The 133,968-nt window shown below is 64.7% G+C and overlaps 11 protein-coding genes across 18 annotated transcripts in view; 7 read left to right on the top strand and 4 right to left on the bottom strand.

Moving 5' to 3' along the window:
- MAG (myelin associated glycoprotein) overlaps nucleotides 1-11,518 on the bottom strand; it is an 18,746-nt gene extending 7,228 nt beyond the window's left edge. The window contains exons 1-3 of the mRNA XM_065654643.1: nucleotides 11,478-11,518; nucleotides 7,615-7,680; nucleotides 2,348-2,716 (exon numbers count right to left, since the gene is read on the bottom strand). Coding sequence (XP_065510715.1) covers nucleotides 2,348-2,716; nucleotides 7,615-7,672 — 427 coding nt within the window. The 5' untranslated portion in view covers nucleotides 7,673-7,680; nucleotides 11,478-11,518. The remainder of the gene's footprint in view (nucleotides 1-2,347; nucleotides 2,717-7,614; nucleotides 7,681-11,477) is intronic.
- A 1,144-nt stretch (nucleotides 11,519-12,662) lies between these two features.
- On the top strand, nucleotides 12,663-25,289 carry LOC136000726 (lipolysis-stimulated lipoprotein receptor-like). Of its 2 annotated transcripts, XM_065654678.1 has the most exons (9): nucleotides 12,663-12,707; nucleotides 14,464-14,733; nucleotides 16,602-16,721; nucleotides 17,762-17,908; nucleotides 18,738-18,824; nucleotides 21,177-21,248; nucleotides 22,468-22,521; nucleotides 23,227-23,507; nucleotides 24,773-25,289. In XM_065654678.1, the coding sequence occupies exons 1-9, from the start codon at nucleotides 12,674-12,676 to the stop codon at nucleotides 24,806-24,808; spliced, it is 1,101 nt and encodes a 366-aa protein (XP_065510750.1). In that variant the 5' UTR covers nucleotides 12,663-12,673; the 3' UTR covers nucleotides 24,809-25,289. The 2 variants fall into 2 exon arrangements, with proteins under 2 accessions (XP_065510750.1, XP_065510751.1); XM_065654679.1 differs by lacking the exon at nucleotides 22,468-22,521.
- Nucleotides 25,290-25,652: 363 nt separating this feature from the next.
- TMEM147 (transmembrane protein 147) lies at nucleotides 25,653-34,030 on the top strand. 2 transcript variants are annotated; one of them, XM_065654673.1, is made up of 7 exons: nucleotides 25,653-25,849; nucleotides 26,561-26,630; nucleotides 27,075-27,140; nucleotides 27,816-27,952; nucleotides 30,934-31,018; nucleotides 33,062-33,183; nucleotides 33,901-34,030. In XM_065654673.1, exons 1-7 carry the CDS (start codon nucleotides 25,773-25,775, stop codon nucleotides 34,025-34,027), a joined length of 684 nt encoding a protein of 227 aa, XP_065510745.1. In that variant the 5' UTR covers nucleotides 25,653-25,772; the 3' UTR covers nucleotides 34,028-34,030. The 2 variants fall into 2 exon arrangements, with proteins under 2 accessions (XP_065510745.1, XP_065510746.1); XM_065654674.1 differs by lacking the exon at nucleotides 27,075-27,140.
- Nucleotides 34,031-35,560: 1,530 nt separating this feature from the next.
- Nucleotides 35,561-49,555, top strand: LOC136000714 (nonsense-mediated mRNA decay factor SMG9-like). Of its 2 annotated transcripts, none has more exons than XM_065654657.1 (13): nucleotides 35,561-35,736; nucleotides 36,391-36,459; nucleotides 37,354-37,585; nucleotides 39,328-39,425; nucleotides 40,355-40,467; nucleotides 41,663-41,774; nucleotides 42,978-43,073; nucleotides 43,705-43,790; nucleotides 45,307-45,410; nucleotides 46,894-47,013; nucleotides 47,694-47,792; nucleotides 48,250-48,391; nucleotides 49,389-49,555. In XM_065654657.1, the coding sequence occupies exons 1-13, from the start codon at nucleotides 35,665-35,667 to the stop codon at nucleotides 49,465-49,467; spliced, it is 1,422 nt and encodes a 473-aa protein (XP_065510729.1). In that variant the 5' UTR covers nucleotides 35,561-35,664; the 3' UTR covers nucleotides 49,468-49,555. The 2 variants fall into 2 exon arrangements, with proteins under 2 accessions (XP_065510729.1, XP_065510730.1); XM_065654658.1 differs by having other exon boundaries at nucleotides 35,562-35,736; nucleotides 46,906-47,013.
- A 545-nt stretch (nucleotides 49,556-50,100) lies between these two features.
- LOC136000705 (DNA repair protein XRCC1-like) lies at nucleotides 50,101-60,839 on the top strand. Its single transcript, XM_065654642.1, has 16 exons — nucleotides 50,101-50,176; nucleotides 50,257-50,349; nucleotides 51,392-51,490; nucleotides 51,577-51,735; nucleotides 52,209-52,283; nucleotides 52,359-52,455; nucleotides 53,155-53,222; nucleotides 53,882-54,309; nucleotides 55,375-55,491; nucleotides 56,128-56,212; nucleotides 56,781-56,829; nucleotides 56,946-56,982; nucleotides 57,078-57,154; nucleotides 57,808-57,898; nucleotides 59,382-59,457; nucleotides 60,638-60,839. The coding sequence occupies exons 1-16, from the start codon at nucleotides 50,117-50,119 to the stop codon at nucleotides 60,743-60,745; spliced, it is 1,719 nt and encodes a 572-aa protein (XP_065510714.1). The 5' UTR covers nucleotides 50,101-50,116; the 3' UTR covers nucleotides 60,746-60,839.
- A 185-nt stretch (nucleotides 60,840-61,024) lies between these two features.
- On the top strand, nucleotides 61,025-66,801 carry LOC136000651 (persulfide dioxygenase ETHE1, mitochondrial-like). Its single transcript, XM_065654581.1, has 8 exons — nucleotides 61,025-61,050; nucleotides 61,249-61,417; nucleotides 62,332-62,476; nucleotides 62,981-63,126; nucleotides 64,030-64,159; nucleotides 64,984-65,073; nucleotides 65,767-65,883; nucleotides 66,590-66,801. Exons 1-8 carry the CDS (start codon nucleotides 61,025-61,027, stop codon nucleotides 66,640-66,642), a joined length of 876 nt encoding a protein of 291 aa, XP_065510653.1. The 3' UTR covers nucleotides 66,643-66,801.
- A 1,190-nt stretch (nucleotides 66,802-67,991) lies between these two features.
- Nucleotides 67,992-84,137, top strand: CD22 (CD22 molecule). 2 transcript variants are annotated; one of them, XM_065654638.1, is made up of 9 exons: nucleotides 67,992-68,093; nucleotides 71,882-72,028; nucleotides 73,568-73,720; nucleotides 77,993-78,127; nucleotides 79,768-79,932; nucleotides 80,599-80,689; nucleotides 81,917-82,110; nucleotides 83,536-83,664; nucleotides 84,024-84,137. In XM_065654638.1, the coding sequence occupies exons 1-9, from the start codon at nucleotides 68,048-68,050 to the stop codon at nucleotides 84,128-84,130; spliced, it is 1,167 nt and encodes a 388-aa protein (XP_065510710.1). In that variant the 5' UTR covers nucleotides 67,992-68,047; the 3' UTR covers nucleotides 84,131-84,137. The 2 variants fall into 2 exon arrangements, with proteins under 2 accessions (XP_065510710.1, XP_065510709.1); XM_065654637.1 differs by lacking the exons at nucleotides 83,536-83,664; nucleotides 84,024-84,137 and adding an exon at nucleotides 82,866-83,470.
- A 2,428-nt stretch (nucleotides 84,138-86,565) lies between these two features.
- LOC136000745 (zinc finger protein 628-like) lies at nucleotides 86,566-89,490 on the bottom strand. The gene is made up of 4 exons (XM_065654698.1): nucleotides 89,291-89,490; nucleotides 88,654-88,799; nucleotides 88,470-88,568; nucleotides 86,566-87,621 (listed from the first exon to the last, which is right to left on the bottom strand). The coding sequence occupies exons 2-4, from the start codon at nucleotides 88,790-88,792 to the stop codon at nucleotides 87,101-87,103; spliced, it is 759 nt and encodes a 252-aa protein (XP_065510770.1). The 5' UTR covers nucleotides 88,793-88,799; nucleotides 89,291-89,490; the 3' UTR covers nucleotides 86,566-87,100.
- A 7,927-nt stretch (nucleotides 89,491-97,417) lies between these two features.
- Nucleotides 97,418-106,575, top strand: LOC136000716 (uncharacterized PE-PGRS family protein PE_PGRS54-like). Of its 3 annotated transcripts, none has more exons than XM_065654662.1 (6): nucleotides 97,418-97,965; nucleotides 99,493-99,615; nucleotides 100,546-100,722; nucleotides 102,824-102,961; nucleotides 103,471-103,971; nucleotides 105,020-106,575. In XM_065654662.1, the coding sequence occupies exons 2-6, from the start codon at nucleotides 99,498-99,500 to the stop codon at nucleotides 105,430-105,432; spliced, it is 1,347 nt and encodes a 448-aa protein (XP_065510734.1). In that variant the 5' UTR covers nucleotides 97,418-97,965; nucleotides 99,493-99,497; the 3' UTR covers nucleotides 105,433-106,575. The 3 variants fall into 3 exon arrangements, with proteins under 3 accessions (XP_065510734.1, XP_065510733.1, XP_065510732.1); XM_065654661.1 differs by lacking the exon at nucleotides 97,418-97,965 and adding an exon at nucleotides 98,751-98,978 and having other exon boundaries at nucleotides 105,041-106,575; XM_065654660.1 differs by lacking the exon at nucleotides 97,418-97,965 and adding an exon at nucleotides 98,753-98,978.
- Nucleotides 106,302-111,681, bottom strand: LOC136000717 (small ribosomal subunit protein eS19). Of its 2 annotated transcripts, none has more exons than XM_065654664.1 (6): nucleotides 111,678-111,681; nucleotides 110,854-110,924; nucleotides 109,702-109,802; nucleotides 107,675-107,858; nucleotides 106,470-106,524; nucleotides 106,302-106,357 (listed from the first exon to the last, which is right to left on the bottom strand). In XM_065654664.1, the coding sequence occupies exons 2-6, from the start codon at nucleotides 110,922-110,924 to the stop codon at nucleotides 106,331-106,333; spliced, it is 438 nt and encodes a 145-aa protein (XP_065510736.1). In that variant the 5' UTR covers nucleotides 111,678-111,681; the 3' UTR covers nucleotides 106,302-106,330. The 2 variants fall into 2 exon arrangements, with proteins under 2 accessions (XP_065510736.1, XP_065510735.1); XM_065654663.1 differs by lacking the exon at nucleotides 111,678-111,681 and adding an exon at nucleotides 111,000-111,078.
- Nucleotides 111,682-113,217: 1,536 nt separating this feature from the next.
- On the bottom strand, nucleotides 113,218-133,516 carry CIC (capicua transcriptional repressor; the record flags this gene model as incomplete). Its single annotated transcript, XM_065654580.1, is given in 29 exon segments — nucleotides 113,218-113,551; nucleotides 114,398-114,529; nucleotides 115,502-115,627; nucleotides 116,164-116,315; nucleotides 119,521-119,693; nucleotides 119,788-120,038; nucleotides 120,284-120,574; nucleotides 120,916-121,123; nucleotides 121,197-121,300; nucleotides 121,397-122,033; nucleotides 122,417-122,502; nucleotides 122,581-122,709; nucleotides 122,768-122,792; nucleotides 123,168-123,316; nucleotides 123,887-124,043; nucleotides 124,597-124,779; nucleotides 125,605-125,688; nucleotides 125,691-125,727; nucleotides 125,863-126,037; nucleotides 126,445-126,594; nucleotides 131,374-131,431; nucleotides 131,434-131,522; nucleotides 131,575-131,898; nucleotides 131,900-132,206; nucleotides 132,209-132,276; nucleotides 132,279-132,468; nucleotides 132,470-132,712; nucleotides 132,714-132,856; nucleotides 132,859-133,516. Coding segments are annotated over 29 exon segments (5,586 nt in total), but the record flags the coding sequence as incomplete, so codon positions are not given.
- Between the last annotated feature and the right edge of the window lie 452 nt (nucleotides 133,517-133,968).

Genomic DNA, 133,968 nt, shown 5'->3' with positions numbered 1-133,968 from the left:
CAGGGAGCCAGGAGTGCCCCAGGGAGCCAGGAGTTCGGGAGGGGACCCAGGAGTGCCCCAGGGAGCCAGGAGTTCAGGGGGGGACCCAGGAGTTCGGGGGGGACCCAGGAGTGCCCCGGGAGGGACCCAGGAGTGCCCCAGGGAGCCAGGAGTTCAGGGGGGGACCCAGGAGTGCCCCAGGGAGCCAGGAGTTCAGGAGGGACCCAGGAGTGCCCCAGGGAGCCAGGAGTTCGGGGGGGACCCAGGAGTGCCCCAGGGAGCCAGGAGTTCAGGAGGGACCCAGGAGTGCCCCAGGGAGCCAGGAGTGCCCCAGGGAGCCAGGAGTTCGGGAGGGGACCCAGGAGTTCGGGGGGGACCCAGGAGTGCCCCGGGGGGGGACCCAGGAGTGCCCCAGGGAGCCAGGAGTTCGGGAGGGGACCCAGGAGTGCCCCAGGGAGCCAGGAGTTCAGGGGGGGACCCAGGAGTTCGGGGGGGACCCAGGAGTGCCCCAGGGAGCCAGGAGTGCCCCACGGAGCCAGGAGTTCAGGGGGGGACCCAGGAGTTCGGGGGGGACCCAGGAGTGCCCCGGGGGGGACCCAGGAGTGCCCCAGGGAGCCAGGAGTTCGGGGGGGGACCCAGGTGTCCGGGTCACCCTCCCCAACTCTCTAAAAAAGGACCCAGGCGTCCGGGAGCCCTAAACCAAAAAGGGGACCCAGGCGTCCGGGAGCCCTAAACCAAAATGGACCCAGGCGTCCGGGAGCCCTAAACCAAAAAGGGGACCCAGGCGTCCGGGAGCCCCCTGCACCCCATAAAGAAGGACCCAGGCGTCCGGGAGCCCTAAACCAAAAGGGACCCAGGCGTCCGGGAGCCCTAAACCAAAAAGGAACCCAGGCGTCCGGGAGCCCCCTGCACCCCATAAAGAAGGACCCAGGCGTCCGGGAGCCCTAAAGCAAAAGGGGACCCAGGTGTCCGGGAGCCCCCTGCACCCCATAAAAAGGGACCCAGGCGTCCGGGAGCCCTAAACCAAAAGGGACCCAGGCGTCCGGGAGCCCTAAACCAAAAAGGGACCCAGGTGTCCGGGAGCCCTAAACCAAAAGGGACCCAGGCGTCCGGGAGCCCTAAACCAAAAAGGGACCCAGGCGTCCGGGAGCCCTAAACCAAAAGGGACCCAGGCGTCCAGGAGCCCTAAACTAAAAGGGACCCAGGCGTCCGGGAGCCCTAAACCAAAAAGGGGACCCAGGCGTCCGGGAGCCCCCTGCACCCCATAAAGAAGGACCCAGGCGTCCGGGAGCCCTAAACCAAAAAGGGACCCAGGCGTCCGGGAGCCCTAAACCAAAAGGGGACCCAGGCGTCCGGGAGCCCTAAACCAAAAAGGGACCCAGGCGTCCGGGAGCCCTAAACCAAAAGGGACCCAGGCGTCCGGGAGCGCTAAACTAAAAGGGACCCAGGCGTCCGGGAGCCCTAAACTAAAAAGGGACCCAGGCGTCTGGGAGCCCCCTGCACCCCATAAAAAGGGACCCAGGCGTCCGGGAGCCCTAAACCAAAAAGGGACCCAGGCATCCGGGAGCCCCCTGCACCCCATAAAGAAGGACCCAGGCGTCTGGGAGCCCTAAACCAAAAAGGGACCCAGGCGTCCGGGAGCCCGCTGCACCCCATAAAGAAGGACCCAGGCGTCCGGGAGCCCTAAACCAAAAGGGACCCAGGCGTCCGGGAGCCCTAAACCTAAAAGGGACCCAGGCATCCGGGAGCCCTAAACTAAAAGGGACCCAGGCGTCCGGGAGCCCTAAACCAAAAGGGGACCCAGGCGTCCGGGAGCCCCCTGCACCCCATAAAGAAGAACCCAGGCGTCCGGGAGCCCTAAACCAAAAAGGGACCCAGGCGTCCGGGAGCCCGCTGCACCCCATAAAGAAGGACCCAGGCGTCCGGGAGCCCTAAACCAAAAAGGGACCCAGGTGTCCGGGAGCCCTAAAGCAAAAAGGGACCCAGGCGTCCGGGAGCCCCCTGCACCCCATAAAGAAGGACCCAGGCGTCCGGGAGCCCTAAACCAAAAGGGACCCAGGCGTCCGGGAGCCCTAAACCAAAAAGGGACCCAGGCATCCGGGAGCCCTAAACCAAAAGGGACCCAGGTGTCCGGGAGCCCTAAACCAAAAAGGGACCCAGGCGTCCGGGAGCCCCCTGCACCCCATAAAAATGGGACCCAGGCGTCCGGGAGCCCTAAACCAAAAGGGGACCCAGGCGTCCGGGAGCCCCCTGCACCCCATAAAAAAGGGACCCAGGCGTCCGGGAGCCCTAAACCAAAAGGGACCCAGGCGTCCGGGAGCCCTAAACCAAAAAGGGACCCAGGCGTCCGGCCCCCCCAAGAACTCACCCCACACCTCCAGCTCCGTATGCTCCGAGAAGCTGAACTGGTTGTAACCCCCCAGGTCCCCCCGGAAATAATATTTCCCGGCCAGCTCGGGGCCGAGCGGCCCGAGGCGCAGCGAGCAGTCGCGTTGCGCCGTGTCCCCCGCCAGCCTGGCGCGGCCCGCGAAGCTCTCGTGGACGCGGCCGCCCCGCGAGCGCGCCACCACGGGCGGGAGGCCGCGGGGGTACGGGCTGCCGAACAGCCAGAGCCCCCCCGGCCGCGGCGCCCGCAGCTCGTCGGGGAAGGAGAAGCGGCAGCGCACGGCCGCGCAGGAGCCCGACAGCCCCGCCACGCGCGGGGGCAGCCAGGCGGCCCACGGAGCCCCGGCCGCGCCTGCCGGACGGCGGGACGGAGGCGTCGGGGATGGGGAGGGGGATTGGGGGGCTATGGGGGCTGGTGATGGGGTTCGGGGGGTCTATTGGGGCTAATAATGGGGTTTGGGGGTCTCTTAGGGCTAATAATGGGGTTCTGGGAGGTCTATTAGGGCTAATGACGGGGTTCTGGGGGGGTATGGGGGCTGGTGATGGGGTTCAGGGGGTCTATTGCGGCTAATAATGGGGTTTGGGGGGTATATTGGGGCTAATGATGGGGATTGGGGGGGCTATTGGGGCTAATAATGGGGTTCTGGGGGGGCTATGGGGGCTGATAATGGGGTTCTGGGGGTGTATTGGGGCTAATGATGGGGTTTAGGGGGGCTATGGGGTCTGATAATGGGGATTGGGGGGTATATTGGGGCTAATAATGGGGATTGGGGGGGCTATTGGGGCTAATAATGGGGTTCTGGGGGGGCTATTGGGGCTGATAATGGGGTTTGGGGGTGCTATGGGGTCTGATAAGGGGGTTTGGGGGGGCTATTGGGGCTAATAATGGGGTTCTGGGGGAGCTATGGGGTCTGATAATGGGAATTGGGGGGTATATTGGGGCTAATGATGGGGTTCGGGGGTCTACGGGGGCTGGTGATGGGGATTGGGGGGTATATTGGGGCTAATGATGGGGATTGGGGGGCTATGGGGGCTGATAAGGGGGTTCGGGGGGTATATTGGGGCTGATGACGGGGTTTGGGGGGGCTATTGGGGCTAATAATGGGGTTCTGGGGGGGCTATTGGGGCTCATGATGGGGTTCGGGGGGCTATTGGGGCTGATAAGGGGGTTCTGGGGGGGCTACAGGTTCTGATAATGGGAATTGGGGGGTATATTGGGGCTAATGATGGGGATTGGGGGGGTCTATTGGGGCTAATAATGGGGTTCTGGGGGGGCTATTGGGGCTCATGATGGGATTTGGGGGGTATATTGGGGCTAATGATGGGGTTCGGGGGCTCTATTGGGGCTAATGATGGGGATTTGGGGGTGTATTAGGGCTAATAATGGGGTTCGGGGGGGCTATGGGGTCTGATAATGGGGATTGGGGGGTATATTGGGGCTAATAATGGGGGTTTGGGGGGCTATGGGGTCTGATAATGGGGTTCTGGGGGGACTATTGGGGCTCATGACGGGGTTTGGGGGGCTATGGGGGCTGATGACGGGGTTCAAGGGGGTATATTGGGGCTAATAATAGGGATTGGGGGGGCCATTGGGTCTGATAATGGGGTTCTGGGGGGGCTATGGGGTCTGATAAGGGGGTTCGAGGGGGTATATTGGGGCTAATAATGGGGTTTGGAGGAGCTATTAGGGCTCATGACGGGGTTCGAGGGTCTATTGGGGCTCAATAAGGGGGTTTGGGGGGTATATTGGGTCTAATAATGGGGATTGGGGGGCTATGGGGGCTGATAATGGGGTTCTGGGGGGGCTATTGGGGCTAATGACGGGGTTCAGGGGGCTATGGGGGCTGATGATGGGGGTTCGGGGGCCTACAGGGTCTGATAATGGGGATTGGGGGGTCTATTGGGGCTAATGACAGTGTTCAGGGGGCTATGGGGGCTGATAAGGGGGTTCGGGGGGGCTATTGGGGCTAATAATGGGGATTGGGGAATATATTGGGGCTAATAATGGGGATTGGGGGGCTATTGGGGCTAATGATGGGGTTCAGGGGGGCTATGGGGTCGGATAATGGGGGTTCAGGGGGTATATTGGGGCTAATGATGGGGTTCGGGGGTCTATGGGGGCTGATAAGGGGGTTCGGGGGGTATATTGGGGCTAATAATGGGGTTTGGAGGAGCTATGGGGGCTGATGATGGGGTTCTGGGGGTCTATTGGGGCTAATAACGGGGATTGGGGGGTCTATTGGGGCTAATAATGGGGTTCGGGGGGGTATATTGGGGCTGATGACGGGGCTCGGGGGGCTATGGGGGCTGGTGATGGGGATTGGGGGGCTCTATTGGGGCTAATGATGGGGATTTGGGGGTGTATTAGGGCTAATAATGGGGTTCTGGGGGGGCTATGGGGTCGGATAATGGGGATTGGGGGGTATATTGGGGCTCATGATGGGGTTCGGGGGGCTATTGGGGCTGATAATGGGGTTCAGGGGGTATATTGGGGCTAATAATGGGATTTGGAGGAGCTATGGGGTCTAATAATGGGGGTTCAGGGGGTCTATTGGGGCTAATAAGGAGGTTCGGGGGGGCTACGGGGTCTGATAATGGGGATTGGGGGGCTATTGGGGCTAATGATGGGGTTCAGGGGGGCTATGGGGTCTGATAATGGGGTTCTGGGGGGTCTATTGGGGCTCATGATGGGATTTGGGGGGTATATTGGGGCTAATGATGGGGATTGGGGGGGCTATGGGGGCTGATGATGGGGTTCGGGGGCTCTATTGGGGCTGATAATGGGGTTCAGGGGGTATATTGGGGCTAATAAGGGGGTTTGGGGGGGGCTATGGGGTCTGATAATGGGAATTGGGGGGTATATTTGGGCTAATGACGGGGTTCAGGGGGCTATTGGGGCTAATAAGGGGGTTCTGGGGGGGGCTATTGGGGCTAATAAGGGGGTTCAGGGGGGCTATGGGGTCTAATAATGGGGGTTCGGGGGGGTATATTGGGGCTAATGATGGGGTTCGGGGGGCTACGGGGTCTGATAATGGGGATTGGGGGGCTATTGGGGCTAATGATGGGGTTCAGGGGGGCTATGGGGTCTGATAATGGGGTTCTGGGGGGTCTATTAGGGCTGATAAGGGGGTTCGGGGGGCTATGGGGTCTGATAATGGGGGTTTGGGGGGGTATATTGGGGCTGGTGATGGGGATTGGGGGGCTATTGGGTTTGATAATGGGGTTCGGGGGGGCTATGGGGTCTGATAATGGGGTTTGGGGGGGCTATTGGGGCTAATAAGGGGGTTCGGGGGGCTATGGGGTCTGATAATGGGGTTCTGGGAGGTCTATTGGGGCTAATGACGGGGTTCGAGGGTCTATTGGGGCTCAATAAGGGGGTTTGCGGGGTATATTGGGTCTAATAATGGGGATTGGGGGGCTATGGGGGCTGATAATGGGGTTCTGGGGGGTCTATTAGGGCTCATGACGGGGTTCAAGGGTCTATTGGGGCTAATAAGGGGGTTCGGGGGGTATATTGGGGCTAATAATGGGGTTTGGAGGAGCTACGGGGTCTGATAATGGGGTTCGGGGGCTCTATTTGGGCTAATGATGGGGATTGGGGGGTATATTGGGGCTAATGATGAGGTTCAGGGGGGCTATGGGGGCTGGTGATGGGGTTCTGGGGGGTCTATTAGGGCTCATGACGGGGTTCGGGGGGCTATGGGGGCTGATAAGGGGGATTGGGGGGTATATTGGGGCTAATAATGGGGTTTGGGGGGGCCATTGGGTCTGATAATGGGGTTCTGGGGGGGCTATGGGGGCTGATAAGGGGGTTCAGGGGGTCTATTGGGGCTAATAATGGGGTTTGGGGGGGCTATGGGGGCTGATAATGGGGTTCTGGGGGGGCTATGGGGGCTGATAAGGGGGTTCGAGGGGGTCTATTGGGGCTAATAATGGGGTTTGGAGGAGCTATGGGGGCGGATAATGGGGTTCGGGGGGTATATTGGGGCTGATGACGGGGCTCAGGGGGCTATGGCGGCTGGTGATGGGGATTGGGGGGCTCTATTGGGGCTAATGATGGGGATTTGGGGGTGTATTAGGGCTAATAATGGGGTTTGGGGGGGCTATGGGGTCTGATAATGGGGTTCGGGGGGCTATGGGGGCTGATAATGGGGTTTGGGGGGGCTATTGGGGCTAATGATGGGGTTTGGGGGGGCTATGGGGGCTGATAAGGGGGTTCGGGGGGTATATTGGGGCTAATAATGGGGATTGGGGGTGTATTAGGACTAATAAGGGGGTTCGGGGGGGCTATGAGGTCTGATAATGGGGTTTGGGGGGGCTATTGGGGCTAATAAGGGGGTTCGGGGGGTCTATTGGGGCTAATGACGGGGTTTGGGGGGGCTATGGGGTCGGATAATGGGGATTGGGGGGGTATTGGGGCTAATAATGGGGTTCTGGGGGGGCTCTGGGGTCTGATAATGGGGTTCTGGGGGGTCTATTGGGGCTAATGACGGGGTTCGGGGGGCTATGGGGGCTGATGATGGGGTTCGGGGGTCTATTGGGGCTAATAAGGGGGTTCGGGGGGGCTATGGGGTCTGATAATGGGGTTCTGAGCATCCTCTGGGGTCTAATAATGGGGGTTCGGGGGTCTATTGGGGCTAATAATGGGGGTTTGGGGGCTGTTAGGGATAATAATGGGGATTTGAGGAGTTATGGGGTCTGATAATGGGGTTCTGGGGGAGCTATTATGGCCATCCCAGTTCCCTCCCAGTTCCCCCCAGTTCCCCCCAGTTCCCCCCAGTCCCTGCCAGTCCCTCCCAGTCCATCCCAGTTCCCTCCCAGTTCATCCCAGTTCATCCCAGTTTATCCCAGTCCCTCCCAGTTCCCTCCCAGTTCATCCCAGTTCCCTCCCAGTTCCCCCCAGTCCCTCCCAGTTCATCCCAGTTCATCCCAGTTTATCCCAGTCCCTCCCAGTTCCCCCCAGTCCCCTCCCAGTTCATCCCAGTTCATCCCAGTTCCTCCCAGTCCCTCCCAGTCCCTCCCAGTTCCCTCCCAGTCCCTCCCAGTTCCCCCCAGTCCCTCCCAGTCCCTCCCAGTTCCCCCCAGTTCCTCCCAGTCCCCTCCCAGTCCATCCCAGTCCCTCCCAGTTCCTCCCAGTCCCTCCCAGTTCCTCCCAGTCCCCTCCCAGTCCATCCCAGTCCCTCCCAGTCCCTCCCAGTTCCCCCCAGTTCCCCCCAGTTCATCCCAGTCCCTCCCAGTCCCTCCCAGTACCTGGGGGCAGCGTCACCAGCAGCACCAAACTGGGGAGGGCGGCGACCAGCGGGGCCATGGCGGGGACTGGGGGGACACCAGTGTCCCCAGTACAACCCGCGTCCCCTCCCAGCGCCACCAGTATCCCCAGCGCCAACCAGTGTCCCCTCCCAGTGTCCCCAGTGTCCCCTCCCAGTACAACCAGTGTCCCCCAGTGTCCCCCAGTGTCCCCAGTGTTCCCTCCCAGTATAACCAGTGTCCCCCAGTGTCCCCAGTGTCCCCTCCCAGTATAACCAGTGTCCCCCAGTGTCCCCAGTGTCCCCTCCCAGTATAACCAGTGTCCCCTCCCAGTATGTCCCAGTATCCCCCAGTGTCCCCAGTGCCCCCTCCCAGTGTCCCCAGTGTCCCCTCCCAGTATAACCAGTGTCCCCTCCCAGTATAACCAGTGTCCCCCATTGTCCCCAACATTTCTTCCCAGTACATCCCAGTATCCCCCAGGGCCCTCGCTGTCCCCTCCCAGTATAACCAGTGTCCCCAGTGTCCCCTCCCAGTATAACCAGTGCACCCAGTATCCCCTCCCAGTACAACCAGTGTCCCCAACGTCCCCTCCCAGTACGTCCCAGTATCCCGAGTGTACCCAACATTCCCTCCCAGTATCTCCCAGTATGCCCCAGTGTCCCCAGTGTCCCCTCCCAGTATAACCAGCATCCCAAATGTCCCCTCCCAGTATCTCCCAGTATCCCCCAATGTCCCCTCCCAGTATAACCAGTATCCCCCAGTGTCCCCAATGTCCCCTCCCAGTATCTCCCAGTATCCCCCAGTGTCCCCTCCCAGTATAACCAGTATCCCAAATGTCCCCTCCCAGTATAACCAGTGTCCCCCAGTGTCCCCAATGTCCCCTCCCAGTATCTCCCAGTATCCCCCAGTGTCCCCTCCCAGTATAACCAGTATCCCAAATGTCCCCTCCCAGTATAACCAGTGTCCCCCAGTGTCCCCAATGTCCCCTCCCAGTATCTCCCAGTATCCCCCAGTGTCCCCTCCCAGTATAACCAGTATGCCCCAGTGTCCCCAATGTCCCCTCCCAGTGTCCCCAATGTTCCTTCCCAGTATGTCCCAGTATCCTCCAGTATCCTAAGGGTTCCCTCCCATTGTCTTCCAGTGTCCCCTCCCAGTATAACCAGTGTCCCCAATGTCCTCTCCCAGTATAACCAGTATCCCCCAGTGTCCCCAGTGTCCCCTCCCAGTATAACCAGTGTCCCCAATGTCCCCTCCCAGTATCTCCCAGTGTCCCCAGTGTCCCCTCCCAGTATAACCAGTGTCCCCAATGTCCCCTCCCAGTATCTCCCAGTATCCCCCAGTGTCCTCTCCCAGTATAACCAGTATGCCCCAGTGTCCCCAGTGTCCCCTCCCAGTATAACCAGTATCCCAAATGTCCCCTCCCAGTATCCCCCAGTGTCCGCAATGTCCCCTCCCAGTATAACCAGTATCCCCCAGTGTCCCCTCCCAGTATAACCAGTATCACAAATGTCCCCTCCCAGTATAACCAGTGTCCCCCAGTGTCCCCAATGTCCCCTCCCAGTATCTCCCAGTATCCCCCAGTGTCCCCTCCCAGTATAACCAGTATGCCCCAGTGTCCCCAATGTTCCTTCCCAGTATGTCCCAGTATCCTCCAGTATCCTAACGGTTCCCTCCCATTGTCTTCCAGTGTCCCCTCCCAGTATAACCAGTATCCCCCAGTGTCCCCAGTGTCCCCTCCCAGTATAACCAGTATCCCAAATGTCCCCTCCCAGTATCTCCCAGTATCCCCCAGTATCCCCAATGTCCCCTCCCAGTATCCCCCAGTGTCCCCTCCCAGTATAACCAGTATGCCCCAGTGTCCCCAACGTTCCCTCCCAGTGCCCTCTATTGTCCCCCAGTGTCCCCAGTGTCCCCTCCCAGTATAACCAGTATCCCCAATGTCCCCTCCCAGTATAACCAGTGTCCCCAATGTCCTCTCCCAGTATAACCAGTATCCCCAATGTCCCCTCCCAGTATAACCAGTGTCCCCAATGTCCTCTCCCAGTATCTCCCAGTATCCCCCAGTGTCCCCTCCCAGTATAACCAGTATCCCCAATGTCCCCTCCCAGTATAACCAGTAACCCCCCGTGTCCCCTCCCAGTGTCCCCAGTCTGTCCCAGTGTCACTGTCTCCCATTGTCCCCAACTGTCCCCATTGTCCCCGGCCCCCCCCCCGCCCCGTCACTGTCCCCCATTGTCCCCATTGTCCCCAGTGCCTGACGGTCCCAGGCGGTGACAAGTGACAACAGCCCCAGCGGCCCCTCCCCCCCGGACGCCTGGGTCCCTCCCGGACGCCTGGGTCCCTCTGGAACGCCTGGGTCCCTCCCGAACGCCTGGGTCTCCTCCCGAACGCCTGGGTCCCCTCCCGAACGCCTGGGTCCCCTCCCTGAACTCCTGGTCCCTGGGGCACTCCTGGGTCCCTCCTGAACCTCTGGGTCTCTGGGGCACTCCTGGGTCCCTGGGGCACTCCTGGGTCCCTCCCCGAACTCCTGGGTCCCCCCCACGCTGCCATCGGACACATTCCTGACGCGCCGGTGTCACCCCCACGGCCCCAGGGGACAAAGGGACCCTCTGTGTGTCCCCCACCCCCGGACGCCTGGGTCCCTCCCGAACTCCTGGGTCCCCTCCCGAACTCCTGGGTCCCCACCCGGATGCCTGGGTCCCTCCCGGACGCCTGGGTCCCTGCAGAGCCTGGTGGTGCCACCGAGGCCACAAGGGGACATTTGTCCCCGAGACAGAGTGATGTCACCTCCCCCCGACAAGGGGAAGAGGGGGGGGACACCCGGACACCTGGGTCCCCTGGGTCACCACTGAGGGACCCAGGCGTCCGGGGGGACCCAGGAGTTCTGAGGAACCCAGGCGTCCAGGGGGGACCCAGGCGTCCAGGGGGGACCCAGGAGTTCTGAGGAACCCAGGCGTCCGGGGAGGGACCCAGGAGTTCTGAGGGACCCAGGCATCCGGGAGGGACCCAGGAGTTCTGAGGGACCCAGGAGTTCTGAGGGACCCAGGCGTCCGGGAGGGACCCAGGCGTCCGGGGAGGGACCCAGGAGTTCTGAGGAACCCAGGCGTCCGGGGGGGACCCAGGAGTTCTGAGGGACCCAGGCGTCCAGGGGGGACCCAGGCGTCCGGGGGGACCCAGGAGTTCTGAGGAACCCAGGCGTCCGGGGAGGGACCCAGGAGTTCTGAGGGACCCAGGCATCCGGGAGGGACCCAGGAGTTCTGAGGGACCCAGGAGTTCTGAGGGACCCAGGCGTCCGGGGAGGGACCCAGGAGTTCTGAGGGACCCAGGCGTCCGGGGAGGGACCCAGGAGTTCTGAGGGACCCAGGCGTCCGGGAGGGACCCAGGCGTCCGGGGAGGGACCCAGGTGTCCGGGGAGGGACCCAGGAGTTCTGAGGGACCCAGGCGTCCGGGGGGGACCCAGGCGTCCGGGGAGGGACCCAGGAGTTCTGAGGGACCCAGGAGTTCTGAGGGACCCAGGCATCCGGGGAGGGACCCAGGAGTTCTGAGGGACCCAGGCATCCGAGAGGGACCCAGGAGTTCTGAGGGACCCAGGCGTCCGGGAGGGACCCAGGCGTCCGGGGAGGGACCCAGGAGTTCTGAGGGACCCAGGCGTCCGGGAGGGACCCAGGAGTTCTGAGGGACCCAGGCATCCGGGGGGGACCCAGGAGTTCTGAGGGACCCAGGCGTCCGGGGGGGACCCAGGAGTTCTGAGGGACCCAGGCGTCCGGGGGGGACCCAGGAGTTCTGAGGGACCCAGGCATCCGAGAGGGACCCAGGTGTTCGGGTGGGACCCAGGCGTCCGGGGACCCCCCCGTCCCCCCACTTACCAGTACGAAGTGGGTGCCCTGAGGAGGGACCCAGGCGTCCGGGGAAGGGACCCAGGCGTCCGAGTGTGAGGGTGGGGGGGAGGGGCCGGGATTATGTACCAGGGGGAGGGGGGGAGGGCAGGGGGGGCAGGGCCACCCCGGACGCCTGGGTCCCGCCCGGACGCCTGGGTCCTTGGGAGACACAATAGGCCCTAATGACACCCTGTGGCCCGAACGCCTGGGTCCTTCCCGAACTCCTGGGTCCTTCCCAAACGCCTGGGTCCCCCCCCGAACGCCTGGGTCCCTCCCGAACGCCTGGGTCCCCTCCCGAACGCCTGGGTCCCCCCCCGAACTCCTGGGTCCCCCCCCGAACGCCTGGGTCCCCCCCCGAACGCCTGGGTCCCCCCCCCGAACTCCTGGGTCCCTCCCGAACTCCTGGGTCCCTCCCGAACTCCTGGGTCTCTCCCGAACGCCTGGGTCCCCTCCCGAACGCCTGGGTCCTTCCCGAACACCTGGGTCCCTCCCGAACTCCTGGGTTCCCTCCCGAACGCCTGGGTCCCCCCCGAACTCCTGGGTCCCCCCCGAACGCCTGGGTCCCCTCCCGAACGCCTGGGTCCTTCCCGAACTCCTGGGTCCCCCCCCGAACGCCTGGGTCCCCCCCGAACTCCTGGGTTCCCTCCCGAACTCCTGGGTCCCTCCCGAACGCCTGGGTCCCCCCCCGAACTCCTGGGTCCCCCCCGAACTCCTGGGTTCCCTCCCGAACGCCTGGGTCCCCCCCCGAACGCCTGGGTCCTCCCCCGAACTCCTGGGTCCCCCCAACACCCTTGGGCGTCAACTGGGACCCCGGACACCTGGTTTTAAGCCCCAAAATGTGCAGCAGCACGGGGGGGGGGGGGGGCAGGAATACGCGCCCCCTCCCCCACCTCCCCTCACCCCCCCCGTTCTCCAGAGGGGTCACTGGGGTCTGTGGGGGCTCGGGGACCCCCCAAAAAAAACCCCCGGCGAGATTCGACCCCGATTTCCCCCTTTTTTACCCCAAAATCCCTCCCCGTCCCCCCCCCCGCGGCGCCGCCGCGTTGGTCTCGCCCGCACCTGCCCGCGGGGGGCGTGGCCGGGGGCGGCGGTGGGCGGGGCGAGGGGCGCAGGTGAATGGGAGGGGGCGTGGCCAGCCCGGAAGTGGGCGGGGCCCGGCGCACCTGGCCCCGCCCACCCGCGCCATGGCCGCCGTGGCCGCGCTGCTGGCGCTGCTGGGTGCGCCCGGGGCCCAATTAACGCGTTAATTAGGGGGGTAATTAAGGGCCTGGCGGGTAATTAAGGGCCTGGCGGGTAATTAAGGGGCCGGGGGGTTGGTTGAGGGGGTAATTAGGGGGTCGGGGGGTAATTAAGGGGGGAGTTGAGGGGCTTTTGGGGGGGGTTGGGGGTTAATTAAGGGGGTAATTAACGGTCTGGGGGGTAATTAAGGGGCTAACCAGGGGTCCCGGGGGTTAATTAAGGGAGTAACAAAGCGTATTTGGGCTAATTATTGGGGTAATTGGGGGCCCGAGGGGTAATTAAGGTGCTGGGGGCTGATTGGGGGGGTTAATTCATGGGGTAATTAAGGGCTTTGGGCTAATTAAGGGGGTAATTAAGGGGCTTTGGGGATTTGAGGAGCTAATTGGGGGGTGGGGGTTAATTAATAGGGAAATCGGAGGCATGGGACTTAATTAATGGGGTAATTAAGGGAATTGGGTGGTAATTAACGAGGGGGAACTTGGTGTAATTGTGGGTAATTAAGGAGCAATTAAGAGGTTTTGGGGAGAATTGAGGGGGGACAAGAGCCAGGGGGCCAGGGACCCAGGCGTCCGGGAGGGACCCAGGCGTCCGGGAGGGACCCAGGAGTTTGGGAGGGGACCCAGGCGTCCGGGAGGGGACCCAGGAGTTCGGGAGGGGACCCAGGCGTCCGGGAGGGACCCAGGAGTTCAGGAGGGGACCCAGGCGTCCGGGAGGGACCCAGGCGTCCGGGAGGGGACCCAGGAGTTCTGGAGGGGACCCAGGAGTTCGGGGAGGGGACCCAGGAGTTCAGGAGGGGACCCAGGCGTCCGGGAGGGGACCCAGGCGTCCGGGAGGGGACCCAGGAGTTCAGGAGGGAACCCAGGTGTCCGGGAGGGACCCAGGCGTCCGGGAGGGGACCCAGGAGTTCAGGAGGGACCCAGGAGTTTGGGAAGGGACCCAGGAGTTCGGGAGGGACCCAGGAGTTTGGGAAGGGACCCAGGAGTTCGGGAGGGGACCCAGGCGTCCGGGAGGGGACCCAGGAGTTCAGGAGGGACCCAGGAGTTCAGGAGGGACCCAGGCGTCCGGGAGGGGACCCAGGAGTTCGGGAGGGACCCAGGCGTCCGGGAGGGGACCCAGGCGTCCGGGAGGGGACCCAGGCGTCCGGGAGGGGACCCAGGAGTTCGAGAGGGGACCCAGGAGTTCAGGAGGGAACCCAGGCGTCCAGGAGGGACCCAGGCGTCCGGGAGGGACCCAGGAGTTCAGGAGGGGACCCAGGCGTCCGGGAGGGACCCAGGTGTCCGGGAGGGACCCAGGAGTTCAGGAGGGGACCCAGGAGTCCGGGAGGGACCCAGGAGTTCAGGAGGGGACCCAGGCGTCCGGGAGGGGACCCAGGAGTTCGGGAGGGGACCCAGGAGTTTGGGAAGGGACCCAGGAGTTCGGGAGGGGACCCAGGCGTCCGGGAGGGGACCCAGGAGTTCAGGAGGGGACCCAGGCGTTCAGGAGGGGACCCAGGCGTCCGGGAGAGGCCCCAGGCATCCGGGAGGGGACCCAGGCATCCGGGAGGGGACCCAGGAGTTCAGGAGGGGACCCAGGCGTCCGGGAGGGACCCAGGCATCTGGGAGGGGACCCAGGAGTTCAGGAGGGGACCCAGGCGTCCGGGAGGGACCCAGGAGTTCGGGAGGGGACCCAGGCGTCCGGGAGGGGACCCAGGCGTCCGGGTGTCCCCCCCCCAGCCACGTCCCCGCCGTGTCCGCAGCGCCCGTGCCCCCGGTGTCGCCGGTGCCGGTGAGCGTCCCGCAGGCGCGTTACGTGGCGCTGCCGTTCCAGCCCGTGCTGCTGCGCTGCCGCTTCCCGCCGGCCCCCGACGACGTCCCCCCCATCGTCACCTGGAAGTTCAAGGCGCCGTGTCCCCGGGGGGGGGACGGGGACGGGGACTCGTGTCCCGTGCGCATCGTGGCCGCCAAGCAGGGGGACACGGTGACGCTGGGGGACGCGTACCGGGGGCGCGGCGTCACCATCCGAGGAGGTGACGGGGGGACGGGGGGGGTTGGGGGGGTTGGGGACGTTGGGGACATTGGGGGGGTTGGGGACATTGGGGACATTGGGAGCTTTGGGGACATTGGGGGGTTGGGGACGTTGGGGGTCATGGGGGACATTGGAGGTGTTGGGGTCATTGGGGGGGTTGGGGGCGTTGGGGACATTGGGGACGTTGGGGACATTGGGGGGTCATTGAGGGCGTTGGGGACATTGGGGTCATTGGGGTCGTTGGGGGCATTGGGGTCATTGGGGGGGTTGGGGGCGTTGGGGACATTGGGGGGTCATTGGGGGCATTCGGGACATTGGGGACATTGGGGGGTCATTGGGGGCATTGGGGACGTTGGGGACGTTGGGGACATTGGGGGGTCATTGGGGACATTGGGGTGGTTGGGGTCATTGGGGGGGTTGGGGACATTGGGGTCATTGGGGACATTGGGGACATTGAGGATGTTGGGGGTGTTGGGGTCATTGGGGGGGTTGGGGACATTGGGGTCATTGGGGACATTGGGGTCATTGGGGGTGTTGGGGGCGTTGGGGACATTGGGGGCTCATTGGGGACATTGGGGTGTTTGGGGGTCATTGGGGACATTGGGGGGTCATGGGGGACATTGGGGGCTCATTGGGGACATTGGGGTGTTTGCGGGTCATGGGGGACATTGGGGGGTCATGGGGGACATTGGGGGGTCATGGGGGACATTGGGGGCTCATTGGGGACATTGGGGTGTTTGCGGGTCATGGGGGACATTGGGGGCTCATTGGGGACATTGGGGTGTTTGCGGGTCATGGGGGACATTGGGGGGTCATGGGGGACATTGGGGGGTCATGGGGGACATTGGGGGGTCATTGGGGACATTGGGGGTCTTGGGGACGTTGTGGGGGTTGGGGGTCTTTGGGGACACTGGGGGTGTTGGGGACATTGGGGGGTTGGGGGCATTGGGGGGTCATGGGGGACATTGGGGTCATTGGGGACATTGAGGGTGTTGGGGACGTTGGGGACATTGGGGATGTTGGGGACATTGGGGGATCATGGGGGACATTCGGGACATTGGGGGGTTGGGGATGTTGGGGGGACATTGGGGGCTTTGGGGACATTGGGGACACTGGGGGTGTTGGGGACATTGGGAGGGTTGGGGACGTTAGGGACATTGGGGATATTGGGGAGTTTGGGGACACTGGGGACATTGGGGACACCAGGGAGATGTTGGGGATATTGGGAGGTTTGGGAAATTGGGACCCAGGAGTTCGGGAGGGGACCCAGGAGTCTGGGAGGGACCCAGGAGTTCTGGGAGGGACCCAGGAGTTCGGGAGGGACCCAGGAGTTCGGGAGGGGACCCAGGAGTTCGGGAGGGACCCAGGAGTTCGAGGGGGACCCAGGAGTTCTGGGAGGGACCCAGGCGTCCGGGAGGGACCCAGGCGTCCGGGAGGGGACCCGGGAGTTCGGGGGGAGACCCAGGAGTTCGGGAGGGACCCAGGAGTTCGGGGGGGGACCCAGGTGTCTGGGAGGGACCCAGGCGTCCGGGAGGGGACCCAGGCGTCCGGGAGGGACCCAGGAGTTCGGGAGGGGACCCAGGAGTTCGGGAGGGACCCAGGCGTCCGGGAGGGACCCAGGAGTTCGGGAGGGACCCAGGAGTTCGGGGGGGGACCCAGGTGTCTGGGAGGGACCCAGGCGTCCGGGAGGGGACCCAGGCGTCCGGGAGGGACCCAGGAGTTCGGGAGGGGACCCAGGAGTTCGGGAGGGGACCCAGGAGTTCGGGAGGGGACCCAGGAGTTCGGGAGGGACCCAGGCGTCCGGGAGGGACCCAGGCATCCGGGGTGGGGGGACCCAGGAGGTCAGAGCTGAGAGGTCCGAGGTGGCAGGTGCTGACCTGAGCCTGGGGGCGGCCGCCTGGGGGGACAGCGGCACCTACGTGTGCACGGTGAGCTCGACCGGGGACCTGAGCGGGGACAACGAGGGACACACCGACCTGCTGGTGCTGGGTGAGACGGGGGCGCTGGGCGGGACTGGGAACGAGGGGCCCCGAACGCCTGGGTCCCTGGGGCACTCCTGGGTCCCTCCCGAACGCCTGGGTCCCTCCCGAACGCCTGGGTCCCTTGGGGCGCGCCTGGGTCCCTCCCGAACTCCTGGGTCCCTGCCGAACTCCTGGGTCCCTTGGGGCACTCCTGGGTCCCCTCCCGAACTCCTGGGTCCCCTCCCGAACTCCTGGGTCCCTCCCGAACTCCTGGGTCCCTTGGGGCACTCCTGGGTCCCTCCCGAACTCCTGGGTCCCTCCAGAACTCCTGGGTCCCTGGGGCACTCCTGGGTCCCTTCCCGAACTCCTGGGTCCCTTCCCGAACTCCTGGGTCCCCCAGAACTCCTGGGTCCCCCCTGAACTCCTGGGTCCCTGGGGCACTCCTGGGTCCCCTCCTGAACAACTGGGTCCCCCAGAACTCCTGGGTCCCCTCCCGAACTCCTGGGTCCCCTCCCGAACAACTGGGTCCCTGCCGAACTCCTGGGTCCCTTGGGGCACTCCTGGGTCCCTCCTGAACTCTTGGTCCTTGGGGCACTCCTGGGTCCTCCCCAGAACTCCTGGGTCCCTCCCGAACTCCTGGGTCCCTGGGGCACTCCTGGGTCCCCCCCAGAACTCCTGGGTCCCTGCCGAACTCCTGGGTCCCTTGGGGCACTCCTGGGTCCCTCCTGAACTCTTGGGTCCTTGGGGCACTCCTGGGTCCTCCCTGAACTCCTGGGTCCCTCCAGAACTCCCAGTAAACCCCAGTAACCCCCTCCCAGTGCTCCCAGCCCCTCCCCCCAACCCAGGGAGGGGACCCAGGCGTCCGGGAGGGGACCCGAAATGGGGACCCAGGCGTCCGGGGGGGACCCAGGCGTCTGGGGATGGGACCATAGGGAGGGAACCCAGGAGTTCTGAGGGGACCCAGGCGTCCGGGAGGGGGGACCCAGGCGTCCGGGCTCTCTGGGGGGCGGGCTCGGGCCTCCCCCGGACGCCTGGGTCCCCCGGCTGAGCCCTGCCGTCCCCCCGCAGACTGGCTGTTCGTGGTGCTGGTGTTACTGGGAGCGGCACTGGGGGCGCTGGCGCTGGGGCTGTGCTGGTGCCAGTGCTGCCCCCACAGCTGCTGCTGCCTCGTGCGCTGCCCCTGCTGCCCCCAGCGCTGCTGCTGCCCCGAGGCCCGTGAGTGGCACCGCGGCACCTGCCCGCGGCACTGCTGGGTCCTTTCGGGGCATTCCTGGGTCCCATTTGAGGGGTTTGGGGGCACTCCTGGGTCCTTTTGGGGCACTCCTGGGTCCCTTTGGGGCACTCCTGGGTCCCTCTGGGGCGCTCCTGGGTCCTTTTGGGGCACTCCTGGGTCCCTCTGGGGCGCTCCTGGGTCCTTTCGGGGCACTCCTGGGTCCCTTTTGGGTCCCTCTGGGGCACTCCTGGGTCCCTCTGGGGCGCTCCTGGGTCCCTCTGGGGCACTGCTGGGGTCCCTTTGGGGCGCTCCTGGGTCCCTTTGGGGCACTCCTGGGTCCCTCTGGGGCGCTCCTGGGTCCTTTTGGGGCACTCCTGGGTCCCTCTGGGGCGCTCCTGGGTCCTTTCGGGGCACTCCTGGGTCCCTTTTGGGTCCCTTTGGGGCATTCCTGGGTCCCTTTGGGGCACTCCTGGGTCCCTTTTGGGGGGTTTCGGGGCATTCTTGGGTCCTTTTTGGGGGGTTTCGGGGCACTCCTGGGTCCCTGTGGGGCACTCCTGGGTCCCATTTGGTGGGGTTTGGGGGCACTCCTGGGTCCCTTTGGGGCACTCCTGGGTCCCATTTGGTGGGGTTTGGGGGCACTCCTGGGTCCCTTTGGGGCACTCCTGGGTCCCATTTGGTGGGGTTTGGGGGCACTCCTGGGTCCCTGTGGGGCACTCCTGGGTCCCTTTTGGGGGGTTTTGGGGCACTCCTGGGTCCCTGTGGGGCACTCCTGGGTCCCCTGGAAGTGGGCGTGGCCTCCCCGGACGCCTGGGTCCTCTTTCTTCCCCGCAGTATATTGGGCGGGAAAAGCGGCGACTTCCGGGGGAGGGGGCGGGGCTTATGGCCACGCCCCCCCGCCCATCCCCCTCCACAGCCTGGGTGAGTGAAACCAGTTTGGGCACTGGGAGCACTGGGAGCGCCAGTTTGTGATACTGGGAGCACCAGTGGGTCATACTGGGGATACTGGGGACACCAGCAAGTGACTCCTGGGTCCCATTTGGGGGGTTTGGGGGTACTCCTGGGTCCTTTTGGGGCACTCCTGGGTCCCATTTGGGGGGTTTGGGGGCACTCCTGGGTCCTTTTGGGGCACTCCTGGGTCCCTCTGGGGCACTCCTGGGTCCCATTTGGGGGGATTTGGGGGTACTCCTGGGTCCCTCTGGGGCACTCCTGGGTCCCATTTGGGGGGTTTGGGGGCACTCCTGGGTCCTTTTGGGGCACTCCTGGGTCCCTCTGGGGCACTCCTGGGTCCCATTTGGGGGGTTTGGGGGTACTCCTGGGTCCTTTTGGGGCACTCCTGGGTCCCTCTGGGGCACTCCTGGGTCCCATTTCGGGGGTTTGGGGGCACTCCTGGGTCCTTTTGGGGCACTCCTGGGTCCCTCTGGGGCACTCCTGGGTCCCATTTGGGGGGTTTGGGGCACTCCTGGGTCCTTTTGGGGCACTCCTGGGTCCCTCTGGGGCACTCCTGGGTCCCATTTGGGGGGGTTTGGGGGTACTCCTGGGTCCTTTTGGGGCACTCCTGGGTCCCATTTGGGGGGTTTGGGGGTACTCCTGGGTCCTTTTGGGGCACTCCTGGGTCCCTCTGGGGCACTCCTGGGTCCCTTCTGGGTCCCTTTGGGGCGCTCCTGGGTCCTTTCGGGGCACTCCTGGGTCCCTTTGGGGCACTCCTGGGTCCTTTCGGGGCACTCCTGGGTCCCTTCTGGGTCCCTTTGGGGCACTCCTGGGTCCCTTTTGGGTCCCTTTGGGGCACTCCTGGGTCCCTCTGGGGCACTCCTGGGTCCCATTTGGGGGGTTTGGGGGCACTCCTGGGTCCTTTTGGGGCACTCCTGGGTCCCTCTGGGGCACTCCTGGGTCCCATTTGGGGGGTTTGGGGGCACTCCTGGGTCCTTTTGGGGCACTCCTGGGTCCCATTTGGGGGGTTTGGGGGTACTCCTGGGTCCTTTTGGGGCACTCCTGGGTCCCTCTGGGGCACTCCTGGGTCCCATTTCGGGGGTTTGGGGGCACTCCTGGGTCCTTTTGGGGCACTCCTGGGTCCCTCTGGGGCACTCCTGGGTCCCATTTGGGGGGTTTGGGGGTACTCCTGGGTCCTTTTGGGGCACTCCTGGGTCCCATTTGGGGGGTTTGGGGCACTCCTGGGTCCTTTTGGGGCACTCCTGGGTCCCTCTGGGGCACTCCTGGGTCCCATTTGGGGGGGTTTGGGGGTACTCCTGGGTCCTTTTGGGGCACTCCTGGGTCCCATTTGGGGGGTTTGGGGGTACTCCTGGGTCCTTTTGGGGCACTCCTGGGTCCCTCTGGGGCACTCCTGGGTCCCATTTGAGGGGTTTGGGGGCACTCCTGGGTCCCTCTGGGGCACTCCTGGGTCCCATTTGGGGGGTTTGGGGGCACTCCTGGGTCCTTTTGGGGCACTCCTGGGTCCCTCTGGGGCACTCCTGGGTCCCATTTGGGGGGGTTTGGGGCACTCCTGGGTCCCTCTGGGGCACTCCTGGGTCCTTTTGGGGCATTCCTGGGTCCCTCTGGGGCACTCCTGGGTCCCATTTGGGGGGTTTGGGGGCACTCCTGGGTCCCTCTGGGGCACTCCTGGGTCCCATTTCGGGGGTTTGGGGGCATTCCTGGGTCCTTTTGGGGCACTCCTGGGTCCCTCTGGGGCACTCCTGGGTCCCATTTCGGGGGTTTGGGGGCATTCCTGGGTCCTTTTGGGGCACTCCTGGGTCCCTCTGGGGCACTCCTGGGTCCCATTTGGGGGGTTTGGGGGCATTCCTGGGTCCTTTTGGGGCACTCCTGGGTCCCATTTGGGGGGTTTGGGGCACTCCTGGGTCCCTCTGGGGCACTCCTGGGTCCCATTTGGGGGGTTTGGGGGCACTCCTGGGTCCTTTTGGGGCACTCCTGGGTCCCTCTGGGGCACTCCTGGGTCCCATTTCGGGGGTTTGGGGGCATTCCTGGGTCCTTTTGGGGCACTCCTGGGTCCCTCTGGGGCACTCCTGGGTCCCATTTCGGGGGTTTGGGGGCATTCCTGGGTCCTTTTGGGGCACTCCTGGGTCCCTCTGGGGCACTCCTGGGTCCCATTTGGGGGGTTTGGGGGCATTCCTGGGTCCTTTTGGGGCACTCCTGGGTCCCTCTGGGGCACTCCTGGGTCCCATTTGGGGGGTTTGGGGGCACTCCTGGGTCCTTTTGGCGACACCAGTGGGTCATACTGGGGATACTGGTGCCCCCAGTTTACGATACTGGTTTCCGCAGTGGGCCATACTGGGGATACTGGTGCGACCCGTCCCCCCGGCGGCTCCCACGCCCCCCTGCTGGGTGACGCAGGTCAGTGATTGACACCTGTCAATCAATCCAGCCACCCGTCAGTCACAGCCCCGGACACCTGGGTCCCTTCCATGGGGGGGGGGGGGGGGGGGGGGTGTGGTCACTGGGAGCACTGGGAGGGTTACTGGGGGTTACTGGGAGTTACTGGGAGCACTGGGGGGGGTTACTGGGAGTTACTGGGAGTTACGGGGAGTTACTGGGAGCACTGGGGGGGTTACTGGTGGTTACTGGGGAGGTTACTGGGAGTTACTGGGAGTTACTGGGAGCACTGGGGGGTTTAACTGGGAGTTACTGGGAGCACTGGGAGGGTTATTGGGGGTTACTGGGAGTTACTGGGAGTTACTGGGAGCACTGGGGGGTTTAACTGGGAGTTACTGGGAGCACTGGGGGGGGTTACTGGGAGTTACTGGGAGCACTGGGGGGGGTTACTGGGAGTTACTGGGAGTTACTGGGGGGGGTTACTGGGAGCACTGGGAGTTACTGGGAGCACTGGGGGGTTTAACTGGGAGTTACTGGGAGCACTGGGGGGGGTTACTGGGAGTTACTGGGAGCACTGGGGGGGGTTACTGGTGGTTACTGGGGAGGTTACTGGGGCTAACTGGGAGTTACTGGGAGCACTGGGAGGGTTATTGGGGGTTACTGGGAGTTACTGGGAGTTACTGGGAGCACTGGGGGGTTTAACTGGGAGTTACTGGGAGCACTGGGGGGGCTTACTGGTGGTTACTGGGGAGGTTACTGGGAGTTACTGGGAGTTACTGGGAGGGTTATTGGGGGTTACTGGGAGTTACTGGGATTTACTGGGAGCACTGGGGGGTTTAACTGGGAGTTACTGGGAGTTACTGGGAGCACTGGGGGGGGTTACTGGTGATTACTGGGGAGGTTACTGGGGCTTACTGGGAGTTACTGGGAGCACTGGGGGGGTTACTGGGAGTTACTGGGAGTTACTGGGAGCACTGGGGGGGGTTACTGGGAGTTACTGGGAGCACTGGGGGGGGCTACTGGGAGTTACTGGGAGTTACTGGGAGTTACTGGGAGCACTGGGGGGGGTTACTGGGAGGTGCTGGGGGGGGTTACTGGGGGTTACTGGGAGCACTGGGGGGTTTAACTGGGAGTTACTGGGAGCACTGGGGGGGGTTACTGGGAGGTGCTGGGGGGGGTTACTGGGGTGACTGGGAGCCCCGGACGCCTGGGTCCCTCCCGGACGCCTGGGTCCCCCCAGCCCCGCCCCTCCCCCTGCTGCGGTTCCTGGAGCCGACGGGAGCGGCCGAGACAGGTGGGACTGGGAGCACTGGGACGTACTGGGAGAGACTGGGAGAGACTGGGAGAGACTGGGAGGGGTCACTGGGACATACTGGGAGCACTGGGACGTACTGGGAGAGACTGGGAGAGACTGGGAGGGGTCACTGGGAGCACTGGGGCATACTGGGAGAGACTGGGACATACTGGGAGGTACTGGGAGAGACTGGGAGGGGTCACTGGGAGCACTGGGACGTACTGGGAGATACTGGGAGGGGTCACTGGGACATACTGGGAGATACTGGGGCATACTGGGAGGTACTGGGAGAGACTGGGACATACTGGGAGTTACTGGGAGATACTGGGAGGGGTCACTGGGACATACTGGGGCATACTGGGAGCACTGGGGCATACTGGGAGTTACTGGGGCATACTGGGAGGGGTCACTGGGAGGACTGGGAGGGGACTGGGACATACTGGGACATACTGGGAGCACTGGGAGGGGTCACTGGGAGTAGGTTACTGGGATTTACTGGAGTAACTGGGAGGGGTACTGGGAGTTACTGGGACCCCCGAACGCCTGGGTCCCTCCCCGAACTCCTGGGTCCCCCCCCCGAACTCCTGGGTCCCCTCCCGAACTCCTGGGTCCCCTCCCGAACTCCTGGGTCCCCCCCGAACTCCTGGGTCCCTCCCGAACTCCTGGGTCCCCCCCGAACTCCTGGGTCCCCTCCGTCTCTTTCAGCCCCTCCCCCCAGCGACGTCACCTCCCTGCACGAGCCGCCGGACGCCTGGGTCCCTCCCCCGAACTCCTGGGTCCCTCCCCCGGACGCCTGGGTCCCTCCCTCCCCCCTCCCCCCCTCCAGGGGGCGCTGCCGCTCGGCGGAGGTTTTGGCGGGAAGCCCCGGGCCCCGCCCCCGCTCGAGGTCCCGCGACGATTGGCTGGAACCGGCGGGGGGCGTGGCCAGAGGGGGCGTGGCCAAAGCGGGGCCCCGCCCCCACGGGTCCCCCCGGCGGCTGCGAAAGGTGGGGGAGGGGCGGGGATTTTGGGGGGTCCCGATGGGTTTTGGGGGGGTCCTGATGGATTTGGGGGGTCCTGATGGATTTGGGGGGTCCCGATGGGTTTTGGGGGGTCCTGATGGTTTTGGGGGGTCCTGATGGATTTGGGGGGTCCCCGATGGTTTTGGGGGGTCCCCGATGGTTTTGGGGGGTCCCGATGGGTTTTGGGGGTCCCCGATGGATTTTGGGGGGTCCCCGATGGGTTTTGGGGGTCCCCGATGGATTTTGGGGGGTCCCGATGGTTTTGGGGGGTCCTGATGGATTTTGGGGGGTCCCGATGGTTTTGGGGGGTCCCGATGGTTTTGGGGGGCCCTGATGGATTTTGGGGGGTCCCGATGGGTTTTGGGGGGTCCTGATGGATTTGGGGGGTCCTGATGGATTTCGGGGGGTCCCGATGGGTTTTGGGGGGTCCTGATGGATTTGGGGGGTCCTGATGGATTTCGGGGGGTCCCGATGGGTTTTGGGGGGGTCCTGATGGTTTTGGGGGGTCCCGATGGGTTTTGGGGGGTCCTGATGGATTTTGGGGGGTCCTGATGGATTTTGGGGGGCCCTGATGGGTTTGGGGGGTCCCCGATGGTTTTGGGGGGTCCTGATGGGTTTTGGGGGGTCCTGATGAATTTGGGGGGTCCCGATGGATTTTGGGGGGTCCCGATGGATTTGGGGGGTCCTGATGGGTTTTGGGGGGTCCTGATGGATTTTGGGGGGGTCCTGATGGGTTTTGGGGGTCCCCGATGGATTTTGGGGGGTCCTGATGGATTTGGGGGGTCCTGATGGATTTTGGGGGGTCCTGATGGATTTGGGGGGTCCCGATGGATTTTGGGGGGTCCCGATGGGTTTTGGGGGGTCCCGATGGATTTTGGGGGTCCTGATGGATTTTGGGGGGTCCTGATGAATTTGGGGGGTCCCGATGGATTTTGGGGGGTCCTCATGGATTTGGGGGGTCCTGATGGGTTTTGGGGGGTCCTGATGGATTTGGGGGGTCCTGATGGATTTGGGGGGGTCCTGATGAATTTGGGGGGCCCTGATGGGTTTTGGGGGGTCCCGATGGGTTTGGGGGGTCCCGATGGGGTTTGGGGGGCCCTGATGGGTTTTGGGGGGGTCCCGATGGTTTTGGGGGGTCCCGATGGGTTTTGGGGGCTCTGGGGTTTTTGGGGGTCCCAGAGGCTCCTCTGGGGGGTCTGGGGGTTCCCTTGTCCCCCCAAAAGCCCCGATTTTTCCCTTTTTCCCCCCAGAACGACGCCCTGAGCCGGGAGAGTCTCGTGGTGTGAGGGGCCCGGACGCCTGGGTCCCTGGGGCACTCCTGGGTCCCTGGGGCACTCCTGGGTCCCTCCCCGAACTCCTGGGTCCCTCCCGAACTCCTGGGTCCCCCCCGAACTCCTGGGTCCCTGGGGCACTCCTGGGTCCCTCCCCGAACTCCTGGGTCCCCTCCCGAACTCCTGGGTCCCCTCCCGGACGCCTGGGTCCCTCCCCGAACTCCTGGGTCCCTCCCGAACTCCTGGGTCCCCTCCCGAACTCCTGGGTCCCTCCCGAACTCCTGGGTCCCTCCCGGACGCCTGGGTCCCTGGGGCACTTCTGGATCCCTCCCGAACTCCTGGGTCCCTCCCCGAACTCCTGGGTCCCTCCCGAACTCCTGGGTCCCCCCCGAGCCTGTATTTTTTGGGGCCATTTGGGGCATTTTGGGGACCGTGGGGGTTTTTTTTTGTTTGTTTTTAACTGCAGTGACCAAATCCTCACGATTTTTGGGGCCAAATAAACGATTTTTAGAGAAAACGGGACATTCCCGAAGCTTCGGGGGGGGGTCCCTGGCGGCTTTTTTGGGGGAATTTGGGGAAAATTTGGGAGTTTTGGGCTCTCTGATGGTTTTTTGGGGGGTCCCTGTGGGTTTTTGGGGGTTCCTGAGGAGTTTAATTGGGGTTTTGGGGTTCCTCAGTGTCTGGGGGGTTGGTTCCCGATGAGTTTTTGGGGGATTCGGGGCGAATTTTGGGTGGATTTTGCGTTTTTTTTGGGGTCCCCGCGGGTTCTGGGGACCCAGGCGTTCGGGCGGGCGGTTCCGGCGGGGGGCGTGGCCTCGCTTCTGATTGGCTGCCGTCATCCGGGCACTGCGGCCCGCGCTTCCGGTCAGCCCCGCAACCGCCCGGACGCCTGGGTCCCCTCCCGAACTCCTGGGTCCCCTCCCGAACTCCTGGGTCCCCCCGAACTCCTGGGTCCCCCGGACGCCTGGGTCCCTGCACCATGACGTTGTTTCACTTCGGGAACTGTTTCGCTTTGGCCTATTTCCCCTATTTCATCACGTACAAGTGCAGCGGCCTGTGAGTGAACTGGGAGCACTGGGATGAACTGGGATGGACTGGGAGGGACTGGGATGAACTGGGAGGGACTGGGATGAACTGGGGTGGAGCTGGGGGAGACTGGGAAGGTCTGGGGGTGTGTACTGGTCCATACTGGTCTATACGGGTTTATACTGGTCTATACTGGTCTGTAGTCGTTTATACTGGTCTATACTGGTTTATACTGGTCTATACTGGGACAGGTCCGAGTATAGTGGCTGGGGAGGTCAGAGGGGCTGTGTACTGGTGTGTACTGGTCTATACTGGTCTATACTGGGAGGGGTCGCAGTACAGTGACCGGGAAGGTCGGGGGGGTGTGTACTGGTCTATATTGGTCTATACTGGTTTATACTGGTCTATACTGGGACAGGTCCGAGTACAGTGGCTGGGGAGGTCAGGGGGGTGTGTACTGGTCTATACTGGTCTATACTGGTCTATACTGGGAGGGGTCGCAGTACAGTGACCGGGAAGGTCGGGGGGGTGTGTACTGGTCTATACTGGTTTATACTGGTCTATACTGGGACAGGTCCGAGTACAGTGGCTGGGAAGGCCAGGGGGGTGTGTACTGGACTATACTGGTCTATACTGGTCTATACTGGGACGGGTCGCGGTGCAGTGGCTGGGAAGGTCGGGGGGGGTGTATACTGGTTTGTACTGGTCTATACTGGTCTATACTGGTCTATACTGGGACAGGTCGGAGTACAGCGCCTTCTGGCGCTGCGTCCAGGCCGGAGCCACCTACGTACTGGTGCAACTGGGAAAGGTGCGGCCGGGAACTGGTTTATACTGGGATGGACTGGGAGGGAACTGGGGGGAACTGTGAGGGGGTTTGAGGGGGGACTGGGGGGTAACTGGGAGCACTGGGAGTTACTGGGAAGGGATTTTGGGGGCACTGGGGGTTACTGGGAGGAACTGGGATGGGGTTTGGGGGGGAACTGGGAGGGACTGGGGGGGAACTGGGGGGGAACTGGGAGCACTGGGAGGGGTTACTGGGGGTTACTGGGAAGGGTTCTGGGGGGAACTGGGAGCACTGGGAGGCACTGGGAAGGTGTTTGGGGAATACTGGGAGTTACTGGGAGTTACTGGGAGGGGTTTGGGGGGGGCGGGTCCCGGACGTCTGGGTCCCACCCCGGACGCCTGGGTCCCTCCCGGACGCCTGGGTCCCTCCCGGACGCCTGGGTCCCCCCCGGACGCCTGGGTCCCCCAGATGCTGGTTCTGGCCACGTTCTTCCCCACCTGGGAGGGGCCGTCGGGCGGGTTCGACCTGCTGGGGGTGAGTGGGGACCCAGGAGTGCCCCGAGGGACCCAGGAGTGCCCCAGAGGGAGGGGAGGGGACCCAGGAGTGCCCCAAGGGACCCAGGAGTGCCCCAAACACCCCTGAGAGGGACCCAGGAATGCCCCAGAGGAACCCAGGAATGCCCCAAGGGTGGGGGGAGGGACCCAGGAGTGCCCCAGAGGGACCCAGGAGTGCCCCAAACACCCCTAAGAGGGACCCAGGAGTGCCCCAAGGGTAGTGGGAGGGGACCCAGGAGTGCCCCAAGGGACCCATGAGTGCCCCCAAGGGTGGGGAGAGGGACCCAGGAGTGCCCCAAGGGACCCAGGAGTACCCCGAAGGTGGTGGGAGGGACCCAGGAGTGCCCCAGGGACCCAGGAGTGCCCCAAACCCCCCCAAAAAGGGACCCAGGAGTGCCCCAAGGGTGGAGGGAGGGGACCCAGGAGTGCCCCAGAGGGACCCAGGAATGCCCCAACCCCCCTCAAAAAGGGACCCAGGAGTGCCCCATGGGTGGTGGGTGGACCCTGGTGGGGGGGTGTCCGTCTGTCCTCATTGTCCGTCTGTCCCCATTGTCCACGTGTCGCCATCGTGTCCCCATTGTCCGTCTGTCCCCATGTCCCCCCATGTCCCGTGGGTGTCCGTGCGTCCCCCCGTCCGTCTGTCCGTGTGTCCCAGGAGTTCCTGCGGGCGTCGCTGGAGGTGCTGGACCTGCTGGGGCTGCAGGGGGCGCTGTGGCGGGGGCCGGGCCGGGGGCAGCTGCGCATCCTGGTGGCCGCTCTGGGCTGGGCCAGCGCCGAGCTGCTGACCTCCCGGTACGGCCCCGGCCAGCGAGACGGGCCAGAGGGACCAGAGAGACCGGCCAGAGAGACCGACCAGAGAGACCGGCCAGAGAGACCGACCAGAGAGACCGACCAGAGAGACTGACCAGAGAGACCGACCAGAGAGACCAGAGAGACCGGCCATAGAGACTGACCAGAGAGACCGAGCAGAGAGACCAGAGAGACCGGCCAGAGAGACCGGCCAGAGAGACTGACCAGAGAGACCGACCAGAGAGACTGACCAGAGAGACCGACCAGAGAGACCAGAGAGACCGGCCATAGAGACTGACCAGAGAGACCGACCAGAGAGACCGAGCATAGAGACCGAGCATAGAGACTGACCAGAGAGACCAGAGAGACCGGCCAGAGAGACCGACCAGAGAGTCCAGAGAGACCGGCCATAGAGACCGACCAGAGAGACCGACCAGAGAGACCGACCATAGAGACCGACCATAGAGACCGGCCAGAGAGACCGGCCAGAGAGACCAGAGAGACTGACCAGAGAGACTGACCAGAGAGACCGACCAGAGAGACCAGAGAGACCGGCCAGAGAGACCAGAGAGACCGGCCAGAGAGACCGGCCAGAGAGACCGGCCAGAGAGACCGACCAGAGAGACCGACCAGAGAGACCGACCAGAGAGACTGACCAGAGAGACCGACCAGAGAGACCAGAGAGACCGGCCATAGAGACTGACCAGAGAGACCGAGCAGAGAGACCAGAGAGACCGGCCAGAGAGACCGGCCAGAGAGACTGACCAGAGAGACCGACCAGAGAGACTGACCAGAGAGACCGACCAGAGAGACCAGAGAGACCGGCCATAGAGACTGACCAGAGAGACCGACCAGAGAGACCGAGCATAGAGACCGAGCATAGAGACTGACCAGAGAGACCAGAGAGACCGGCCAGAGAGACCGACCAGAGAGTCCAGAGAGACCGGCCATAGAGACCGACCAGAGAGACCGACCAGAGAGACCGACCATAGAGACCGACCATAGAGACCGGCCAGAGAGACCGGCCAGAGAGACCAGAGAGACTGACCAGAGAGACTGACCAGAGAGACCGACCAGAGAGACCAGAGAGACCGGCCAGAGAGACCAGAGAGACCGGCCAGAGAGACCGGCCAGAGAGACCGGCCAGAGAGACCGGCCAGAGAGACCGACCAGAGAGACCGACCAGAGAGACCGACCAGAGAGACTGACCAGAGAGACCGACCAGAGAGACCAGAGAGACCGGCCATAGAGACTGACCAGAGAGACCGAGCAGAGAGACCAGAGAGACCGGCCAGAGAGACCGGCCAGAGAGACTGACCAGAGAGACCGACCAGAGAGACTGACCAGAGAGACCGACCAGAGAGACCAGAGAGACCGGCCATAGAGACTGACCAGAGAGACCGACCAGAGAGACCGAGCATAGAGACCGAGCATAGAGACTGACCAGAGAGACCAGAGAGACCGGCCAGAGAGACCGACCAGAGAGTCCAGAGAGACCGGCCATAGAGACCGACCAGAGAGACCGACCAGAGAGACCGACCATAGAGACCGACCATAGAGACCGGCCAGAGAGACCGGCCAGAGAGACCAGAGAGACTGACCAGAGAGACTGACCAGAGAGACCGACCAGAGAGACCAGAGAGACCGGCCAGAGAGACCAGAGAGACCGGCCATAGAGACCGACCAGAGAGACCGACCAGAGAGACCGGCCATAGAGACTGACCAGAGAGACCGACCAGAGAGACCAGAGAGACTGGCCATAGAGACTGACCAGAGAGACTGACCAGAGAGACCAGAGAGACCGACCATAGAGACCGACCATAGAGACTGACCAGAGAGACCAGAGAGACCAGCCATAGAGACCGACCATAGAGACCGACCATAGAGACCGACCATAGAGACCGACCATAGAGACCGACCAGAGAGACTGCCCGGGGAACCATAGAGAGGGGCCATAGAGACTGACCAGAGAGACAGGCCATAGAGAGGGACCATAGAGACTGTGCAGGGTACATAGAGACCATAGAGACTGCCTCGGGAACCATAGAGAGGGACCATAGAGACAGACCATAGAGACTGTGGGGGTGAGGGTACCATAGAGAGGGACCATAGAGACGGACCATAGAGAAGGACCATAGAGAGACTATACAGAGGGATCATAGAGACCGCGCGGGGGCTGTAGGGGTCGGATATGGGGTGTATGGGGGTCTGTGGGGGTGTATAGGGGTCTATGGGGCTCTAAGGAGGCACTCCTGGGTCCATGGGGCACTCCTGGGTCCATTGGGGCACTCCTGGGTCTGTGGGGCACTCCTGGGTCCATTGGGGCACTCCTGGGTTCCCTGGGGCACTCCTGGGTCCGTGGGGCACTCCTGGGTCCATTGGGGCACTCCTGGGTTCCCTGGGGCACTCCTGGGTCCATGGGGCACTCCTGGGTTCCCTGGGGCACTCCTGGGTCCATTGGGGCATTCCTGGGTGCATGGGGCACTCCTGGGTCCATTGGGGCACTCCTGGGTCCCTCCCGAACTCCTGGGTCCCTGGGGCACTCACGGGTTCCTCGGTCCACTCCTGGGTCCCTTGGGGCACTCCTGGGTCCGTGGGGCATTCCTGGGTTCGTGGGGCACTCCTGGGTCCATTGGGGCACTCCTGGGTCCCTTTGGGGCATTCCTGGGTCTGTGGGGCACTCCTGGGTCCCTCCCGAACTCCTGGGTCCCTCAGTCCACTCCTGGGTCCCCTGGGGCACTCCTGGGTCCATTGGGGCACTCCTGGGTCCCTTTGGGGCATTCCTGGGTCTGTGGGGCACTCCTGGGTCCCTCCCGAACTCCTGGGTCCCTCAGTCCACTCCTGGGTCCCCTGGGGCACTCCTGGGTCCATTGGGGCACTCCTGGGTCCCTTTGGGGCATTCCTGGGTCTGTGGGGCACTCCCGGGTCCCCTGGGGCACTCCTGGGGCACTCCTGGGTCCATTGGGGCACTCCTGGGTCCCCAGGTGTGTCCCGCTCTGGGTCGGCGCCCGGGGGGTCGAGTTCGACTGGCGGCACCTGCAGATGGGGCTGGAGTCCAACATCAGCCTGGTCCGCACTGGTTTATACTGGTTTATACTGGTTTATACTGGGTTAAACTGGGAGGGACTGGGGGGGCTGGTTTATACTGGGAGTGGGTGGGGAGGACTGGGGTTAAACTGGGTTAAACTGGGAGGGAACTGGGGGGGACTGGGAGGGAACTGGGGGGGCTGGTTCATACTGGTTTATACTGGTTTATACTGGGAGGGGGTGGGGGAGACTGGGGGGAACTGGGGTTAAACTGGGAGGGACTCGATTATACTGGTTTATACTGGGAGGGTCAATGGGGGGAACTGGGATGAACTGGGAGGGAACTGGGGGGGCTGGTTCATACTGGTTTATACTGGTTTATACTGGGAGGGGGTGGGGGAGACTGGGAGGGAATGGTTTAAACTGGTTTAAACTGGTTTATACTGGGGGGAACTGGGAGGGTCAGTGGGGGGAACTGGGATGAACTGGTTTGTACTGGTTTATACTGGGAGGGACTGGGACTGTTAATTAGCACCCACGGGTCTTAATTAGTGGATATTAATGACCCGGGGGGGGGGTTATTGATCACCCTGGGGGGCTTAATTAAGTAATTAGCGCCATTAATTGACTAATTAGTGCAATTAGTGACTAATTAGCGCCATTAGTTTACTAATTAATGCGATTAATTGACTAATTAGTGCCATCAATTACCTAATTAGCGACATTAATCACCTAATTGACGACATTAATCACCTAATTGGCAACATTAGTCACCTAATAAGAGCCATTATTAAGCTCACTACCTACATTAATTACCTAATTAGCACCATTGACTAATAATCAGCATTGATCACTGAATTAGAAGCATTAATTGACTAATTAGCGCCATTAATTACCTAACTAACCGTATTGATTACCTAATTAGATCATTAATTACCTAATTAGCCACATTATTTTTCTAATTAGCACCATTAATCGCCTAATTAATGCCATCAATCGCCTAATTAGCGCCATTAATCCCATAATTAGCAGCATTACCACCCAATTAGCAGCCTTACCTAATTATCGCCACTAATTACCTCATTATCTCCACTAATTACCTCATTATCTCCACTAATCACCCAATTATCCACTAATACCTCGTTATCTCCACTAATTACCTCGTTATCTCCACTAATTACCTCGTTATCTCCACTAATTACCTCACTTTCTCCAGTAATTACCTCATTATCTCCACTAATTACCTCATTATCGCCACTAATGACCCAATTATCTGCACTAATTACCTCATTTTCTCCACTAATACCTCATTATCTCCACTAATCACCCAATTATCTCCACTAATTACCTCATTATCTCCACTAATTACCTCATTATCTCCAGTAATTACCTCATTATCTCCACTAAACACCCAATTATCTCCACTAATTACCTCGTTATCTCCACTAATTACCTCATTATCTCCACTAATACCTCATTATCGCCACTAATTACCTCATTATCGCCACTAATTACCTCGTTATCGCCACTAATTACCTCGTTATCTCCACTAATTACCTCACTTTCTCCACTAATTACCTCATTATCTCCACTAATACCTCATTATCTCCACTAATTACCTCATTATCGCCACTAATTACCTCATTATCGCCACTAATACCTCATTATCTCCAGTAATTACCTCATTATCTCCACTAATACCTCATTATCGCCACTAATTACCTCATTATCGCCACTAATTAACTCATTATCGCCACTAATTACCTCATTATCTCCAGTAATTACCTCAATATCTCCACTAATACCTCATTATCTCCACTAATACCTCATTATCTCCACTAATTACCTCATTATCTCCACTAATACCTCATTATCTCCAGTAATTACCTCATTATCTCCACTAACACGTCATTATCGCCACTAATTACCCAATCACCTCCACTAATCACCTCATTATCGCCGCTAATTACCGATTTAAGCGCTAGTAACCCCCCGTTAATTACCCCCCAGGGGCTTACCGACCGCCCCCCCCGGGCGCGGGGCTGACGCGGGCGTTAATTAGCGGGTAATTAGCGCTAATTGCAGGCCCGGCACCTGGCGGCCGCCGCGCTGCTCTGGGCCGGGGGGCGGCCGGAGCTGCCGCCCGCGCTGCGCCTCCCGCTCGCCGCCATGCTGGGCGCCGCGGCCTACGAGGGCTTCCTCACCGGGTGGGCGGCGCTTCCGGCCCGCGGCGCCGCGGGATTGGCCGGGCGGGGGAAAAGGGGCGGGGTGAAGGGCAGAGGGAGGCTTGGGATTGGTGGGAAAGGGGCGGGGTGGTGAAGCGGGGGTGGGCGGTGAGGGGTGGGCGGGGTGAAGGGCAGAGCGCGGCCGGGGATTGGCTGAGCGTGGATGGGGGGCGGAATTAAGGGCAGAGCGCGGCCGGGGATTGGCTGAGCGTGGCTGGGGGGCGGAATTAAGGGCAGAGCGCGGCCGGGGATTGGCTGAGCGTGGATGGGGGGGCGGAATTAAGGGCAGAGGAGGGCCAGGGATTGGCTGGGGGGCGGAATTAAGGGCAGAGCACGGCCGGGGATTGGCTGAGCGTGGCTGGGGGGCCGGAATTAAGGGCAGAGAGGGGCTGGGGATTGGTGGAGCGGGGAAAAGGGGCGGGGTTAAGGGCTGAGCGCGGCCTGGGATTGGCTGGGTGGTGGTGGGTGGGGGAATTGAAGGCTGAGCGCGGTCTGGGATTGGTGGAGCCGCCTAGGGGGGCGGGGTTAAGACCTGAGCGAGGCCCAGGATTGGTTGGGCTTGGCCGGGGGGGGGGGCGTGGCTTGGCGTGTGGGCTCGTAAACCCATTGAGCCATAGGGTGTGGCTCTAGGGGGCGTGGCTTCAGGAAGGGGCGTGTCCCCCCTGACGCCCCGCCCCCTTTTTTCCCCCTTCCCCACAGGTGGGCGGGGCAAGCGCTGGGACTCGGCCCCTGGGGGGCGCTGGGGCTGCGGGCGCTGGCGGCGGCGGCGCTGGGGCTGGGGGCGCTGCGGGTGCTGGTGCCGCTGCTGCCCCCCCCCAAACAATAAACACCGAGGGACCCAGGAGTTCGGAGGGACCCAGGAGTTCGGGGGGGCGGGACCAAAAAGTTGGGGGCGGAACCAAAGTTCGCGGTCGCGGGGGCAGGGAGGGGAGGTTTAGAGGTGGCACCGAGGCGCCTCTGGGGACCGGAAGTGATGTTACACCGAGGCAAATGGGGGCGGAAACGGGCGGTTCGGGGCTCCCAGGGGGATTTTGAGGCTCCCAGTTCAGATTTTGGGGGTTCCCAGTTGGATTTTTGGCGCTCCCAGGGGGATTTTGAGTTTCCCAGTGGGATTTGGCGGTTCCTTAGTTGAGGTTTTGGGGGCTCCAAGTTGGCGTTTTTGGGGTTGGGGGAGAACAGGAGTTCAGGGGACACCGAGGAGTTCGGGGGGGGACCGAGGAGTTCGGAGGGACCCAGGAGTTCGGGGAGGCGGGACCAAAAAGTTGGGGGCGGAACCAAAAAGTCGGGAGCGGAACCAAAGTTCGGGGTCGCGGGGGCAGGGAAGGGAGGTTTAGAGGTGGCACCGAGGCGCCTGTGGGGACCGGAACTGATGTTACACCGAGGCAAATGGGGGCGGTTCGGGGCTCCCAGGGGGATTTTGAGGCTCCCAGTTCAGATTTTGGGGGTTCCCAGTTGGATTTTTGGGGCTCCCAGTTGCTTTTTAGGGCTCCCGGTTGGGTGTTGCTGTTCCCAGTTTGATCTTATCGTGCTCCCGGTTGAATTTTGCGGCTCCCAGGTGGATTTTTTGGGTTTCCCAGTTGAGATCTTGTGGCTCCAAGTTGGGTTTTGTTCATCCCATTCATTTATTTAATTTCGAGGGGGGGACCCAGGCATCCGGGAGGGGACCCAGGAGTTCGGGAGGGGACCCAGGCGTCCGGGAGGGGACCCAGGTGTCCAGGAGGGACCTAGGAGTTCGGGAGGGACCCAGGAGTGCCCCAGGGGCCCTGGAGTGTGGGGGTCACCCAGTCATTCAGGAGGGGACCCAGGAGTCCGGGAGGGACCCAGGACTTCGGGAGGGGACCCAGGAGTTCGGGAGGGGACCCAGGAGTTCGATAGGGGACCCAGGCGTCCGGGAGAGGACCCAGGAGTTCGGGAGCGAACCAGGCGTCTGGGGGGAGACCCAGGAGTTTGGGAGGGGACCCAGGAGTTCGGGGTTTAAAACCGCGCCTGTCCCTTTAAATCCCGCCCTCCCCGCGCACCCCGCGCATGCGCGCTGTGACCCGCCGGGCAGCCGCGCCCCGTTCCCATGGCAACCGCGCCCCGCGCAGGTATCCCTCCGCTCCGCGCATGCGCAGACGTCCCACTCCCTCCCGTATCCCTCCGCCGGGCCTATAGCCCCCCCTATACCCCCCTTATTCGCCACCTATACGGCTCCTACGAGCCCTCCCCTTCTTTTATATCCCCTCCCTGCCCCCTATAGCCCCTCCCTGCCCCCTATAGCCCCTCCCGGCCCCTATAGCGCCCTCCGCGCCGCTTATAGTCCGCGCCGTATCGCTCCGCCCCCCGCGCCGGGACTCGTTTTTACCTCAGGAGCCGGCGCGGCGGGAGCTCGCGGGCCTCTATAGGTCCTTACAGGTTTCTATAGGGCTCTATAGGTTCCTGCGGGTTCCTGAGCGTTCCGGCAGGTCCCAGCGGGTGTCCCCGATGTCGGACTCCGCGCACAGCCCGGCCCCGGGCGGCCGGCGGCGCTGGACGCGGGAAAAGGAGCCGGAGCGGGTGGGCGGGGCGAACGGGGGTGGGCGGGGCTAAGGGGGCTAACGGGTGGGCGGGGCTAAAGGGGGTGGGCGGGGCCAAAGGGGTTGGGCGGGGCTAAGGGGGTGGGGGGCTAACGGGTGGGCGGGACTAAGAGGTGGGCGGGGCTTGGGATGATTGGCGGTAAGGGGGAGGGGGCGTGGCTTGGGTTGATTGACAGGTAGGCGCGCAGCCCTGGCAAAAGGGAGGGGGCGTGGCTTAGTGGCGGCGGGTGGGGCGTGCGGTGATTGATTGGCGGGGAGGGGGCGTGGCTTGGTGGCGGTGGGCGGGGCTTGTTGGTTGACAGGAAGCTGTGCAGTACTGGCAAAAGGGAGGGGGCGTGGTTTAGCGGCGGTGGGCGGGGCTAAGGGGTGGGCGGGGCTTGGGGATGATTGGCAGCGGCAGGTTTAGAGTGGTGGGAATGGGAGGGGGCGTGGCTTGTGGTTGATTGACAGGCAGGCACACAGCACTGGCAAAAGGGAGGGGGCGTGGCTTGTTGGCGGGTGGGCGGGGCTTGGGGTGCTTGATTGGCAGCGCCAATGGGAGGGGGCGTGGCCTCGCGCTGTGGGCGGGGCTTCGCGAGGGGGCGTGGCCGAGGCGGGGGGGCGTGGCCACGCGTGACCCCGCCCCCTGGCGCAGGAGGGGGAGGAGCCGGCGGGGCTGCTGCCGAAAACGCCGATTATCCTGGCGAAGCCGCCGGGAGAGCGGGTGAGCGCCCGGACGCCTGGGTCCCTCCCGAACTCCTGGGTCCCTTTGGGAGGTGGGGTGTCCCGAACTCCTGGGTCCCTTTGGGGGCGGGCAGGACCCGGACGCCTGGGTCCCTCCCGAACTCCTGGGTCCCTTTGCAGGGGGGCAGGACCCGGACGCCTGGGTCCCTCCCGAACTCCTGGGTCCCTTTGGGAGGTGGGGGGGTCCCGAACTCCTGGGTCCCTTTGGGGGCGGGCAGGACCCGGACGCCTGGGTCCCTCCCGAACTCCTGGGTCCCTTTTGGGGGGGCGGGTCCCGAACTCCTGGGTCCCTTTGGGGGTGGAGCCCGGATGCCTGGGTCCCTCCCGGATGCCTGGGTCCCTTTGGGAGGTGGGGGGGTCCCGAACTCCTGGGTCCCTTTGGGGGCGGGCAGGACCCGGACGCCTGGGTCCCTCCCGAACTCCTGGGTCCCTTTGCAGGGGGGCAGGACCCGGACGCCTGGGTCCCTCCCGAACTCCTGGGTCCCTTTGGGAGGTGGGGGGGTCCCGAACTCCTGGGTCCCTTTGGGGGCGGGCAGGACCCGGACGCCTGGGTCCCTCCCGAACTCCTGGGTCCCTTTTGGGGGGGCGGGTCCCGAACTCCTGGGTCCCTTTGGGGGTGGAGCCCGGATGCCTGGGTCCCTCCCGGATGCCTGGGTCCCTTTGGGAGGTGGGGGGGTCCCGAACTCCTGGGTCCCTTTGGGGGCGGGCAGGACCCGGACGCCTGGGTCCCTCCTGAACTCCTGGGTCCCTTTTGGGGGGGCGGGTCCCGAACTCCTGGGTCCTTTTGGGGGTGGGCAGGACCCGGATGCCTGGGTCCCTCCCGGACGCCTGGTCCCCCCCCGTGACATCACTCTCGGGGGGGCGGGGCCAACAGCAGCCGCAGCCGAAGGCGGGACCCGCGCCGGCCCCGCCCCCCCCGGCCCCGCCCATCGTGCTGATGAAGTCACGTGGCGAGGGGGAGGGGCGGGGCCCGGGGGGCGGGGCCTCGGCCGCGGGGGGGGAGGGGCCGGCGCTGGCCCCGCCCCGCGAGAGGGAGGGGCCGAGACCCACCCAGCCTGTCTATCAACTGCATGGGCGGGGCCTGGGGGCGCCCCCCGCGCTGGACCGTGAGTGGGCGGGGCCTGGGGGGGCGGGGCCTCGGGGGGGCGGGGCTAAAGGGAAGGGGCGGGGCCAAAGAGGGATCAAAAGCAGGGGGTGGGGAACGCCTGGGTCCCTCCCGAACTCCTGGGTCCCTTGGGGCACTCCTGGGTCCCCTCCTGGACTCCTGGGTCCCTCCCAAACTCCTGGGTCCCTTGGGGCACTCCTGGGTCCCCTCCTGGACTCCTGGGTCCCTCCCAAACTCCTGGGTCCCTTGGGGCACTCCTGGGTCCCCTCCCGGACACCTGGGTCCCCTCCTGAACTCCTGGGTCCCCTCCCGGACACCTGGGTCCCATGGGGCACTCCTGGGTCCCCTCCTGAACTCCTGGGTCCCTTGGGGCACTCCTGGGTCCCTCCCGGACTCCTGGGTCCCATGGGGCACTCCTGGGTCCCCTCCTGAACTCCTGGGTCCCTTGGGGCACTCCTGGGTCCCTCCCAGACACCTGGGTCCCTCCCGGACTCCTGGGTCCCCTCCTGAACTCCTGGGTCCCATGGGGCACTCCTGGGTCCCCTCCCAGACACCTGGGTCCCTCCCGGACTCCTGGGTCCCCTCCTGAACTCCTGGGTCCCTTGGGGCACTCCTGGGTCCCTCCCGGACTCCTGGGTCCCATGGGGCACTCCTGGGTCCCCTCCCGGACTCCTGGGTCCCCTCCTGGACTCCTGGGTCCCCTCCTGAACTCCTGGGTCCCCTCCCGGACTCCTGGGTCCCATGGGGCACTCCTGGGTCCCCTCCTGGACTCCTGGGTCCCTTCGGGCACTCCTGGGTCCCTCCCGGACTCCTGGGTCCCTTGGGGCACTCCTGGGTCCCTCCCGGACTCCTGGGTCCCATGGGGCACTCCTGGGTCCTCTCCCGGACTCCTGGGTCCCCTCCTGAACTCCTGGGTCCCTTGGGGCACTCCTGGGTCCCCTCCCGAACTCCTGGGTCCCTTGGGGCACTCCTGGGTCCCCTCCTGGACTCCTGGGTCCCTCCCAAACTCCTGGGTCCCTTGGGGCACTCCTGGGTCCCCTCCCGGACACCTGGGTCCCCTCCTGAACTCCTGGGTCCCCTCCCGGACACCTGGGTCCCATGGGGCACTCCTGGGTCCCCTCCTGAACTCCTGGGTCCCTTGGGGCTCTCCTGGGTCCCCTCCCGGACTCCTGGGTCCCTTGGGGCACTCCTGGGTCCCCTCCCAGACACCTGGGTCCCTCCCGGACTCCTGGGTCCCCTCCTGAACTCCTGGGTCCCTTGGGGCACTCCTGGGTCCCTCCCAGACTCCTGGGTCCCTTGGGGCACTCCTGGGTCCCCTCCTGGACTCCTGGGTCCCTCCCGGACTCCTGGGTCCCTTGGGGCACTCCTGGGTCCCCTCCTGGACTCCTGGGTCCCTCCCGGACTCCTGGGTCCCTTGGGGCACTCCTGGGTCGCCTCCTGGACTCCTGGGTCCCATGGGGCACTCCTGGGTCCCCTCCTGGACTCCTGGGTCCCTCCCAGACTCCTGGGTCCCTTGGGGCACTCCTGGGTCCCCTCCCGGACGCCTGGGTCCCTCCCGGACTCCTGGGTCCCTTGGGGCACTCCTGGGTCCCCTCCTGGACTCCTGGGTCCCTCCCGGACTCCTGGGTCCCTTGGGGCACTCCTGGGTCCCCTCCTGGACTCCTGGGTCCCTCCCAGACTCCTGGGTCCCTTGGGGCACTCCTGGGTCCCCTCCCGGACGCCTGGGTCCCTCCCGTCCCGCAGCGGCCACAGCCCAGTCCCGCCTGGCGGCGCCGGAGAAGATGAAAACCAGCATCAAACTGGTGGACGAGCAGATGAACTGGTGCGACTGCGCCCTGCAGGTGGGCGGGGCCCGGACGCCGGGGTCCCCGCGGCACTCCTGGGTCCCTTCGTGGGGTTTTGGGGCACTCCTGGGTCCCTTGTGGAGATGTTTGGGGCACTCCTGGGTCCTTTTTGGGGCACTCCTGAGTCCCTTTTGGGGCACTCCTGGGTCCTTTTAGGGGTTTTTGGGGCACTCCTGGGTCCCTTTTGAGGGTTTTGGGGGCACTCCTGGGTCCCTGGGGCACTCCTGGGTCCCCTCCCGGACTCCTGGGTCCATGGGGCACTCCTGGGTCCTTTTAGGGGTTTTTGGGGCACTCTTGGGTTCCTTTTAGGGGTTTCGGGGCCACTCCTGGGTCCCCTCCCGGACTCCTAGGTCCATGGGGCACTCCTGGGTCCTTTTTGAGGGTTTTGGGGGCACTCCTGGGTCCACGGGGCACTCCTGGGTCCTTTTTGAGGGTGTTTGGGGGGCACTCCTGGGTCCTTTTTGGGGCACTCCTGGGTCCTTTTTGCGGCTGTTTGGGGCACTCCTGGGTCCCTTTCGAGGGTTTTGGGGGCACTCCTGGGTCCCCTCCCGGACTCCTGGGTCCCCGGGGCACTCCTGGGTCCTTTTTGAGGGTGTTTGGGGGCACTCCTGGGTCCTTTTTGGGGCACTCCTGGGTCCTTTTTGCGGCTGTTTGGGGCACTCCTGGGTCCCTTTGGAGGCTTTTGGGGGCACTCCTGGGTCCCCTCCCGGACTCCTGGGTCCCCGGGGCACTCCTGGGTCCTTTTTGAGGGTGTTTGGGGGCACTCCTGGGTCCTTTTTGGGGCACTCCTGGGTCCTTTTTGCGGCTGTTTGGGGCACTCCTGGGTCCCTTTGGAGGGTTTTGGGGGCACTCCTGGGTCCCCTCCCGGACTCCTGGGTCCCCGGGGCACTCCTGGGTCCACGGGGCACTCCTGGGTCCCCTCCCAGTTCCTGCTGGAGCAGACGGACGTGCTGGTGGTGGGAGCGCTGGGGCTGCAGGGCACCGGGAAATCCACCGTGCTGTCCCTGCTGGCCGGAAACCAGCCCGAGGACGACCCGCGGTACTGGGGGGACTGGGATATACTGGGAGGGACTGGGATGGACTGGGGGGAACTGGGATGAACTGGGAGGGACTGGGAGGGACTGGGGGGAACTGGGATGAACTGGGAGGGAACTGGGAGGGAACTGGGATGAACTGGGAGGGACTGGGAGGGACTGGGATGAACTGGGATGAACTGGGAGGGAACTGGGATGAACTGGGAGGGACTGGGGGGAACTGGGAGGGACTGGGATGAACTGGGAGGGACTGGGGGGAACTGGGATGAACTGGGAGGGACTGGGATGAACTGGGAGGGACTGGGGGGAACTGGGATGAACTGGGAGGGACTGGGATGGACTGGGGGGAACTGGGAGGGACTGGGAGGGACTGGGAGGGAACTGGGAGGAACTGGGATGAACTGGGAGGGACTGGGAGGGACTGGGATGAACTGGGAGGGAACTGGGATGGACTGGGAGGGACTGGGGGGAACTGGGATGGACTGGGAGGGACTGGGAGGGACTGGGATGGACTGGGATGGACTGGGAATGAACTGGGAGGGACTGGGAGGGAACTGGGAGGGAACTGGGAGGGACTGGGAGGAACTGGGAGGGAACTGGGAGGGACTGGGATGAACTGGGAGGGAATGGGGGGAACTGGGAGGGACTGGGGGGAACTGGGATGAACTGGGACGGACTGGGAGGGACTGGGAGGGACTGGGAATGAACTGGGAGGGAACTGGGAGGGACTGGGAGGGAACTGGGAGGGACTGGGAGGGACTGGGAGGGACTGGGAGGGACTGGGATGAACTGGGAATGAACTGGGAGGGACTGGGAGGGAACTGGGAGGGACTGGGGGGAACTGGGATGGACTGGGAATGAACTGGGAGGGACTGGGAGGGAACTGGGATGAACTGGGATGAACTGGGAGGGACTGGGATGAACTGGGAGGGACTGGGAGGGACTGGGAGAAACTGGGAGGGACTGGGAGGGACTGGGCGGCTCTGAATGGGGCGGGGGCGTGGCCACGGGGCGGGGGCGTGGCCACGGGCCGGCGCTTCTCAATGGCGCGGGGGCGTGGCCTCCGCAGCGCGCAGCCAATGGGACGGGGGCGTGGGCGTGGCCACGGCCGCTCGAAATGAATGGGGCGCGGGGGGCGTGTCCCGGGGAGAGGAGCCAATGGGGCGAGGGGAAACGAGGCGGAAGTGGGCGTGTCCGCAGCACGTACGTCTTCCGGGCCGCGCCGCCGGAACTACGTCAGCGCGCCGCGGCCCAGACCGGCGGGATCGACCTGTTCGTGACCCAGGAGCGGGTGGTGCTGCTGGACACCCAGGTCATTAGCGCTAATTAACGCTAATTAGCGCCCCCCCCGACCCCCGGGCGGCCTCGGGGAGGGCCTTAATTAACGGTTAATGAAGAAAACCCGGCGAAAATCGGTGGGAATTGGCGGATTTGGCGCCTGGTTGACGCCAGGGGTGGTTAATTAGCGCTAATTAGGGGGGGGTTAGGTTAATTGGCACTAATTGCGACTTGGTTGCACGGTGTGCGTCCCGTTTAGGCCCGAAACGTGCAGAATTAGGGCTTGTTCAGTCTTAATTAGCACCATGTAGTGGTTAATTAACGCTAATTGGAGCTAATTAGCAGTAATTATAAGTAATTACCCTTAATTACAACTTAATTAGAGATTGTTCGTCCAAATTGTGCCCAAAACATCCATAATTAGGGGTTGTTCAGTCTTAATTAGCACCATATGGTGTTTAATTAATGCTAATTAGAGCTAATTAGCGGTAATTATAAGTAATTATCCTTAATTACAACTGAACTACACCTTATTTGTCCAATTTATGTCCAAAACATCCACAATTAGGGCTTGTTCAGTGTTAATTAGCACCATGTAGTGGTTAATTAACGCTAATTAGTGGTAATTAACGGTAATTATAAGTAGTTACCCTTAATTACGACTTGATTAGAGATTATTCATCCGAATTATGTGGAAAACATCCATAATTAGGGCTTGTTTGCTCTTAATTACCCACAGTTAGTGGTTAATTACCACTAATTAGCACTAATAATACGTAATGACCTTTAATTACAACTTAATTAGACATTATTCGTCCAATTTGTGTCCAAAACATCCATAATTAGTGCTTGTTCAGTCTTAATTAACCCCCGGATAGTGGTTAATTAACACCAATTAGCACTAGTTATGTGTAATTAATATTAATTACCCCTAACTAGAAATTATATTGTATTAGTGGCTTAATTATTCACTAATTAATAATATACCCTATATATGTGTTTTAAATCCGCCTAATTGGTTAATTATACTTAATTACTTCCAATTCTTATTAATTACACCAACTAATTATAATTTTCTTATTAATCATCTCAATTTATGCCTTAATTATCCCCTAATTAGCGCTCTTGGCGCCTTAATTACCCATTATTAGCCATTAATTGCCCCTTAGTGGGCCGATTCCCCCCCAATTCCCCTTGGCGTTGGCCCTAATTAGCACTAATTAGCGCTAATTAACAGCCCATCCTGAGCCCTGCCCTCCTGGACCATCTAATTAACAACGACCGCAAATTACCCCCCGAGTACGGGCTGCCCCACAGCTACGTGGAGATGCAGGTAATTAGCGCTAATTAAGGGGTAATTAAGGGGGGGGGATACGTGGGAAGGGGGGCTGGGTTAATTAGGGGGAACTGGGGTTAATTAGGGGGGGATTGGAGGTGATTAGGGGGGGATTGGAGGTGATTAGGGGGTAATTAGGTGGTAAATGGGGGTAATTAAGGGGTGATTGGGGTAATTAAGGGGTGATTGGGGGTTAATTAGGTGGTAATAAGGGTTAAATAGACCCATAGATGGGGGGAAGAAGGGGTTAATTAGGGCTAATTGGGGTTAATTGGGGGAATTGGAGGTGATTAGAGGGTAATTAGGTGGAAATTTGGTGGTAATTACAGTAATTAGGGGTAATTGGGGGCTAATTAGGTTGAGGTGAGGGGTAATTAGGGGTCATTGGGTTGTAATTAGGGGTAACTGGGGGTAATTAAGGGATAACTGGGGAGTAATTAGGACTAATTAGAGCTGCTAATTAATGAGGAGTGAGTAATTAAAGAGAGTGTGATGGGCCCAATGAGTGGGGGGGAACTAATTAACAAGTAATTAATTAGGGGGGGGGTTAATGGGGAGGGTCAAGGAGGGGCCGGGGGGCTCGTTAGGGCTTGATGAGGGTTAATTAGCGCTAATTGGCGTTAATTAGTCCCTGCAGATCGCGGCGTTCCTGTTCACCGTGTGCCACGTGGTGCTGCTGGTGCAGGACTGGTTCACAGACCCACTGATCTATAGGTCGGACCCACGGATCTATGGGGCTGCCCCATAGCGACCCGCGGACGGACCCATAGGGACCCATAGGGACCCATAGAGACCCATAGAGACCCATAGGGACCCATAGGGACCCATAGAGACCCATAGGGACCTATAGGGACCCATAGGGACCTATAGAGACCCATAGGGACCCATAGAGACCCATAGAGACCCATAGGGACCTATAGAGACCCATAGGGACCCATAGAGACCCATAGAGACCCATAGAGACCCATAGAGACCCATGGGGACCCATGGGGACCCATAGAGACCCATAGAGACCCATGGGGACCCATAGGGACCCATAGAGACCCATAGGGACCCATAGAGACCCATAGAGACCATAGGGACCCATAGAGACCCATAGAGACCCATAGAGACCCATAGAGACCCATAGAGACCCATAGGGACCCATAGAGACCCATAGAGACCATAGGGACCCATAGAGACCCATAGAGACCCATAGGGACCCATAGAGACCCATAGAGACCCATAGGGACCCATAGGCACCCATAGGGACCCATAGAGACCCATAGAGACCATAGGGACCCATAGAGACCCATAGAGACCCATAGAGACCCATAGGGACCCATAGAGACCCATAGAGACCCATAGGGACCCATAGGGACCCATAGAGACCCATAGGGACCCATAGGGACCCATGGAGACCCATAGAGACCCATAGAGACCCATAGGGACCTATAGAGACCCATAGAGACCCATAGGGACCCATAGAGACCATAGGGACCCATAGAGACCCATAGGGACCCATAGGGACCCATAGAGACCTATAGAGACCCATAGAGACCCATAGGGACCCATAACTGACCCATAGGGACCCATGGGGACGCATAGAGACCCATAGATCTGACCCATAGGGACCCATAAGTGACCTATAGGGACCCATGGAGACCCATACCGACCCATGGGGACCCATAGAGACTATAGGGACCCATAGAGACCCATAGAGACTCATAGGGACCCATAAGTGACCCATAGGGACCCATAGACACCCATAGCGACCCATAACTGACCCATAGAGAGCCATAGGGACCCTACCCCATAGATGTGACCCATAGAAAGACCCCGATCCATAGATCTGTGGGGCTGCCCCATAGGTCCCAGTTCTCCCCCATAGACCCCAGTCCTGCCCCATAGGTCCGGGTCCTGCCCCATAGACCCCCGCCCTGCCCCATAGATCCGTGGGGCTGCCCCATAGACCCAGGTCTTACCCCCCAGATCTGCCCCGTATCGGCCCCATAGACCCCAATTCTCCCCCATAGACCCCAGTCCTGCCCCACAGACCCCCGCCCTGCCCCACAGATCCGTGGGGCTGCCCCATAGATCCCCATACCCCCCCCATAGATCCCGGCGCCTGCCCCCCATATCAGCCCCATAGACCCGGCTCCTGCCCCACAGACCCCCGCCCTGCCCCACAGACCCCCGCCCTGCCCCACAGATCCGTGGGGCTGCCCCACAGATGCCGTTTCCCCCCCAGGTTCCTGCAAACGGCCGAGATGGTGAAGCCTCCGGGCCCCGCCCCCAGCGCCGGCCCCGCCCACGACGGCCCCGACGACCCCCCCGAGTTCAACCCCCACCTGGGTGAGCCCCACAGCGACCCATAACTGACCCACAGCGACCCATAACTGACCCACAGCGACCCATAACTGACCCATAGAGACACATTGGGACATATAGAGACACATAAATGAGCCATAGGGACCCACAGGGACCCATAACTGACCCCCCCGAGTTCAACCCCCACCTGGGTGAGCCCCACAGCGACCCATAACTGACCCACAGCGACCCATAACTGACCCATAGAGACACATGGGGACACATAGAGACACATAAGTGAGCCATAGGGACCCACAGGGACCCATAACTGACCCCCCCGAGTTCAACCCCCACCTGGATGAGCCCCATAGCGACCCACAGCGACCCATAACTGACCCACAGCGACCCATAACTGACCCACAGCGACCCATAGCTGACCCATAGAGACACATTGGGACATATAGAGACACATAAATGAGCCATAGGGACCCACAGGGACCCATAACTGACCCCCCCGAGTTCAATCCCCACCTGGGTGAGCCCCATAGCGACCCATAACTGACCCACAGCGACCCATAGCTGACCCATAGAGACACATGGGGACACATAGAGACACATAACTGAGCCATAGGGACCCATAACTGACCCATAACCGACCCCCCCGAGTTCAACCCCCACCTGGGTGAGCCCCACAGCGACCCATAACTGACCCACAGCGACCCATAACTGACCCATAGAGACACATGGGGACACATAGAGGCACATAACTGAGCCATAGGGACCCACAGGGACCCATAACTGACCCATAACTGACCCCCCCGAGTTCAACCCCCACCTGGGTGAGCCCCATAGCGACCCACAGCGACCCATAACTGACCCGTAGAGACCCATAGAGACCCATAGACATCCACAGGAACCCATAGAGACCTATAACTGACCCATAGCAACCCATAGAGACCCATAACTGACCCATAGAGACCCATATCTTACCCCCCCAGCCCCATAAGTTGCCCCCCAGCCCCATAAGTTGCCTCCCAGCCCCACAACTGACCCCCCCCAGCCCCACGACCGCCCCCAGAACCACCACCCCAGCCCCATAACCGACCCCCCAGCCCCACAAGTTGCCCCCCAGCCCCATAAGTGACCATCCCCAGCCCCATAACTTGCTCCCCAGCCCCATAAGTGACCATCCCCAGCCCCATAACTTGCCTCCCAGCCCCATAAGTGACCATCCCCAGCCCCATAACTTGCCCCCCAGCCCCATAAGTGACCATCCCCAGCCCCATAACTTGCCCCCCAGCCCCATAAGTGACCATCCCCAGCCCCATAACTTGCTCCCCAGCCCCATAAGTTGCCCCCCAGCCCTACAGCTGACCCCCCCAGCCCCATAACCGACCCCCCCCCAGGCCCATAACCGACCCCCCCAGCCCCATAACCGACCCCCCAGCCCCACAACTGACCCCCCCAGCCCCATAACCGACCCCCCAGCCCCACGAGCGGCCCCCCCAGCCCCACGGCCGCCCCATAGATCCCCGCGCAGTGTTCGTGCAGACCCGCGCGCGCCCCGAGAGCTTCAGCCCCCGGCGGCTGCGGGAGATGCAGCGAGTGCTGGAGACCCTGATGGAGCATTCGCACCTCAAGTTCAAGGGTACGGCCCGGACGCCGGGGTCCCCTCCCGGATGCCTGGGTCCCCTCCCGAACTCCTGGGTCCCTCTCGAACTCCTGGGTCCCTGGGGCACTCCTGGGTCCCTCCCGAACGCCTGGGTCCCCTCCTGAACTCGTGGGTCTCTGGGGCACGCCTGGGTCTCCTCCCGAACTCCTGGGTCCCTGGGGCACTCCTGAGTCCCTCCCGGATGCCTGGGTCCCCCCCGAACTCCTGGGTCCCTCCTGCACTCCTGGGTCCCTCCCGAACTCCTGGGTCCCTGGGGCACTCCTGAGTCCCTCCCGGATGCCTGGGTCCCCCCCGAACTCCTGGGTCCCTCCTGAACTCCTGGGTCCCTCCCGAACTCCTGGGTCCCTGGGGCACTCCTGGGTCCCCTCCCGGACACCTGGGTCCCCCCTGAACTCCTGGGTCCCTCCCGAACTCCTGGGTCCCTGGGGCACTCCTGGGTCCCTCCCGAACTCCTGGGTCCCTCCCGAACTCCTGGGTCCCTGGGGCACTCCTGGGTCCCTCCCGAACGCCTGGGTCCCCTCCTGAACTCGTGGGTCTCTGGGGCACTCCTGGGTCCCCCCCGAACTCCTGGGTCCCTCCTGCACTCCTGGGTCCCCCCTGAACTCCTGGCTCCCTGGGGCACTCCTGGGTCCCCCCCGGACGCCTGGGTCCCGCAGGGTCGCTGTCGATGCTGGACCCGCCCCCGGAGGGCGAGGTCAACCTGTTCCTGCTGCCGCCATTGGAGGAGGAGAGCGAGGACCCGCCCCCCAGGGCCGGTGAGTGGCCACGCCCCCAGCCCCGCCCACACGGCGGGGACCCAGGAGTGCGGGAGGGACCCAGGCGTGCGGGAGGGACCCAGGAGTGCGGGAGGGACCCAGGAGTTCGGAGGGGACCCAGGAGTTCGGGAGGGACCCAGGCGTCCGGGAGGGACCCAGGAGTTCGGGAGGGACCCAGGCGTTCGGAAGGGACCCAGGAGTTCGGGAGGGACCCAGGAGTCTGGGAGGGACCCAGGAGTTCGGGAGGGACCCAGGCATTCGGGAGGGGACCCAGGAGTTCAGGAGGGACCCAGGCGTCCGGGAGGGACCCAGGCGTCCGGGGGACCCAGGCGTCCGGGAGGGACCCAGGAGTTCAGGAGGGACCCAGGCGTCCGGGGGGGACCCAGGAGTTCAGGAGGGACCCAGGCGTCCGGGAGGGACCCAGGCGTCCGGGGGACCCAGGCGTCCGGCCCCGCAGGGGGGGGCGGGGCGCCGCTGTTTCCCGCGCTGCCCCCGTTCCGCGGCGCCCCCTGTTGGCCGCTGCTGACCCGGCTCCGCGGGCGCGTCCTGGGGGCGGCGCGAGCGCAACTGGCGCCCAGTTTGTTAACGGAGCGGAACTGGTGAGACTGGTTTGCACTGGGAGGGGCTGGGGGGGCCTGGGAGGGTCGATGGGGGAGGCTGGGAGGGACTGGGATGGACTGGTTTGGACTGGGAGGGACTGGGAGGGACTGGGAGGGAACTGGGAGGGAACTGGGATGGACTGGGAGGGACTGGGATGGACTGGTTTATACTGGGGGGGACTGGGAGGGTCAATGGGGGAGACTGGGAGGGAACTGGGAGGGAACTGGGATGGACTGGTTTGGACTGGGAGGGAATGGGAGGATCAATAGGGGGAACTGGGGTATACTGGGAGGGAACTGGGATGAACTGGGAGGGAAGTAGTTTATACTGGGGGGAACTGGGATGAACTGGGAGGGAACTGGTTTATACTGGGGGGAACTGGGATGGACTGGGAGGGGACTGGGAGGGACTGGGATGAACTGGTTTGGACTGGGAGGGAAGTAGTTTATATTGCGGGGCACTGGGATGGACTGGGAGGGACTGGTTGGGACTGGTTTATACTGGGAGGGGATTGGGAGGGACTGGGATGAACTGGTTTATACTGGGAAGGAGTGCGAGGGTCAATGGGGGGAACTGGGATGAACTGGGAGGGAACTGGTTTATACTGGGGGGAACTGGGATGAACTGGGAGGGGACTGGGAGGGACTGGGATGAACTGGTTTATACTGGGAGGGAATGGGAGGGGACTGGAGGGTCTATGGGGGACACTGGGAGGGACTGGGGGATACTGGGATGAACTGGTTTATACTGGGAGGGAGTGGGAGGGTCAATGGGGGAGACTGGGATGAACTGGGAGGGAACTGGTTTATACTGAGATGAACTGGGATGAACTGGGAGGGCATTGGGAGGGACTGGGATGAACTGGTTTATACTGGGGGGGAATGGGAGGCCCCGCCCTCACTCATACTGGTCCGTAGTGGCCCGTACTGGTCCATACTGGTCCATACTGGTCCATACTGGTGCATACTGGTCCATACTGGTCCATACTGGTCACAGGTTCCATTACGCCGCCCGGATCTGGGACGGGGTGAAGAAATCGTCGGCCCTGGCCGAGTACGGGCGCTTACTGGGCTAAACTGGGCCAAACTGGGGGGACCCAGGCGTCCGGGAGGGACCCAGGCGTCCGGGGCCAATAAAGCGCCTCGTTCCGGGGCTCTAATTAACCCCTCATTGTGCTCATTATGTCCCCCGGCCCTTAATTACCGCCCCCCCCCCCCAGCCCCTAATTACCCCCCCGCCCAGGGTCTTAATTACCCCCCAAAGTTCATTAATTACCCCCCTAAGGGCATTAATTGCCCTTATAAAGGCGTTAACTCGCACTGCGCATGCGCGAAACCCCGGGCGGACCTCGCACCACCGAGCTCGGCGGCCTGACCGCCTAGAGCGTCCACCCACCCCCCCCCCCCCCAAGCGCCGCCTTTCGCTCCCACCGCGCATGCGCTCCGCGAAGGCGCCAAACCGCGCACCACCGAGCGCGGCGGACTGACCCCCCTAGAGCGTCCCGCGCTTACCACCGAGCCGCGGCTAGAGCGGCTGCGCACAGCGCATGCGCAGCGCGCGCCCCCCCACCCGCGGCGGACCGCGCACCACCGAGCGCGGCGGAGCGGAGCCCTAGAGCGTCTCCCGCTCTCACCACAAAGTCGCGGGGGTACCGCGGTGCTATCCCATAGCCCCGGCTGTGCTAGAGCGGCTTCCGCCGCCGGGCCCGAGGCGGTTTCCGGTGCATGGCGGCGATGCCGGAGCTTCGCTTCAAACGCGTCGTGTCCGTAACGAGCGCGGATCCGGTACCGGGGGAACCGGGACGGGATCGGGGGGGCCCGGGGGGGACCCGGGGCCGTAACCGGCGCTTCCGCTGCGGCCCCAGCGCCACCCGGCCCAGAACCTGCTGAGCCCGGAGAGCGGCGGCCGCTGGAGGGCGGGAAAGGCCGGAGAGAAGCGGATCAGCGCCGAGCTGGAGGTGAGCGCGGGAGCGGGGCACGCCTGGGTCCCCTTTGGGGCACGCCTGGGTCCCTTTGGGGCATGCCTGGGTCCCCTTTGGGGCACTCTTGGGTTCCCTTCCCGGACGCCTGGGTCCCTTTGGGGCACTCTTGGGTCCCCTTGGGGCACGCCTGGGTCCCCTTGGGGCACGCCTGGGTCCCTTTGGGGCACGCCTGGGTCCCTTTGGGGCACGCCTGGGTCCCTTTGGGGCACGCCTGGGTCCCTTTGGGGCACGCCTGGGTCCCTTTGGGGCACGCCTGGGTCCCTTTGGGGCACGCCTGGGTCCCCTTCCCGAACTCCTGGGTCCCCTTTGGGGCACGCCTGGGTCCCCTTGGGGCACTCTTGGGTTCCCTCCCAAACTCCTGGGTCCCCTTTGGGGCACGCCTGGGTCCCCTTGGGGCACGCCTGGGTCCCCTTGGGCACTCTTGGGTTCCCTCTCGTACTCCTGGGTCCCCTTTGGGGCACGCCTGGGTCCCCTTTGGGGCACGCCTGGGTCCCCTTCCCGGACTCCTGGGTTCCCTCCCGAACTCCTGGGTCCCCTTGGGGCACGCCTGGGTTCCTTGGGGCACGCCTGGGTCCCCTTGGGACACTCTTGGGTTCCCTCCCGAACTCCTGGGTCCCTTTGGGGCACGCCTGGGTCCCTTTGGGGCACGCCTGGGTCCCCTTCCCGGACTCCTGGGTCCTCTCCACAGCATTGGGTTCCCTCCCTGTAGTTACTTTCCTGCACACCTGGGTTCCCTCCCTCGAACGCCTGGGTCCCCTTGGGGCACTCCTGGGTCCCCTCCTGAACACCTGGGTCCCTTGGGGTACTCCTGGGTCCCTCCCGAACACCTGGGTCCCTTGGGGCACTCCTGGGTCCCTCCCGAACACCTGGGTCCCTTGGGGCACTCCTGGGTCCCCTCCCGAACGCCTGGGTCCCCTCCCGAACGCCTGGGTCCCCTCCCGAACGCCTGGGTCCCCTCCCGGACGCCTGGCTCCCCCGGGGCACTCCTGGGTCCCCTCCCGGACGCCTGGCTCCCCAGCTGGCGGGGGAGGGGCCCATCCACTCCATCCACATCGGCAACGACGGTTCCGCCTTCGTGGAGGTTCTGGTGGGAAAAGCGGCCGGCGGCGACTTCCAGGTGACCTTGACCTTCCCGTGACCCTGACCCCCCCCCCCCCCCCCTTGACCTTGACCGCGCCGTGACCTTTGCCCTTTGCCCCCCAGGTGCTGCTGCCCACGGCCGCCTTCCTGTCGCCCAATGAGAGCCGGGCGGGGGCGGAGCTTGGGCGGGTGCGGCTCTTCGGGCCCCAATCGCTGGTGAGGGGCGTGGCCGCCGGGACCTGGGACCGCGTGCGATTGGTCTGCAGCCAACCCTACTGCCAGGTGGGCGGGGCCCGGACACCTGGGTCCCCTCCCGGACGCCTGGGTCTCTTCTGAAGTCCTGGCTGCCTGGGGCACTCCTGGGTCCCCTCCCGGACGCCTGGGTCCCCTCCCGGACGCCTGGGTCCCTCCTAAAGTCCTGGGTGCCTGGGGCACTCCTGGGTCCCCTCCCGGACGCCTGGGTCCCTCCTGAAGTCCTGGCTGCCTGGGGCACTCCTGGGTCCCCCCTCCCGAACGCCTGGGTCCCCCCTCCCGAACGCCTGGGTCCCCCCTCCCGAACGCCTGGGTCCCCCCTCCCGAACGCCTGGGTCCCCCCTCCCGAACGCCTGGGTCCTCCCCTATAATCCCTCCCCCGAACGCCTGGGTCCCTTCCCGAACGCCTGGGTCCCCTCCCTGAACTCCTGGCTCCCCCATAACTTATGTCTCTCTGTCCCGGACGCCTGGGTCCCCTCCCGGACGCCTGGGTCCCCCCGCAGACCCGCCCCTTCGGTCTCGCCTTCGTCCGGCTCTTCTCGCCCCCCGAGGATGCCCCCGCCGGCCCCTCCCCCCCCGTGAGTCTCCGCCCCTCCCCCCGCCCCTCCCCCTCCCCCCGTGACCTCTGACCCCTGAGCCGCCCCTCCCCCCAGAGCCGCCGCCTGGGGCCGTTCCGGCTGCGAGAGGGGGGGGCGAGCCCCCCCCGCCCCCCCGGCGCCCTGTTCTACTGCCGCCCCTCCCCCAGCGCCGGTGAGCCCCGCCCCGGACGCCTGGGTCCCTTTGCATGGGGGGGGAAGGGGGTCCCCGGACGCCTGGGTCCATTTTTGGGGGTCCCCGGATGCCTGGGTCCCTTTGCATGGGGGGGGAAGGGGGTCCCCGGACGCCTGGGTCCCTTTTTGGGGGGGTTCCCCGGACGCCTGGGTCCCTTTTTGGGGGTCCCCGGATGCCTGGGTCCCTTTGCATGGGGGGGAAGGGGGTCCCCGGACACCTGGGTCCCTTTTGGAGGGGTTTCTCGGACGCCTGGGTCCATTTTGGGGGGGGTTTCTCGGACACCTGGGTCCCTTTTTGGGGGTCCCCGGACGCCTGGGTCCCTTTGCATGATGGGGGAAGGGGTTCCCCGGACGCCTGGGTCCCTTTTGGGGGGGTTCCCCGGACACCTGGGTCCCTTTTTGGGGGTCCCCGGATGCCTGGGTCCCTTTTGGGGGGGGGTTCCCGGACACCTGGGTCCCTTTTTGGGCTTCCCCGGACGCCTGGGTCCCTTTGCCTGGGGGGCGGGGCAAGGAGGTCCCCGGACGCCTGGGTCCCTTTTGGGGGTCCCCGGACGCCTGGGTCCCGTTTGGGGAGGTTCCCCGGACTCCTGGGTCCCCTGTGTGGTGGGGCCCGGACGCCTGGGTCCCTCCCGGACGCCTGGGTCCCTCCCGGACGCCTGGGTCCCCTCTCTCCCCGCAGCCCCTCCCCCCGAGGCCCCGCCCGGTCCCAGTTTTGCCGCCGCTGCCCTCGGAGGCCAGGCCCCCAAGGTAGGCCACGCCCCCAAGGTAGGCCACGCCCCCATTGGCCACGCCCCCATTGGCCACGCCCCCCGAGGGGACCCAGGCGTCTGGCATCAATGAACCGCCTTGTTCTTCACCTCTAATTAATCCGTCACCTCCTTAATTATACCCCCTCCCATTCCTTAATTAACTCTTCCCTGCCCTTAATTAACACCCCAGCCCCTAATTACCCCCACAAGGGTCTTAATTACCCCCCTAACAATCTTAATTACTCCTGTTTAGGTCACTAATTACCCACCAGGAGTATTAATTAACCGCCTCCCAATGTCCTAATTGCCCTTCCCAGCCCTTAATTACTGCTTCAGGATATTAATTACATTTTTTTTCCCCTTAATTGGCCTCCCAGAGGTGTTAATTAGTTTCTTGGGGTTCTTAATTATGTCCGTTAGAGCTCTTAATTAGTGCCTTAAGTGTCTTTATAATTAATCCTTTAAGTGTCTTTATAATGAATCCCTCAAGTGTCTTTATGACGGAGCCTCGTTAGTGTCTAAGCTCTTAATTACTCTTGCAGGGGTACTAATTAGGGTGTTAATTAGGCTCCCCAGTGCTCTAATGAGGTCCCTGCAGCCCCTAATCGACACCAATTACTAATTAACAGCGATTACTAATTAACTTCCCCCCCCCAGGCCGCCAAGCGTCGCCCGTCGCCCAAAAGCAACGGGAAAGCGCCCAAAAGGGCCCGGACGCCTGGGTCCCCCACCCGGACGCCTGGGTCCCTTTCCCGGACGCCTGGGTCCCTTTCCCGGACGCCTGGGTCCCCCACCCGGACGCCTGGGTCCCCCAGGTCCCCCGGCCGGACGCCGGGGTCCCCCACCCGGACGCCTGGGTCCCCCAGGTCCCCCACCCGGACGCCGGGGTCCCCCACCCGGACGCCTGGGTCCCTCACCCGGACGCCTGGGTCCCCCACCCGGACGCCGGGGTCCGCGGTGCTGGGCGGGGTGGTGCTGGTGCTGAGCGGGTTCCAGAACCCCCTGAGGAGCCAATTGCGAGCGGCCGCGGCCGAGCTGGGCGCCGCCTACAGCCCCGATTGGACGGCGCGGAGCACCCACCTGGTGTGAGCGGGGACCCAGGAGTGCCCCAGGGGACCCAGGAGTGCCCCGGGGGACCCAGGAGTGCCCCTAGGGACCCGGGAGTGTGGGGAGGGACCCAGGAGTGCGGGAGGGGACCCGGGAGTGCCCCGGGGGACCCAGGAGTGCCCCAGGGACCCAGGAGTGCCCCAGGGGACCCGGGAGTGTGGGAGGGACCCAGGAGTGCCCCGGGGGACCCGGGAGTGCGGGAGGGACCCAGGAGTGCGGGAGGGGACCCAGGAGTGCCCCAGGGACCCGGGAGTGTGGGAGGGACCCAGGAGTTCGGGGAGGGACCCAGGAGTGCCCCCAGGGGACCCGGGAGTGCGGGAGGGACCCAGGAGTGCGGGGAGGGACCCAGGAGTGCCCCAGGGGACCCGGGAGTGCGGGAGGGACCCGGGAGTGCCCCTAGGGACCCGGGAGTGCCCCAGGGACCCAGGAGTGCGGGAGGAACCCAGGAGTGCCCCCAGGGACCCGGGAGTGTGGGGAGGGACCCAGGAGTGCCCCAGGGACCCGGGAGTGCCCCAGGGACCCGGGAGTGTGGGGAGGGACCCAGGAGTGCGGGAGGGGACCCAGGAGTGCCCCAGGGACCCGGGAATGCGGGGAGGGACCCGGGAGTGCCCCGGGGGACCCGGGAGTACCCCAGGGGACCCGGGAGTGCCCCGGGGGACCCGGGAGTGCGGGAGGGACCCAGGAGTGCCCCAGGGACCCGGGAGTGTGGGGAGGGACCCAGGAGTGCCCCAGGGACCCAGGAGTGCCCCCAGGGACCCAGGAGTGTGGGGAGGGACCCAGGAGTGCCTGAGGGACCCAGGAGTGCCCCCAGGGACCCAGGAGTGCCCCAGGGACCCGGGAGTGTGGGGAGGGACCCAGGAGTGCCTGAGGGACCCAGGAGTGCCCCAGGGACCCGGGAGTGTGGGGAGGGACCCAGGAGTTTGGGAAAGGGGTTACAGGGGAGGGACCCAGGAGTGCCCCGGGGAGTTCGGCGAGGGACCCAAGAGGTTGGCAAGGGGGGAACCCAGGCGTCCGAGGGACCCAGGCGTCCTGCGCTCCCCCAGGGCCGCGTTCCCGCGCACCCCCAAGGCCGCGGCCGCTCGTTCCGGGGGGGGATTCGTGCTGGGACCCGCCTGGATCTGGGACTGCCGGAGAGCGCGGCGCCGCCTGCCCGAGACACCGTGAGGACGCCCCGGCCACGCCCCCGCCACGCCCTGACCACGCCCCCGGCCACGCCCCCAGCCACGCCCCGGCCACGCCCCCAGCCACATCCCGGCCACACCCCCAGCCATGCCCCGGGCACGCCCCCAGCCATGCCCTGGCCACGCCCCCAGCCATGCCCTGGCCACGCCCCCACCACACCCTGGCCACACCCCCGCCGCAGGCTCCGCCCACCCCATCGGTGCCCATAGACATGGGGGGGGAGGCCACGCCCACTTTGGGACAGCGCTGGGGAGGCCACGCCCACCCGGGGGAGGAGTCACGGGGAGGCCACGCCCACCCTATTGAAACCCATTGGTGCCCATAAGAATGGGGGCTCGGGGGGGGGGGGTGGGGGGTGGGGTTAAGGGGAGGCCACGCCCCTTCCCCTACAGGTTACTGGAGGCCACGCCCCCGTTGGGAGGGGGCACGTGAGGCTCCGCCCACTCCATTGAAACCCATGGGGGTTGGGTCAAGGGGAGGCCACACCCACTTGGGAGGGGCTGGATGAAGCCACGCCCACGGGGGGGTGGGGGGGCGTGTCCCCATTGGCCGGGAGGGGTTGTGGCCACGCCCACCCGCGCGGGGCGGGTCCCACTCGGCCCCTCCCCCCGCAGGTACCTCCTGGATGGCTCCGCCTCTTCCGGCAGCGAGGGGGAGGGGCCGGAGGAAGCCCCGCCCACCGCCCGCCCTGCCCGCAAGGTAGCCGGACGCCTGGGTCCCTTCCCGGACGCCTGGGTCCCTGGGGTACTCCTGGGTCCCCTCCCGGACGCCTGGGTCCCCCCCGGACGCCTGGGTCCCTGGGGTACTCTTGGGTTCTCTCCCGGACGCCTGGGTCCCTGGGGCACTCCTGGGTCCTTGGGGCACTCCTGAGTCCCTCCCGGACTCCTGGTTCCCTTCTCGAACTCCTGGGTCCCTGGGGCACTCCTGGGTCCCCTCCCGGACGCCTGGGTCCCCCCCGGACGCCTGGGTCCCTGGGGTACTCTTGGGTTCTCTCCCGGACGCCTGGGTCCCTGGGGCACTCCTGGGTCCTTGGGGCACTCCTGAGTCCCTCCCGGACTCCTGGTTCCCTTCTCGAACTCCTGGGTCCCTGGGGCACTCCTGGGTCCCCTCCCGGACGCCTGGGTCCCTCCCGAACTCCTGGGTCCCTCCCAGGTCCCTCCCGGACTCCTGGTTCCCCTCCCAAGCTTCTGGGTCCCTGGGGCACGCCTGGGTCCCCCCCCGGACGCCTGGGTCCCCTCCTCACCCCTCCCCCTTTTCTCTCTTTCAGGCCCCTCCCCCGCCCGACCCCGTGACCCCCGTGACCTCTGACCCCCCGGGTAGGACACGCCCCTCCCCCCAACCCCACAAAGGGGACCCAGGCGTCCGGGAGGGACCCCGGAGTGCCCCGGGGAACCCAGGCGTCCGGGCCGCCACCCATCCCCCTCTCTTCCAGGTTCCGATTCGGGCGACGACAACGACCAATCAGACGGGTGAGTGGGCGGGGCCCGGACGCCTGGGTCCCCCGGGGGCACTCCTGGGTCCCTCCCGGACGCCTGGGTCCCCTCTCACCCCTCCCCCCAACCAGGGACGATCCCTACGGAGGCTCCACCGAGGAAAACAGCGAAGAGGAGGAGGAGGAGGAGCCCATCCCCCCCCTGCCCGGTACGGCCGGACGCCTGGGTCCCGTCCCGGACGCCTGGGTCCCTTGGGGCACTCCTGGGTCCCTGGGGCACTCCTGGGTCCCCTCCCGAATGCCGGGGTCCCTGAGGCACTCCTGGGTCCCTTGGGGCACTCCTGGGTCCCTGGGGCACTCCTGGGTCCCCTCCCGAACACCGGGGTCCCTGAGGCACTCCTGGGTCCCTCCTGAACTCCTGGGTCCCCTCCTGAACTTTTGGGCCCCTTGGGGCACTCCTGGGTTCCCTCCCGAACGCCGGGGTCCCTGAGGCACTCCTGGGTCCCCTCCCGAACTCCTGGGTTCCTTGGGGCACTCCTGGGTCCCCTCCCGAACTCCTGGGTCCCTGGGGCACTCCTGGGTCCCTCCCGAACTCCTGGCTCCCTTGGGGCACTCCTGGGTCCCTCCCGGACTCCTGGCTCCCTTGGGGCACTCCTGGGTCCCCTCCCGAACTCCTGGGTTCCTTGGGGCACTCCTGGGTCCCCTCCCGAACTCCTGGGTCCCTTGGGGCACTCCTGGGTCCCTTGGGGCACTCCTGGGTCCCTCCCGAACTCCTGGCTCCCTTGGGGCACTCCTGGGTCCCTTGGGGCACTCCTGGGTCCCTCCCGAACGCCGGGGTCCTTCTCTCCCCCCTCCCCCGCAGATTTTTTCCGGGACCAAAGTTTCTTTTTCCACGGCGACTTCCCGGCGGGGGAGGGGCGGCTGCTGCGGCGCTACGTGGTGGCGTTCGGGGGGTGAGCGGCTGGGGGTGGGGGGACTGGGGGGACTGGGGGGACTGGGGGGGACTGGGGGGGACTGGGGGGGACTGGGAGATACTGGGAGGGAACTGGGAGGGACTGGGATATACTGGGAGGGAACTGGGAGGGAACCGGTGAGACTGGGAGGGACTGGGAGGGACTGGGATGAACTGGAAGATACTGGGAGGGAACGGGATATACTGGGAGGGAACTGGGAGGGACTAGGAGGGAACTGGGAGGGACTGGGAGGGAACTGGGAGATACTGGGAGGGACTGGGACGAACTGGGAGAGAACTGGGAGGGAACTGGGATGAGCTGGAAGATACTGGGAGGGACTGGGATATACTGGGAGAGAACTGGGAGGGATTGGGATATACTGGGAGGGAACTGGGAGGGACTGGGATATACTGGGAGGGAACTGGGAGGGACTGGGATATACTGGGAGGGAACTGGGAGGGACGGGGATATACTGGGAGGGAACTGGGAGGGACTAGGGGGGACTGGGAGGGACTGGGATATACTGGGAGGGACTGGGAGATACTGGGAGGGAACCGGTGAGACTGAGAGGGGCTGGGATGAACTGGAAGATACTGGGAGGGACCTGGGAGGGACTGGGAGGGAACTGGGAGATACTGGGAGGGACTGGGATGAACTGGGAGAGAACTGGGATGAGCTGGAAGATACTGGGAGGGACTGGGATATACTGGGAGAGAACTGGGAGGGACTGGGATGAACTGGGACGGAAGCGGTGAGACTGGGAGGGCACTGGGAGAGGGATGGGAGAACTGGGATGTACTGGGAGGGTCAATGGGGGAGACTGGGAGGTAACTGGTTTATACTGGGAGGGAACTGGGGGGGACTGGGAGGGTCATTGGGGGGAACTGGGAGGTAACTGGTTTATACTGGGAGGGAACTGGGATGTACTGGGAGGGACTGGGAGATACTGGGAAGGAACTGGGATGGGAATGAGGCAACTGGGATGTACTGGGAGGGAACCGGTGGGACTGGGAGAGAACTGAGGGAAACTGGGAGATACTGGGGCGGAACTGGGAGGGGAACTGGTTTATACTGGGAGGGAACTGGGGGCAACTGGGAGATACTGGGACGGAACTGAGAGGGGAACTGGTTTATACTGGAATATACTGGGAGTCACTGGGATGAACTTTATTGTGGTCCATACTGGTTCGTTATGGTCCATACTGGTTTGTGTCGGTCTCTATTGGTTTATCGTGGTCCCTGCTGGTTGGTACTGGTTGGTTATGGTCCGTACTGGTCCGTACTGGTCGGTACTGGTCCGTACTGGTCGGTACTGGTCGGTACTGGTCGGTACTGGTCTGTACTGGTTTGTACTGGTTTGTACTGGTCGGTACTGGTCGGTACTGGTCGGTACTGGTCGGTACTGGTCGGTACTGGTCGGTACTGGTCCATACTGGTCGGTACTGGTTGGCACTGGTTTGTACTGGTTTGTACTGGTCGGCAGGTCCGTGGCCCCGTACATGAGCGACTCGGTGACCCACGTGGTGACGGCACAGGAGTGCGCCCCGGCCTTCGAGGAGGTGGGCGGGGCCCGGACGCCTGGGTCCCCTCCCGGACGCCTGGGTCCCTGGGGCACTCCTGGGTCCCTCCCGAACTCCTGGGTCCCTGGGGCACTCCTGGGTCCCCTCCCGAACTCCTGGGTCCCTGGGGCACTCCTGGGTCCCCTCCCGAACTCCTGAGTCCCTGGGGCACTCCTGGGTCCCCTCCCGAACTCCTGGGTCCCTGGGGCACTCCTGGGTCCCCCCGCACTCCTGGGTCCCCTCCCGAACTCCTGGGTCCCCTCCCGAACTCCTGGGTCCCCTCCCGAACTCCTGAGTCCCTGGGGCACTCCTGGGTCCCCCCCCGGACGCCTGGGTCCCTCCCGAACTCCTGGGTCCCCTCCCAGACGCCTGGGTCCCTCCCGAACTCCTGGGTCCCTCCCGAACTCCTGGGTCCCCTCCCGAACTCCTGGGTCCCCTCCTGGACGCCTGGGTCCCTCCCGAATGCCTGGGTCCCTCCGGACACCTGGGTCCCCTCCCGGACGCCTGGGTCCCTGGGGCACTCCTGGGTCCCTCCCGAACTCCTGGGTCCCCTCCCGAACTCCTGGGTCCCCTCCTGGACGCCTGGGTCCCCCCCGAACTCCTGGGTCCCTTCCCGAACTCCTGGGTCCCTCCCGAACTCCTGGGTCCCTCCCGAACTCCTGGGTCCCTGGGGCACTCCTGGGTCCCTCCTGAACTCCTGGGTCCCTGGGGCACTCCTGGGTCCCTCCCGAACTCCTGGGTCCCTCCCGAACTCCTGGGTCCCTCCCGCACTCCTGGGTCCCTGGGGCACTCCTGGGTCCCTCCCGAACTCCTGGGTCCCTCCCGCACTCCTGGCTCCCTGGGGCACTCCTGGGTCCCTCCCGAACTCCTGGGTCCCCCCCCGGACGCCTGGGTCCCTCCCGAACTCCTGGGTCCCCTCCCAAACTCCTGGGTCCCCTCCGGAACGCCTGGGTCCCTCCTGAACTCCTGAGTCCCTGGGGCACTCCTGGGTCCCCTCCCAAACTCCTGGGTCCCCTCCCGAACTCCTGGGTCCCTGGGGCACTCCTGGGTCCCCCCCCGGACGCCTGGGTCCCTCCCGCACTCCTGGCTCCCTGGGGCACTCCCGTGTCCTCCAGTGGGCGGGGCGAAGCGCGCGGGGGGGGGGGGGGGGGGCGTGTCCTGACGGCGGCCCCGCCCCCAGGCGCTGGAGCTCCGCCCCTCGCTGACCTTCGTGCGCCCCCATTGGCTGCGGCTGTGCGGGGAGCAGCAGCGCCCCCTGCCGGCCCCGCCCTTCGCCGTGCGCCCGTGACCCCGCGCTGACCTCGGCGGGCCCGCGCCGTGACGTCATCAGCCCACCCTCCCCTCCCCGCTTCCGGGCATTTTGGGGCAAATTAAAGCGCTTTTCGGGCAATAAACGGCGGTTCTGGGGTCACTTTGGGGGGGGGGGGGGGGGTGTTGCCCTTTTAAGAGGCGCCGCCCCTTTAAGAGCGGCGGCGGTTTGAGGTGGGGTCCGTCCTGGGGGGTGTTGCCCTTTTAAGGGGCGCTGCCGCTTTAAGAGGCGTTTTGCGCTTTAAGGGTGTCCCCCCCCATGAGGACATTTCCCTTTGAAGAGGCGTTGCCCTTTTAACTCTGTCCCCACTAAGCGCGTTGCCGCTTTAAGAGGCGTTGCCGCTTTAAGGTGGTCCCCACAAAGCGGGCATTGCCCTTTTAAGTGGCTTCGCCCTTTTAAGACTGTCCCCACTTGGCGCGTTGCCCTTTTAAGGGGCGTTGCCACTTTAAGCCTGTCCCCACTAACGGCGTTGCCCCTTTAAGAGGCGTCGCCGCTTTAAGCGGAGGCCCCGCCCCCTTCGCGGCTCTTAAAGGTCCCGCGCGCTCCCGGAAGTGCCGCCGCCGCCATGTTGCTCCGCCGGGTCCCCCGCGCGGTCGCGATCGCTCGCGGTGTCGCGACAGGACGGGAGACCGGAAACTGCTGCTGCGGCAGGTGCGGGCGGCCGGACGCCTGGGTCCCCCCCGAACTCCTGGGTCCCTCCCGAACTCCTGGGTCCCCCCCGAACGCCTGGGTCCCCTCCCGAACTCCTGGGTCCCCCCCGAACTCCTGGGTCCCCTCCCGAACTCCTGGGTCCCTCCCGAACTCCTGGGTCCCCCCCGAACTCCTGGGTCCCTCCCGAACTCCTGGGTCCCCCCCGAACTCCTGGGTCCCTCCCGAACTCCTGGGTCCCTCCCGAACTCCTGGGTCCCCCCCCGAACTCCTGGGTCCCCCCCCGAACTCCTGGGTCCCTTCCCGAACTCCTGGGTCCCTCCCGAACTCCTGGGTCCCCCCCGAACTCCTGGGTCCCTCCCGAACTCCTGGGTCCCCCCCGAACTCCTGAGTCCTCTCCCGAACTCCTGGGTCCCTTCCCGAACTCCTGGGTCCCCCCCGAACTCCTGGGTCCCCTCCCGAACTCCTGGGTCCCCCCCGAACTCCTGGGTCCCCCCCGAACTCCTGGGTCCCTCCCGAACTCCTGGGTCCCTCCCGAACTCCTGGGTCCCCCCCGAACTCCTGGGTCCCTCCCGAACTCCTGGGTCCCTCCCGAACTCCTGGGTCCCTTCCCGAACTCCTGGGTCCCTCCCGAACTCCTGGGTCCTTCCCCGAACTCCTGGGTCCCCCCCGAACTCCTGGGTCCCCTCCCGAACTCCTGGGTCCCTCCCGAACTCCTGGGTCCCTTCCTGGACGCCTGGGTCCCTCTATGGGAGAGGGAGGGGTGAGAGGTCACGGCGGGGTCACCCGGACGCCTGGGTCCGTCCCGGACGCCTGGGTCCCTTCCGGACGCCTGGGTCCGGTATAAGACTGGGAGGGGAGGGGGGTGGGATGAAGGGACCCAGGCGTTCGGGAGGGACCCAGGCGTCCGGGCGCAGCTGTTCGAGCCGGTTTCCTGCACGTTCACGTACGTCGTCGCCGACGCGCGGTCGCGTGACGCCGTGGTGATCGATCCCGTCCTGGAGACGGTGCCCAGAGACCTGAAACTGCTGCGGGAGCTGCAGCTCAACGTGCGCTGGGCCGGTGAGCCGGACGCCTGGGTCCCCTCCCGGACGCCTGGGTCCCTCCCGAACACTTCGGTCCCTCCCGGACGCCTGGGTCCCTCCCGGACGCCTGGGTCCCTCCCGGACGCCTGGGTCCCTCCGAAACTCCTGGGTTCCCTCCCGGACGCCTGGGTCCCTCCCGAACGCCTGGGTCCCCCCCGGACGCCTGGGTCCCTTCTGAACTCCTGGGTCCCTCCCGGACGCCTGGGTCCCTTCCCGGACGCCTGGGTCCTTTCCCGGATGCCTGGGTCCCCCCCAGACGCCTGGGTCCCCCCCCGGACGCCTGGGTCCTTTCCCGGATACCTGGGTCTCTCCCGGACGCCTGGGTCCCTCCTGGGTCCCCCCTGGACGCCTGGGTCCCTCCCGAACACCTCGGTCCCCCCCGGACGCCTGGGTCCCTCCCGAACTCCTGGGTCCCTCCCGAACACCTCGGTCCCCCCCGGACGCCTGGGTCCCCCCCGGACGCCTGGGTCCCTCCCCGCAGTGAACACCCACGTGCACGCGGACCACGTGACGGGCTCGGGCTCGCTGCGCGCCGCGCTCTGCTGCCCCACGGCCATTTCCGGCGCCAGCGGCGCCCGCGCCGACCGGCTGCTGGGGGAGGGGGACGAGCTGCCGTTCGGGGCCTTCGTGAGTGGGGGAGGGGCGGCGGGGGGAGGGGCCCTGCGGCGCGGGGGAGGGGCTGGGGACGGGGGGGGAGGGGTTTCCTGAAGGGGGGAGGGGCTTGGGGGAGGGGGAGGGGCTGGGGGGGAGGGGCAGCGATTGGGGGAGGGGTGTATTTGGATGGGGGAGGGGCTGCGGGGGGGGTGGGGGGTGGGGTGGGGGAGGGGTGTCCCCCCCGCTCAAACTCCTGTCTCCCCCGGACGCCTGTTTCCCCCGGGGCACTCCTGGGTCCCCCATAACTCTTGTCTCCCTGGGGCACTCCTGGCTCCCCGGGGCACTCCTGGGTCCCCTGGGGCACTCCTGGCTCCCTGGGGCACTCCTGGGTCCCTGGGCACTCCTGGCTCCCCGGGGCACTTCTGGGTCCCGGGGCACTCCTGGGTCCCCCATAACTCCTGTCTCCCCCGTTCTCCTGGCTCCCCGGGGCACTCCTGGGTCCCCTGGGGCACTCCTGGGTCCCTCCCAAACTCCTGTCTCCCTGGGGCACTCCTGGGTCCCCTGGGGCACTCCTGGCTCCCTGGGGCACTCCTGGGTCCCAGGGCACTCCTGGGTCCCCCATAACTCCTGTCTCCCCCGTTCTCCTGTCTCCCCGGGGCACTCCTGGGTCCGGGGCACTCCTGGGTCCCGGGGCACTCCTGGCTCCCTGGGGCACTCCTGGGTCCCCCATAACTCCTGTCTCCCCTGTTCTCTTGTCTCCCCGGGGCACTCCTGGGTCCCTGGGGCACTCCTGGGTCCCGGGGCACTCCTGGCTCCCTGGGGCACTCCTGGGTCCCCCATAACTCCTGTCTCCCCCGTTCTCCTATCTCCCTGGGGCACTCCTGGGTCCCGGGGCACTCCTGGGTCCCGGGGCACTCCTGGGTCCCCGCGGAGCAGGCGCTGCGTGTGCGCCCCACCCCCGGCCACACGCCCGGCTGCGTCACCCTGGTCCTGGACGACGAGTCGGCCGCGTTCACGGGGGACGCGCTGCTGATCCGCGGCTGCGGGCGCACGGACTTCCAGCGCGGTGCGGCGGCCGGGGGGCTGGGGGGACTGGGGGGACTGGGAGAGACTGGGAGAGACTGGGAGGGACTGGGAGGGACTGGGAGGGTCAATGGGGGGACTGGGGGGGACTGGGAGGGGACTGGGAGGGACTGGGAGGGACTGGGAGGAACTGGGAGGAACTGGGAGGGACTGGGAGGAACTGGGAGGGAACTGGGAGGGACTGGGAGGGAACTGGGAGGGACTGGGAGGGACTGGGAGGGACTGGGGTCACTGGGATGAACTGGGATGGACTGGGATGGACTGGGGTCACTGGGATGAACTGGGATGGACTGGGATGGACTGGGGTCACTGGGATGAACTGGGATGGACTGGGATGAACTGGGGTCACTGGGATGGACTGGGATGAACTGGGATGGACTGGGGTCACTGGGATGAACTGGGGTCACTGGGATGAACAGGGATGGACTGGGATGAACTGGGGTCACTGGGATGGACTGGGATGAACTGGGATGGACTGGGATGAACTGGGGTCACTGGGATGGACTGGGATGAACTGGGATGGACTGGGATGAACTCGGGTCACTGGGATGAACTGGGATGGATTGGGATGAACTGGGGTCACTGGGATGAACTGGGGTCACTGGGATGAACTGGGATGGACTGGTTTGAACTGGGGTCACTGGTGACACTGGGTTCATTGGGCGCAGTTTGGGGGGAGGTGAATGGAACAGCGGTTGCCGTGGTGACCGGTCGCCATGGCGACGGCTGTTCCCCCGCCCCCGCCGGGTACCCGGTTGCCGCGGCGACCGGTTGCCGTGGTGACCGTTGCCATGGCGACCCTGGCAGGCTGCCCGCGCACCCTGTACCGCTCCATCCACCAGCAAATCTTCTCTTTGCCCGAAACCTGCGAGATTTACCCCGGACACGATTATTGCGGTGGGGGGCGGGGGGGGGTCGGGGGAAGGGACCCAGGAGTTCGGGGCGGGGGGGGATGGGGGGGAATTTGGGGGGGATTTGGGGGTTATTGGGGATGGGGGGTTGAGTTGGGGGGCAGATTGGGGGGGATTTGGGGGTTATTTGGGATGGGGGGGTCAGTTGGGGGGCAGATTTGGGGGGGATTTGGGGGTTATTGGGGATGGGGGGTCAGTTGGGGGGCAGATTTGGGGGGGATTTGGGGGTTATTGGGGATGGGGGGTCAGTTGGGGGGCAGATTTGGGGGGATTTGGGGGTTATTGGGGATGGGGGGTCAGTTGGGGGGCAGATTTGGGGGGGATTTGGGGGTTATTGGGGATGGGGGGTCAGTTGGGGGGCAGATTTGGGGGGGATTTGGGGGTTATTGGGGATGGGGGGTCAGTTGGGGGGCAGATTTGGGGGGGATTTGGGGGTTATTGGGGATGGGGGGTCAGTTGGGGGGCAGATTTGGGGGGATTTTGGGGTTATTGGGGATGGGGGGTCAGTTGGGGGGCAGATTTGGGGGGGATGGGGGGGTTGGGGGGATATGGGGGGGATGGGGAGGGTCAAATGTGGGGCTGTTGGGGGGGACGTGGGGGCGGTTGTGGGGCCGGGGGGTGAGCTGGGGGTCGGGGGGGGGTCGGGGGGGCTGACCCCGCCCCGCCCCTCCCCCCGCAGGCCACACGGTGTCCACGGTGGGGGAGGAGAAGCGGCTGAACCCGCGGCTGACGCTGAGCCCCGACGACTTCGTGAGGGTGATGGAGGGGCTGGCGCTGCCCCGGCCCCGCATCATGGGTGCGCAGGACGCCTGGGTCCCCTCCCGGACTCCTGGGTCCCTGGGGCACTCCTGGGTCCCCTCCCGGACTCCTGGGTCCCTTCCTGAACTCCTGGGTCCCTGGGGCACTCCTGGGTCCCCTCCCGGACTCCTGGGTCCCCTCCCGGACTCCTGGGTCCCTTCCTGAACTCCTGGGTCCCTGGGGCACTCCTGGGTCCCTCCCGAACTCCTGGGTCCCTGGGGCACTCCTGGGTCCCTCCCGAACTCCTGGGTCCCTGGGGCACTCCTGGGTCCCTCCCGAACTCCTGGGTCCCTGGGGCACTCCTGGGTCCCCTCCCAGACTCCCGGGTCCCTCCTGAACTCCTGGGTCCCTGGGGCACTCCTGGGTCCCTCCCGAACTCCTGGGTCCCTGGGGCACTCCTGGGTCCCCTCCCGGATGCCTGGGTCCCTGGGGCACTCCTGGGTCCCCTCCCGGACTCCTGGGTCCCTTCCCGGACTCCTGGGTCCCTCCTGAACTCCTGGGTCCCTGGGGCACTCCTGGGTCCCTCCCGGACTCCTGGGTCCCCTCCCGGACTCCTGGGTCCCCTCCCGAACTCCTGGGTCCCTCCCGAACTCCTGGGTCCCTGGGGCACTCCTGGGTCCGTCCCGAACTCCTGGGTCCCTGGGGCACTCCTGGGTCCCTCCCGAACTCCTGTGTCCCCTCTAACCCCGCCCCTTCCCCTCCAGATGTCGCCGTTCCCGCCAATCTCCGCTGCGGGATCCAGGATGACGTCGCTTAGCCACGCCCCCTCCCCAGACCACGCCCCCTCTCCAGACCACGCCCCCTCCCGCACTCCTGGGTCCCCGACTCAATAAAATGAAACGACCGGGGGCCCCAAAAACCCAAAACCGGGTGGATTTTTTGGGGGTCTAAAACACCCAAAAAAAGGGGAAAATTCCTCCGCAGCCGATTTTTTTAAACGGGATTTTTTTCGCCGAAATCCGCAGTTTTTAACTCAAAAAAAAAAAAGCCCCGGTTGGGTTTTAATTCAGCGGGCGGGAGGCGGGGAGCGCGAGGGGCGTGGCCACGGGGGAGCGGCGCCCGCTGATTGGTCGAGCCGGCGGCTGGGCGGGGCGGTGCTGCTTGGGGGCGTGGCCTCGGGAGAACGGCGCCCGCTGATTGGTCGAGCTGCCGGCTGGGCGGGAGGGAGGCGGTTCTTGCGAGGGGCGTGGCCTAGAGGGAACGGCGCTCGCTGATTGGCCGAGCCGCCGCGAGGGGGCGGAGCCAGCGCTCGCTGGGGGCGTGGCCACGGGGAACGGCGCGCGGTTCGTTCGGACCCTTTTCAGCCCCAATTTCGCCGCTTTTCGCCCCAATTTCGCTCTATTTCGTCTCAATTTGGCCCCGATTCGCTGCATTTTGGGGCTTGCCGGCGCCGTTTAACAGCGTTTTGGCCCGTTTTGACCCTTTTTAGCCCCATTTTCGCCCTTTTTAGCCCCAATTTTGCCCCTTTTTGCCCCATTTTCGCTCGATTTTGGCCCATTTTGACCCTTTTTAGCCCCATTTTGGCCCATTCTGCCCCATTTTACCCCCATTTAAGCCCCGTTTTCGCTCTGTTTAGCCCCATTTTGGCCCCTTTTAGCCCCATTTTTGCCCCTTTTCACCCATTTTTGCCCCATTTTCCCTCTAGTCGGTCTCAGTTCCCCCCTCCAGGGTCCTAAAACCCGCTCTGGGCTCCCCATTGGCCGGTTCCCCGCATCTCATTAACATACATTATCCCCATCCTCCTCTCTCCCCATTGGCCCGTTCCCCGCATCTCATTAACATACATTATCCCCATCCTCCTCTCTCCCCATTGGCCCGTCCCCCGCATCTCATTCTCACCCCCGTCCTCCCCTCCCATTGGCCGAGCCCCCTGCCCCTCATTCCCACCCTCCCCTCCCATTGGCCGCTCCCCCCTCCCGCCCCGCCCCTCCCCTCCCATTGGCCTCTCCCCCGCATCTCATTATCACCCCCGTCCTCCCCTCCCATTGGCCGATCCCACGCTCCCGCCCCCTCCTCCCCGCCCATTGGCCGAGCCCCCTGCCCCTCATTCCCGCCCTCCCCTCCCATTGGCGCAGCCCCCCGCCCGTCATTCCCGCCCTCCCCTCCCATTGGCCGCCGCCGTCCCTCAGTGGCGGGTGGGAGCGGCCGCGCTCGGAGCCGCCATGGAGCCCCCCCCGCTGCTGCTGCTGCTCTGGGCGACCGCGCTGGGTGAGCGACCCCGAAACCGCCACGATTCACCCCAAACCGCCGCCCCCGGCCCCCCCCGCCAGCCCCGCGCCGGCCCGGCCCCGGCCCGCAGCGCGGCCCCCCCGGAATGGGCGCGGGCCCTGCGGCGGGCCCCAGAATCCTTTAAACTGACCCCAAAATCCCTCAAATTGGCCCCCAAATCACTGAAATTGGCCACAAAAGCGCGGGAATTGGCCCCAAAATCACTGAAATTGGCCCCAAAATCACTGAAATTCCCCCAAAATCACTGAAATTGGCCCCAAAGTCACTGAAATTGGCCACAAAAGCGCGGAAATTGGCCCCAAAATCACTGAAATTGGCCCAAAAATCACTGAAATTGGCCCCAAAATCACTGAAATTCCCCCAAAATCACTGAAATTGGCCCCAAAATCACTGAAATTGGCCACAAATCCTTTAAATTGACCCCAAAATCCCTCAAATTGGCCCCAAAATCACTGAAATTGGCCCCAAAATCACTGAAATTCCCCCAAAATCACTGAAATAGGCCCCAAAATCACTGAAATTGGCCACAAATCCTTTAAATTGACCCAAAAATCCCTTAAATTGGCCCCAAAATCAGTGAAACTGGCCACAAATCCTTTAAATTGACCCCAAAATCCCTCAAATTGGCCCCCAAATCACTGAAATTGGCCACAAAAGCGCGGGAATTGGCCCCAAAATCACTGAAATTGGCCCCAAAATCACTGAAATTCCCCCAAAATCACTGAAATTGGCCCCAAAATCACTGAAATTGGCCCCAAAGTCACTGAAATTGGCCACAAAAGCGCGGAAATTGGCCCCAAAATCACTGAAATTGGCCACAAATCCTTTAAATTGACCCCAAAATCCCTCAAATTGCCCCCAAAATCACTGAAATTGGCCCCAAAATCACTGAAATTGGCCCCAAATCCTTTAAATTGACCCAAAAATCCCTTAAATTGGCCCCAAAATCAGTGAAATCGGCCCCAAATCCTTTAAATTGGCCCCAAAATCCCTCAAATTGGCCCCAAAACCACTGAAATTGGCCCAAAAATCACTGAAATTGGCCACAAAAGCGCGGAAATTGGCCCCAAATCCTTCAAATTGACCCAAAGATCCCTTAAATTGGCCCCAAAATCAGGGAAATTGCCCCCAAAATCAGTGAAATTGGCCACAAAATCCCTTAAATTGCCAAAAAATCACTGAAATTGGCCCCAAAATCACTGAAATTGGCCACAAAATACCTTAAATTGCCTCAAAAATCCCTTAAATTGGCCCCCAAATCACTGAAATTGGCCCCAAAATCACTGAAATTGCCCCCAAAATACCTTAAATTGGCCCTAAAACCCCTTAAATTGCCCCCCAAACCACTGAAATTTGCCACAAAATACCTTAAATTGGCCCCAAATCCTCTAAATTTGCCCCAAAACCCCTTAAATGGGCCACAAAATACCTTAAATTTGCCCTAAAAACCTTTAAATTGGCCACGGAATCCCCTACGTTGACTAAAACCCCCTCAGATTGGCCCCAAAATCACTGAAATTGGCCTCGAAAACGTTTACATTGGCCACAAACCCCCTGAAATTGGCCCAAAAAACCCTTAAGTTGGCCCGAAAATCTCTGAAGTTGGCCCTAAAACCCCTTAAATTGGTCCCAAAAGCCCTTAAATTGGCCACAAAACCCCTTAAATTTGCCCTAAAAACCTTTAAAAAGGCCCCAGACCCCCTTAAATTGGCCCCAAACCCACAGAAATTGGCCCCAAACCCCCTTAAATTGGCCAAAAAAACCCCTTAAATTTGCCCTAAAAACCTTTAAAATTGGCCCCCAAATCCCTTAAATTGGCCCCAAACCCCATAAATTGACTAAAACCCCTGAAATTGGCCCCAAAACCCCCCAGATTGGCCCCTTGTCCCCCCCCCCCCCCCCCCAAATTGTCACCGGCCGCTGCCGCAGCCCCTCCCCCCCGTTGTCCCCATGTGTGTCCCCCCCCGGACGCCTGGGTCCCCCCCCGGACGCCTGGGTCCCCCCCTCCCGAATGCCTGGGTCCCCCCCCAAACTCCTGGGTCCCCCCCCGGACGCCTGGGTCCCCCCCGAACGCCTGGGTCCCCCCCCCGGACGCCTGGGTCCTCGCCAAGGTGCCAGGCAGCGCCGGCCTGTCCCCCCCCCGGCGCGGGTGGCACAGAAAAGGGCCATTGTGGACCCAGGCGTCCGGGAGGGGACCCAGGCGTCCGGGCGCCTCCCCTCCCCCAGCCAGCACCCACTCGGGAAGGGACCCAGGCGTCCGGGAGGGGACCCAGGCGTCCGGGTGGGTCGGGAGGGGGGACGATGGCGGGAACAAAGTGTCACTTGTCCCCGTGTCACCTCCGTGGGCAGCACCCGGACGCCTGGGTCCCCCCCCTCCCGAATGCCTGGCTCCCTCCCGGATGCCTGGGTCCCCCTCCCAGAATGCCTGGGTCCCCCTCCCCGAACGCCTGGGTCCCTCCCGGACGCCTGGGTCCTGGGGTGACCTTGGGGCGGTGACCTTGGCCGTGACGGTGACCCTGGGCGGGGGAAGGGGCGGATTGTGCTGACACAGCAAAAACGCGATGTCACCCCCAACCCCCCACCCTGGAGGGACCCAGGCGTCCGGGAGGGACCCAGGAGTTCGGGAGGAATCCAGGAGTTTGGGGGGGACCCAGGAGTTCGGGAGGAACCCAGGAGTTCAGGGGGGACCCAGGAGTTCAGGGGGGGACCCAGGTGTCCGGGGAAGGACCCAGGAGTCCGGGGGGGACCCAGGAGTCCGGGAGGGACCCAGGCGTCCGGGGGCCGTGACATCATCTCTGTCCCCAGTGTCCCCAGGGCCCTGGTTGGGTGTCCCCGTGTCCCCTGTCCCCAGTGTCACTGTTCCCATTGCCCTGGTGTCCCCAATGTCCCACTGTCCCCCTGTCCCACTGTCCCCATGTCCCTCATGTCCCCACGTCCCCCTGTCCCCACGTCCCCACATCCCCGTGTCCCCCTGTCCCCTGTGTCACTGTCCCGTGTCCCCCTGTCCCCCTGTCCCCGGTGTCACTGTCCCGTGTCCCCCTGTCCCCCTGTCCCCCTGTCCCCCTGTCCCCGGTGTCACCGTCCCCTGTCCCCCTGTCCCCCTGTCCCCCTGTCCCCAGTGTCACCGTCCCCTGTCCCCCTGTCCCCCTGTCCCCAGTGTCACCCTCCCCTGTCCCCATGTCCCCCTGTCCCCCTGTCCCCTGTGTCACTGTCCCGTGTCCCCCTGTCCCCCTGTCCCCGGTGTCACTGTCCCATGTCCCCCTGTCCCCCTCTCCCCGGTGTCACCGTCCCGTGTCCCCCTGTCCCCCTGTCCCCTGTGTCACTGTCCCGTGTCCCCCTGTCCCCCTGTCCCCCTGTCCCCAGTGTCACCGTCCCGTGTCCCCCTGTCCCCCTGTCCCCCTGTCCCCGGTGTCACCGTCCCGTGTCCCCCTGTCCCCCATGTCACCGTCCCGTGTCCCCCTGTCCCCCTGTCCCCCTGTCCCCAGTGTCACCGTCCCGTGTCCCCCTGTCCCCCTGTCCCCCTGTCCCCGGTGTCACCGTCCCGTGTCCCCCTGTCCCCCTGTCCCTGGTGTCACCGTCCCATGTCCCCCTGTCCCCCTGTCCCCAGTGTCACCGTCCCGTGTCCCCCTGTCCCCCTGTCCCCCTGTCCCCAGTGTCACCGTCCCGTGTCCCCCTGTCCCCCTGTCCCCGGTGTCACCGTCCCGTGTCCCCCTGTCCCCCCTGTCCCCCTGTCCCCGGTGTCACCGTCCCGTGTCCCCGTGCCGCAGGGCGGGCGCAGGAGGTGGTGGCCGAGAACGTGACGGTGCTGGAAGGTGACACGGCCGAGATCACTTGTCACCTGCACGGCTACGACGGCTCCATCGTCGTCATCCAGAACCCGGCGCGCCAGACGCTCTTCTTCAACGGCACCCGCGGTGAGGGGACATCCAGGGGACATCGGGGACATCCAGGAGACGCTGGGGACATGGGGGACTTGGGGACATCCAGGGGATGTGGGGACATTGGGGTCATGGGGGACATGGGGGACTTTGGGGACATGGGGTCATTGGGACATGGGGACATCCAGGGGACGTTGGGGACATGGGGGACTTGGGGACATCCAGGGGATGTGGGGACATTGGGGTCATGGGGGACACTGGGGACTTGGGGGACATGGGGTCATTGGGGACATGGGGACATCCAGGGGACGTTGGGGACATCCAGGGGATGTGGGGACATTGGGGTCATGGGGGACTTGGGGGACATGGGGTCACTGGGGACATGGGGACATCCAGGGGACATTGGGGACATCATTGGGGACATGGGGACATCACTGGGGACATGGGGGACATTGGCGACATCCAGGGGACACTGAGGACATGGGGACATCACTGGGGACATGGGGACATCATTGGGGACGTGGGGGACAGGGGTACATGGGGACATCATTGGGGACATGGGGACATCCAGGGGACATTTGGGACATGGGGGACATCCAGGGGACCTTCGGGATGTGAGGACATCACTAGGGACGTGGGGACACTGGGGACATGGGGACAGGGGGGGACATGGGTACATGGGACACGGTCAGAACCTGGTGTGACAAACGCTCTTCAATGGCACCTGCAGTGAGGGGACATTGGGGCGGCCATGGGGACCTTGTGGTGGCCTTGGGGACATTGACGTGGCCATGGTGGCCTCTGGGTGGCCTTGGGGACCTTGTGGTGGCCATGGGGACATCTTGGTGGCCATGGTGGCCTTGAGGTGGCCGTGGGGACATTGGGGTGGCCGTGTCCCCCATGGGTGGCTCTAGGGTGACACTGTGACCCCTTGGGCGGCCGTGGGGTCCCTGGGGGTGTCCCCCACCCCCTGGTGACCCCGTTGTCATTGTCATTGTCCCCATTGCCCCAGGACTGAAGGACGAGCGGTTCCAGCTGGGGGTCCCCATAGGGTCCTTATGTCCCCATGGGGTGGCTTTGTGACCCCATAGGTGACACTGTGACCCCGTGGGGCGGCCCTGGGGTCCCTGGGGGTGTCCCCGACCCCCCGGTGACCCCATTGTCATTGTCATTGTCATTGTCACTGTCGCTGTCCAAGTGCTGAAGGACGAGCGGCTCCAGCTGGGGGTGACCGTGTGTCCTTGTGTCCCCATGGGGCGGCTTTGTGACCCCATAGGTGACACTGTGACCCCGTGGGGCGGCCGTGGGGTCCCTGGGGGTGTCCCTGACCCCCTGGTGACACTGGTGTTCTTGTCCTTGTCATTGTCCTTGTCATTGTCATTGTCATTGTCGCTGTCCAAGTGCTGAAGGACGAGCAGCTCCAGCTGGGGGTCCCTATAGGGTCCTTATGTCCCCATGGGGTGGCTTTGTGACCCCACAGGTGACACTGTGACCCCGTGGGGCGGCCGTGGGGTCCCTGGGGGTGTCCCCGACCCCCCAGTGACCCCATTGTCATTGTCACTGTCATTGTCGCAGCGCTGAAGGACGAGCGGTTCCAGCTGGTCGAGTTCAGCCGGCGGCGCCTGCGGCTGCAGCTCAGCCCGGCCCGGCTGGAGGATGAGGGGGGGTACAGCTGCCAGCTCTATGGGGAGGACACGCGGCACCAGAATGCCACCCTCACCGTCCTGGGTGAGTGCTGGGGACATCGGGGACATCGGGGACATCGGGGGGATCAGGGACATTGGGGACATTGCGGGGAATGGGGGACACGGGGACACAGGGGTACAGCTGCCAGCTCTATGGGGAGGACACGCGGCACCAGAACGCCACCCTCACCGTCCTGGGTGAGTGCTGGGGACATCGGGGACATCGGGGACATTGGGGACGTTGGGGGGAATGGGGGACACGGGGACACAGGGGTTCAGCTGCCAGCTCTATGGGGAGGACACGCGGCACCAGAACGCCACCCTCACCGTCCTGGGTGAGTGCTGGGGACATCGGGGACATCGGGAGGATCAGGGACATTGGGGACATTGGGGGGAATGGGGGACACGGGGACACAGGGGTACAGCTGCCAGCTCTATGGGGAGGACACGCGGCACCAGAACGCCACCCTCACCGTCCTGGGTGAGTGCTGGGGACATCGGGGACATCGGGGACATCGGGGGGATCGGGGACATTGGGGACATTGGGGGGAATGGGGGACATGGGGACACGGGGGTACAGCTGCCAGCTCTATGGGGAGGACACGCGGCACCAGAACGCCACCCTCACCGTCCTGGGTGAGTGCTGGGGACATCGGGGACATCGGGGACATTGGGGACGTTGGGGGGAATGGGGGACACGGGGACACAGGGGTACAGCTGCCAGCTCTATGGAGAGGACACGCGGCACCAGAACGCCACCCTCGCCGTCCTGGGTGAGTGCTGGGGACATCGGGGACATCAGGGACATCGGGGGGATCAGGGACATTGGGGACATTGGGGGGAATGGGGGACACGGGGACACAGGGGTACAGCTGCCAGCTCTATGGGGAGGACACGCGGCACCAGAACGCCACGCTCACCGTCTTGGGTGAGTGCTGGGGACATTGGGGACATCAGGGACATCAAGGGGATCAGGGACATTGGGGACATTGGGGGGAATGGGGGACACGGGTACACAGGGGTACAGCTGCCAGCTCTATGGGGAGGACACGCGGCACCAGAACGCCACGCTCACCGTCCTGGGTGAGTGCTCGGGACATCGGGGACATTGGGGACATCGGGGACATTGGGGACATTGGGGACATTGGGGGGAATGGGGGACATGGGGACACAGGGACACGGCTGTTCTATGGGGAGGACACGCGGCACCAGAACGTGACACTGACCGTCTTGGGTGAGTGTTGGGGACGTTGGGGACACTGGGGGGAATAGGGGACATCGGGGACATTGGGAACGTTGGGAACGTTGGGGGGACCGGGGACATTGGGGACATTGGGAGGACCGGGGACATTGGGGACATTGGAGGGATCAGGGACATTGGAGACGTTGGGGGATCAGGGGACATGGGGACACAGGGACATGGGGACACGGGGACATTGGGGACACAGGGACACGGGGACACAGGGATACACCTGCCAGCTCTATGGGGAGGACACGCGGCACCAGAACGCCACCCTCGCCGTCCTGGGTAAGGACAGGGGACATTGGGGACATTGCGGGCATCAGAGACATGGGGACATTGGGAGGACCAGGGACATTGGGGACATTGCGGGGAATAGGGGACACTGGGGACACGGGGACATGGGAAGGCAGGGACACGGGGACAACAGGGACAGGGGGACAACAGGGACATGGGGACACGGGGACATTGGAGACACAGGGACAGGGGGACACAGGGACATGGGGACAACAGGGACATGGGGACACGGGGACACAGGGACACGGGGACACAGGGGTACAGCTGCCAGCTCTATGGGGAGGACACGCGGCACCAGAACGCCACCCTCACCGTCCTGGGTGAGTGCTGGGGACATCGGGGACATTGGGGGGATCAGGGACATTGGGGACATTGGGGGGAATGGGGGACACGGGGACACAGGGACACGGCTGTTCTATGGGGAGGACACGCGGCACCAGAACGTGACACTGACCGTCCTGGGTGAGTGTTGGGGACGTTGGGGACACTGGGGGGAATAGGGGACATCGGGGACATTGGGGGGATCAGGGACATTGGGGACATTGCGGGGATCAGGGGACAGGGGGACACAGGGACACGGGGACACAGGGACAGGGGCATTGGGGACACGGGCACAGGGACATGGGAACACAGGGACAGGGGGACACATGGACACGGGGACATGGGGACACAGGGACAGGGGGACACGGGGACATGGAGGACATTTGGGACAGGAGGACACGGGACAGGGGGACACGGGGACACAGGGACAGAGGGACATTGGGGACACAGGGACACCAGGGACATCCACAGGGATGGGGGGACACAAAGACATTGGGGACACGTGGGGACACAGGGACGTGGTGGCACTTCCTGTCCCCATCGGCCACCAAAACCACATCAGTATCAGTCTTGGGGACACGTGGGGACACAGGGACGCGGTGGCACTTCCTGCCCTTGTCACCCACGGGACACCCCAAACCGGATCGGTGTCATTGTTGGGGACGCTCGGGGACACTTGAGAGGCCACGGGAGGACGTGGGGACACGTGGCGACACTTGGGGACACTTGGGGACACAGGGATGTGGTGGCACTTCCTGCCCTTGTCACCCACGGGACACCCCAAACCGGACTGGTGTCATTGTTGGGGACACCGGGGGTCACACTGGGGACACCAGGGGACACTTGGGGACATGGGAGCTGGGGGGTCACATTCCCCTGTGTCCCTTGTCCCCCCATGTCCCCATTCTCCCCATTTTCCCGTTGTCCCCATTGTTCCCCATGTTGCCGCATTGTCCCCATGTCCCCCCATTGTCCCCATTGTCCCCGTTCTCCCCATTGTCCCCATTGTGTCCCCATTGTCCCCATTGTGTCCCCATGTCCCATTGTCCCCATGTCCCCATTCTCCCCATGTCCCCCCATTGTCCCATTGTCCCCATTGTCCCCATGTCCCCATGTCCCCCCATGTCCCCATGTCCTCCATTGTCCCCATTGTCCCCATTATCCCCATTCTCCCCATGTCCCCCCATGTCCCCCTTGTCCCCATTGTCCCCATGTCCCCCCATGTCCCCATGTCCCCATTCTCCCCATTGTCCCCATGTCCCCCCATGTCCCCATTGTCCCCATGTCCCCCCATGTCCCCATGTCCCCATTCTCCCCATTGTCCCCATTGTCCCCATGTCCCCATTGTCCCCATGTCCCCCCATGTCCCCATGTCCTCCATTGTCCCCATGTCCCCATTGTCCCCATGTCCCCATTCTCCCCATTGTCCCCATGTCCCCATTGTCCCCATGTCCCCCCATGTCCCCATTGTCCCATTGTCCCCATGTCCCCATTCTCCCCATTGTCCCCATGTCCCCATTGTCCCCATGTCCCCCCATGTCCCCATTGTCCCATTGTCCCCATGTCCCCATTCTCCCCATTGTCCCCATGTCCTCCATTGTCCCCATGTCCCCATTCTCCCCATTGTCCCCATGTCCCCATTGTCCCCATGTCCCCCCATGTCCCCATTGTCCCATTGTCCCCATGTCCCCATTCTCCCCATTGTCCCCATGTCCCCATTGTCCCCATGTCCCCCCATGTCCCCATTGTCCCATTGTCCCCATGTCCCCATTCTCCCCATTGTCCCCATGTCCTCCATTGTCCCCATGTCCCCATTCTCCCCATTGTCCCCATGTCCCCATTGTCCCCATGTCCCCCCATGTCCCCATTGTCCCATTGTCCCCATGTCCCCATTCTCCCCATTGTCCCCATGTCCCCATTGTCCCCATGTCCCCCCATGTCCCCATTGTCCCCATGTCCCCATGTCCCCATTGTCCCCATGTCCCCCCATGTCCCCATTGTCCCATTGTCCCCATGTCCCCATTCTCCCCATTGTCCCCATGTCCTCCATTGTCCCCATGTCCCCATTCTCCCCATTGTCCCCATGTCCCCATTGTCCCCATGTCCCCCCATGTCCCCATTGTCCCATTGTCCCCATGTCCCCATTCTCCCCATTGTCCCCATGTCCCCATTGTCCCCATGTCCCCCCATGTCCCCATTGTCCCATTGTCCCCATGTCCCCATTCTCCCCATTGTCCCCATGTCCCCATTGTCCCCATGTCCCCCCATGTCCCCATTGTCCCCATGTCCCCATGTCCCCATTGTCCCCATTCTCCCCATTATCCCCATGTCTCCCCATGTCTCCCCATGTCCCCCCATGTCCCCCCATGTCCCCGTTGTCCCCATTGTCCCCATTGTGTCCCCATTGTGTCCCCCTGTCCCGCTGACCCCTGGCTGACCCCGCCCCGTGTCCCGCAGTGCCCCCGGCGGAGCCGGAAGTGACGCAGGGGGGCGTGGCCGTGGCGGGGGCGGAGCTGGAGCTGCGCTGCCTCGTGCCCCGAGCGCGCCCCCCAGCGGGGCTGCGCTGGTACCGCGACCGCAGGGAGCTGCCAGGTGACGGCGGGGACAATGCGGGGGGACGGGGGGACAGGGGGGACAGGGGGGCATGGGGGGGACAGGGGGGCTTGGGGGGGACATGGGGACGGGGAGGGCATGGGGACGGGGTGGACAGGGGGGACATGGGGACGGGGAGGGCATGGGGGGCTTGGGGGGGACATGGGGACGGGGAGGGCATGGGGACGGGGTGGACAGGGGGGACATGGGGACGGGGAGGGCATGGGTGGCTTGGGGGGGACATGGGGACGGGGAGGGCATGGGGAGCATGGGGGGGACATGGGGACGGGGAGGGCATGGGGGGCATGGGGGGGACATGGGGACAGGGGGGGATATGGGGACGGGGAGGGCATGGGGGGCATGGGGGGGACATGGGGACAGGGGGGTACATGAGGATGGGGGTACAGGGGGGACATGGGGACAGGGGGGGATATGGGGGCATGGGGGGGACATGGGGGGCTTGGGGGGGACAGGGGGACGGGGGGGACAGGGGGGGCTTGGGGGGGACATGGGGACGGAGAGGGCATGGGGACGGGGGGGACAGGCGGGGACATGGGGATGTGGGGGACATGGGGACGGGGAGGGATATGGGGACGGGGCGGGTATTGGGGCATGGGGGGCATGGGGGGGACATGGGGATGGGGAGGGCATGGGGGGCTTGGGGGGGACATGGGGACAGGGGGGGATATGGGGACAGGGAGGGATATTGGGGCATGGGGGGGACATGGGGATGGGGGGGACAGGGGGGACATGGGGATGGGGAGGGCATGGGGGGCTTGGGGGGGACATGGGGACAGGGGGGACATGGGGATGGGGGGGACATGGGGATGGGGGGGACAGGGGGGACATGGGGACCAGGGGGGCATGGGGGGCTTGGGGGGAACATGGGGACAGGGGGGGATATGGGGACAGGGGGAACATGGGGACGGGGGGGACATGGGGATGGGGGGAACGGGGGGATATGGGGACAGGGGGGACATGGGGACGGGGAGGGCGTGGGGGGGACAGGGGGGACATGGGGATGGGGAGGGCATGGGGGGACATGGGGACGGGGGGACAGGTGGGGACATGGGGATGGGGGGGACAGGGGGGACATGGGGACGGGGAGGGCATGGGGGGCATGGGGGGGACATGGGGACAGGGGGGTACATGGGGATGGGGGTACAGGGGGGGATATGGGGGCATGGGGGGGACATGGGGGGCTTGGGGGGACATGGGCTTGGGGGGACAGGGGGGGACATGGGGACAGGGAGGGATATTGGGGCATGGGGGGGACATGGGGGGCATGGGGGGACATGGGGATGGGGGGGACAGGGGGGACATGGGGACGGGGAGGGCATGGAGGGCATGGGGGGGACATGGGGACAGGGCGGGACATGGGGACAGGGAGGGATATTGGGACATGGCGGGCATGGGGGGGACATGGGGACGGGGAGGGCATGGGGGGCATGGGGGGGACATGGGGACATTGGGGGCATGGTGGGGACAGGGGGACATGGGGTATGTCCCTCACTTTCCCCATTGTTCCCTGCTGTCCCCTCACGTCCCCTCTGTCCCCAATGTCCCCCATGTCCCCCATTCCCCCAATGTCCCTGATCTCCCCAATGTCCCCAATGTCCCCAACGTCCCCGTGTCCGCAGGCGTCCCCAGCCGGGAGCAGCGGGGGCTGGTTTTCCTGCAGCTCAACGTCCTGCGGCTGCGCGTGGAGCGCGGGGACAACGGGGCCGTTGTCACCTGCGAGGTGACACATCCCGCCCTGCCCCGCGGCCAGCGCCGGCGCACCCAGTACACGCTGGACGTGCAGTGTGGGTGAACTGGGAGCACTGGGGGGACTGGGAGGGACTGGGAGGGACTGGGGACATGGGGGACATTGGGACATGGGGGGACATGGGGGACATGGGGACATGGGGGACATGGGGACATTGGGGACATGGGGACACAGAGGGGCCAGCGCCGGCGCACCCAGTACACGCTGGACGTGCAGTGTGGGTGAACTGGGAGCACTGGGGGGACTGGGAGGGACTGGGGACATGGGGGACATTGGGACATGGGGGGACATGGGGGACATGGGGACATGGGGGACATGGGGACATTGGGGACATGGGGACATGGGGAGCACTGGGAGGGACTGGGGGAGACATGGGGACATGGGGGGACATGGGAACACTGGGAGCACTGGGAGGGACTGGGGACATGGGGGGACATGGGTACATTGGGGACATGAGGGGATATTGGGGACATGGGGACACTGGGAGCACTGGGAGGGACTGGGGACATGGGGGAACATTGGGGACATGGGGGGACACAGGGACATTGGGGACATGAGGGGATATTGGGGACATGGGGACACTGGGAGCCCTGGGAGGGACTGGGGGGGACTGGGGACACTGTGGCCATGGGCACCTGCCCCTTGTCCCCAGGGTCGGTGTCACCGTCCCCTCTTGTCCCCTTTTGTCCCCTCTTGTCCCCAGACCCGCCCAGCGTGCGGATCCAGGCGTCCCCGCGCGTCCTGCGCGAGGGGGACACGTTGGTGCTGAGCTGCAGTGTCACCGGGAACCCCCCGTGAGTGTCACCCCCCCTGGGGACATCGTGGGGACACGTGGGGACATCGTGGGGACATCATGGGGTGGGGCTGGGGGGACACAGGGGACACAGGGGACACGTTGGTGCTGAGCTGCAGTGTCACCGGGAACCCCCCGTGAGTGTCACCCCCCCTGGGGACATCGTGGGGACACATGGGGACATCATGGGGTGGGGCTGGGGGGACACAGGGGACACGTTGGTGCTGAGCTGCAGTGTCACCGGGAACCCCCCGTGAGTGTCACCCCCCCTGGGGACATCGTGGGGACACTTGGGGACACGTGGGGACATTGTGGGGACATCGTGGGGACACTTGGGGTGGGGGCAGGGGGGGCGGAGCTGGGTCTGGGTGGTGTCCCCATGTCCCCATTGTCCCCATTGACCCTCTTGACCCCGTTGTCCCCATCGTCCCCACTGTCCCCATCGTCCCCATTGTCCCCATTGACCCCAATGTCCCCATTGTCCCCATTGACCCCAGTGTCCCCATTGATCCCATTGCCTCCATTGATCCCATTGTCCCCAATGTCCCCATTGACCCCCTTGACCCCGTTGTCCCCATCGTCCCCACTGTCCCCATCGTCCCCATTGTCCCCATTGACCCCAATGTCTCCATTGACCCCAGTGTCCCCATTGACCCCATTGCCTCCATTGATCCCATTGTCCCCAATGTCCCCATTGACCCCCTTGACCCCGTTGTCCCCATCGTCCCCACTGTCCCCATCGTCCCCATTATCCCCATTGACCCCAATGTCTCCATTGACCCCAGTGTCCCCATTGACCCCATTGCCTCCATTGATCCCATTGTCCCCATTGTCCCCATTGTCCCCAATGTCCCCATTGACCCCAGTGTCCCCATTGACCCTATTGACCCCAGTGTCCCCATTGACCCCAATCTCCCCATTGCCTCCATTGGCCCCATTGTCCCCATTGACCCCAATGTCCCCATTGACCCCATTGACCCCAGTGTCCCCATTGACCCCATTGCCTCCATTGATCCCATTGTCCCCATTGACCCCAATCTCCCCATTGACCCCAGTGTCCCCATTGACCCCAATGTCCCCATTGACCCCATTGCCTCCATTGGTCCCATTGTCCCCATTGACCCCAATGTCCCCACTGACCCCATTGACCCCATTCTCCCCATTGCCCCCAATGTCCCCATTGCCCCCAATGTCGCCACTGACCCCGTTGTCCCCGCTGTGTCCCCAGCCCCACGGAGGTGTCCTGGTCGCGCTCCAACGGGTCGGTTCCGGTTCCGGGGCGGGCGGAGCAGCGGGCGGGGCCGTGGGGGGCGGAGCTTCGCCTGCCCGACCTGGGCCCGGGGGACAACGGCGACACCTACAGCTGCGCCGCGGGCAACGCGCACGGCCGGGCCAGCGCACACTATCCGCTCCGGGTCTACGGTACGGGTCACGTCACCTGCTGTCACCTGCTGTCACCTGCTGTCATCTGCTGTCATTCTCCTATCACCTAATGTCATCTATTGGCACCCTGTTGTCATCTACTGGCACCTACTGTCATCTTACTGTCACCTAATGTCATCTATTGTCATCTCTTGTCATCCTAATGTCACCTATTGTCATCTACTGTCATCCTACGGTCACCTACTGTCATCTATTGTCATCCTATTGTCATCTATTGTCATCCTGTTGTCATTCTACTGTGACCTACTGTCATCTATTGTCATCTATTGTCACCTATTGTCATGTTTTGTCATCCTACTGCCACCTATTGTCATCTATTGTCATCCTACGGTCACCTACTGTCATCTATTGTCATCCTATTGTCATCTATTGTCATCCTATTGTCATGCTACTGTCACCTACTGTCATCTATTGTCGTCTATTGTCACCTACTGTCATCTGTTGTCATCCTGCTGTCACCTATTGTCATCTATTGTCATCTATTGTCATGCTAGGGTCACCTAATGTCATCTATTGTCATCTATTGTCACCTACTGTCATCTGTTGTCATCCTGCTGTCACCTGCTGTCATCCTATTGTCATCTACTGTCATCCTGGGGTCACCTAATGTCATCTATTGTCATCCTAATGTCATCTGTTGTCATCCTACTGTCGTCTATTGTCATCCTATTGTCACCTACTGTCACCCTATTGTCACCTAATGTCATTTATTGTCATTCTATTGTAACCTACAGCCACCCATTGTCAACCTACTGTCACCCATTGTCACCCATTGTCACCCACCGTCACCCAGTTACTTGTGTCCCCCCCCCGGCACTGCCAGCGCCCCTGGCCCCACCCCCCCAGGCCCCGCCCCCTCGGACCCTCAGGCCCCGCCATCCCTCAGGCCCCGCCCCCTCCAACCCCGCCCCTCCACACCCCCCGGGGCAGCTGTGGCCCCGCCCACCCCATGGCCCCGCCCACGCCTGGCCCCGCCCTCTCAGGCCCCGCCCACCCCTGACCCCGCCCACTGCCCTGCCCCCACCCATCCCCTGACTCCATCCACCCCCTGACCCCGCCCACTGCCCTGGCTCCACCCATCCCCTGGCTCCGCCCACCCCTCTGACTCCGCCCACCCCTGACCCCACCCACTCCCCTGACTCCACCCACCCCGACCCTGCCCACCCCTCCGACTCCGCCCACCCCTGACCCCGCCCACCCCTGACCCCGCCCACCCCTCTGACTCCACCCACCCCCTGACCCCACCCAACCCGACTCCGCCCACCCCGACCCCGCCCACTCCTCTGACTCCGCCCGCTCCCCTGACCCCGCCCACCCCCTGACCCCGCCCACTCCCTGGCCTCCACCCTCCCCTGGCCCCGCCCCCCTGGCCGCGCCCCTCCCCACTCTAACCCCGCCCCCCAGCCGCGGGGGCGGTCCTGGCCACGCCCCAGGCCACGCCCTTCGCCATCGTGGGCGGGGTCCTGGCGCTGCTGGTGTTCCTGCTGCTCTGCCTGCTGGGGGCGCTGCTCTGGTGCTCCGTGCGCCAGAAAGGTGGGCGGGGCCTCCGGGGGGCGGGGCCTCCGGGGGGCGGGGCCTCCGGGGGGGCTCCGGAGGGGGCGGGGCCGAGGGAGTGGAGACTCCAGAGGGGGCGCGGTCTCCAAAAAGGGGGAGGGGCCAAGAGGGTGGGGACTCAGGGGCGTGGCTTCCAAAGGGGGCGGGGACAAGGGGGTGGGGAAAGGGGGCGTGGCTGGGGGGGCGGGGCCAAGGTGGGCGGGGCCTTGAGGCACTGGGGGCTTCAGGGGCGGAGCTTGGGGAGGGGGCGGGGCTTGGATTGGGGGAGGAGCTGGGGGTTGTGGGCGGGGCCTGGGGAGGGCGTGTCCCCGGAGCCGTTCTCTGATTGGCCGCCACAGGGTCGTACCTGACGCACGAGGCGAGCGGATTGGACGAGCCGGGGGAGGCGCGGGAGGCGTTTCTGGGCGGGGAGAGCGGGAAACGGCGCGAGGAGTTTTTCATCTAGGGACGGACAGGGGGACACGGGGGGACAGGGGGACAACGGGGGACAAGGGGACATGGGGGGACAAGGGGACATGGGGGGACACGGGGGGACAGGGGGACAATGGGACATGGGGGGACACGGGGGGACAGGGGGACAATGGGGGGACATAGGGAGACGGGGACAATGGGGGGACAATGGGGGACAGGAGGACTTGGGGACATTGTGGGACAATGGGGGAACAGGAAGACATGGGGGGACAGGGGGACATTTGGGGGGACAGGAGGACAATGGGGGACAGGGGGACATTGGGGGACAATGGGGGACAGGGGGACATGGGGGGACAAGGGGACATGGGGACAAGGAGGGGACAGGGACACAATGGGGGACAGGGGGACATGGGGACAAGGGGGGGACAGGGGGACATTGGGGGACAATGGGGGACAGGGACACATTGGGGGACAATGGGGGACATGGGGACAGTGGGGGGACAGGGGGACATTGGGGGACAAGGGGGGACAAGGGGACAATGCGGGGACAGGGGGACATGGGGACAATGGGGGGACAGGGGGACATGGGGGGACAATGGGGGCCGGGGGGACAAGGGACATGGGGACATGGAGGATATGGGAGGACAGGGGGACAATGGCGGGTAAGGGGACATGGGGGGACAATAGGGTATGGGGGGACATTGGGGGACAGGGGGACAATGGGGGACAGGAGGACTTGGGGACAATGGGGGACAGGAGGACATGGGGACATTGGGGGACAGGGGGACATGGGGGGACATGGGGACCAAAGGACTTGGGGACGCTGAGGACATAGAGGGACAATGGGGACATTGGGGGGGAACAAAAGGACTTGGGGACAATGTGGAGGGACAGGAGGACTTGGGGGACATGGGGACAATGAGGGGACATTGAGAGGACGCTTGGGGACATTGAGGACAATGAGGGGACACGGGGACATTTGGAACATGGGGACAATGAGGGGACATGGGGACAAAAGGACACGGGGACATTTGGGGACGGGGGGACAGAAGGACGTGGGGACAATGGGGGCGACATTGGGGACACTTGGACAGAAGGACCTTGGGGACACAGTGGGACGGGGGGACAGGACATTGGGGACAATGGGACAGAAGGACATGGGGACAATGGGACGGGGACATGGGGACACTTGGGGACATGGGGACAATGGGACAGAAGGACATTGGGGACACTTGGGGACAATGGGACAGGGGGACATGGGGACACTTGGGGACAGAAGGACATTGGGGGGACATCCCAGGGTGGGGGGCGGGGCTGTGGGTCCTCACAAGCCCCGCCCCCTCCCCTAAGCCCCGCCCCCCCGGGGGAGGGGGGGGGGGGGGTGGTTCCCGGACGCCTGGGTCCCTCCGGACGCCTGGGTCCCCCCCGGACGCCTGGGTCCCCGCAGCTCAAAGCCATGAGGGGGGGGGAGGGGGGGAGGGAGGGGCGTCCGCGTGTCCCGGGGGGCGGGGCTGAGGGGGCGTGGCCCGAGCGTGGCCCCGCCCCCTCCCCCCCCGGGGGTGTGTCTGTAAATAACGTCGTCGCCTTTTAAACACCTTTGATACCAATAAACCCCCCGGATTCGTACTGGGATGGACTGGGGGGGACTGGGATGGACTGGGAGGGTCAATGGGGGCAACTGGGGGGGACTGGGAGAGAACTTGGAGGGTCAATGGGAGGGACTGGGATATACTGGGAGGGTCAATGGGAGGGACTGGGGGGACTGGGAGGGTCAGTGCTGGGACTGGGGGGAACTGGGAGGGACTGGGAAGGAAACGGGGAGGACTGGGGGGGACCAGGATGGAATGGGGGGGAACTGGTTTATACTGGGAGGGACCGGGGGGCGGAACTGGGAGGGAACTGGGAGGGTCAGTGACCCGTCCTGACTCCGCCCACTGTGGCCCTTGGCCCATCATGTCCCCAAATGTCCCCAAGTGTCCCCCGGGCGGCTCCAGGACCCCGCGGGTGCGGCCGAGGGGGCGGAGCTTGAAGGGGCGTGTCCCCCAGCCCGCCCTGGCCACGCCCCCGGGGCTGGCCCCGCCCCATTGTGCGAGCGGGGGCGTGGCCTGGGGAGGGGGCGTGGCCTGGGGAGGGGGCATGGCCTCCGGGGTGCGATGCAGCAGCAGGAGGCGGCTGATTGGGCGGGTTATTTTCGGGGGGGGGTCACTCGCAGCCAATGGTGTCGCCCGCCCCGCCCCCGATGTGTAATGTCGCTCCTGGTGACGTCATCGCGCCGCTGATGATGTCACGCCCCCCCCCCCCCGCATTGATGCCCCCCCTCCCATTACGTCACCCCGTGATCGATGACGTCACGCCCCGCCCCCCCGCGTGATGACGTCACCCCCGGGCCCCAGGAAAATTGGGGGCGGGGTGATGTGACCCCCCCCCATTGATGACATCACATCCTATTGACAACATCCCATTAGTGACATCACCCATCATTGATGACATCACCCCGTCTATGACATCACTCCCCCATTGGTGACATCACCACCTATGACATCACTTCCCATTGATGACATCACCCCACTGACGCCGTCCCCCCATTGACGACATCACCCCATTGACGACATCACATCCTATTGATGACATCACTCCCCATAGATTACATCGCCCCCGCCGATGACGTCACCCCATTGATGACGTCACCCCGCCGATGACGTCCCCCCCCTCCCCCAATCACAGCCGCTCTCCCCCCGCCCTTTATTCCCCTCCCCCCACCCGAATTGAGCGGGGGAGGGGGCGGGGCACTTCCGGCGTGGGCGTGGCCATCCCGGGGCGGGGCGCATGCGGTGGGCGGGGCCACTCCATATTTGGCGCCCCCCCAATCAACCCGGGGAGGGGCGTGGTGGCCTTGCGCGGGGGGCGTGGCCTTGGCCGGGGGGCGTGGCCTTGCGCGGGGGGCGTGGCCTTGCGCGGGGGGCGTGGCCTTGGCCGGGGGGCGTGGCCCGCCGGGGGGGCGTGGTCAGAGCTCCCCCCGCGCGTGCCGCATGTAGTGCAGGTGCAGCTCGGCCACCAGCCCGAAGGCGCCGGGACACTCGGTGCAGCGGAACGGGGGCGGGGAGGGCGGGGCCGCGGCGGGGGGCGGGGCCGGGGGGCGGGGCCGGGGGGCGGGGCGGCCCCTCCCCCGCCCGCAGCGGTGGGCGCCCAGGGCGGCCGGGGCGGCGAAGCCGACGCCGCATTCGGCGCAGATGTAGTGCAGGGCGGGGGGAGGGGGCGGCGGGGGCGGCGGGGGGGGCGGGGCCGGCGGGGGGTGGGGGAGGGGCGGGGGGGGAGGGGGCGGCGGGGGGCGGGGCCTCTTGCGCCCCACGTGGTAGCTGCGGTGAACCTTGAGGGCGCGGGACGTGCCGAAGCTCCGCCCACACTCGGGGCACTCGTGCCAGTCGGCGGAGGCCCCGCCCCCCGCGGAGGCCACGCCCCCGCCCGCCCCGCCCCCCGCGGGGGACGCCGGGAAGGGGCGGAGCTCGGAGCGGCGGCGGCGGGAACCTGCCGGGGGAGGGACCCAGGAGTGCCCCAGGGACCCAGGCGTCCGGGGGGGGGGGACGCGGGAGTCCGGGGGGGACCCAGGAGTTCGGGAGGGACCCAGGAGTTCGGGAGGGTCTCAGGAGTTCTGGGAGGGACCCAGGCGTTCGGAAGGGGACCCAGGAGTGCCCCAGGGACCCAGGCGTCCGGGGGGGGGGGACGCGGGAGTCCGGGGGGGACCCAGGAGTTCTGGGAGGGACCCAGGAGTCCGGGAGGGACCCAGGCGTTCGGAAGGGGACCCAGGAGTGCCCCAGGGACCCAGGAGTTCTGGGAGGGACCCAGGAGTGCCCCAGGGACCCAGGCGTTCGGGAGGGACCCAGGAGTTCGGGAGGGACCCAGGAGTTCAGGAGGGACCCAGGAGTTCGGGAGGGACCCAGGAGTCTGGGGGGGACCCAGGAGTGCCCCAGCGACCCAGGAGTTCGGGGGGGGGACCCAAGTGATGAGGGACCCAGGAATGCCCCGGGGACCCAGGTGTCCGGGAGGGGACCCAGGAGTCCGGGGGGGACCCAGGAGTCCGGGAGGGACCCAGGAGTTCTGGGAGGGACGCAGGCGTTCGGAAGGGGACCCAGGAGTGCCCCAGGGACCCAGGCGTCCAGTGGGGGGGACATGGGAGTCCGTGGGGGAACCAGGAGTTCGGGAGGGACCCAGGAGTGCCCCGGGGGGACCCTGGAGTTCAGGGGGGGACCCAAGTGATGAGGGACCCAGGAATGCCCCGGGGACCCAGGTGTCCGGGAGGGGACCCAGGAGTTCGGGGGGGGACCCAGGAGTTCGGGAGGGGACCCAGGCGTCCGGGCCGGGGGAGGGGTCGGTACCTGTGCAGCCGTTGGGGGTGGGGGAGGGGCAGGTCCCGCTCTCCCCCGACGACACCGACGTTTCCGATTCGTCCTCGTCCTCGGGCGGCGCCCGCGGCCCTGGGGGGGAGGGGAGGGGACCCTGTAGGCCCCGCCCCCCCCAAGCCCCGCCCCCCCCCCCCCGAGGCCCCGCCCCCCCACTCACCCGCGGCCTCTTCCTCTTCCTCCTCCTCCTCCTCCTCTTCCTCTTCCTCCTCGTCTTCCTCTTCCTCTTCCTCCTCGGCCGCGAAGGCTCCGCCCTCGGCCCCGCCCGCGTCCCCCGGCCGCCGCCCGGCCGCCATCATGGCCGCCCTGCGCGGGGACACGCCCACCTGGGGCTCTGGCCACGCCCACCGGCCCCAAGCCCCGCCCACAAAGTCGAGGCCCCGCCCACGAAACCCTAAGCCCCGCCCATCAGTCCGCAAGCCCCCGCCCACAAACTTCAAGCCCCGCCCACCAGCCTCAAAGCTCCGCCCACAAACCTCAAGCCCCGCCCATGCTCCCCAAGCCCTGCCCACCAGCCCCAAGCCCCGCCTACAAAGGCGAGGCCCCGCCCACTAAACCCAAGCCCCGCCTACAAAGCCGAAGCCCCGCCCACAAGCCCGCCAAAGCCCCGCCCCCCCAGAGGCCCCGCCCCCTCCCACAATCCCCCGCGATCGCCCCGCGGCCCCCGTGGGGGGTGGGGGAGGGGGGGAAGCGCCGTTTCCCACAATCCCCCGCGCGGGAAATGGGGGGGTGGGGGGGGTGGGGGGGGGTGGGTCCGCCCCCGTCCCACAAGCCCCCGCGGCCCCGGCCCCGCTCACCCGCCGCGGAGCCGCCGCCGCCCGGGGCCGCCGCTGCCGCTGCGCGCATGCGCGGGGGGGGCGGGGCCCGGAGCGCGGCGCGCCGGCGGGAAACGCCCCCGCGCGGCCCCGCCCCCTCCCCGCGCCGCGCACGCGCCGACGCGCCAAACCCCACCCCACCCCCCCCCCCCGACCCGGGCGGTGCGCGGAGCGGGATGGGGGGCGGGGAACAGAACGCCTGGGTCCCCTCCCGGACTCCTGGGTCCCTCCCGAACTCCTGGGTCCCCTCCCGGACTCCTGGGTCCCTCCCGGACTCCTGGGTCCCCTCTCGAACTCCTGGGTCCCTCCCGGACTCCTGGGTCCCCTCCCGCACTCCTGGGTCCCCTCCCGCACTCCTGGGTCCTTCCCGCACTCCTGGGTCCCCTCCCGCACTCCTGGGTCCCTCCCGGACGCCTGGGTCCCCTCCCGGACTCCTGGGTCCCTCCCGAACTCCTGGGTCCCCTCCCGGACTCCTGGGTCCCTCCCGCACTCCTGGGTCCCTCCCGAACTCCTGGGTCCCTGAGGCTCCTCCCCGGTTCGTTCGGGCCGCGCGTGGGTGGGGGAGGGGCCCCGGGGGTGTAATTGGCGGGTGCGGGTTCGCGGCACGTGGCTCGTGGGAACCCAGGCGTCCGGGGCGGGGTGGGGGGGGGATGGGTGTGACCCGAACTCCTGGGTCCCCCCGGACGCCTGGGTCCCCCGCACGTGTCCGGCCCCGCGGGGAAAACCCGCCCACGGGAGGGAAACTGGGCCAAGGGGCCCGGACGCCTGGGTCCCTTCATCTATGGGGCCTGAATACCTGGGTCCCCTAATCTGGGGACCCCGAACTCCTGGGTCCCCCAATGTCTGTGTCCCGAACTCCTGAGTCCTCTATTCTGTGGGTCCCGAACTCCTGGGTTCCCTAACGTCTATGGGTCCCGAACTCCTGGGTCCCTTATTCTGTGGGTCCCGAACTCCTGGGTCCCCTAATGTTTATGAGTCCCGGACGCCTGGGTCCCTGTCCTGTGGGTCCCGAACTCCTGGGTCCCTTGTTCTGTGGGTCCCGAACTCCTGGGTCCCCTATACTGTGGGTCCCAAACTCCTGAGTTGTGTGGGTCCAGAACTCCTGGGTTGTGTGGGTCCCAAACTCTGGGGTCCCTTATTGTGTGGGTCCCGAACTCCTGGGTCCCCTAATGTTTATGAGTCCCGGACACCTGGGTCCCTGTTCTGTGGGTCCCGAACTCCTGGGTCCCTTATTCTGTGGGTCCTGAACTCCGGGGTCTCTTATTCTGTGGGTCCCGAACTCCTGGGTCCCCTAACGTTTATGATTCCCGGACGCCTGGGTCCCTTATTGTGTGGGTCCCGAACTCCTGGGTCCCCTAATATTTATGAGTCTGGGACACCTGGGTCCCTGTTCTGTGGGGCCCGAACTCCTGGGTCCCTTGTTCTGTGGGTCCCGAACTCCTGGGTCCCTTATACTGTGGGTCCCAAACTCCTGAGTTGTGTGGGTCCAGAACTCCTGGGTTGTGTGGGTCCCGAACTCCTGGGTCCCTTATTGTGTGGGTCCCGAACTCCTGGGTCCCCTAATGTTTATGAGTCCCGGACACCTGGGTCCCTTATTCTGTGGGTCCTGAACTCCGGGGTCTCTTATTCTGTGGGTCCCGAACTCCTGGGTCCCCTAACGTTTATGAGTCCCGGACGCCTGGGTCCCTGTTCTGTGGGTCCCGAACTCCTGGGTCCCCTATACTGTGGGTCCCAAACTCCTGAGTTGTGTGGGTCCCGAACTCCTGGGTCCCTTATTGTGTGGGTCCCGAACTCCGGGGTCTCTTATTCTGTGGGTCCCGAACTCCTGGGTCCCCTAACGTTTATGAGTCCCGGACGCCTGGGTCCCTGTTCTGTGGGTCCCGAACTCCTGGGTCCCCTATACTGTGGGTCCCAAACTCCTGAGTTGTGTGGGTCCCGAACTCCTGGGTCCCTTATTGTGTGGGTCCCGAACTCCTGGGTCCCTTATTGTGTGGGTCCCGAACTCCTGGGTCCCTTATCCTGTGGGTCCCAAACTCCTGGGTCCTGTGGGTCCTGCGGCGTGTGTGTGTGGGGGTGGGGCTCTCCCGGACGCCTGGGTCCCTCCCGGATGCCTGGGTCCCCGCGCGGGGGCGGGGCGGGTTCCCCACATTCCGGGGTGCCGCCGCCGCCCCTCCCCCCACCCGCAGGGCCCGGCCGGGGGGGGGAGGGGCGGATAAAGGGGGGGCCCCGCGTCCCCTCCCCCACCCGGCCGGACCATGGGGCTGCGGCGGCTGCTGCTGCTCGGTGGGTGGGGGGCGGGGGCCCTGGGCTCCTATGGGCGCTATGGGGCTATGGGGCTATGGGGGCTATGGGGGCTATAGGGCGATATGGGGGCTATGGGGCTATAGGGAGCTATGGGGGCTATAGGGCGATATGGGGGCTATGGGGGCTATGGGGCTATGGGGGCTATGGTGCTATGGGGCTATGGGGTGATATGGGGGCTATGGGGCTATGGGGGCTATGGGGTGATATGGGGGCTATGGGGCTATGGGGCTATGGGGCTATGGGGCTATGGGGCTATAGGGAGCTATGGGGGCTATGGGGCTATAGGGGGCTATGGGGGCTATGGGGGCTATGGGGGCCATAGGGCGATATGGGGGCTATGGGGCTATAGGGAGCTATGGGGGCTATGGGGGCTATGGGGGCTATAGGGCAATATGGGGGCTATGGGGCTATGGGGTGATATGGGGGCTATGGGGGCTATGGGGCTATGGGGGCTATGGAGGCTATAGGGTGATATGGGGGCTATAGGTGCTATGGGGGTTCTATGGGTGCTATGGGGGGCTATGGAGAGCTATGGGGAGCTATAATGGGGAGCTATAGGGTGATATGGGGGCTATGGGGTCCTATGGGTGCTGTAGGGGGCTATGGGGACTATAGGGGGTTCTATGGGTGCTATAGGGGGTGCTATGGGCGCTATAGGGGGTGCTATGGGCGCTATAGGGGGCTATGTGGGTTATGGGGGCTATGGGTGCTATAGGGGGCTATGGGTGCTATGGGGGGCTGTAGGGTGATATGGGGGCTATAGGGTGATATGGGGGCTGTAGGTTCTATGGGTGCTATGGGGGTCTATAGGGGGCTCTGGGGTGATATGGGGGGAGCTATGGGGGAGTGGGGGGTTCTATGGGGGCTATAGGGGGTTCTATGGGGGCTACAGGGTGATATGGGGGCTATAGGTTCTATGGGGGCTATAGGGTGCTATGGGGGGTTGGGGGGTCCTAGGGGGTGATCCGGGTGCTGTAGGTTCTATAGGGTGCTATAGGGAGCTCTGGGTGCTATAGGGGGGTGGTGTGGGTGGTACAGGTTCTATAGGGTGCTATGGGGGGGGCTATAGGGTCCCATGGGTGCTATAGGGGGTTCTGTGGGTGCTAGAGGGTGATCTGCGGGGGCTATAGGGTGCTGGGGGCCATAGGGCACCATAGGGTCCCATGGGTGCTATAGGGTGCTATGGGGTGATCTGGGTGCTATAGGGGGCTATAGGGTCCCACGGGTGCTGGGGGGGGGTCCTGTGGGTCCCATAGGGTGCTATAGGGTGCTGTAGGGGTCTATAGGGAGCTATGGGGCTCCATGGGTGCCATAGGGGTCCTATGGGTGCTATGGGGCTCTATGGGTGCCATAGGGTGCTTATACAGTCTTATGGGTGCTATGGGGGGGCTATGGGGCACTATAGGGTGCTATGGGGCTCCATAGGGTGCTATAGAGTCTTACGGGTGCCATGGGGCTCTGTGGTGATCTATAGGGTCCTATGGGGCTGCACAGGGTCCTATGGGGCTGTATAGGGTCCTATGGGGCTGCACAGGGTCCTATGGGGCTGTACAGGGTCCTATGGGGCTGTACAGGGTCCTATGGGCTCTATGGGGGTCGCTCCCGCCCCCCCGGAGGCGCCTACAGGTCCCTCTCTGTGCCCCTCCCCCCTCAGCCGCCATTGGCTGCTGCGTGGCGGCCCCGCCCTGTCCCCGCCCCGCCCCTCCCCCGCCGGCCAGTGACGTCAGCGGCGAGGGGACCACACCCGGTGACGTCATCAAGGAGGGGACAACGGCCGGTGACGTAGTCGGCAAGGGGACAACGGCTGGTGACGTAGTCGGCAAGGGGACAACGGCTGGTGATGTCTTCAGCGAGGGGACAACGGCCGGTGACGTAGTCGGCAAGGGGACGGAGCCACCCAGTGTCACCAGTGACCAACCCAGTGTCACCAGTGACCCCAGTGGGGCCACAACTGGTGTCTATGGGGGTGACGCCAACACAATGGAGTTTGTCACCACGGCCCCGGTTGGTGACAAAGTCCTTGCGGTGACCAATGGGGACGTTGGTATGGGGGGGACGGGTCAACCCAGTGTCCCCAGTGACCAACCCAGTGTCACCAGTGACCAACCCAGTGTCACCAGTGACCCCAGCGGCGCTTTTGGAGACGTCACCGAAGCCCCTTTAGATGCCACCACCATGGGCAACGTTGTCACCGTGTCACCGGGATGTGACAATGTGGTGGGTGTCACCAATGGGGACGTCGCTGTGGGGGCGACTGGTCAACCCAGTGTCACCAGTGACCCAACTGGGGCCACAACTGGTGTCTATGGAGGTGACACCAACACAATGGGGTTTGTCACCACGGCCCCGGTTGGTGACAAAGTCCTTGCGGTGACCAATGGGGACGTTGGTATGGGGGGGACGGGTCAACCCAGTGTCCCCAGTGACCAACCCAGTGTGACCAGTGACCAACCCAGTGTCACCAGTGACCAACCCAGTGTGACCAGTGACCAACCCAGTGTCCCCAGTGACCAACCCAGTGTCACCAGTGACCCCAGTGGCGCTTTTGGAGACGTCACCGAAGCCCCTGCAGATGCCACCACCATGGTCGACGTTGTCACCGTGTCACCAGGAGGTGACAATGACGATGTCATCACCAATGGGGATGTTAATACAGGGGGGACGGGTCAAGCTGGTGTCACCTGCGGCCCTGGGGACACTTGGGGACGCGTCACCGAAGCCCCTTTAGATGCCACCACCATGGGCAACGTTGTCACCGTGTCACCGGGATGTGACAATGTGGTGGGTGTGACCGATGGGGACGTTGATATGGGGGGGACGGGTCAACCCAGTGTCCCCGGTGACCAACCCAGTGTCCCCAGTGACCCCAGTGGGGCCACAACTGGTGTCTATGGGGGTGACGCCAACACAATGGGGTTTGTCACCACGGCCCCGGTTGGTGACAAAGTCCTTGCGGTGACCAATGGGGACGTTGGTATGGGGGGGACGGGTCAACCCAGTGTCCCCAGTGACCAACCCAGTGTCCCCAGTGACCAACTCAGTGTCACCAGTGACCCCAGCGGCGCTTTTGGAGACGTCACCGAAGCCCCTGCAGATGCCACCACCATGGTCAACGTTGTCACCGTGTCACCAGGAGGTGACAATGACGACATCACCACCAATGGGGACGATAATAAGGGGGGGACGGGTCAAGCCGTTGTCACCTGCGGCCCTGGGGACACTTGGGGACGCGTCACCGAAGCCCCTTTAGATGCCACCACCATGGGCGACATTGTCACCGTGTCACCGGGATGTGACAATGTGGTGGGTGTGACCGATGGGGACGTCTTTGTGGGGGCAACTGGTCAACCCAGTGTCACCAGTGACCCCAGTGGGGCCACAACTGGTGTCTATGGGGGTGACGCCAACACAATGGGGTTTGTCACCACGGCCCCAGTTGGTGACAAAGTCCTTGCGGTGACCAATGGAGACGTTTCTATGGGGGCGACTGGTCAAGCCAGTGTCCCCAGTGACCAACCCAGTGTCACCAGTGACCCCAGCGGCGCTTTTGGAGACGTCACCGAAGCTCCTGGAGATGCCACCACCATGGTCGGCGTTGTCACTGCGTCCCCCATAAGTGACAATGACGACGTCACCACCAATGGGGATGTTAATACGGGGGGGACGGGTCAACCCGTTGTCACCTGCGGCCCTTGGGACCCTTGGGGACGCGTCACCGAAGCCCCTTTAGATGCCACCACCATGGGCGATGTTGTCACTGTGTCACCGGGATGTGACAATGTGGTGGGTGTGACCGATGGGGACGTCGCTGTGGGGGCGACTGGTCAACCCAGTGTCACCAGTGACCCAACTGGGGCCACAACTGGTGTCTATGGGGGTGACGTCAACACAATGGGGTTTGTCACCACGGCCCCGGTTGGTGACAAAGTCCTTGCGGTGACCAATGGGGACGTTTCTATGGGGGTGACTGGTCAACCCAGTGTCCCCAGTGACCAACCCAGTGTGACCAGTGACCAACCCAGTGTCACCAGTGACCCCAGCGGCGCTTTTGGGGACGTCACCGAAGCTCCTGGAGATGCCACCACCATGGTCAACGTTGTCACCGCCTCCCCCATAGGTGACAATGACGACGTCATCACCAAGGGGGACGATAATACGGGGGGGATGGGTCAACCCGTCGTCACCTGCGGCCCTGGGGACACTTGGGGACGCGTCACCGAAGCCCCTTTAGATGCCACCACCATGGGCAACGTTGTCACCGTGTCACCGGGATGTGACAATGTGGTGGGTGTCACCAATGGGGACATCGCTGTGGGGGCGACTGGTCAACCCAGTGTCACCAGTGACCCAACTGGGGCCACAACTGGTGTCTATGGGGGTGACGCCAACACAATGGGGTTTGTCACCACGGCCCCGGTTGGTGACAAAGTCCTTGCGGTGACCAATGGGGACGTTGGTATGGGGGGGACGGGTCAACCCAGTGTCCCCAGTGACCAACCCAGTGTCACCAGTGACCCCAGCGGCGCTTTTGGGGACGTCACCGAAGCCCCTGCAGATGCCACCACCATGGTCGACGTTGTCACCGTGTCACCAGGAGGTGACAATGACGACATCACCACCAATGGGGATGTTAATATGGGGGGGACGGGTCAACCCGTTGTCACCTGCGGCCCTTGGGACCCTTGGGGACGCGTCACCGAAGCCCCTTTAGATGCCACCACCATCGGCGACGTTGTCACCGTGTCACCGGGATGTGACAATGTGGTGGGTGTGACCGATGGGGACGTCGCTGTGGGGGCGACTGGTCAACCCAGTGTCACCAGTGACCCAACTGGGGCCACAACTGGTGTCTATGGGGGTGACGCCAACACAATGGGGTTTGTCACCACGGCCCCGGTTGGTGACAAAGTCCTTGCGGTGACCAATGGGGACGTTGGTATGGGGGGGACTCGTCAACCCAGTGTCCCCAGTGACCAACCCAGTGTCCCCAGTGACCAACCCAGTGTCACCAGTGACCCCAGCGACGCTTTTGGAGACGTCACCGAAGCTCCTGGAGATGCCACCACCATGGTCAACATTGTCACTGCGTCCCCCATAGGTGACAATGACGACGTCACCACCAATGAGGACAATAATACGGGGGACACCGTGTCACCGGGATGTGACAATGTGGGGGGTGTCACCAATGGGGACGTTGATATGGGGGGGACGGAGCCACCCAGTGTCACCAGTGACCCCGCTGGGGCCACAACTGGCGTCTATGGGGGTGACGCCCACACAATGGGGTTTGTCACCACGGCCCCCGGCGCTGCCGACGACGTCGCCCCCGCGGCTCCGGCCCCTCCCCCGCTCTGCCCGCCCCCTCCCCCCCCCGCCACCCTGCGGGCGGGGCCGCAGGGGCTCAGCGGTGCCGCCCCCCCGCTGCGGCCCCTCCCCCTCCTGCTGCTGCCCCTCCCCCTGCTGCTGCGCTGAGGGACCCAGGAGTTCGGGGGGACCCAGGAGTGCGGGGGGACCCAGGAGTTCGGGAGGGACCCAGGAGTTCGGGAGGGACCCAGGCGTCCGGGAGGGGACCCAGGAGTTCGGGAGGGACCCAGGAGTTTGGGCCCCACCCCCCCACTCCCCAGTTGTAACTAATAAAACTCAACGTGATTGGCCGCCTCTGTGTGATGTCATTGGGGGGGACCCAGGTGTCCGGGGGGACCCAGGAGTTCGGGAGGGACCCAGGAGTTCGGGGGGGACCCAGGAGTTCGGGGAGGGACCCAGGAGTTCGGGAGGGACCCAGGAGTTCGGGGGGGACCCAGGAGTTCGGGAGGGGACCCAGGAGTTCGGGGGGGACCCAGGAGTTCGGGGGGGACCCAGGCGTTCGGGGGAGGGCGGGGTTTGCCCGGAGGCTCCGCCCCCTGCCCAGGGGTCCCTCCCGAACGCCTGGGTCCCTCCCGAACTCCTGGGTCCCCCCCCGAACTCCTGGGTCCCTCTGGGATGCCTGGGTCCCTTTTTTTTTTTTTGGGAGGGGAGAGGGGAATCTATGGGTCAGGAGAGACCTATGGGTCAGATCTATGGGTTGAATGGGAAACTACGGGGCAGGAGGTGTCTCTATGGGGCCCGAATGCCTGGGTCCTTTTTGTGGGGCCCGGACGCCTGGGTCCCCTCTGTGGTGTCTCCCCCCGCCGCCTTATTTCTCTCTAATTAACGAAAGTTCATTAATTGGCGCTGGCTCGGTGGGGGGAGGGGAGCCCGGACGCCTGGGTCCCACCCCTCCCCCCCCGCCCCGCCCTGCCCCCCGGGGGGACCCAGGCGTTCGGGCCCCACCTGTGTGGGGCAGGGCGGGGCGCCCTTCCTCCCCCCGCTATGGGGTGAGTCACTTGGGGGGTGAGTCAGGGCTGGGCCGGGGGGGGGGAATCCATGGGGCTGGGTTATGGGGCGGATCTATGGGGCAGGGTTATGGGGCTGGGTTATGGGGCGGATCTATGGGGCAGGGTTATGGGGCTGGGTTATGGGGCGGATCTATGGGGCAGGGTTATGGGGCTGGGATATGGGGCGGAGCTATGGGGCAGGGTTATGGGGCTGGGATATGGGGCGGATCTATGGGGCAGGGTTATGGGGCTGGGATATAGGGCGGATCTATGGGGCAGGGTTATGGGGCTGGGTTATGGGGCGGATCTATGGGGCAGGGTTATGGGGCTGGGATATGGGGCAGATCTATGGGGCAGGAGCTGGGGGGCTGAGTTACAGGGCAGGATCAATGGGGCAGGGGGTGTCAGGGATCTATGGGGCAGATCTATGGGACCAGGACTATAGGAGAGATCTATGGGGCAGAGCTACGGTGCGGATCCGTGGGTTGGATCTATGGGGGGGGGGTCAGGGATCTATGGGGCAGAGCTACGGGGCAGATTTCTGGGGAGTAGCTCCGGGGCAGAGCTGTGGGGCAGGATCTATGGGGCAGATGTATGCGGCGGGGTTTTGAGGCAGCTCTATGGGGCCGGCCTATAGCACAGCTCTATGGGGCAGGATCTATGGGGCAGATGTATACGGCGGGGTTCTGGGGCGGCTCTATGGGGCCGGGCTATAGCACAGCTCTATGGGGCAGGATCTATGGGGCAGATGTATGCGGCGGGGTTCTGGGGCGGCTCTATGGGGCCGGGCTATAGCACGGATCTATGGGGCAGGATCTATGGGGCCGGCTCCGTGGGTCATTGACCCCTATGGGGCGGGTCCCCCCCCCGGCGGCCCCGCCCCGGCCCCGCCCGCTTCCCGCACCCATAAGTGGGGGCGGCAGCCGCGCCCCACGGAACAGCCGCGATGTGGGGCCGGGATGTGGGGGGAGCCCCGGGGGGGCTGCGGCTGCTGCTGCTGCTGCTGCTGCCAGGTGGGCCGGGGGCACTTGTGGGGCTGGGGCACTTGTGGGGCTGGGGGGGGACTTGGGGGGCTGGCGTGGAGGGTGTCACGGGGCCGGGTGTGGGGCAGGATCTATGGGGCTGGATCTGTGGGGACAGGAGCTATGGGGCAGGGGGATATCAGGGCTCTATAGGGCCGGATCTGTGGGGCAGGGGGGTGTCAGGGATCTGTGGGGCTGGATCTATAGGGCCGGATCTGTGGGGCAGGGGGTTGTCAGGGCTCTGTGGGGCTGGATCTATAGGGCCGGATCTGTGGGGCAGGGGGGTGTCAGGGCTCTGTGGGGCTGGATCTATAGGGCCGGATCTGTGGGGCAGGGGGGCGTCAGGGCTCTGTGGGGCTGGATCTATAGGGCCGGATCTGTGGGGCAGGGGGGCGTCAGGGCTCTGTGGGGCTGGACCTATGGGCTGTATCTCTCTATGGGGCAGGTTCTATGGGTCTATCTCTATGGGGCAGGATGTATGGGTCTATATCTCTCTATGGGGCAGGATCTATGGGTCTGGAGTGCCTGAGCTGTGGGTCAGACACCGGGGGCTGCGATGGGGCCGAAATGGTCTCGTGCCCCCCAGAGAGCGACGTCTGCGTCGAGGCCCTTGGGGCCGTGGTCTGGAGTGAGTCCCGGACGCCGGGGTCCCTTCTGTGGGGCCCGGACGCCTGGGTCCCCGGGAGGGGGTGTGGGGCTGGACCCCCGGGGCCCGTACCGGGGGGGAATGGGGGAGTCCCGGATGCCTGGGTTCCCTGTTGGGGAGGGGATCGGAGGGTCCCGGGACGCCTGGGTCCTTTTTACGGGGGGGGCGGGAAAGGGGTCCCGGACGCCTGGGTTCCTCCTGGACACCTGGGTCCCCTATGGGGGGTGTGGGGCTGGACGCCTGGGTCCCATATGTGGGCGTGGGGGGGGGGTTCCCCGGATGCCTGGGTCTGTTTTATGGGGGGAGATGGTGTGGGGCCCGGATGCCTGGGTCCTTTCTATAGGGCCCAGACACCTGGGTCCCCTATGGGGTGGTGAAATGTGCGGCCCGAACTCCTGGGTCCCTCCTTGAACGCCTGGGTCCCTCCCCGGACTCCTGGGTCCCTCCCACACTCCTGGGTCCCCCCGAACGCCTGTGTCCCTCCTGAACACCTGGGTCCCCCCGAACGCCTGGGTCCCCCCCCGAACGCCTGGGTCCCCCCGCACTCCTGGGTCCCTCCCGCACTCCTGGGTCCCTCCCACACTCCTGGGTCCCTCCCGAACGCCTGGGTCCCCCCGCACTCCTGGGTCCCCCCGAATGCCTGTGTCCCTCCTGAACACCTGGGTCCCCCCGGATGCCTGGGTCCCTCCCCGCACTCCTGGGTCCCTCCCGAACGCCTGGGTCCCCCTGCCCTCCTGGGTCCCCCCGAACGCCTGGGTCCCCCCGCCCTCCTGGGTCCCCCCGAACGCCTGGGTCCCCCCGAACGCCTGGGTCCCTCCCGCCCTCCTGGGTCCCCCTGCCCTCCTGGGTCCCCCCGAACGCCTGGGTCCCCCCGCCCTCCTGGGTCCCTCCCGGACGCCTGTGTCCCCGCAGGCCACGGGCGGTTCTGGCTGGGGGGGCGGGGCTGTGGGCGGGGCCAGCCCGGCGGCCACGCCCGCGCGCTGCAGCTGGCCGGGCTGGTGCTGTTCTCCCGCCGGCGCCACTGCCGGGGGGGGCGGGGCTGCAACCGCGACCTGCCGCTCGGCCAGCAGGAGGCGCTGCCCGCCGCCGGTACGGCGGGGGGGCGGGGGCGGCGGGGGGTCAGCGGGGTCAGGGGGGTCAGTGGGGTCAGGGGGGTCAGCGGGGTCAGCGGGGTCAGTGGGGTCAGTGGGGTCAGTGGGGTCAGTGGGGGGACCGGGGGGACAATGGGGGTCAATGGGGGTCAATGGGGGACTGGGGGGGCAATGGGGTCAGTGGGGTCAATGGGGGGACTGGGAGGGTCAGTAAGGGGTCAATGGGGGTCAATGGGGGTCAATGGGGGGTCTGGGGGGGGCAATGGGGGTCAATGGGGTCAATGGGGGGTCTGGGGGGGCAATGGGGTTAATGGGGGGACTGGGGGGGCAATGGGGTCAATGGGGGTCAATGGGGGTCAATGGGGGTCAATAGGGGGTCTGGGGGGGGCAATGGGGTTAATGGGGGGACTGGAGGGACAATGGGGTCAGTGGGGTCAATGGGGGGACTGGGAGGGTCAATGGGGGTCAATGGGGGTCAATGGGAGCCAATGGGGGGACTGGGGGGACAATGGGGTCAATGGGGTCAGTGGGGGGACTGGGGGGGGCAATGGGGGTCAATGGGGGTCAATGGGGGGTCTGGGGGGGGCAATGGGGTTAATGGGGGGACTGGGGGGACAATGGGGTCAATGGGGGTCAATGGGGTCAATGGGGGGACTGGGGGGTCAATGGGGGTCAATGGGGGGTCTGGGGGGAGCAATGGGGTTAATGGGGGGACTGGGGGGACAATGGGGTCAATGGGGGTCAATGGGGGGACTGGGGGGGGCAATGGGGTTAATGGGGGGACTGGGGGGGCAATGGGGTCAGTGGGGTCAATGGGGGGACTGGGAGGGTCAATGGGGGTCAATGGGGGTCAATGGGGGTCAATGGGGGTCAATGGGGGGACTGGGGGGGGCAATGGGGTTAATGGGGGGACTGGGGGGGCAATGGGGTCAGTGGGGTCAATGGGGGGACTGGGAGGGTCAATGGGGGTCAATGGGGGTCAATGGGGGGACTGGGGGTGAATGGGGGTCAATGGGGTCAATGGGGTCAATGGGGGGTCTGGGGGGGGCAATGGGGTTAATGGGGGGACTGGGGGGGGCAATGGGGTCAATGGGGTCAATGGGGGGTCAGTGGGGTCAATGGGGTCAGTGGGGGGACTGGGGGGACAACGGGGTCAATGGGGGTCAATGGGGTCAATGGGGGGACTGGGGGGTCAATGGGGGTCAATGGGGGTCAATGGGGGGACTGGGGGTGAATGGGGGTCAATGGGGTCAATGGGGTCAATGGGGGGTCTGGGGGGAGCAATGGGGTTAATGGGGGGACTGGGGGGACAATGGGGTCAATGGGGGTCAATGGGGGGACTGGGGGGGGCAATGGGGTTAATGGGGGGACTGGGGGGGCAATGGGGTCAGTGGGGTCAATGGGGGGACTGGGAGGGTCAATGGGGGTCAATGGGGGTCAATGGGGGTCAATGGGGGGACTGGGGGGACAATGGGGTCAATGGGGTCAGTGGGGGGACTGGGGGGGGCAATGGGGGTCAATGGGGGTCAATGGGGGGACTGGGAGGGAACTGGTTTATACTGGGAGGGAACTGGGAGGAACTGGAGGAGACTGGGAGGGGTTAGAAGGGACTGGGGGGACTGGGCTGAACTGGGTTATCCCGGTTTATCCCGGTCCCCGCTGACCCCGCTGACCCCCCTGACCCCGCTGACCCCGCTGACCCCTCTGACCCCCCTGACCCCTCTGACCCCTCTGACCCCTCTGACCCCTCTGACCCCACTGACCCCTCTGACCCCTCTGACCCCCCTGACCCCTCTGACCCCTCTGACCCCTCTGACCCCCCTGACCCCTCTGACCCCTCTGACCCCGCTGACCCCTCTGACCCCACTGACCCCTCTGACCCCCCTGACCCCGCTGACCCTCTGACCCTGCTGACCCCTCTGACCCCCCTGACCCCTCTGACCCCTCTGACCCCTCTGACCCCTCTGACCCCACTGACCCCTCTGACCCCTCTGACCCCCCTGACCCCTCTGACCGCTCTGACCCCTCTGACCCCTCTGACCCCCCTGACCCCTCTGACCCCGCTGACCCCCCCGCCCCCCGCCCCGCCCCCCGCGCAGGCGGCACCGGCCCGGCCCCGCCCACGGGGCTGCGCTGCTTCGGCTGCCCGGACACGGGCGCGTGCCGGCCGCCCCGCGTGCTGCGCTGCCCCGGGGAGCTGCGCGCCTGCTTCCGTGGCAACGTCACCCTGACGCTGGGTACCGGCCAATGGGAGCGCGGCGGCGGGGCGGGGCACGGGGGCCAATGGGAGGGAGGGGGCGGGGCTGGGGAGGGCGGGGACCAATGGGAGGGAGGGGGCGGGGCTGGGGGGGCGGGGACCAATGGGTGGGCGGGGGCGGGGCTGGGGAGGGCGGGAGCCAATGGGAGGGAGGGGGCGGGGCTGGGGAGGGCGGGAGCCAATGGGAGGGAGGGGGCTGGGGAGGGTGGGAGCCAATGGGAGCGCGGGGGCGGGGCTGGGTGGGAGCCAATGGGAGCATGAGGGCAGAGCTGCAGAGGGCGGCAGCCAATGGGAGCGCGGGGGCGTGGCCGGGGAGGGGGCGGGGCCGAGCGATCCCATTGGCTGCTAATCGGGGGGGGGGGGGCGTGGCCTCCTGGTTGCCACGGCGACCACACGGAGGGGGGGGGTCCCTAGCGGTCGCCACGGCGACCGGCCCCATGGGAACGCAGGAACACGCCGCCCCCCCCGCCCGATCTGCGCCCCCTGTAGGCGGCCGGCGGCTGTGGCGGGAGGTCCGGGGCTGCGCCCGCGAAGCGAACTGCTCCGCGGAGCCACGGGGGGACGGCGACGCGGCGCTGAGCGGCTCCTGCTGCACCGGAGACCTCTGCAACGGGCCCGGGCCCGACGACGGCGACGACGGCACCAACAACGGCACCGACGGCCTCTTCGCCCCCGACCTGCCCCGCCTGCAGCTCCTGCCCCACGGCCGCGCCCCCGCGGGCGGCGACGGCACCGGCAAGATGGCCGCCGGACGGGGAAACATGGCCGCCGGGGGCGGCGGCGTCAACGGTGGCGTCAATGGGGTCAACGGAAGCACCAACGGGGTCAACGGAGGCGTCAATGGGGTCAACGGTGACGTCAACGGGGTCAATGGAAGCGTCAACGGGGTCAACGGGGTCAACGGTGACGTCAACGGGGTCAACGGTGACGTCAATGGGGTCAACGGAAGCGCCAACGGGTTCAACGGAAGCGCCAACGGCGACGTCAAAGGTGATGAGGCCGGTGCCAATATGGCCGCCGGTGTCAATGGTGGGCTGGTTGGGGTCAATGGGGTCAAGGGTGATGTCAACGGGGTCAACGGAAGCACCAATGGGGGCGTCAATGGGGTCAACGGAAGCATCAAAGGTGATGAGGCCGGCGCCAATATGGCCGCCGGTGTCAATGGTGGGCTGGTTGGGGTCAGTGGGGTCAAGGGTGATGTCAACGGGGTCAACGGAAGCGCCAACGGGGTCAACGGGGTCAACGGTGACGTCAACGGGGTCAACGGAAGCGTCAACATGGTCAACGGAAGCGCCAATGGCGACGTCAAAGGTGATGAGGCCGGCACCAATATGGCCGCCGGTGTCAATGGTGGGCTGGTTGGGGTCAATGGGGTCAAGGGTGATGTCAACGGGGTCAACGGAAGCGCCAACGGGGGCGTCAATGGGGTCAACGGAAGCCTCAAAGGTGATGAGGCCGGCGCCAATATGGCCGCCGGTGTCAATGGCGGGGTCATCAGGGTGACGTCAACGGGGTCAAGGGTGATGTCATAGCGGTCAATGGTGACGTCAATGGGGTCAACGGTGACATCAATGGGGTCAACGATGGCATCAATGGGGTCAATGGTGACGTCAACGGGGTCAACGGTGACGTCAACGGGGTCAATGGAAGTGCCAATGGCGACGTCAAAGGTGATGAGGCCGGCGCCAATATGGCCGCCGGTGTCAATGGTGGGCTGGTTGGGGTCAATGGGGTCAAGGGTGATGTCAGCAGGGCCAACGGAAGCGCCAACGGGGGCGTCAATGGGGTCAACGGAAGCATCAAAGGTGATGAGGCCGGCGCCAATATGGCCGCCGGTGTCAATGGCGGGGTCATCAGGGTGACGTCAACGGGGTCAAGGGTGATGTCAACGGGGTCAATGGTGACGTCATAGCGGTCAATGGTGACGTCAATGGGGTCAATGGTGACGTCAATGGGGTCAATAGTGACATCAACGGGGTCAATGGTGACGTCAATGGGGTCAATGGTGACGTCATAGCGGTCAATGGTGATGTCATAGGGGTCAACGGTGACGTCATAGGGGTCAACGGTGACGCCGTCGGGGTCAACGGAAGCACCAACGGGGCCAACAGTGACATTACAGGGGCCAGCGGTGACGTCACAGGGGTCAACGGTGACATCACAGGGGCCAGCGGTGACGTCACAGGGGTCAACAGTGACGTCACAGGGGTCAACGGAAGCACCAGCGGGGTCGGCGGCGACGTCACCGGCGGCCGGGCCGGAACCAATATGGCCGCCGGCGCCAATGGGAGCGTCGGCGGGGGCGACGGTGACGCCAGCGGCAAGATGGCGGCGGGGCGGGCCGGGCGCCCCCCGGAGGGCCAGGGCGGCACCGAGGGCCCGGTGGGGCGGGGCCACCCGGGGGGCGGGGCCTCCTGGCTCCTCCCCCTCCTGCTCCTGCCCCTCCTCTAGAGGGGGCGGGGCCAGGAAAGCCCCCCCCCCCCCCCCCCCAGCCAATAAACGGTTGTGGTGGAACGAGGGGGCGGGGCCTGCTCATTGGGGGCGGGGCCCCCCCGGACACCTGGGTCCCCCCGGACGCCTGGGTCCCCCGCTTTGGGCCATTTCTCCCCGCTTGGGGCCATTTCCCTCAATTTTGGGTGCATTTCCCTTCATTTCGGGTTCATTTCTCCCTGTTTTGGGTCCATTTCTCCCCATTTTTGGCCCATTTCCCTTCATTTCGGGCCCATTTCCCCCCATTTCGGGTTCATTTCTCTCTGTTTTGGGTCCATTTCCCCCCATTTTTGGCCCATTTTGGGTCCATTTCTCCCCATTCAGGCTCAATTTCCTCCCATTTTGGGCCCATTTCCCCCCATTTTGGGCCCATTTCCCCCCATTTCGGGCCCATTTCCCCTGATTTTGGGCCCATTTCCCCTCATTTTGGGCCCATTTCCCCCCATTTCGGGCCCATTTCCCCCTCATTTTGGGCCCATTTCCCCCCATTTCGGGCCCATTTCCCCCCATTTTGGGCCCATTTCCCCCCATTTTGGGCCCATTTCCCCTCATTTTGGGCCCATTTCCCCCCATTTCGGGCCCATTTCCCCCCATTTTGGGATCCCCCCTTTACACTTTGGGGCAATTTCCCCCCATTTCAGGACCTTTTCCCCCCCATTTCAGGACCTTTTTTCCCCCATTTCAGGACCTTTTTTCCCCCATTTCAGGACCTTTTTTCCCCCATTTCGGGTCCATTTCCGCCCATTTCGGGTCCCCCCTGAAGCTCTCCCGTTCCCCCAACCCCCCGTTTTGGGCCCATTTCCCCCCATTTTTGGCTCATTTCAGCCCAGAACCGTCGGCAAATCCTTTATTGGGCTCCTCAGTGCTTCTTGCCGGCGGCCGCCACCTGCGAACGAGGCCAAAGCGGCCGGAATTGGGCAAAGAGCCACGGAACGCCGCGCGCCGCTCCAACACGGGCGGCTTTGCCCGGAACCGCGGGAATTCGCCCCGAAACGCACCTGCCCGGCGATTCGGTCCAGGTCCCGCTGGCCCTGGGGGGTCAGTTTGCGCCCGCTGGGGAAAAACGGGGAAAAACGGGGGAAAAACGGGTCCGTGAGACAAAAACGGGCATTTCTACAAAAAGGGGGGGGGGGGGATAAAGGGATTGACGGAAAAATGTGGGGGTTTGGGGGAAAAAGGGCATAACAGTAAAATAAAAATAAAAAAATTAAACAAATAATTTAAAAAAATAAATAAATAAAAGCAATAAAGAGGGGGGAATCGGTTAAAGGGGGAAATGGGGAGGAAAAGGGATTTTGAAGGGGAAAAAAAATGGGGATTTTTGGGGGGAAAAATGCTTTTTTTGGGGGGAGAAACGGGGAGGTTTTGGGGGAAGAAATGGGGATTTTTTAGGGGAAAAAAGGAATTTTTTTGAGGGAAAAAAAGGAATTTTTTTGAGGGGAAAAAAAGGAATTTTTTTGAGGGAAAAAAAAGGAATTTGAGGGAAAAAAAGGAATTTTTTTGAGGGAAAAAGGACTTTTGGGGGGGGGAAACAGTTTTTTTAGGGTGAAAAAGGGGAGGGTTTTTTGGGGAAAAGGGGGGAAATTGATATTTTTTGGGGGAAAAAGGGGAGTTTGGAGGACAAAAAAAGTGGATTTTTGAGAAGGAAAAATGGGAATTTCTGAGGAAAAAAGGGATTTTTTGCAGGAGGAAAAAGGAATTTTTTTGAGGGGAAAAGAGATTTTTTGGAGGGAAAGGAGATTTTGGGGGTAAAAAAGGGATTTTTTTTTAAAGAAAGGTTTTAAAGTGAAAAAACTATTTTAAAAGTGAAAATGTGAATTTTTTGGGGGGGTGGAACTGGCATTTTTTTGGGGAAAAAGGGATTTTCTTTTGAAAAATTTGATTTCAAAGAGGGAAAAAAAGATTTTAAAAGTGAAAGCGGGATTTTTTGGGGGGAAAAGGGGGATTTTTAAAGGGAAACCCAAACATTTTAAAGGGAAAACCAAGGGGCTTTAAAACCAGGATTTTAAAGGGGAAACCAAAATATTTTAAAGGGAAAGCCAAAGATTTTAAAGGGAAAACCCAAAGGATTTTAGAGCAAAAAACCCCCAAAAGCGCCACCCAAACAGGCTGCTGAAGCCCCAAAGTGCCCCAAAGCAGCGGAAATAAAGCTCTGAAGAGCCAGAAAAGCCCCAAAAGAGGGGTTTTTTGGCCCGAAACTGACCCGTCCTGGTCGCGCTCCACCATGCGCAGCCCCTCGAGCGCCTGCAGCACCCGCCGGGCCACGGAGCCCGAACCGCGGCTGAAGCGACTGGGCCGGACCCCCCGGCGCTGCCGCCCCCCGTACACGGCGGTCAGGGCTCCGGAGCCGGCGCCGCCACGGAGATAAAGGTGACGGGCGGCCGAGGCTGCGGGGGGAGAGAACAGGGTCAGATGCAACCGGGAACCCCCCCGTACGTAGGGGTTAGAGCTGGTTTGGAACTGGGAATGAACAGGAAAATGGCCCCCCCCCCCCCCCCCCGCCCCAGCTTGGGAACCTGCCCTAGGTAGACCTGGCAGCCCTGGGTAGACCTGGCAGCCCTGGGTAGACCTGGCAGCCCATGGGGAGGTACCAGGAAATGGGGGTGTTAGGATTGGGAATAACTCCCCAGGAACACACTGAGGCTGCGGGGGGAGAGAACAGGGTCAGATGCAACCGAGAACCCCCCCATACGTAGGGGTTAGAGCTGGTTTGGAACTGGGAATGAACTGGGAAATGCGCCCCCCCCGGCTTGGGAACCAGCCCTGGGTAGACCTGGCAGCCCATGGGGAGGTACCAGGAGATGGGGGTGTTAGGATTGGGAATAACTCCCCAGGAACACACTGAGGCTGCGGGGGGAGAGAACAGGGTCAGATGCAACCGGGAACCCCCCCGTATGTAGGGGTTAGAGCTGGTTTGGAACTGGGAATGAACTGGGAAATGCGACCCCCCCGGCTTGGGAACCAGCCCTGGGTAGACCTGGCAGCCCTGGGTAGACCTGGCAGCCCATGGGGAGGTACCAGGAGATGGGGGTGTTAGGATTGGGAATAACTCCCCAGGAACACACTGAGGCTGCGGGGGGAGAGAACAGGGTCAGATGCAACCGGGAACCCCCCCGTACGTAGGGGTTAGAGCTGGTTTGGAACTGGGAATGAACTGGGAAATGGGACCCCCCCGCCCTGGCTTGGGAACCAGCCCTAGGTAGACCTGGCAGCCGGGGGAAGCTGCAGGGGGGACACTGGGAAATGGGGGGGTTAGAACTGGGAATAAACCCCAGTAACACACTGGGAAACACCTCCAGTAGCAGCCCAGGAATGGGAAACCCCCTGTACACTGGGTTAGAACTGGGAACCAGGGTTAGAACTGCGAACGGAACTGGGAAGGGAACTGGAAAGTGGGGATCAGAACTGGGAATGGAACCAGGGGTTAGGACTGGGAACCGGACCGGGAACCAGGAGTTAGGACTGGGAATGGAACTGGGAATGGGACTGGGAACTGGGGGTTGGAACTGGGAATGGGACTGGGGGTTAGAACTGGGAAGGGAACTGGGAAGGGAACTGGGAAGGGAACTGGGAAGGGAACTGGGAAGGGAACTGGGAAGGGAACTGGGGGTTAGAACTGGGAAGGGAACTGGGGGTTAGAACTGGGAAGGGAACTGGGAAGGGAACTGGGAAGCAGGGATCAGAACTGGGAATGGAACCGGGGGTTAGGACTGGGAACCGGACCGGGAACCAGGAGTTAGGACTGGGAATGGAACTGGGAATGGGACTGGCAACTGGGGGTTAGAACTGGGAATGGGACTGGGGGTTAGAACTGGGAATGGAACTGGGAAGGGAACCGGGACTGGGGGTTAGAACTGGGAAGGGAACTGGGAAGGGAACTGGGAAGGGAACTGGGGGTTAGAACTGGGAAGGGAACTGGGGGTTAGAACTGGGAAGGGAACTGGGGGTTAGAACTGGGAAGGGAACTGGGAAGGGAACTGGGAACTGGGGGTTAGAACTGGGAATGGGACTGGGGGTTAGAACTGGGAATTAGAACTGGGAATGGAACTGGGGGTTAGAACTGGGAATGGAACCAGGAATGGAACCGGGAACAGAACTGGGAACGCCTCGGTAAGCCAGTTACCGAGAGGACCAGAACCATGAACCCCCCCAGTAACCGATAACCAAGGGGATGGGCCCCGGTAACTCATCTCCCCGGTAACCAGGACCCCCCCGGCCCCCGTGACCCACCGGCCCGTGTGTAGAACCAGTTCTCATCGTACGGCGCCAGCTCCTTGTGCTTGGCCAGTTTCACCGTGTCCGCCCATTCCGGAACCTTCAGCTTCCCCGACCTGAGGGGGGGGAAACGACCGGTAACGGCACCGGAGACACAGGGGACACCCCCGGGGACACGGGAACCATCCCCGGGATCCCTTTAGGACCCTGGGGAGCCCCTTTAGGATCCCGGGGAGTGCCTCTAGGACCATGGGGAGCCCCTGGGGATCCCCTCTAGGACCCCGGGGAGCCCTTTGGAACGCCGGGGAGCCCCTTTAGGACCCCGGGGAGCCCCTGGGGATCCCTTTAGGACCTGGGGAGCCCCTTTAGGACCCTGGGGATCCCTTTAGGACCCCGGGGAGCCCCTTTAGGACCCTGGGGAGCCCCTGGAGATCCCTTTAGGACCCGGGGAGCCCCTGGAGATCCCTTTAGGACCCGGGGAGCCCCTTTAGGACCTGGGGAGCCCCTTTAGGACCCTGGGGAGCCCCTTTAGGACCCCGGGGAGCCCCTTTAGGACCCCGGGGAGCCCCTTTAGGACCCCTGGGGAGCCCCTCTAGGACCCCGGGGAGCCCCTCTAGGACCCCGGGGAGCCCCTGGGGATCCCTTTAGGACCCCGGGGATCCCCTCTAGGACCCTGGGGAGCCTCTTTAAGACCCGGGGATCCCTTTAAGACCCCGGGGATGCCCTCTAGGACCATGGGGAGCCCCTGGGGATCCCCTGAGGATCCCTTTAGGACCATGGGGATCCCTTTAGGACCCCGGGGAGCCCCTGGAGATCCCTTTAGGACCTGGAGAGCCCCTTTAGGACCCCGGGGAGCCCCTGGGGATCCCTTTAGGACCTGGGGAGCCCCTTTAGGACCCCGGGGAGCCCCTCTAGGACCCTGGGGAGCCCCTGGGGAGCCCCTGAGGATCCCTTTAGGACCCCGGGGAGCCCCTTTAGGACCCTGGGGATCCCTCTAGGACCCCGGGGAGCCCCTTTAGGACCCCGGGGAGCGCCTCTAGGACCCCGGGGAGCCCCTGAGGATCCCTTTAGGACCCCGGGGAGCCCCTTTAGGACCCCCAGGACCCTCCCGAGAGACACCAGGACCGCCCCCCGCTAACAACCCCGTCTCCCCCCCCCGCAACTCACTTTTTAAGGAAAGCGGCCAACGCCCGCACGAACTCCTGCTGGTTCACGTCCTTCACCGTCACCCCCGGCATCTGCGGGGACACAAAGGCCGCTCAGCCCCCGGCGGGACCGGGATCCAGCTCCCCCCCCCCGCCCCCGTTACCGACCGCGCTGCCGCTTCCTCGCTGGGCGCCGCAGGAAGAGGCGGAGCTTAGGACCGCGCCGGGGGTAGGCGCCGCGCCGCGAGTCTCGCGAGAGCCTCTCCACCAATCCGCGGCGGCGAGACTGCGCGCTGACCAATGGGCGGCGAGAGGGGGCGGGACATCTGTAGTTCCGCCCCCCCCCCGCCCCCGCAGCGAAATGGTGGCGCCCAGCATCACGTGGTCTCTCCGCCACCACCCCCCCCCGCGCGCTGGGATTGGTTCCGCCTCGCTCCGCCCCCCGCCGCTGATTGGCTGCCGCGCGGAAAGGGCGGGAAGCCGCCCTCGCGTTGCAAGCGCGGCGCTGATTGGCTCCCCGCCCCGCCCCGCCGTTACAACGCGCGTCCTGATTGGCCGCGGGGGGAAAAGCGGCAACGTGCCGGGCAGGCGGCTGCGAGGCGGCCCCGCCGAGCGACCCCCCGGGCGGCTTTGGCGTCACCGCGGCGCCTTTTTGGGGCCAAACGGGCGGGTTTTGGTGCCTGGGCACCGCCCGCGGGCCCCTGGGGCCGTGCGCAAAACGCCACGCCCCCCCCCCCCCCCCCCGAGCGGCGGCGGGGCCGTGCGCAAAACGCCCCCTCAGAGCGGCCGTGGGGCCGTGCGCAAAGCCCCGCCTCCCCGCTCCCATTGGCTGGGCCGGCGAGGCGCCGCGCTGCCATTGGCTGGGCCGCGAGGCGCCGCGCTGCCATTGGCCGAGGCGCCGCGGGGCCCCGCCCACCGCCCGCCGCTCGGGCCGGTTCGCGGCTCATTTGGCGTCGGGAGCCGCTGCGGGCGGGCGCCGCCGCTCCAGGTGCGTTCGGGGCGCGGCCCCGGGGCCCCACGGGGTCCCTGTGCCACCCCATGGTGTCCCCATGGTGTCCGTGTGTCCCCAGGCCACCCCCGTGGTGCCCCCATGGTGCCAATGTGCCCCCATGCTGTCCGTGTGCCCCTAGGCCACTCCTATGGTGTCCCCAAGGGTGTCCTGGTGTCCCCATGGTGTCCACATGGTGCCCATGTGTCCCCAGGCCACCCCTGTGGTGTCCCCATGATGTCCCCGTGTCCCCAGGGTGTCCCTGGAGTGTCCCCAAGGGTCTGCCTGTGTCCCCAGGCCACCCCTATGGTGTCCCCAGGGTGTCCTGTTTTCCCAACGGTGTCCCCATGGTGCCCCCATGGTGCCCATGTGTCCCCAGGCCACCCCTGTGGTGTCCCCATGATGTCCTGATGTCCCCACAGTGTCCCTGTGCCACCCTTATGGTGTCCCCGTGGTGTCTCCATGCTCCCCACGTGTCCCCAGCCCAACTCTATGGTGTCCCCACGGTGTCCATGTGTCCCTAGGCCACCCCTATGGTGTCCCCATGGTGCCCATGTGTCCCCAGGCCACCCCTGTGGTGTCCCCAGGGTGTCCTGTTGTCCCCACGGTGTCCCCACGCTGTCCTTATGTCCCCAGGCCACCCCTGTGGTGTCCCCATGATGTCCCCGTGTCCCCATCGTGTTCCTGTGCCACCCCTATGGTGTCCCCATGGTGTCCCCATGGTGCCCATGTGTCCCTAGGCCACCCCTATGGTGTCCCCATGGTCCCCACATGGTCCCCATGTGTCCCCAGGCCACCTCTGTGGTGTCCCCAGGGTGTCCCTGTGTCCCCAAGGGTGTCCCCAAGGGTGTCCCCGTGTCCCCATCATGTCCCTGTGCCACCCCTGTGGTGTCCCCATGCTGTCCCCATCATGTCCCTGTGCCACCCTATGGTGTTCCCACTGTGTCCCCATGGTGTCCCCACGGTGCCCATGTGTCCCTAGGCCACCCCTATGGTGTCCCCAGGGTGTCCTGATGTCCCCATGTGTCCCTGTGCCACCCTATGGTGTCCCCACAGTGTCCATGTGTCCCTGTGCCACCCCTGTGGAGTCCCCGGGGTGTCCCTGTGTCCCCAAGGGTGTCCCCGTGTCCCCATCGTGTCCCTGTGCCACCCCTGTGGTGTCCCCAGGGTGTCCCTGTGTCCCCAAGGGTGTCCCCAAGGGTGTCCTGGTGTCCCCAGGGTGTCCCTGTGTACCCACCGTGTCTCTGTGGTGTCCCCACATCATCCCTGTGTCCCCAAGGGTGTCCCCGTGCCACCCCTGTGGTGTCCCCAGGGTGTCCCCGTGTCCCCCTCCCCATATCCCCCCTTCACCCCGCCCCCTCCCCCCCGCCAGCCAATCACAGACATGAGGGCGGGGCCAGCACGCCAAAGACCTTTTATGGAAAGCCCCGCCCCCGGCCCCGCCCCCTTTTCCCGCGGGGCGGGGCTTGGAATGCTCAGCGGGCCCCGCCCCCCGGCGGGGAGGTGGGCGGAGCTTCGGCGGCGGGGGCGGAGTCGGAGGGCTCGGGGGGCGGGGCCGGCTCGGGGGGCGGGGCGTGATCGGGGGGCGGGGCGTGGTCGGGGGGCGGGGCGTGGTCGGGGGGCGTGGCCGCCTGCATGATCTTCTGGCGGACCTCGCGGATCTTGAGCTGCAGACACACCTTGGTGGGGAAGATGTCGGCAAAGCGCGACTGGAACGCGGCCGTGGCCTGGGCTGGACGGACAGACGGACAGCGGGAGTTAGGATGGACAGGGGGACAGCGGGTGTTAGGATGGACAGGGGGACAGCGGGAGTTGGGGACGGACAGGGGGACAGCAGGAGTTAGGATGGACAGGGGGACAGCGGGTGTTGGGGACGGACAGGGGGACAGCGGGAGTTGGGGACGGACAGGGGGACAGCAGGCGTCAGGGACAGACGGGGACATTGGGAGTTAGGATGGACAGGGGGACAGGGGATGTTGGGGACAGACAGGGGACAGTGGAACGGACAGGGGGACAGGGGGACATGGGGACAGGGGGATATGGGGACAGGGGGACATTGGGCGTCAGGGACGGACAGGGGACAGGGGGTCTTAGAGATGGACAGGGGGACAGACGGGGACAAGGGGTGTTAGGGACGGACAGAGGGACAGCGGGACAGACAGGGGGACAGACAGTGGACATTGGGGCTGGACGGACAGGGGGTGTCAGGGATGGACAGGGGGACATTGGGGCTGGGGACAGACAGGGGACATTGGGCATCAGGGATGGACAGGGGGACATTGGGAGTTAGGATGGACAGGGGGACAGCGAGTGTTGGGGACGGACAGGGGGACATGGGGACAGGGGGACATTGGGCGTCGGGGACGGACAGAGGACAGGGGGTCTTAGAGATGGACAGGGGGACAGACGGGGACAGGGGGTGTTAGGGACGGACAGGGGGACAGGGGGAGCCCATTTCCCCCCACTTTGGGCCATTTCCCCCCCCACTTTGGGCCCATTCGGCCCCCCGCCCCCTCCCCGCTCCGCCCCACGCGCGTTTTTGCCTCATTCTGGGTGTTTTTGCCCCGTTCCAGCGCACCGGAGGGGAAGAAGCCGTGCTCCTGGAACAGCTGCATGACCAGCGCCCGCCGCTGGTCCAACGTGCGGCGCAGCGACGAGAACGGCACCTTCTCGAACTCCAGCTCCCCCAGGACGTCGTCCCCGTCCCCCCCTGCGGCAAATCCGCCCCAGCGGTGAGTCCCCGCGCCCCAAAACCCCCAAATCCGCCCCAAAACTGAACCTGACGCCGCCCCGGGGACCAAAACCGCCCCAAATCCACCCCAAAAACCCCCAAATCCACCCCAAAACTGAACCCGCTGCCACCCTGGGGAACAAAACTGCCCAAAACGGCCCCAAATGGCCCCAAAATCCCCCCAAAAACTGAACCCGCCGCTGCCCCGGGGATCAAAACTGCCCCAAAAACCCCCAAAATCCACCCGAAACTGAACCCAGATGGCACCAAAACTGCCCAAAATCCACCCAAAAACTGACCCCAAACGGCTCCAAAACTGCCCGAAATCCCCCCAAAAACTGACCCCAAACAGCCCCAAAATTGCTCAAAATCCACCCAAAACTGAACCCAAAAAATCCCCTTTTCTGAGCAAAATCCCCCCAAAAATCACCCCTGGGAAAGGGGGAAAACCCCCAAATCTCCCTAAAATACCAGGGCGACCCCCCAAGTTTTGGGGTCCCCCAATGAACAGACTAGGACACCCCCAAATAATAATGGGGTGACCCCAAATCCCCCATTTCTGACCCATTTTCCCCCAAATCCCCCCCAAAACCCCCCATAGGAAGGTGGGGACCCCCCCAGACCCCTCCAGATTTCGGGGTCCCCCCCATAAACCAAATGGGCCACCCCCAAATAATAATGGGGTGACCCCAAATAACCCATTTCTGACCCATTTCCCCCCAAATCTCCCCCCAAAACCCCCCATAGGAAGGTGGGGACCCCCCCAAACCCCCCCAAATTTTGCGGTCCCCCCAATAATCTGATGGGGCCACCCCCAAACAATAACGGGGTGACCCCCCAGCCCCCCAAATGCCCCCAAAACCCCCGTTTCTGACCCATTTCCCCCCCAAATCTCCCCCCAAAGCCCCCATAGGAAGGTGGGGACCCCCCAGATTTCGGGGTCCCCCTCACCGGGCCGCTCGAAGGTGAAGACGTCGCCCTCGCACTTGGCGCTTTTCGGGGTGTTGGGCTCGGAGCCGCAGCTGGAGCGGCGGCGCAGGCGGCGCTTGGGCGACCCGGGGTCCTCGGGGTCCCCGTCTGCGGAAACGCGCCCAAAATCACCCAAATTCACCCGAAAATTCCACCCCACATCCCCCGGGGACCAAAATGGCCCTAAAACCGCCCAAATCCATCCAAAGCTGAACCCAAACGGTCCCAAAATTGCCCCAAATCCGCCCAAAAACTGAACCCAAATGGTCCCAAAATCCACCCAAAATCCACCCAAAAACTGAACCCAAATGGCCCCAAAATCCACCCGAAAATTCCACCCTCTGCCTCCCCAAAACGGCCCCAAAATGACCCCGAAACCGACCGAAATCCACCCAAAACTGAACCCAAATGGCCCCAAATCAGCCCAAAAATGACCCAAAGAAAACCCCCAAATGGCCCCAAACCAGCACAAAATGACCCCAAAACCCACCCCGAGACCGGCCCCAAATCAGCCCCAAAATAACCCCAAGAAACCCCAAAAAAGTCCCCAAAACATCACCCAAAACAGCACAAATCACCCCAAAAACCCCCAAATTCCCCCAAATTCCCCAAATTGCCGCAAATTGCCCCAAAGTTGCCGTTACCGTTGGAGTTCTTGCGCTTCTTGCGGTAGCTGCCCAGGATGGCGCGGGGGGACGTGGCCAGCGCCTGCAGCGTGGGCGAGGGCAGCGCGTCCTCGGGCCGGAACTCGGGGAGCTCGGCAAAGCGGCCCTCGAAATCCACCTCCGAAAGGACCCTAAAACCCCGGAATTTGACCCAAAATGAGCCCCAAACCCAGCCCAAACTGCCCCTCGAAATCCACCTCCGAAAGGACCCTAAAACCCCGGAATTTGACCCAAAATGAGCCCCAAACTGCCTCTCGAAATCCACCTCCGAAAGGACCCTAAAACCCCGGGATCTACCCCAAAATGAGCCCCAAACTGCCTCTCGAAATCCACCTCCGAAAGGACCCTAAAGCCCCGGAATTTGACCCAAAATGAGCCCCAAACTGCCCCTCGAAATCCACCTCCGAAAGGACCCTAAAACCCTGGAATTTGACCCAAAATGAGCCCCAAACTGCCCCTCGAAATCCACCTCCGAAAGGACCCTAAAGCCCCGGAATTTGACCCAAAATGAGCCCCAAACTGCCCCTCGAAATCCACCTCCCAAAGGACCCTAAAGCCCCGGAATTTGACCCAAAATGAGCCCCAAACTGCCCCTCGAAACCCACCTCCCAAAGGACCCTAAAACCCTGGAATTTGACCCAAAATGAGCCCCAAACTGCCCCTCGAAATCCACCTCCGAAAGGACCCTAAAGCCCCGGAATTTACCCCAAAATGAGCCCCAAACTGCCCCTCGAAATCCACCTCCGAAAGGACCCTAAAGCCCCGGAATTTACCCCAAAATGAGCCCCAAACTGCCCCTCGAAATCCACCTCCGAAAAGACCCTGAAACCCGAGAATTTACCCCAAAATGAGCCCCAAACTGCCTCTCGAAATCCACCTCTGAAAGGACCCTAAAGCCCCGGAATTTGACCCAAAATGAGCCCCAAACTGCCCCTCGAAATCCACCTCCGAAAGGACCCTAAAGCCCCGGAATTTGACCCAAAATGAGCCCCAAACTGCCCCTCGAAATCCACCTCCGAAAGGACCCTAAAACCCTGGAATTTGACCCAAAATGAGCCCCAAACTGCCCCTCGAAATCCACCTCCGAAAGGACCCTAAAGCCCCGGAATTTGACCCAAAATGAGCCCCAAACTGCCCCTCGAAATCCACCTCCCAAAGGACCCTAAAGCCCCGGAATTTGACCCAAAATGAGCCCCAAACTGCCCCTCGAAACCCACCTCCCAAAGGACCCTAAAACCCTGGAATTTGACCCAAAATGAGCCCCAAACTGCCCCTCGAAATCCACCTCCGAAAGGACCCTAAAGCCCCGGAATTTACCCCAAAATGAGCCCCAAACTGCCCCTCGAAATCCACCTCCGAAAGGACCCTAAAGCCCCGGAATTTACCCCAAAATGAGCCCCAAACTGCCCCTCGAAATCCACCTCCGAAAAGACCCTGAAACCCGAGAATTTACCCCAAAATGAGCCCCAAACTGCCTCTCGAAATCCACCTCTGAAAGGACCCTAAAGCCCCGGAATTTGACCCAAAATGAGCCCCAAACTGCCCCTCGAAATCCACCTCCGAAAGGACCCTAAAACCCCGGAATTTACCCCAAAATGAGCCCCAAACTGCCCCTTGAAATCCACCTCCGAAAGGACCCTAAAGCCCCGGAATTTGACCCAAAATGAGCCCCAAACTGCCCCTCGAAATCCACCTCCGAAAGGAGCCTAAAACCCTGGAATTTGACCCAAAATGAGCCCCAAACTCCCCCAAACTGCCCCTCAAAATCCATCTCCAAAAGGACCCTAAAGCCCCGGAATTTGACCCAAAATGAGCCCCAAACTGCCCCTCGAAATCCACCTCCGAAAGGACCCTAAAGCCCCGGAATTTGACCCAAAATGAGCCCCAAACCCAGCCCAAACTGCCCCTCGAAATCCACCTCCGAAAGGACCCTAAAGCCCCGGAATTTACCCCAAAATGAGCCCCAAACTGCCCCTCGAAATCCACCTCCGAAAAGACCCTAAAACCCGAGAATTTACCCCAAAATGAGCCCCAAACTGCCTCTCGAAATCCACCTCTGAAAGGACCCTAAAACCCCGGAATTTACCCCAAAATGAGCCCCAAACTGCCCCTTGAAATCCACCTCCGAAAGGACCCTAAAGCCCCGGAATTTGACCCAAAATGAGCCCCAAACTGCCCCTCGAAATCCACCTCCGAAAGGACCCTAAAGCCCCGGAATTTGACCCAAAATGAGCCCCAAACTGCCCCTCGAAATCCACCTCCGAAAGGACCCTAAAACCCCGGAATTTGACCCAAAATGAGCCCCAAACTGCCCCTCGAAATCCACCTCCGAAAGGACCCTAAAACCCCGGAATTTACCCCAAAATGAGCCCCAAACTGCCCCTCGAAATCCACCTCCCAAAGGACCCTAAAACCCCGGAATTTGACCCAAAATGAGCCCCAAACTGCCCCTCGAAACCCACCTCCCAAAGGACCCTAAAACCCTGGAATTTGACCCAAAATGAGCCCCAAACTGCCCCTCGAAATCCACCTCCGAAAGGACCCTAAAGCCCCGGAATTTGACCCAAAATGAGCCCCAAACTGCCCCTCGAAATCCACCTCCGAAAGGACCCTAAAACCCTGGAATTTGACCCAAAATGAGCCCCAAACTGCCCCTCGAAATCCACCTCCGAAAGGACCCTAAAGCCCCGGAATTTACCGCAAAATGAGCCCCAAACTGCCCCTCGAAATCCACCTCCCAAAGGACCCTAAAACCCCGGAATTTACCCCAAAATGAGCCCCAAAATGAGTCTGAAACTGCCCCCGAACTGCCCCAAACTGCCCCTTGAAATCCACCTCCGAAAGGACCCTAAAACCCGAGAATTTACCCCAAAATGAGCCCCAAACCCAGCCGAAGCTGCCGCAAACTGCCCCTCGAAATCCACCTCCCAAAGGACCCTAAAACCCCAGAATTTACCCCCAAGTGAGCCCCAAACTGCCTCTCGAAATCCACCTCCCAAAGGACCCTAAAGCCCCGGAATCCACCCCAAAATCAACCCCCGACTGACCTTAACCTGCCCCCAAGCTGCCCCTGGAAACCCCCAGGCACAGGACCCCAAAACGCCCCAATTCACCCCAACAGCAACACCCCGCCCCCTCCCCAGGCCACGCCCCCTCCCAAACCCCGCCCCTCCCCAGACCACGCCCCCTCCCCAATCCCCACCCCCAGATCTGCATTTTAAAGCCTTTAAGGCCCCAGGGCCCGCCCCCCGCAGGCCCCGCCCCCTCCCCGGCCCCGCCCCCGCAGGCCACGCCCCCTCCCCGGCCCCGCCCCCCGCAGGCCCCGCCCCCGCTCACTTGTCCACCGAGTCGAAGGTTTTCTTGAGGGGGGGCGGCCGCACTTTCTGCTTCTTCCCCTCGGGGGGGGGCGGGGCCGCGGGGGGCGGGGCCTGAGAGGGGGCGGGGCCGGGCGAGGAGGGGGCGGGGCCGGCGGGGGGGGGCGGCTCCGGGCGCCACTCGGGGAACTTGGCCTGGGCGGGGGGGGGTGGGGGGGCGCGTGTTAATTGATTGATTACAGGTTTAATGAACGGAAGGGGATTAAGTGGGGGGGGAGGGGCGACTCACCGGCTCGGCGGGGGCGGGGCTGGGCGGAGCCTCCTCGCTGGGGGGGGAGGGGGGAGCGGCGGGGGGTGGGGGAGGGGCGGCGGGGGGGGGAGGGGAGGAGGCGGGGGGAGGGGCGGGGGGCGGGGCGGGGTCAGGCGGGGGGCGGGGCGGCCCCTCGTAGCAGCCAATGGGGATGGAGGCCACGGCGGCCTTGACCTTCTGGGGGGGCTTGGGGGGGGGCCGGGGGGGGCGGGGCGGGAACGCCAGGGGGGCTGCGGGGGGAGGGGCCGCGTCAGGACACGCCCCGCCCCCCCTCATTTACATATGCAGCCCTGCCTGCTTCCCAGAGCCACGCCCCCTTCAGCCATGCCCCCGTCTAGCCCCGCCCCCATGGCCCCACCCCTTCCCCATAAACCCACCTGCCCTTTAGCCCCGCCCACTTTTTAAACCCCGCCCCCTCAGCCACAGCCCTCCCCACAAACCTCACCCCCATGTTAGCCCCGCCCCCTCGCTCGACCACGCCCCCTCCCTGCCCCTGTCTCCTGTGGCCCCGCCCCCCCAAGCCCCGCCCCCTCTACCTGGCGCCCCCTGGGGGGCGGGGCCGCCCTTGGGCAGGATGGGCGGGGCTGCGGCGGGGGCGGTTCCCGCCATGCTGTAGACCAATCCAGGGGCGGGGGTGGAGCCCGGGGGGCGGAGCCGGAAGGGGCGGGGCCGGGGTAGATGGCGGCCAAGACGGGACCCCCGGAGGGGGGAGGCGGCAGCTGGGGGGGGGGCAGGGGGGGGGCGGGGGCCAGCAGGGGGCTCTGCCCTGGGGGGAGGGGCGGGGTCAGCTCCCCATTTGCCCCCGCCCCCTGTTGGCCCCTCCCCCACCCCATCGGCCCCTCCCCCAGCCCCCATTGAGCTCCCACCCCCCACCCTTCCCCCAGCCCCTCCCCCACCCCCCCTTTACCCCTCCCTCCCCCTTCACCCCGTTCCCTCCCATTGGCCCCTCCCCCCGCCGCGGGCCCCTCCCCCGCCCCATCAACCCCTCCCCCCCCCATTTACCTCCTTCTTCCCAACCCCTCCCCCAGGCCCATTGAGCCCCATCATTCCCCCGCCCCTCCCCCACCCCTTGGCCCCTCCCCCAGCCCTTGGCCCCTCCCCCCTCACCGGGCAGCAGCGTGAACCCCACGAAGGCGGCGGTGGGTGGGGGAGGGGCGGCGGCGGCGGCGGCGGCGGGGGGAGGGGCGGCGGGGGGAGGGGCAGGGTGCACGTAGGCGATGCGGGCGGGGGAGGGGAGCAGCACCTTGGGCGGCGGCCCCGCCCCGGCCCCGCCCCCCCCGGCCCCGCCCCCCCCCGCGGGGCTCAGCTGGATGATCTGGGGGGGGAGGGGGCGTTAGTGGGGGTGGGGGAGGGGAAAAGGGGGCCGTGGGGGGAGGGGCGGCACGTACCTTTCCGGGGGGCGGGGCCGCGGCAAAGGGCGGGCGGGCGGGGCCGGGGGGCGGGGCCACGGGAACCAGCACCTTCCCGGGGAGGAGGGGGGCGGGGGGAGGGGCTGGGGGACGGGAGGGCGGGGTCAGTGGGGGAGGGGCGGCCACACCCCCTCCGACCCGGCCCCTCCCCCCGCCCCGCCCCTCCCCCCAGCTCCTACCTTTGGGGGCGGAGCCGGCGGCCGCGGCGGGGGAGGCGCCCTTCCCGTTGGTGGGGGAGGGGAGGGCGAAGTGCAGGGCGGGGGCGGGGCTCGGGGGGGGAGGGGCGGCGCCGGGGGCCCCCCCTTTAGCGTGGGGGAGGGGCGGGGGGGGCAGGATGTACTGGACCTGGGCCAGGGGGGCCCCGGCCCCTCCCCCTCCCGCCTTGGCCGGGGGGGGCGGGGCCTGGAGGAGGCCCAGCGGGGGGAGGGGCCCGTTGGGCCCCGCCCCTCCCCCCCCCGCGCCGGGGGGTTGGGCCAAGAACTGCACGGGGGGGGGCAGGAGGGTCAGGGGGGGGCCCGGCCCCGCCCCTCCCCCCGCCCCGCCCCCCGCCCCTCCCCCCGCGGCGGGGGGGTGGCCCCGCCCTCCCGGCGCGGGGGGGGGAGGGGCCGGGCGGATGGGAGGGGGAGGGGCAGCGCCTCCCGCCGCCCCCGCCCCTCCCCCCCCCGCCGCCAGCTCGGCCGCCCCTCCCCCCCCGGCGCTGTCGGCCCGTTTGCGGCGGGGGGGGGGCGGGGGGTGGGGGAGGGGCGGCTCCAGCTCCGGGGGGGGGCGGGGCGGGGGGGGAGGGGGCGCCGGCGGGAACAACTTCCGGGGGAAGGGCTGGAATGGGGGGGAGGGGCGGGGTCAGAGAGGGGGGAGGGGCCACGTGGAGCCCCACCCCCCCACCCCATAGACACCCCTCAGCCCCTCCCCCACATGGACCTGTGACCCCTCCCCCACCCCCCGGGGCCCCCATCCCCCCCCATCTGTGACCCCTCCCCCCGCACTGACCCATTGCCCCTCCCCCCCTTCCCCCATCCTCCACCCCTCCCCCCACACTGATCCGTGTCCCCTCCCCCACCCCCCAATGCCCCGCCCCCCCAGTCGTGACCCCCCCGACTCTTGCCCCTCCCCCACCCCCTCCAACCCCCCACATCCCCCCCCCCCAATACCCCCCTGTGACCGCGCCCCTCCCCCCGCCCCTCCCCCCGCCCCTCCCCCACCTGCTCGTCGTCGCTGTCGCTCTCGCTGACCCGCTCCCCGCATTTCAGGTCGATGTCCCCGGCGGGGGGAGGGGCGAAGCCGTCATCTGGGGGTGGGGGGAGGGGGGGGGTGAGTGACCCCGGCATGGGGGGGGAGGGCATGGGGGAGGGGGGCGTGGCCTCACCGATGACGTCATCGTCGCCCTCCTCCTCGCAAATCACCATCCGCTCCTCGTCGCTCGTCAGCTCCTCGCTGGCCCCGCCCCGCGGGGGGGGGAGGGGCGCGGGGGGGCGGGGCCGCCGCGGGGCGCGGGGGGGGGAGGGGCGGCGGCGGGGGGGGGGCAGGGACCCGCCCCTCCCCCCCCGCGCGGGAGGCGGCGAATGGGGGTGAGCACAGCTGGGGGGAGGGGCGGGGGGCAAAGGTCAAGGGGGAGGGGCGGCCCCACCCAGCCAGCCCCACCCGCTCGGGCCCAATCGCCCCCAAGCCCCGCCCACCCGCGGCCACGCCCACCACAGTGCCCCGCCCTAAGGTGGACACGCCCACTCCCGCCCCACACCCTCTTTAGCCCCGCCCACACCCCCACCCACCCCTGAATCCCCAGGCCACGCCCCCAGTCCCACCCCCGAGGCCCCGCCCACCCCGGAGGCCCCGCCCACCTCCAATGTCCAACCCCCAGTCCCCACCCACCCCCGAGGCCCCGCCCAGTCCGTCAGCCCCACCCCATTTGTCCCACCCACCCCCAGGCCCCGCCCACCCGCAGGCCCCGCCCACCTGGCTGAGCTCGTGCAGGGCGTGGCCGCGAGGCTCCGCCCCCTCCACCCCGCTGTGGGAAAACGCCCGAGGCCGGGGCGTGGCCGCCCCTCCCCCCCCCGCCGGGGGAACCCCCGAGGCCTCGGGAACCCCCGGGGGGGGGTCGGCACCTGTGGGGGGAGGGGTCAGAGGGGGGGGTCAGGGGGTGTTTTGGGGTGATTTGGGCCGGGTTTGGGTGATTCAGGGTGTTTCTGGGGTGAGTTCAGGTGATTTGGGTGGTCTGGGGGTGATTTGCTGGTTTTGGAGCATTTCAGGCTGGTTTTGGGGTGATCCGGGTGCTTTTGGGGTGATTTCAGGTGATTTGGGGGGATTTGGGCCGTTTCTGGGGTGAGTTTTGCCATTTTCGGGGCATCCCGCGTTGGTTTTGGGGTGTTTCTGGGTGATTTTGGCTGGTTTGGGGGCATTTCGTGCTGGTTTTGGGGCGATTTTTGCTGGTTTTGGGGTGTCCTGTGCCATTTTTCGGGTGTTTCTGGGTGATTTCAGGTGATTTTGTGCTGTTTTGGGGTGACTTTTTGCCGGTTTTGGGGTGTTTCTGGGTGATTTTGGCTGTTTCTGGGGTGACTTTTGCCGTTTTGGGGGCGATTTTTGCCGTTTTTAGGGTGTTTCTGGGTGATTTTGGCTGTTTCTGGGGCGATTTTTGCCGTTTTCAGGGTGTTTCTGGGCGGTTTTGGGTCCCTTACCCGCCGGGGGGTTGTGGGGGCCGCTCTCGCTCGCGCTTCGCTCCCGCGGCTCCTTGGGCCCCCCCGGGCCGCGCGTCCCCCCCTCGGAACTCGATTTCTTGCGGTCCTTGTTGCACCATTTCCAGTCGGGGTGCGCCTTGAAGTGCGCCTCCTTCACCTGCGGGGGGCGCTGCGCGTCGGGGACCCCGAAAACACCCAAAAAAACACCCAAAAAACCCTAATAACCCCCCCTGAGCCGCCTTCACCTGCGGGGGCCACCGTGGAGTCACCAAAAACCCCCCAAATCCCCCCAAAAATCCCCCTAATGAACCCCCCTGAGCCGCCTTCACCTGCAGGGTGTGCCGCGCGTCGGGGACCCCAAAACCCCCCAAAAAAACCCTCTCATAACACCCAAAAACCCCCTAATGAACCCCTGAACTTCCTTCACTTGTGGGGGGCACTGCGGAGTCACCAAAACCCCAAAAACCCCCTAAAAACCTCCTTGAGACCCCCAAATCTCTCTCAGGACCCCCCCAGGGACCCCCAAATCACCCCCAGGGACCCCCAAATCCCCCCCCAAACCCCCTTGAGACCCCCAAATCCCCCCCGAGAGCCCCCTGAGACCCCTAAATCTCCCCATAAACCCCCCTGAGACCCCCAAATCTCCCCCCAAAACCCCCAAATCTCTCTCAGGGACCCCCGAATCCCCCCCAGGACCGCGGGCCGGGTACCTGGAAGGCCAGGTCGTGGTACTGCTGCTTCTCGCGGGCGCCCAGCGCGTACCACCACTCGCCCAGGATCTTGCTGACCGTGCGGTTGTCCTGGTTCGGGTGCCGCTGGTGAACCAGCGCCCGGTGCCGCTTGCTGAAGATCATGAAGGCGTTCATGGGCCGCCGGATGTGGTCCTTGTCCCGCTGCAAGGGGGCGGGGTCAGCGCCGGACACGCCCACCGGGGGGCGGGGTTATGGGGGGACACGCCCACGGGGGGGGCGGGGACAAGGGGACCCGGCATTGGTGGCAATAGGAGCAGCCTTAGGGCAATAACGAGGAAGAGTTGGGGGGCGTGGCCATGTGTAGCCACGCCCACAAGGGGTGGGGTCTAAGTGGGACACGCCCACGGGGGGCGGGGACAAGGGGACCCCCTATTGGTGGCAAGAGGAGAAAATTTAGGATAATAGAAGCACCGTTTTGGGGGCGGGGGCAGATGTAGCCACACCCACAAGGGGGTGGGGTGAACGGCAGACACGCCCCCAAGGGGGCGGGGCCAGGGGGCGGCCCCTCCATTGGGTGCAAGGACAGTCAAACCAATAGGAGCATTAGGGGGCGGGGCCAAGAGTGGCCACACCCACAAGGGGCAGCCCCTCCTTTGGGCACAAGGACACGCGAACCACTAGGAGCATGGGGGGCGGGGCCGGGAGAAGCCACGCCCACGAGGGGGCGGGGCTAAGGGGCAGCCCCTGCTTTGGGTGCCAGGACACGCGAACCAATAGGAGCATTAGGGGGCAGGGCCAGGAGAAGCCACGCCCACAAAGGGGGCGGGGCCGAGAGGTGTCCCCTCCATTGGGCACAAGGGCACTTGAACCAATAGGACCATTAGGGGGTGGGGCCAGGAGAAGCCACGCCCGTAAGGGGGCGGGGCCAAGGGGCAGCCCCTCATATGGGGGCAGACACTCGAACCAATAGGAGCGTTGGAGGGTGGGGCCGGGAGAAGCCCCGCCCCCCGCGGAGGCCACGCCCACCTTCCCGGGGCTCCGCCCCTCCTTGTCGCCGTCCTTGGGGAGGGCGCTGAGCGACTGCGTGCGGCGTTTCCCCCCGGGCCTCCAGGGGGCAGCGGCAGCTCCGGCGCCACGATCGACAGGAACCTGCAGGGGGCGGCGGAGACTCACCCCAAAAGAGACACAAAAACGCCTCGATTCGCCCCCAAAAAAAAAAAAAAAAAAAAAAAAGAAATCGGGAGCGGGGGAGACCCGAAAAAGAAGAAAAAAAGGGCGACTCACGCGTCGTCGTGGTCGCTCTCGGTCTCGCTGTCTGGGCGGGGGTGGGGCGGCTCCTCCTCGGGGGGGTTGGGGGGCGCGGCGGGGGGGGGGCTGGGGGGGCGGGTGGCGCCGCCGCAACGTCCGGGTTCGGGACCCCCCGGCAGCTCCGGGGCCACGGCCGCTGATTCGGGGGGTTCTGGAAAGGGGCGGGGGGAGAGGAAGCTCCGCCCACTGGGGGAGGCTCCGCCCACTGGGGGATGCCCCACCCAGGGAAGGGGGCGGAGCCAGGGGAGGGGTGGGGCCGATGGGGGAGGGGACTGGAGGGGAGGGGCCAAAGGGGGCGGGATCAAAGGGGGAGGGGTGGGGACATGGGGAGGGGGCGGGACCAAAAGAAAGGGACCCAAAGGGGGCGGGGCTGGGGGGGTCCAATAGCCGGGACTACAGGGGGGCGGGTCTAAGGGGAAGGGGCGGGGCCAGAGGGAAAAGGGGGTGGGGCCAGGGGATCCAGTGGGTGGGACTAAGGGGGGTGGGTCTAAGGGGAAGGGGCGGGGCCAGGAGGAGGTGGGTCCAAAGGGGGCGGGTCTAAGGTGGGGGGGGCGTTACCTTTGCTGTGATTGGCTGGGGGCGGGTGAGTGACGGGCTGCAGGGGCTGCGGGGGCTGCGGGGGCGGGTCGGGCTGCCCGGGCGCCAGGAACGGGACGAGCGAGTGCCAGGGGAACACGGGCACCGAGCGCGGCTCCACGTTGGTCCACACTAAGGGGGTATCGCGATATATCGCGACATATCGCGACATATCGCGACATATCGCGACGTAAGGGCGCAGCCCCAACCCTGCCCCCCCCTCTGTGATGTCACCGCGCGTCCCGGGAGGGGGTCGGGCGGCCTGAGGGTCACGATATGTCACGATACGCCGCGACACGTCGCGATATATTGGGATATGTCACGACATGTTGGCATACGCTGTGACGTGCCGTGACATATTGGGGATACGTCGCGACGGATTGGGGGATACGTCGTGACACGTCGTGACATATTGGGGGATACATCACGGCATATCACGACGTATCAGGATACGTCACGGCATATTGGGATACACCACGACGTGTTGCGAAATATTGGGGATACATCGCAACATATCGCGATATACTGGGATAAATCGTGACATATTAGGATATGTCGCGACATATCGCGACGGGGGGGTCATGGGAGCGTCGCGACGTGGGGGTCGCGAACCCCCAAAACCACCCGAAATCCACCCAAATCCCCTCAGAAAAGCTCCAGCTCCCGCACAAATTCTGGCGCAAAGCTGAAATTTCCCCAAATGGCCCCAAATTCCCTCCCCCACCCCCCCCCCCCATATCGCGTCCCCACAAAACCCCAAACGCCCCTAAAAAAACCCCAAATCTCGACACAACCCCCAAAACGCCACAAAACCCCGAAGTTCTCTCACAAATCTGGTCAGAAGCCCCAAAATCTCCTCAAAAATCCCCAAATCTCCTCAAAAAAAACCCCCCAAATCCCTTCACAAAACCCAAGATCTTGTCGCGAAACCCCCTCGGAACGCCCCGAATCTCCCCAAAAATCACGTCGCAGCTCCCGAAACTCCGCACAAAGCCCCAAATCTCAACGCGACGCCCAAAAAACCCCATTTCTCTCACAAATCCACCCCAAACCCCCCAAAATCTCTTCGGAACGCCCCAAAATCCTCTCGTAATGACCCAAAATCTCCTCGGGAAAACGCCCAAAAACCCGTTATGGCCCCAAAATCCGCTCGCGAACCCCGAATCCCCTCAAAACGCCCCAAATCCTCTCATAAAGCCCCAAAAATCTCCTTATAAACCCCAAATCCCCTCAGAACACCCCAAAATTTTGTTATAAATCCAAAATCCCCACAGAAAAGTCCCAAATCCCCCCGAAACACCCCAAAAATCTCCTTAGAAACCCCAAATCCTCTCAAAACGCCCCAAAATCTCCACACAAAAAAACGCGAATTCACTCAAAATCCCCCAAAACTCCACAAAAGCCCCAAATCCCCTCAAAATGCCCCCAAATCCCATCACAAACCCCAAATCTCCACAGAAAAGCCCCAAAACCGCTCAAAATGCCCCAAATCCTCCTTATAACCCCCAAACCCCCTCAGAACCCCCCAAAATTTCCACACGAACCCCAAATCTCGTTAGAAACGCCCCAACGTTCCTTCATCCAACTGCCCAAAACCCCCAGACCCCCCAAAACGCCCCAAATCTCCACAAAACCCCAAATTACGTCATGAAACCCAAAAATCTCTTCACAAATCCCCAGTTTCCGCACGAAACCCCCAAATCCCACCAAAAATGCCCCAAAATCTCCTCAGAAACCCCCAAATCTCCACACAAAACTCCCAAATTTCCACACGAAACCCCCAAATCCCCTCATGAAACCCAAATCTTCACACAAATCCCCAAATCTCCGCACAAAACTCCCAAATTTCCACACAAAACCGCCAAATCCCCCCAAAACGCCCCAAAATCTCACAAACCCCAAATCCCCTCACAAAACCCCAAATTTCCACAAAATCCCCAAATCCCCTCGCGAACCCCAAATCCCCTCACAAAACCCCCAAATTTCCACACAAAAACCCCAAATCCCCCTAAAATCTTCACACAAACCCCAAATCCCCCCAAAACGCCCCCAAATCCCCTCACAAACCCCCAAATCTCCTCACAAACCCCCAATTTCCACACAAAACCCCCAAATCTCCTCACAAAACCCCCAAACCCCACCAAAACGCCCCAAAATCCCCACACGAACCCCAAATCCCCTCACGAAACCCCCAAATTTCCACAAAACCCCCAAATCCCCCCAAAATCTCGACACAAACCCCAAATCTCCCACCAAACCCCCAAATCCCCCCACAAACCCCCAAATCTCATGAAACCCCAAATCTCCACACAAAACTCCCAAATTTCCACACAAAACCCCCAAATCCCCTCGTCAAACCCCAAATCCCCTCACAAACCCCAAATCTCCCACCAAACCCTCAAATGCCCTCACAAACCCTCAAATCTCCCTCACAACCCCAAATTTCCACACAAACCTCAAATCTTCTCACAAAACCCCCAAATCTCCCCAAAAAACCCCCAAATCTCCTCACAAAACCCTCAAATCTCCTCACGAAACCCCCAATCCCCCCAAAACGCCCCAAAATCTCCATGCAAACCCCAAATCTCCCCACAACCCCCCCAATCCCCTCACAAACCCTCAACTCTCCCCACAAACCCCAAATTTCCCCACAAACCCCCATATCCCCTCACAAACCCCACATCTCCCCACAACCCCCCAGACCTCCCCCCACAACCCCCACATCTCCCCACAACCCCCAAATCTCCTCACAAACCCCAAATCCCCTCGTAAAACCCCAAATCTCCACACAAAACTCCCAAATTTCCCCACAAACCCCACATCTCCCGCCAAACCCCAGATCCCCTCACAAAACCCCCAAATCTCCTCATGAAACCCCAAATCTCCTCACAAACCCCCCAAATCTCCCTCATGAACCCCCATTTCCCCCTCACAACCCCCCAAATCTCCTCATGAACCCCCAGATCCCCTCACAAACCCCCCAAATCTCCTCATGAACCCCCATTTCCCCTCACAACCCCCAGATCCCCTCACAACCCCTCAAATCTCCTCACAAACCCCAAATCTCCCCACAACCCCCCAGACCTCCCCACAACCCCCAAATCTCATGAAACCCCAAATCTCCTCACAAACCCCAAATCTCCTCACAAACCCCCAGACCCCTCACAACCCCCAGATCCCCTCACAAACCCCAAATCTCCTCACAAACCCCCAAATCTCCTCACAAACCCCCAAATCCCCTCACAAACCCCAAATCTCCTCACAAACCCCCAATATCTCCTCATGAAACCCCAGATCCCCTCACAACCCCCACATCCCCTCACAAACCCCAAATCTCCTCATGAAACCCCAGATCCCCTCACAACCCCCACATCCCCTCACAAACCCCAAATCTCCTCACAAACCCCACATCCCCTCACAACCCCCATTTGCCCCTCACAACCCCCGGACCTCCCCACAACCCCCCGGACCTCCCCACGAACCCGCGTTCCACACGCCCCGGCCCCCGCACTGACCGAACATGCCGAGGCCTCTGCGCGGGCCCGCGGGGGGCAGGCGGCGGCGGACATGGCGGGAGCGGCCCCCGCTCCGCTCCTTCCAGCCCCCGCGGCCGCGACCGCCGCCCGGGATCCTCCCCCCGAACCGAGCCCGCCCCGGCCGGGGAGGGGCCGGGCTGCGGGGTCCGGGACGAGGCGGAGCCGGGACCCGAACCGCGGACCGGGAGGTTCCGGGGCCGCCGCCCGCGCACCAAAGGGCGCCCCCCCCACCCCCCCCTCCCAACTCCGCTTCTCCCGCCAACCCCCCCCCGCTAAGCCCCGCCCACCGCAAAGCCCGCCCCGCCGCGCAAGCCACGCCCACCGCGCCGCCGCAGCGCCATTGGGCGCCGCCCGCTCGTATGCAAATGAGGAACGCTTAGACCAATCCCTGCCGGCGCTCGCATGCAAATGAGGGCGATTTCCTGGCCATCCGTGCCCGGCGCTCGCATGCAAATGAGGGCGGCGTTCTGGCCAATCCCTGCCGGCGCTCGCATGCAAATGAGGGCGATTTTCTGGCCAATCGCATGCAAGCAGGGGAGACGGTTCTGGCCAATCCCTGCCCGGCGCTCGCATGCAAATGAGGGCGATTTCTGGCCAATCCCTGCCGGCGCTCACATGCAAATTAAGGAGGCATCTGACCAATCCCTGCGCGGCGCTCGCATGCAAATGAGGCCCGCGGGTTCTGACCAATCCCTGCGCGGCGGCGCCTCTGCACCCGGCCCGCCCACTCGCTAAGCCCCGCCCCCGGCCAAGCCCCGCCCCCTGGCTAAGCCCCGCCCCGCGGCGGCCGTGACGCATCCGTGACGTCACGGTGACGCAATAAACCCGCGACAGGCCCTGGGACAGCTCTGACGTCACCATGGCCGCGCCACGACCTCGCTGTGACGCAATAACCCCGCGCCTGCTCGGCTGTGACGTCGCTATGACGTCACTGCGATGCAATCACACACCCCCCCCCCGCCCCGGGACGGCTGTGACATCATCAATGACATCACCGCACCCCGTGCTGCTGACGTCACCGTAAGGTCGCGACCCCCGCGACCCACCCGTGATGTCATCACGACGTCACCGCGACCCCAATGACCTCACAGTGACCTCGCGCAGCCCCTCCCCACACCCCATTGGTCCCGCCCCCCCTTGGCCCCGCCCATGGCCCCGCCCCCTGGCCACACCCACCCCCTTGGCCCCTCCCCCCGCTTCCCCCATAACCCCCTTGGCCCCACCCCCTTGTCCCACCCTTATGACCCCGCCCCCATGGCCCCCCATTAGCCCCGCCCCCCACTTGGCCCCGCCCCCTCCCCTTGGCCCCGCCCCCACCCCTTGGCCCCGCCCCCTCCCCTTGGCCCCGCCCCCACCCCGTGGCCCCGCCCCCTACCTGTCCCGGGTCTGCCCATGACGATCTCCTTGCGGGGGGGGGCCGGGGGGCCCCGAAATCTCCAGGCGGCACCAACAAGGGCAGGAGGGCGGCGGGGAGGGGTGGAAAGGCGCGGCGGGAGGGTGGGGGTGGGGCAGGGGGGGGCGGGGCTGCGGCGGCCCCCCCGCTCGGGATTGGCCGGCGGGGCCAGGGGGGCGGGGCCACGGGGGGGCGGGGCGAGGGCGGAGCCGCGTGGGGACGGGGGCGGCCAAGGGGTGCGGGGGAGGGGCCGCGGGGGCGGGGCGGGGCCGAGGGGGCGGGGCCGCGGGGGGGCGGGGTCGGGGATGTCGGGGTTGCGGACGATGACGGGGGAGCCGCGGGGGATGGGCGGCACGCGCCGCGCCCCCGGCCCGGGGTCGGAGGTCAAACCCGCGGGCGAGCGGGGGGGGTAGAGCGGGGGAGAGGGCGCGGAAACCCCCCCCCGCCCCTCCCCAGCCGCCGCCGCCCCTCCCCCGGCCTCCTCCTGGGGGGGAGGGGTCGGGCTTGCGCTTCCCGGGGCTGAGCGGCACCGTGAAGCTTTGGAAAGGGGGCGGGACCCCGGACGGGGGGCGGGGCCGGGGGGGCGGCGGGGGCGGCGGCGGCGGGGGGGGGCTCAGGCCTTCCCCTCCCCCCCCCAGGCGGGGGGTCCCGGCGCTCAAGTGGCGCCCCCTGGCGCGGGGGGAGGGGGAGACGGGGCTGAAGTTGGCGGGGCGGAAGCCGAAGAGGGGGGAGGGGCTGGGGGAGGGGGCGGGGGAGAAGGGCGACTGGGTGGAGGCCGGCGAGAAGCTGGGGGTCCCCGAGCGCGACCCCCCCCCGCCAGCGACACCAGCATCACGGCGGCCTCGCACTCGTCGAACTCGAAGCGCGAAAGGTCCTGGGGGGTGGGCGGGTGGGGGAGGGGGGCAGGCGCGCCCCTCCCCCCGCCTCGCTCTCCCGCGACGTCTCGTCCCACTCGTAGTCGTGCGGGGGAGGGGCGGCGCGGCGGCGCGGGGGAGGGGCCAGCTTGTCCCCCCCGGCGCCCTCGAGCTCCTTGGTGCGCAGGGAGAGGTGGCGGGAGCAGAACCCGCGGCGCTGGGACCTCTTTGGTGCAGCCGTCGCGGGAGCAGAGGCGCCGCCACTGCTTCCCGTTGAACTTCTTGCGGATGCCGTTGGGGGTGCAGACCACGTCCCCCTTCTTGTACTTGGGGTGGGGCGGGGTGGGCGGGGCGGCGGGCGAGGCGGCGATCGGCCGCGGGCGGGCGGGAAGGCGGCGCCGTCCGCGATTCGTCGGCCGGTTCCTCGAGCCGCGCGGGGAACGTTTCACCGTCTCGCGGAGCGTCCGTCGCGCTTTTGATACCGTCGGCAGGATCCTGCGCGCGCGGCTCCGGGCGGGCGGGGCGCAGGAGGCGGAGCCCGGCGCGCGGCACCCAAACGGGCGTGGCCGGGGCGGTGGGCGGGGCCAAGCGCACCCGGAAGGAGGGGGGTGGGCGCTGACCTCCGTCACCGTCCCCGGCCGGTAAACGGCGTCGCCCCCGTCCAGGCGGGCGCAAACCGCCGAGCCCACCCCCACGGCGCCCGGCGGGGGCGTGACGTCCATCGATGAGCGCCGGGGGGTCGGCGCCGCCGCCGTCGCCCCCGCCCTCCGGCCCCTCCCCCACCTCCACGAAGGTGATTTGCCGCTCGCCGGCCAATGGACGCCGAGCTCGCGCCCCCCGCGGCGCAGCTGCCGGGCGGCCGCCGGGCGGAAGACGCCGTCGCGGAGCAGCAGGAGGCGCCGCGCGCGCCAGCGGGCGATGGCGTCGTCGGCAGCGTCGCCGGCGCCGCCGGGGGGAGGGGGCGGGGCGTCCGAGGGCGTGGCCGCGGCCCCGCCCCCCTCGTCGTCGGCCGAGTGTTCGGAGGCCGTGTCGGTGCTGGAGCAGCCGCTGGATTCGCCGGGCTGGGGGTTTTTCTTGCGGGGGGGTCGGGATTTGAAGGTGGCGGTTTTGCGGCTGGGGTGGGGGGACGGGGGGGAGGGGCGTCCTGGGGGAGGGGGGAGGGGGAGGGGGCGGGGTCTTCGGGGTCGTTCTCGGCCCCTCCCCCCCCCCCCCCGCGTCTCGGGGGGGGTTGGGGCGGGGGGCGGGGGGAGGGGCGGAGCCGCCGGGTTTGCGCGCGGGTTTCATCGTCCTGGGGGGGGGGGAAGGGGGGAGGGGGGGTCAAAGGGGGCGGGGACTCCGAGGCCACGCCCCCCCATACCCCCCATGGGGTGACAACCGGGGGAGGGGAGGGACACCCCCAAAATCTCGGGGTCCCTGGAGGGGGGGGGAGGGGCAGGAGGTCAGGACCCCCCAAATTACAGGGGGGGGGGGGGGGTGACACTTTGTGTGTGGGGGGGGGTGTCACAATTTGGGGGGGGTGGGGATCAAAATTAGGGCGGGGACCCCCACCCCCCCCCAAACCGGGGGGCACGGGCCCTTTCAGCGGGACCCTGGGGGGGTGACACGTCACCCCCGCCCCCCCAGCCCCCGCCCCCACCCGGGGTCTCCGGGCCCCTCCCCCCCCCCCCATTTCGAGCGTTTTTCCCCCCTCCCCCCCCGCCCCCCGGTACCCTGCGGCGCCGCC

Source organism: Caloenas nicobarica, chromosome 34 (genome assembly GCF_036013445.1).
Source record: "Caloenas nicobarica isolate bCalNic1 chromosome 34, bCalNic1.hap1, whole genome shotgun sequence".
Lineage (NCBI taxonomy): Eukaryota > Metazoa > Chordata > Aves > Columbiformes > Columbidae > Caloenas > Caloenas nicobarica.
Note: the sequence above shows the minus strand (reverse complement) of the source record. Positions and strands in the feature narration are given on the sequence as shown.

Coding starts and splice junctions, on each gene's coding strand:
- LOC136000705 (XM_065654642.1), top strand. CDS start 50,117: ATGGCGGCGATGCCGGAGCTTCGCTTCAAACGCGTCGTGTCCGTAACG. Junction 54,310..55,374: donor GCGCGGAGCACCCACCTGGT/GTGAGCGGGGAC, acceptor GCGCTCCCCCAG/GGCCGCGTTCCCGCGCACCC. Junction 57,899..59,381: donor TACGTGGTGGCGTTCGGGGG/GTGAGCGGCTGG, acceptor ACTGGTCGGCAG/GTCCGTGGCCCCGTACATGA.
- TMEM147 (XM_065654673.1), top strand. CDS start 25,773: ATGACGTTGTTTCACTTCGGGAACTGTTTCGCTTTGGCCTATTTCCCC. Junction 27,953..30,933: donor GCCGAGCTGCTGACCTCCCG/GTACGGCCCCGG, acceptor CTGGGTCCCCAG/GTGTGTCCCGCTCTGGGTCG. Junction 31,019..33,061: donor TGGAGTCCAACATCAGCCTG/GTCCGCACTGGT, acceptor CGCTAATTGCAG/GCCCGGCACCTGGCGGCCGC.
- LOC136000714 (XM_065654657.1), top strand. CDS start 35,665: ATGTCGGACTCCGCGCACAGCCCGGCCCCGGGCGGCCGGCGGCGCTGG. Junction 40,468..41,662: donor CAGCCCGAGGACGACCCGCG/GTACTGGGGGGA, acceptor GCGTGTCCGCAG/CACGTACGTCTTCCGGGCCG. Junction 41,775..42,977: donor TGGTGCTGCTGGACACCCAG/GTCATTAGCGCT, acceptor GCTAATTAACAG/CCCATCCTGAGCCCTGCCCT.
- LOC136000726 (XM_065654678.1), top strand. CDS start 12,674: ATGGCCGCCGTGGCCGCGCTGCTGGCGCTGCTGG. Junction 14,734..16,601: donor CGGCGTCACCATCCGAGGAG/GTGACGGGGGGA, acceptor CCGAGGTGGCAG/GTGCTGACCTGAGCCTGGGG. Junction 23,508..24,772: donor CCCCCCGGCGGCTGCGAAAG/GTGGGGGAGGGG, acceptor TTTTCCCCCCAG/AACGACGCCCTGAGCCGGGA.
- LOC136000651 (XM_065654581.1), top strand. CDS start 61,025: ATGAGGACATTTCCCTTTGAAGAGGC. Junction 63,127..64,029: donor AGCTGCCGTTCGGGGCCTTC/GTGAGTGGGGGA, acceptor CCCGCGGAGCAG/GCGCTGCGTGTGCGCCCCAC. Junction 65,074..65,766: donor CCCCGGACACGATTATTGCG/GTGGGGGGCGGG, acceptor CTCCCCCCGCAG/GCCACACGGTGTCCACGGTG.
- LOC136000716 (XM_065654660.1), top strand. CDS start 98,912: ATGTGGGGCCGGGATGTGGGGGGAGCCCCGGGGGGGCTGCGGCTGCTG. Junction 98,979..99,492: donor GCTGCTGCTGCTGCTGCCAG/GTGGGCCGGGGG, acceptor TCTATGGGGCAG/GATCTATGGGTCTGGAGTGC. Junction 102,962..103,470: donor CAACGTCACCCTGACGCTGG/GTACCGGCCAAT, acceptor CGCCCCCTGTAG/GCGGCCGGCGGCTGTGGCGG.
- LOC136000745 (XM_065654698.1), bottom strand. CDS start 88,792: ATGATGGCGGCCGGGCGGCGGCCGGGGGACGCGGGCGGGGCCGAGGGC. Junction 88,569..88,653: donor GGAAGAGGAAGAGGCCGCGG/GTGAGTGGGGGG, acceptor CCTCCCCCCCAG/GGCCGCGGGCGCCGCCCGAG. Junction 87,622..88,469: donor CACCCCCAACGGCTGCACAG/GTACCGACCCCT, acceptor CTCCCCCGGCAG/GTTCCCGCCGCCGCCGCTCC.
- LOC136000717 (XM_065654664.1), bottom strand. CDS start 110,924: ATGCCGGGGGTGACGGTGAAGGACGTGAACCAGCAGGAGTTCGTGCGG. Junction 107,859..109,701: donor CTGGTTCTACACACGGGCCG/GTGGGTCACGGG, acceptor CTCCCCCCGCAG/CCTCGGCCGCCCGTCACCTT. Junction 106,525..107,674: donor GTGGAGCGCGACCAGGACGG/GTCAGTTTCGGG, acceptor GTTTTTCCCCAG/CGGGCGCAAACTGACCCCCC.
- CD22 (XM_065654637.1), top strand. CDS start 68,048: ATGGAGCCCCCCCCGCTGCTGCTGCTGCTCTGGGCGACCGCGCTGG. Junction 73,721..77,992: donor TGCCACCCTCACCGTCCTGG/GTGAGTGCTGGG, acceptor CGTGTCCCGCAG/TGCCCCCGGCGGAGCCGGAA. Junction 79,933..80,598: donor GTACACGCTGGACGTGCAGT/GTGGGTGAACTG, acceptor TCTTGTCCCCAG/ACCCGCCCAGCGTGCGGATC.